Genomic DNA, 144,179 nt, shown 5'->3' with positions numbered 1-144,179 from the left:
CTCTTAGTAGGTGTCCCAACACTTGTCAGTGGTCTCAAATGGAAACCTTGGCAAAGGTTATGTAATCTGGCCCAGCATTTCTGGGGTCTCCTGTTACGGGTGCTGCTGACCTGGTGTTACATTGGAACATATGTGGAGTATTCCCTGCAGCCTTTCACACAAGACACGAGTGACTTCTGTTCCTGCTCTGAGTGCAGCCAAAGCAAACCAGGTGCAGCTGGGGCTCTGCAGTGGCAGAAAGCTCAGGAGCACCGTGACCACCATGACTTGGCTTCTCATTAGGCATTGGTTCAGATGGTGACAGGAGAGCTTTTCCATGTCACATCGATCTGCAAAAGACTTCTATTCCCTTGGACTCAGATCCTCAGAGAGCCAGAATCATGTGCCTAGTGGAGGGTTTTCTGGTCTGCCAAGCACTTCTGTTTGTGGCTGTTCAGGCCTCTGAGACAAAGGCAGACTCACTTTGGGAGTTTGCAAATTCAGAGACCCCTTTCTAAAATGCTTGTGAGGGTATTTTCTGCTGAGTGCTCTTTTGGGGTAAGCAGGGACAAGTCTGAGTCTAAGGGCCCTGCAGGAAAAATGCTCAGCTGCACTTCCACATGCAGAGGGCTTCTCCAGTGGTCGTAACCGTGACAGTATAGCACACAGTAAGCAAATAATCTTGGAAGCAAGACACATAATTTTGAGGTCTAAATCAAATTCAATCTAGAAGCCTATAAGCATCAACTGTCTAGATGACAGCATTACATAAAAGAAGCCTCAACATACAGTTTTAAGTATTTTGCAGTTCAGTAGCAACTGGAAACCTCAGTGGAGTCATGCTCCAGCATGCCAAGCACTATATTAATAAATGTCATGGGCTGGTCCTTACCCCAGAGAACCCAGTGTACATAGACAAGGCTTATTCTAAGAAGGAAGCAGAGATGCAGAGACAGATGACATGACTACCCCAAGGCCAAACAGTAGGTGGTTGGTGTGGCGGAGATTTCCCAGCACCACACTGCTTTCAGGCCTCAAAAGTCCTGGCTTTGTGCACCATCAATTGGCAGTGGTCAACCACAAAGCCCTGCTTAGAACCTAAAAGTCAAATTATTCTTTTGCCTCACATTCCAGTACCTTTTCGGAGAACAGAGGAGATTTTTATTTTTTTTTCTCATTGTCTTGATTTTTTGCATGGTTTTGGGTGTGGTGGGGTTTTTTGTTTGTTTGTTTTTGAGGGGGGTTTTTGTGTGGTTTTTGTTTGTTTGTTTGTTTTGGTTTTGGTTTTTTGGGTTTTTTTTTGCTAAGGAGGTTTCTGTAACTGCTTACAGAGACAAAAAAAAAAAAAAAAAAAAAAAGACAGGTATCTAGCTCTGTCCTCTTCACACTGTTGGGTGCACATCCTCCCTGTAGTGAAAATATAGGCATTCACCAAGAAGCAACATTTGTCTGTCCACTCCCAGAATGGGACACCAGGACCTCTGTCCTGTGTCTCAGTGCATAAATACACTCCAGGTTGGCTGTGTACCACTCACTGGGCAGAAGCACCTGGATTTTTTAACTTTATCATTAAGTGCATAAGACTTTTCAGAACAGAGCAGATATGAAGCAGACTTAAAGCCAGTCAAAAGAATTGCAAACAGCTCCATGCCCAGCTTCAAAAACCCGATGGAAAACACATGAACCAGGTAAAGGTGACTTGGAGACCACCAACCTTGTCCATCACAGTGGGTCCTGAGCTTTCTGCATGCTGGTAACATTGCACCAGCCACAGACAGAACAGGAGGCAGAATGAAGCAGGGAGCCTCCTCAAGAAATGCAGGAATGCAGCAGCATCCATCCTGCAATCATTTCAGCCCATCAAATCGTTTATCTTCTGGTAATTGATGTTTAAGGAAGACTGTTCTTGAAAAACAGCTGTGGTCCAGAGCCCTTTAAGTATTCTCAGTCTCTGGGCTCAGGGTCATGAGACAGTGTCTCACATTACACCAGGCTCACTGCCAGGGCATCAACAGGGAATGAGTTAAATGTAATTGTAAAGCACTGGCCCAGCTCTTTGTAGATTTCTATGGCTTATGCCAGGGCTTGGACAGCAAGAATCACCCCTCCATGTGCAACATAAAGTAGTGTTTTATAAGAGTATAAGGATACATATTAGTGCCACTCCACAGCTCAAACACACAAAAAATTATTGGCTTTTTTTGGACATAAATACTAACCCAGTTAGCACCTCAGTAGGTGCTAATGATACTCTTGGCTTTCTGGCCATGTTCTGGAATAAAAAGGAGTGTTATTAATTACCTGCAATCAATGTATTCATTACATTATGTGGCAACTGGATGATCCTGTTGTTCATTTTCAATTAAATAAAAGATGTGATTATTGCAGAATTTAGCAAGTAAAATGGGTTTCTTATGTACATTAAATGCTCTTCCAAGATTTCTCTGTTCTTGCAATGTCCATAAGGACACCAAACATGAGGAATTACTTACACAAGGATGTAGATGAAAGTCAGGTCTTTAACACTGTAGCTAACAGCCCACCACCTAAAATAACCCATGATCCTCATTAGACTGGACAGATTTATAGAGGTGAAGATGCCAAAGTAGCTTGTGGAGTACCTTGCTAATACCAGGCATGACACTGGAGAAATGCCTCACGTGTTGCCTGCTGCAGTGAGCAGAAACAGCAACATCTTTTGCAGGCTGAGGAATGATGGAGATCAATCAGAGGGTGACTTGAGTTGCCATGGTAACAACCTCAAAAGGGACAAAGGAATTAAAGTTAAATAAAAGTGGTGAAATTAATTTTTCCTCTTGTTAACTAGATGACTTGAACACAAAATTGCTGAATATGATTGCTACTAGATTAGGAGTGACAGTTCTTTAGTCTATTGGTCTAAATTCACTTCCAACACAGGCAGAAGCACTGAAAACAGTGCCAGTGGCAACTAAAGAGGGAAAAAAGAGCCCAAATAACTGCTGTATGAATATAGCTTCTATAATAAAGAAAGGTGTTACATATTTGTTACAGACATTTTGCAACAGAATGGAACATGATGTATAAAGCAACAGCTGTACTGAGTGCTGGACAGTTGTTGAGTAAAATTCGTATTGCCTTGACTCCTCACTGCCTTAAACAGGCACACTGACTGGGAGATGGGGACTGGGATCTCAGGTAGAACATTTCCTGGAAAAATTTGGGTTGCTCTACCCTGAATTTTTCACCCCATTCACCAGACAGCCCAGGCTCAAACACTGAGGAAAACCACTACTATCTTTTTAACCCCGAGTTTTGAATATTCCTGGTTCAAATCTGCTGTCTCAGCACAAGACTTCAAAGTGGAGGTCTGCCATCACAAAATAAACTCTAAGGTATCCTTGTGTGGGTAACCATTAGTCATTCCTGTTTACAGAAACAGGAATCAGTGCCTGAAATTGCTTGTTCAGGGCTAGAAGGTTGAGTTTTATCCTGTGCATTAATCATTACTTTATTAAAAGCAAAAGATCTAATGTGAGGGATAGAGTGCTTGCAAGATCTTTCTCCAGCTCCCTCAGGAGTATTGTGCTTCATTCCTGGTGGCTGGAGCAATGTCCTTGGGAAGATGTGCACTTTCAGATTCCTCAGGCAGAGGAGTCAGTCAAGCCCCAGGACTCCCACATCCCAGCCCCAGCCATCTACCTACTCATTACAGCCAGCAGCCATGTGCTGGGCTGTAATACCTGAGCCTAATCTTGCAAAGAACCTTTAGCTCCTCAAGCAAAGCAGCTCTTTGTGGATGTCAAAGCAGCAGCTCTTCCCGAAAGGTTAAACAGGGCCTTGACTCCTCCAATTACTTGGCTTGGAGACAATGAGCTTTCGCAGGCTAAGCAAAGCCCTGCATGTGAAAAGAGCTGAGCTGACATGTATTTAGTATGTTGCTGGCTTCTCGTCCCAAAGGCTTTGATCGATGTTCAGAGAGCAGGCAAAATGCACAGCCCATGCCCAGATGCCAGTGGCAGTTCTAACAAGTCACCCTGGCAAGAAAACCTCCTAAATGGATAGAAAATGGGAGGTCTGTGATGCAAATCATGAATGCCACACAAATGCTCTCATCTGCTGATCTAATGAACTCTGCTGATGGATCCTCAATGAGTTTTACTCTTTGGTTTTACACCACGGGAGTAACTTATTTGCTCCATTTTCAATGCCAAGACACTAAAGCTTAGAGAAACTTGGTGAAAGCCACAAGGAAGTTCTGCCATGCCAGACTTTCAGCTCCTATTCGTTGTTACCCTGTGTTTTTCTCTCTTGGTCTTAGTACTTCTTGGTGCAGGGACTCCTGTGAAGTTATTAGGAAATATGACTGGAGTCCACATTGCTCCAGTCCCAGCTGTCTAATCAAGTCCATCTCCTGTGTCCCTTGAGAGCACTGGAATGCACAGGGTGACCTTGGGTGTGCAGAAAACCCTAAGAGATGTCTCCCTGGGTATTGAATGGTCAGTCCTATTTCAGGTCATGCCTTTGTATTACAATGCCATCTTTAGGATTTAGAAAAACCGGGTGCAGACACTGGACACAGAGAAAGGTACAAAGGGGACAGTAATACTGGCAAATAAAATGGGTCCAGGCCCATTCTCTGATCCTGAGGACAATGACCTGCCAGAATTGATCTGTTCAGTTCAGTTCAGCTTTTTGCAGCACAGTGGCAACATCCAAACCACCTAGTGAGACTGAGTCCCAGCTAATTCCCAAGCTGTGGAATGAACATTGCCTGAAAGTCCAAGCTGACTTAGGTCCAAACCTATTTAGGTCCAAACTATCTAGGTCCAAACCATGCTAGGCATAGCAGCAGGACAATACACTCCACAGACACCCCACAAGCTGCAGCAGCAACCCTTCATCAGTGGAGGGGGTGTCTAGTCCACCTCTGAGTGCACACACAGGCTGAGAACAGGGTTGTCTCTGCCAGAAAAAGGCATTTTCATTGCCAGGGTGTCTCACAACAGCCTCCTCTAACTCACAGCAGCCACACCTGTGATCCCTCAGCAGAAGGAACTCTCTACACGAGGACTCCCCAGACTGCTATTCCTAAAGTCACACAGATTATAACATAGCAGTGCTGACTCCTCAAATCCTTGTGGCTGGAGATGATCAGAGGTTGTTTGTATGGTCTTGTCCAGCACCAGAGCTTTGGAAATGGTCAGCTGCAGAAAACCGACACTCACCTGCACCTTGAAGAGTCAGTGACACCTTCAAATGGTGTAGCTGACAGCAAAGGGGGTGTTTGCTTGTGCCCTCACTGCTGGGGCACTGATTTGTCTTTTCTGGTTACTGAAAAACACCGAGTCAATTTTTCTGTAAAAAGAACTGTTGCAGCAACAACCCAGGAAACAACAGTACAAGGAGAAAATAGAGGCAGGACAGATGTATCCAAAGGCTCAGAGCATCTTGGTAGAGATCAGGTTGAGAGCAGGTTAAGCTCCATTGTGGTGACAAATGGGATTGGATTGATATGAACATGAATAAATTGTATCAAACCTACTAGAAAGCTACTGAAGAGCAGTCTATTTCTATTTCATAGAGGCCTATGAATCCCATTCATAGCAAAATTAGCAACCCAGACAGTGAACTACCCATCCAGACCAGAAGCTATCTTTAAACACAGCAGGAGCTCTGTCTTCCCTTCAGACCATCCCAGATCTGGGGGTGAGCGTGAGGAGGCAAGAACAGGAAGTAAGGAAATGTACCGTGAAAAGTATAAGGCATGTTTAGTCTTGTGGACTGGCAGTGGAAAAGAGATCATGAAAGAGCATAACCAAAGTGCACTGACAAAAAGGAAACAGTTGACCTTGAGATAAATAGATTTAATGATGTTGCGAAAGTATCTGTAATTTATTGCGTCTTTCTGCTGCTTTATAGCATATGAACCAAGGTGAATAAGTTTTTTGTTCTGACTTCCTGTCTTTCTTAAAATCAATCATCCCTAGTTTTATTTAGCACAGTCTTAAATAAAAAGGACAAGATCTGAGATTTTACCAAATTCTTTCAAAGTGTCAAATAAGTAATTTACCCACTGATATGAACCACAACTGTTGTTCAAGTAATAATTGGTGGCACACTGTGCAAAGAAAGGCAGAAAAACATGTCTATTCTCAAATTTCTTCACCAGTGTAGTGGCATGCTTTGAAGACTGGTTTAAAAAATGACTTAAGCAAAACCATATTCAAACTGATTTCAACAACCCAATCAACTTGACATTATCAATAAGCTTTAAACTGTGGCAGTTAATCAGCACAAAACTGCTTGTGGAAGATGCTTCAGAACTCCTACAAAAACCATCCCTGGTTTATCAACAAACTTCTGACATATGCATGTAGAAGAGCCCTTGAAAACGTGGGTTTAAGCAAGCCAAAGCAGAACTATTAACAGCTAATATAGAGCCGCTCCCTAACTACCAACTGCAAAACCAGTTCCTTTTAGAAAGAGGAGGAGCATTTGCAGAAGAGACAGCCTCTCCCAGCTGGCCATCTCTCTCTGAGACTGTGTTGGCAAATTTGTCCCACTTGTGTTCCTCAAAGAGCGGCAGAGGCTGCTGCAGGTGGGCGGCCTAGCTGGGACATCAAAGTGCCTGCTGGAGCAGCTAAGGGGAGTAACCCATAAAGCTGGATGGAGCTGATGACTGGGCAGCCAAAGCACCCAAAAAGTCTCAGTCAAGATTCAGTGAAATATGCCCAGCACTTCATTAAATGGGCAGGCCAAGCCCAACTCCTCTAGTTAAAATGTTTGTATTTATGGAGCCTTCTTAGCTTATTTAATCAGTTCCAAGGAAGTTTCAGAAGAAACTCGAGTTTATAAGCTGATGGCTTACACTCTGCAGAACAGCTGTCTTGAAAAGACCACCAACAGCTTTGACTGGCTGAGAATATGGCCTTGTATAAGTCCAGTGCTGGTCCCAAGGATCCTGTGATGCCTCAGCCAAAGTAGTTTATGGACCTTCCCTTCTGGCTCTTTGTTCTGAGGTCCAGCCAGGTCTCTGCAGCAAAGCCTTTCCCACCCCAATTTGGTCAGCACTGTTTTACTGAATGGGACGGAGGTCCCTGCTTAAAAACACCTTCCACTGATTGAAAAACATGGATGAGCAAATCCCAATCAAAACCACTGACTGTGAAATTCCAATGTCATCTGAGGCTATCAGGTAATTCTCTGAGGTATTTTTCACCTTCTCTCCACATCCTCAGTGATGGAGCAAAGACAGTGGAGACAAACCAGCCAACTGGTCTCCAGGTTGATCGCTCAGCACTTCTGGACATCTGTTCCTGAGAGCAATCTGACCCTAAACAGGTGTTTTTAAACAGATTACCAAGTGCTGTGCCTGTCTGTCAGTGATGGCCATGGTGCAGGACTGTACTGTCACAGCAACCGTGTGCCCATAATGAGAAAGGACTTTTCTTCATGGGCAAATTTGCCTACACACAGATCACTGAAAGTTATACACAGCAGGGTAAAATCTCTCCTTGTTTTTAGGCTGAATACTTCAAAAATCACTCTAACTACAAAAAGCTGTAGTTTGTGCATCTGTAAGAGACACTTAAGAAAAATAAGAACCCACATTGAACTTGGAAGGCTTCTGCAACTGTGATACATTTTACCACCATCAAACAGGATCCCCAAGTGCCACAGCCTATCAGCTTCTCACATTTGTTAACTTTTTAAATTCTCACAAACATTTTCTTTACAATTAAGCCACAATACAAAACTTTTTACTTTGGAAACAGGGAATTGCTCCTATTCCTAAAATCAAACAAAATGAAGCAGATTTTAAGTGACTTTCAAAATCACACAGGAAAGTACAGGTAGAAGCTGTTCAGTCCTGCTAGTCCAGTGGTCTAACTGTAAGATCATCCTTCCTTCCAGACACTCTGCTATAAGGGGAAGCTGAGATAATGAAGAGGTTTCCAGTGCTGCTGTGTCCCACCATTGTCTGCTCTGCAGGGCAGGAAGCACCACTGTTATTCTGCACTGGGCAATGCCCATGCATCCATCTCTGCAGACAGAGATGAAAACACAGTGAAAACACAGCTAGCATCAGCACCCAGAGCCAAGGACACTGCTGATGAGATGCCACATTGAAAGGGATGCCCAGGATGTTTGTGATCAGCAGGGTTGTAGATCTCTGCACCTGGAACCCGTCCAATGCAGAGTTTATAGTCTTCAGCTGCCCACATCATGGCTTACTCCCATTCCAGGATTCCAGCTGCTCTGTAGTTAAGTATGGCAACGTTTTTGCTTGTATGAGGTAAAACAGAGACACAGAGAAATGTCCTTTGCAACACATCACATGAAAGGGCACTCTCTGCCTCCATTCCCACCTTCCCCAGTTGACTTAAATGGCATACATCCTACAGCAACTAAAAATACATGAATGTCCTATTTACTGTCATAGCCTCAGGAGGAGGAATGCTCTGGAGACTCCAGCATGAGAAGCAAAAACACTAAAAATTTCTGTGCCTGGATGTACATTGAGAGTATCTTTTTTCAGACCTTCACTGGGGTGCCAGAACTGCCCCAGCCTCCAGGACTGTCCCAGGTGGGCTTGTGGCCCTTGGCCCATTTGAGCTCACACAGGTAGAACTCTTGCTGCCTTCCAGCGGTGTCTGCATTTTTACAGCGTGCAAAACAAGCAGATCCCCATTGGAATGAAGAGGCCTTTCTGCCAAAAGGCTCAATCACAGGAGCAGGCTCATGGGCCTTGCGGGGGCCGATACGATGAGTAAGGACTAGTCCCATGAGTAAGACCCACGGGACTGGACGCAGCTTGTCATTCATTCTTCAAGTGTGTGCAGGCCTGCTAAAGCTGACCTATAAAAATTGGGAAAGAACGCAAACATTAATGGGTACACTGTCCTCTCTTCTAAGGCAAATCCTGGGATGCCTGAGGCACTCTTCATTCCCATCAAACTTCCTTGGTTTCTCCAGGGAGCCACAAGCTTGGGGTTTCTGGCCCTTGACTGAAATGAGAATATAATCTGACAATTTAGAAGAGCCCCACCAATTTCCCAAACACCAGTTGCTCTCCTTGCTTTACCTGGAGTCCCTCCAATGCAGTAGCCAGCATGCTAAAGGCCCTAACAAGTACTTAGAAACACTGTCCTTTAAAAAATGCATGCAAAACTGTTAACAGCAGCATGGTGTGAAGGGCCAGAGCAGGGGCTGCAGGCAGGCAACACCTCTGTTGGCTTTCCTCTGTTGGGATACTCCTCTCCATTTTTTGGAGTGAGAACTGACCTCTTGTCAGAGCACTTTGGATGAATCACTTTTCCTTTAGAATGTTTTTACTGATTCTACAGCAACTGAATAAACTCAGAGAAGGAGAGTTTGCTGGAGGCAGATGTGTAATTCACTTTCCCTGCTCTTTCAATAACTCATTCCCACAGGTACATTTACAGTAATATATGAGCATTTTGTGTGAGTAGAAATAGAACTTCTGCAGTGTCCGCAGCAACAAATGTAAATGAAAAACAAACAAAAGCATGTTGTAAATGCTGGTTGAGCAGGGAATGCCCTAAGATCAGAGCCACTGGAATTTCCCATGTGTTAAACCACAGTGAATTTGTGTTTGCATTATTCCTACATATATTTGATTGCTATTCTTAGATTCGTTATCACCAAATAGCATATGCATGCACTATTATCATCATACTACCAGCATATTATCAGCTCCTGGTTGTACCCACAATCATTTAATTTCCTGATCTCGCTGAAACACCTTCTGCTACATGGCTGACACAGAGCAAAACTGAAGAGGGGAAAGATCAGTGAGGACACTGACCTAGTAAAAAGTTTGCTGAAGCCAGTCTGTTTACGAGGGATTACTACAATGTGCTGATTAAAGAGATTATGATTATCTCATTCTAAGAGATTTATCTGCTGTGATTGTGTGTACATAAATGCTTCACTGCAAGCAGCTAGAGGAAAAGCTGTAGTCAGATAGTACCAGATCCCCAACCAAAGTACTTGGGATAAGTAATAGAAAATCTCTTAGGAAGCAAAGAATATCTAGCCAGATGCCACTGAATCTTGGCTGGGTAACGTTTCATCTGACAAAGCCAGTGCTCAATCTCCATCTGGCAAGAACTGGCAGAACTCCAGTGACTGGCTGAAGAGCTGGCCTATATTCAGCAGAAATCCCACCTTTCCCTTCTGCTTCCGAAATACACCAGGCAGAAAGTCAGGAAACCTAGCAAAGAGTCAGAAGTGAGCTAAAGGCTCGTGTGGGTCGAGGTGGACTGCCATAAATCAGCTCTCAGATTAGGCTTTGAGAAACCCTCTGGGGCTATAATGACACAAGATGCCACACACACAACACGGCTGTGGTAGGTCATAGCCAATCTATAATGTTACAGATGTGAAAAAGGGGGGAAATCCAGACCCACACCTTTTACAAAATTATTAGTGTATGTATTATTTAAGCTGAAAAAGTAAATAAAAATTGTTTGAAGATTAAAGGTCAAAAAGAGGTGATGTCAAACTCATGTCCAAGTAAAAATCTCAAGAGAATGATCTGCTCCATGGCTGACCCTGAAAGGGCAGAAAGGCCACCCCAAGTGATGTGGATGCAGGCAGCCAGGGCAGAGATTCTGGCAGTGGCTGGCTTGTTCCATGCTGCTCTGATGGAGCAGATGCAGCTCCATGACAGAAGTTCCTCCAGCAAATCTTTCCCTGTGAGCAGGATGCTTTCCCAGTTGATTGGTACTCTTGGAGTCGCTGGGGGATGGAACTGCTTAAATTGGGGTGTTGCAAAAACTTGGACTTCAGAGCAGACTCGTGACAGCCAGTTGTTTGTGATCATCTTTTCTGGCTTTGCTACATGGAAAAGGTCTCTTTTAACTCCAGGCTCTGGCAGAACAGCCCTAACAAATTTTACCACAGTGGTTTAAGACATCCCCTTTATCTTGTAGCACATCCAGACAGATGGGGCTCACAAGAGCACCCCGGCTACCCAGCCTATGCACAGGGGATTAGCCTGTCACACACAGGCACTGAGACCAGCTAAAGGCACCCACACTGCCACCATGTCACCTCATCCATTGCCTGACAGTCTGGGGGGGTGGCAATGGGGAGAATGATGCTGCAAAATGATTCAGCGACAAAAATCACCCTGGCCAAGCCAAGAGCTGCAGTGCACACTGCTTGCTGATGGCGGTATGGCAACATGGTACACAGTGCCTCCAGCTCTGGGAGGGTCACACTGGGGAGGGATTACCCACAACAGAAGTCACTGACAGCCCAAGAAGCAGCAGCCACATTCATTATGAAAGAGAAGCAGCCAGGCAGCCAGAGGAAATATCAGTGATCATCTTCAGTGAAGCATTCCAGTTCACACCTCAGGAGAAATGGAAAGATAGATCTTAGGTTTTCGCAGTTTCTAGACCTTGCTCCTATGCCTGTGTCTTTTGCCTTTAATGCCTCTCTTCCCTGGGAAGCCCCATCCAACTGCCCCAGGGACAAGCTCCTCTTAGGCTGTGAATCTTGCTGGCAAGAGTGGTGCTACTCCTGCCTTGATCTGAGCACTGGGACACAAGTCAGGTAAGGTGGTTTCACACTTAACCCTCTCATCATCACTGCTTTTCCTGTCTGCTTGTGCTAACTGGTGCCAAGTCTCAGGCCTTGATGACCTGCACCAGAGAGGGAATCAGTGCTCACCTTTCCCTCTCCAGACTCTTTCAACAGCCCCTACTTGGGACTTTTGGGTCCCCACAGCAGAGCTTCACAGTAAATCCAGCTTCTACCTCTTTCTATGCTTGCCCAAATCTGTTCTGCAGAAGACCAAACTGTGGCACTTTCTTTTCCTCCTACTTGCACTGGTATAGAATAAATCAACATCTGCTAGCAAGCTTTGTGATAAAGTGAGACCCTTGCAATAAGAGTTTCTATCACTGGATGCAGAATTTTATTAGAATGAGAAAAAACAAATTATTGACACTCTTCTGCTTCTCTCCATGCTTCTGCTGGGGACATAACCAAATTACTCCCATCTGCTACCCGGCTTCAAATTTAAAACCAGCAGAAATCCATAGATCCTTGCAACTATGATTAATTCTATCTGAGAAGGAAGAAAACCTCAGAATTCAATGAAGAAGTTGCCACATACAAAAGAGATGTTGCCAAATAGTGGCTTGCTTTTTATTTTATTAGAACTATAACACTGAAATTAGTTACTAATGTTTTGAGGTCTGCCTTTGATCTTTATAATATATGTGGTGAGAATTGGACAAATTGGTAATTGTCTCCAGCTGGAGACAAAGCAGTTGGAGGAGAAGCCATTTCAGGATCCTCTGTAGTTGCTTAAGTAAATCCTAGGATTAGGAACATGCAAATTTTACTGGGGGAGGGAAGAGAGAAGGGACTTGCAGCGCTGAACAGAAAAATGAACAAAAATTATTGTAGGTGGGCTAGGAACTGAAAATGCTTGATTGTAATTGATGTCAAGAAAATGGAAAATTCAGTTTTTCCCTGTTCTGTCTGCCGCGAAAGCCCAAGGCTGGTTCACAGGTGCAGCTGATAAACCTATCCGAAACTTTTGTAATAGCTTGGACAGAGAGAAAGAAGAGACATGACAGAGAATTGGTTTTGGAAGTCTCCTCTGCTGTATGTATGGGTACAAATGAGCAATGCTACACAATGGGATGTCTGAACCACAGGCTGTAGAACCCTTGTTTCTGTCTGCAATCCAAGCTGAAATTTTGTGTAAAGGACACTTGTCCTGCTTGCTGAGCAAGAGGAGCCCTATCCCCAGAATGTCCTGTTGCTCAGAGGGGAACACACGAAGGCTTCTCTAGTCAGTTTGTGCCAGAGATAACAGTTTTCTGGCCTGCTGTGAGTGGTGCCTGAATCCCTCAAGAGTCCTGCCTTAAAAATCTGGGGAATTCAGGTCGGAGTTTAAACACGTCAAAACCACACTTTTAAACAGAAAAAAAAAAAAATCACAAGTACTTTTGGAACAGCAGAGATTATGTCCTGTCAGACTCTACTTTCCAGCAGGATGACAGAAATACCACCTTCAAGACTACTAGCAGTAAGAGTGGCATTCTTCCAACCAGATTTCATTCCACATCCCTTATGGTCTAATTTTTTTGCTCTATGCCTGCATTTCATAGAATAGTTTGGGTTGGAAGGAACCTCTGGATCATCTAGTTCCAAGAGACACCTTCCGTCATACCAGGTTGTTTAAAGCCCCATCCATTTAATGAATGAAAAGTAACAAAAATAAACAAATGAAACATACTCTAATCACTTCAGATGTTATCAGCAACAGTTTGAAATAAGCTAGAAATATTTTCTTTTGTTGCACTGGTTTCAAAAGCATTAGGGAAAGATCGTGCATAGAAAAAGGAGAGGACTTGTAGAAGCAGAAGGTATTTGTGGACTGCAGGGAGCTGTTCTCAATTTTTATTTGTAGAACATACCTTAATGGAACTACACTGAAGTGGCTTTTACTTGTGGTTCACAGACTGGGTGTTACTTCTATGTGGTAGACACTATGAGGCTGACTTGGGTGGGAGCCATCAAACACTTCAGACTGCTCAGCCTCATAACAGGTGTGATATGGCCATGGAAAACATCTTCAGGTTTCTTCACAGTACCTAGTCAGAGCCTGGAAGCTGTTTTGCCTCTGAGGAGGGATTTCCAGGCTTGGGTGTTTGTGGTTAGATGCATCTCCAGTCTTTGAGACTTAAGGCCAATGACCACTATTGAAAGTCAGAGGTTCAGCAACTTTCCTGGCAACAGTACTTGTCTGTTAATAACAGAAGACCTCAGAATAAGACCCTGGGAGAAAAAAGAAAAAGCTTATCGTTCACATAAATCTTCAGGTATTTTTAAAGAGGACATGAGGGAATGTGCATTAATCTACTGTTTGCTTGTACCTTTCTTTGCATGATGTGATTTGCAAATGCTAGCTCTTGCTCTACTCTTTGAATTCCTTGTGAGCTCAATTCATCTCTGTAACTGCAAATATAAATTCTTGATTTTTTTTCTTTGTGTTTTCTTCCCAGCTCTTCAAGTCCCTTGCTGTCCATTTTCAGTGGTATCTACAAGGATTGGTATCACTGGGGCAAAGAGAGCAGGAAGGAGACTCAAGTCAGTGGTAACCTCCCCAATCCATTGTTCTTGAAGAATGTGCATTCTGAAATGCATAAGCATCAGCACCTGCACCCTGCATCTCACTACAGAGCCCTGTGGGTTGGCTTACAGTCCAAAACCACAACCTTACCAAAAGGAGAAACAAAGAGCAGAGATGAGGCTGGTATCCATCCTGTAAGCCTGTTCATGTTCTGCCCTTTTTCCCGTGGAAAGCTCATGGGCCAGATGTGTTGTGAAACTGCTCCTCAGATGTTTCATCTGGATCGTCACCACTTCTGCTGTGATGTTACAACAGCAGCTCATTCCTGCAGGCTCAGTGTTTGCAATTTGCTTCTCCCAGAGCTTGGAAGAACCTAATTTTGCCCCTTGCATTCTGCAGTGGGCAGGCTGCCAGTAACTCACCTGACTGACACTATGTTGGCTTCAGCACCCATAGACCCTGCTTCTAGCTCAGCCTGGCCTTGGACCCTCATCCCAGCGTGTCTGCACTGGTGCACTTCAGAGGTGTGACTGACTCTCCACCTCCACTGTGATTCCAGCAGAACTTCTGTTGCTGACTCTGTCCTGGTTTCAGCTTTTCTTGCCCTTTGGCACCCAGGACCCCTTTCTGCCATGTCCTGATGACAACCCAGAGGTGGGAAGTGGAGAGGTAGGCACTTTGATTGTTCCCATGAAATTGCAGGAAATGGGACAAAGTGACTTTTGGAAGACTCTGAGTGTAGCATTGCTTCTGGAGGAGGATAAGCTCTACCTACCCTGCATCAGTTAGGTGTTCAGCTAATCTGCTCCTAAGCTCCTGTGAGGGAAATCTCACAGCTTTTGGCCCCCTCACAGACAACTAGAGGTAGAACAAAGTTCCCTGCTCCATTGCAGGTAAGTAAGGAAAGGCATAAGGAACAGGTAAAGTACAGAGTGAGCTTCTCAACAAATCCTTCCAGCTTCAGGCGATCACTGAAGGTTTCTTGAGCTGGAATTGGCATCCAGGTTCTGAGGTACAGTAGAGCTCAGTAGATATCTCACCCCTTCTAGGACTAATACCTATGTTTGGTCTCCATAATAGCCTAAGGTAACTGGTCTCACAATGTACATGTTTATCATACATGCAACTCACCATGCTTGCCTTAAACCTGCTACCTGATAATTTTATTTGATAGTATGTAGATCTTACATCATGAAGAATATTTAGTAGTTTTACAAACTTCCTTTACAGACCACTCCAACTATTTTATAGGCTTCTATGATATGACTGCTCAGTTGTCTCTATTTCCAAGCTGAAGTGTTCCCCACTGTTTGATTTTTATTTGCAAGGAAACTCTTAATTTTCTCATAAAAAATGCTGTTTCTCTTCAGTGCATCAGAACTCAACATAACATCCACAGTATAGCTCTTGAGGCTTATGTCTAGGGCAGATACTAATTACTTTTTAAAATATTTCTCTCCTCTCATTTCCAATAACTTTATTGCTGAATGCTGAATCAATGGTTTCAGACAACTTTGTCCAAAATCTTTCCTGAATACCAGTAACGAGCTGAGAGCTCACTCTTGTGACCCTACAGGTGACTGGATTTTCCTGCTTCTCCCTGTTACTTTGCACAGCTGATGTGTCACTGCCATGTCACATCATGTCACACTTACAGCTGTCACTTTGTTTTCTTTTCAAGTTTACTGAATTGTCCTACAGTTCTGTGCAGCCTTTTTTATTTTTAATTTCCTGGGTGATGATTTATCTTTCTAAATCAGTTACAAACACATGGAAGTGCACAGGGTCTCTGGGAACACCCACACTCTTCCTCTCAGAGAAACTGCCTATTGTCTGCCCCCCTTTCTTTCTTGTGCATAACAATTTAGAAACCCACAGGAGAACCTCTCCTCTTACCCCCTGAGAACTGACAGAAACCAAGCGTATCTTCTAAGCAAAAGGCAACATATAATATTAAGAGCTGTTTAGAAAGCCAAGTACTTTGAATTGCTGGCATATTTACAGATATCCCAAACATGGGACACCTTCTGTACAAGGAGTTACTGAATAGGTCAGGACTTAGACTGGAAAAGAGACAACTGAAAAGGATCATGAAAGAAGTCTGCAAAATCAACAGGACTGTCACAAAGAGGATGAGAAGCAAACAGCTGCCTCACTGTTTCCTCAAAACCAACAGCTGGAATGGAGCTCAGGTAAGCCATGGAGCCAGGCACAGCATTAGCAGTAGGAAGTGTCACACCACGCAGTGGCAGTAGATGATGTGGAAGTAAGTATCTACAGGCTTCAAGGGGAAGCTGGAAGAGTATACAGAAACAATTTCCAGCTAAGGCTGTTCCCAAGCTAAATGGTGCTGGTAGCTTGTTGAGTAATAGGTAGAAGGTACTGCTGTAGGAACATGCCACATGTCTGAGTCAACATGGGCTACACCAAAACTATGCATTGCTCAAAGGAAAATCACATGAAAATAAAAACAACTCATCTGAGGTTGCAAATGTTCACAGCATTTTCTCCTCTTCCCAGGTGCTCTGTCATTTTGCAATCCCATTGCCCTCATCTAATCCTACAATCATGGAAGAAACCTACACAGTGACCTTCAGATGCTGAAGCTGTTCTCTGGGGGAAAATATAAAGCCTTCTACATATAAAGCCCAACTAAAAATGGCATTTAAGACCTAGCTTGTTCCTGACTGTGGCTCCAGTCATCTTTGTGAGCAGGATCCACAGAGTTTCAAAGGCACAAACCACAGAAAAATAGACTCTGCTGGTCCTCTTCAGACCAGCAGAGCTACCTCAGAAGTAAAATAGAAGAAAAAACCCCGGTGTATTGTTCTGATTATTTATAAATATTTTAAAGATTATTTTTATTCCTCACTAATTGTATCTTCCAGAGGAAATTATGTCTTTGGTTTAAATCATTAGCAACAGCAACTGGGGCAGGAATGTTCTGACAAATACAGTCTCTAATTACATCGCCAATTTAAGAGCAGGGAACTCCTTTTTTCCCTACCTTCTGTTTAAAGCAGAATTTATTTGCATTTTACCACCTCCCTGGTGGATGGTGCGCCATACTGTTAGGAAATCAAAGATGTAAAGAGTCTTGTCCATCAGAGCAGACCAAAATTTCAGCTTGTTCCCACAGCAGTTAAGACAGTGCTCCGAAAGAAACAGTCTATGGATTTGAAAACTTTCACTTTCTAGAATCATTGAATCATGGACAGTTTGGGTTGAAAGGGTCCTTTAAAGGTCACACAGTCCAACCACCTGTCACAAGCTCTGAACATCTTCAACTAGATCAGACTGTTCAGAGCCCCATCCAACCTGACCTGAATGATTCCAGAGATGGGGCATCCACCACCTCTCTGGGCAACCTGAGCCAGTGTTTTATCACACTCATTGTAAATAACTTCCTTATATATAATCTAAATCAGCCCTCTTTCTGTTTAAAATCATTACCCCTTGTCCTATTTCCACAGGCTCTGCTCAAATCTCAAATGTTTGTCCCCATCTTTCTACCTCTGTCCCACCTTGCTCTTCTGAGACATTGTCCTCGTCTCATCTCTTCTGATTTTGGGACCCACCACAGCACATACATTGGGAATGTGTGTGAAGTGATAGAACGGCAGAAATCGTACACAGCTTTCAGTGTGTTCCTTGCATCCTCATTCCACTTTGGGACATTATTTGGTCACCCCAGAATGACACACTCCTTCCCCTCAACAGCACCCAAACCAACAGGCAACCAGTAAGCCAGGCGGTGCTTTGTCATTGTCACAGTAAATATACAGCCAACATCATCTCAGCACAGGTAAAGCTCCTCCAGTGCCAGTGAGAGTGTCTTGCATCAAAGCAGCAGGGTCAACCCCATTGTTTTGGAAGCTGTGTAGATGGTAAAGACAAGACCTGCAGGTGGAACAAAAAGCCCAAAGACAATGAATTGAGAAATTATTCAGTAAGAGTTCAAAGCCTGCATGTGGGATGAAAGCTGGCTTATGCTTAATAATCCTAAGAAATGATTCAGTAATACTTCATCCTGTGCAATGGGTTCTCAGTAATGAATGCAAACAGCATCCATGAGAGCCAATAAAATTATGTACCAGTCATTCAGATTAGCTTTCTCTGCCTTTGGGTAGTTATGTATCCAAGTAAGAACTTTCAGTTATGAGAAAAGTCCTTCTCAATGATCACATGCTAGTTTAGTTCACCCAAGATACAGGTCTGTTTTGAGGGATTTGGAGCATGGCACCACAGCTTGCTCACATGTTACCACTGCTTCTCCAGCTAAAACACATGAGATCCCATTGACAGAATAGATTTTCCTCTTTGAATGCTTGAAATCCATATACAAAACAGAGTTCAAAGAAAACTGAATAGCTTTCAAATTTCTTTGCTTTGAGGTATTTATATAATCTGATTTAGAATCCGTCTGAAGTGCCCCAGAATAGTTACTGTCCCTTGTATATTTATGTCCTTCTGCCTTAGGGTTTAATACTCCTTTCTCTGAACCCAGTGGCCAACTTTACTTTTATAGACCCTTAATATTTATGGAAGAAAGTTAAATCTCCTATGTAAAGTTCTGATTCTATTGCTTTTCAGCTTGGTGGTGAGGAATATTGCCTAGGATCCCCTGGGAGCCTGTAGTACCTTGCTGAAATATTGAAGATATTTCTGGATACAACCAGCTTTAAAATGCATTGACATACAGAAGTCTTTCAAAAAAGAGCAGGAAGATTACTTAGAGAATGCATAGTAGAGGGAAGGCTGGAAGCATAGATGCTGCCAAAATCTTGGGACAGCCTTGTCCTGGGGATTTCTGAGCTGTGTTCAGAGATTCAAGCACACGTGAACTCTGACCAAACCTGCAGGCCAGTCCCAATTCTTGTCTTAGCCAAGCAGAAAATTTGACCTGTGGGAGTAACACAAGCTCATAAAGTAGAACTTTGTTTGCTGTACAAGCACCATACACAATAACGGCTCCTTAAGCCATTATTGCCTGTTTTGTATCTTGAAGTTATTTGTAGATGCCCTAAAATGCATTACCCAATACAGTGAGCTAGATGAAGTGATATATGAAGTAAGCCAGAAGTAGGGGTGCCCCAAATCCAGAAGCTCCAAGGCTTCCTGTGATTAAGAAATCATTTTCACTTAGCTCCTATTTGTTACTTGTCACCAAATTCCAACTACACTAGGGGAAAAAGGCATTGATAATAATTTTCATTCCTACTATTTCCACTTAGTGCAGAAATTGTTTTGCTGTTAAAACTTAACAGCTAAAGACAAACTGAAAAAATGAAGAGGTTGTCTATGAGTGGCTGGTTGACCCTGGCTGGACACCAGGTGCTCCAAAGCTCCTCTATCACTGCCCTCCTCAGCTGGACAGGGAGGAGAAAATATAACTAGAGGTGTCAAAAACATGCCTACATAGGAGAGAAGATTAAAAGGGTTCAGACAGCCCAGCACTTTACCCCTTGTGATTAGATAGTGCCCAAATATCTAAGCCTCAATAATTTCAAATGTTGCAGGGGAGGGGGGGCAGCAGAATCAGAAAAAAGTTTTGAAGTCTTTACATTATTATTTCTACCTGACCAGCTGTACCAGCCTTGCCATGCTGTCTGGAGGAATCCAGTTGTTAAAAGACCCTGAAGTGCAAGAAATCACACCAGATTAGGACAGAACAACACCTTATAAGGGAAAATGGTAATAAAATTAAACGCTTAAAGTTTTCACTGAAAACCCCAAATCAGAACAGATTAGTTTCAGCTCTTGACAATTTGACATTTACATTGATACGCTCTTTTTTTAATTGGAACATGTTTTGAGAGAAACATTTGGCCAAATCTCAAATGATTTTCCATTCCAGCTGCTTTACTGACTGCCTTACTAAACAGTGACTTTCTCCAAGTTATTTCTTTCTATGAGAAACTCCTTCAGTTTCATGGGAAGTGGCCTCTTTGAAGGAAAGAACTTTGATTCTCCAGATCTTCAGAGGCAAGGGAAAACAGTGTGTCATAACTGACACCAGAGGTCAATTATTTTCTGTGATAAAGAAGAAGCATGTAAACATTACTAAAGGCCAAGGCAGACATCCACTTTTGAGCATTACTTTCTAGAAATCATTTCAGTAGACATCATGTACACATCATTTAAAAGGCAAAAGAGATCCTCTGGAGGGAAGGAGCCACCTGCCTTGTTTGGTCATTTCATCCTGTAGCACCCTGAGGTGTTATCTCTACTTGACAGTAAATGCTCCTTGCTTTGGTCACATTACAAATCCAGCATAACCCAGCAGCCCTGTCCTCACATCTATCCCAAAAGCCATCATGGAAGCAAGCTTTTGATCCCACCAGTCTAGGGATGACAAGCATTTCTTGAATACCTGACACAGAATTGTGCCTCACCTTTGCTCTGGAGAAATTTCCATCTTCTTCCTGTTTTTAACTGGAACCTGTCACGGTTTGGGAGATGGAATTACAGGAATAAAGGATCATCACCTTTGCATTCTCCTGGAATAACTGCCCCTAAAGTTACCAATCATTCTAATGTCTTCCCTTAGTGCCTAAGTTGCATATGGGTGACACCAGTCCCCAACTACAGGCACATGTGAGATGTTACACAATGTTCTTGGTTGTGTCTGTACTTGTAAACTGAACAGCGTCAGGCCTCGTCCTAACAACTGGAGAATGATCATCTACACTCCTCTTCTTCTAGTGTTACTTGAATTGCAGCAATGCAGTTACCATGGCATTGTGCAAAAGTGATTTGTTGAAACCTGCCTAAAATATCTCGATAGAGGATATTTATTTGCTGTGGAGATCTGTTTAAAATATTGCCTCATTTTCAGTGCAACAGTGTCATAGTCCCATTGGGCAATCTACAATTTACATCTGGGAAAGGGGAAAAACAAAGTACCTATGATGAAATTTCCCTTTTGATTCAGTTTACAAGAATATCAACAGAACCCCAGCAGACAAGATAATTTTCACAACACTGTCACTTGCATAAGATGATTAAATCCTCACAGGTAGGCATGTGGTCTTTTATGACCCATGCTGTATGTACTCCACTTGTGGCATGTTATAAAGGTTAAAAAATGGAAGAAAATGAGTTTACAGAAGAAATGCTGATAAATGGAAATGACATAATATTCATGTTTGAAATCAGAAAATATATTATTCAGATGCTTTTGAATGCTAAATGTTTTGTGTAATTGTACATAATGTACAATTGTATATATGTATATAATGTATACAATATACATGTATATACAATGTATATGTATACAATGTACATTGCAATTATACTAATGCTGCAGGTAAAATTCTTTTAAAAAAATCTAAAACACACCAGTCCCAATCAAAACACCCAGACCTTAGTGAAGGAGAGTTAGCACAGCAGTACACATACACACAGAGCAGAAGTGGATTTTGGGGGGTTTAAAGCAACACTGCTGCCTATTGCCAGTAACATATATAAGAGTGTGCAGTAGCTCTCCGAATCCCCTCTGGTGCCACAGCTCTCTGTATCTCCAAGCTCACACAAATCCTTTCTGCTCAAGATGTACCCAAACACAGCCAGTCTACTATTACCATTTTAGTGCTCATTCTCAAATCTGCACTGTATCTGTACAAATTTGTACCAGAGATCCTGATATTAACAGAAAAAAGTGGAGTGTAGAGAGAGGCACTCCAGAAGAAAGAGTCAGATGTTCAAACGGGATAATAAGTAGGAGAGAGAGAGAAAGCAGCTTTGGCAGAAACTGCTGTAGGGAAGGGAAGGGTGGTTCCAGGAATTGGGAGTATAAATTCTGATTAGGGCTGGGCTGGTATTTCCCACTTCAACTGCCTAGTTTTCTTCTTAATGAGGAAATGGTATTTTTACTTTTGCCCCCACTCAATGAAGAATTAACTGGGAACAAGGACTTGCCTTCATAATTAAACTGACCCAAATCTCTATAGGTAAGCATTACCCCACTGAATGAGAGCATTTCAACTTGTACCTGATCTTACTGCAAAATTATTATCCTTCAACTCTAATTAAATATAGTTGTCAAAGGAAGTGCAGCAATCACTTCTTTTCAAAGATAAAAATTTCTCCTTTCTGAACACGCTCAAGGTGGATCTTTTCTTCTATGCTCCATAGTCTAAAATCGCTAAGCAAAGAACAGAAGATGGAGATCCTGAAAAACAGTCAGCAACAGGCAGACACATTTCTGAATTTACACTAATATGGATGGTTTGGTTGTTGAGGTTTTCATTCACTTGTTCAAAAACCTACTTGTTTTAGCTCTGCTGATACACGAATGCAGACCAGTCTGTACCAGGGGATACACACAAGTACTTTGTATGGAAATGCCACTTACAGGACAAACACAAAGTAACATGTCACTTTATCAATAGAAATTTGCAACTATACCCCATATGGGATCAAGGATCTGGGTCAAATTAAAAAACAAAGGAGAGCCACTAATTTGATCACAGGGTTGGAACATCTCTTATGAAGCGAGGCTGAGAACTGGGGCTATTGAGCCTGGAGACAGAAAGGTTAGGGTGATTTTAGATCAACTTGCTCTAGCTACAGGAGGCCTTCAAGAGAGCTGCGGAGGGACTTTGCACATGGGCATATACTGAGTGTAGAGACAGGACAAGGGAGAATGGCCTTAAACTGAAAGGGGGTGGCTTTAGGTTAGATATTAGGAAGAAATTCTTTACTGTGAGGGTGGTGAGGCACTGGCACAGGTTGCCCAGAGCATATGTGGACTCCCCATCCCTGGCAGTGCTCAGGGCCAGGCTGGATGGGGCTCTGAGCAACTTGGTTTAGTGGAAAGTGTCCCTGACCATGGCAGTGGGCTTGGAACGAGATCATCTTTAAGGTCCCTTCCACCCCAAATGAATCAATGATTCTATGACCTAGAGATCCTTTAAAATTCAGGAATTTCTTTTCTTCCAGTTACATAAACTATAAGTGGTGCTAAATCTTATTATTTCCTGCAGGTTTTACTATAAATTGTTCGTTTTGGTGACAGAACTATTTCATGTTCAACACAAAGAGCCAGTTGTTGAGTAAAATGGGCTTTGAAATACAGAGATAATGATCAAGACGTAAAATTTATTAATAGATTTATGTGCTTTCATTCAGTTTAAAATCCCCATACTTCTCAAGATCAGACAAAATATATTAGCTATGGACACATGCCAAAAGAAGTACTTAATCTTTAAGAAAGAGATAGAAAGATAAAACTAGTGAGTGATTCAGAGGAAGGATGAGACAAAGGGGAAAAATTACTACAGTCAATTAATGATACATGTTTCCTCCTTATGCCCTACAACATTCATAGAGTAAGCAGGCTGGAGAGGTCCTCTAAAGTTCATTAAACCATTCCTCTTCCTCAGGGAAGGTTCCACTACACTTGAAGGTACACAGACATCTATACCTGCAGATGTTTAATCCAACATCACAAGTCTTTTTGTGGACATTGCACAACCTCCCCAGGCAAGGAGCTGCACTGCTTCATGTATTCCTGCATCTGCAATATGGTCCTTTCTTCCTGGAATTAAATTATATTTCCCATTTTCAAACCTGGAAACATGAAGAATACAAATTTAAAAGGCTGCTGCAAAACAAGATGGAGTAATCTGAAAACTATTTCATTCTCTCTCACAACTCTCCCTGAAGCCTGACAATCTCAAAACCTGCTTTAAACTCCATACATAAACCCCACAAGTACAAAAATGTGCATATACATTTTACACACACTTGCTATGTATGCAGGGTAATATTTTAAAATCAAGTTTCTTTAGTTCAGATATTAAAAACAAGCAGTGTGAGGTACAGTACATTTTTTTCAGTTTTGTTCAAATTGGTAGATGCTCTTCATTTCAGACAATATACGAGCCACAGGAACACAGAATGATTCTTGGCTTGGTAAGAGAATTTTGGGAAGAACATTAGATAATTAGTTTTGATTCAATGTTTGTTGAATGAGTAATAGCCGAATTGATATAAATCATATTACCTGTGGAGTAAAAAAGTACTGAAGTACAGGTGAGACATCAGATGTAGGTCATTCCTTTATCTCACCAGCATTTCATTCACATTTAACCACTATCTGTACATTTATTTACAGTGAGTTTCTGATTCTCACCACTGAGTTCTCACACGTATGAAACAATCATACATGGTTTTCCATGAGGCTACAACATCTAATTACACTTTACCTTAAGAGTACCTTAAATGTCACAAAGGATCCCAGCAGCTGCTCATCTTCTAGGAAATGTAATTCTGGATAAAGACTGATCCCTACAGTACGGAAAATGAAGTAACTGTGGACTGAAAAACGTTAATGAAACCCAGGCTGACACTTAGAAAATGCCTTCTTTGGTTGCATGATGAAGTAAATTAATTTGCAATGATGTTGCATTAATGCACCTGCTTCTACTGAAACTTCCAATCTTCCCCAGAGAGCTGTTCAAGAACAACTTTAACAGGTAATCCGCTTAATCAATCTCAGCAATCTAAACATGTTTCATGCCAGGTGCCTTTGTGAACAGTGATGTGGATTGAGAACTGGCTGAATGGCAGATCCCGGGGGGTCATAAGCAGTGGCACAGGGTCTAGTCGGAGGCCTGTCACTAGTGGTGTCGCCCAAGGTTCAATATTGTTTAACTTATTAATGACTTGGATGAAGAGGCAGAAGCCTCCTTAGCAAGGTCCCTGATGACATAAAGCTGGGAGGAGCAGCCAATACCCCAGAGGGCTGTGCAGCCCTTCAGAAGAACCTCAGTGGGTTTGAGAGTGGGGCAGAGAGGCACAGTTTCAAATGTAACAAAGGCAAATGCAGGGCCCTGCACCTGGGCAGGAATAACCCTGGGTACCAGCACAGGCTGGGGCTGGCCTGCTGGGAAGCAGCTCTGTGGAGAAGGACCTGAGGGACAACAAGCTGTCCATGAGCTGGCAGTGCCCTTGAGGCCAAGAAGGCCAAAGGTGTCCTGGAGTGCATTAGGAAGAGCATTGCCAGCAGGTCAAAGGAGGTGTTTAAAGTGTGTCCCAACTTCCTTTCAGGTGAAATAAACAGCATGCTAAGGGCAGTTTACATGTGCCTTCCATCTGATAGTACAAAGCACACTCCTTTAATCGTATAGGCTTCAACCTAAATACATGATCAATACTATCACAATACTTACATTATGAATGTAAGTGCATGAAAAGCAAAACACTGACTTAAACCAGTCCATCAGAAGAATCTCAAAACACAAGAAATACACTCATTTTAAGCTGAAAGTTAATAATTTCAAACTCAGTGCATTACCACCCTGCAGATCAACCACATTTAGTTTTTTACTGCTCTTGACAGCCCACAAAATCATTGTAAAATACAGATGCCTTCAACCATAAATGCAGCTCTAGATCAATATAATGGGATTTAGACCCACCATGAGAAGGAGCAAACTCTGCCAAATTCCTGCTCTTAAAATGCCAGTTCTCTCCACTCAGTCCCCAACTCTCCCTGTATCAACCACGATAGAGGCCAGTTTCCACTGTTAACCTTTCCACATTCCTACAGCGCTGTGTATGATGTAAGCACACCTGAATTGCACACAGGTAGTTTCTAAGAGATAACATAATGCTCCAGGGGGAAGATGCAAAAATAAAAAGCAAGAGAAACTTAAGGACAATGCAGAAATTTGACAGCTAGAGGCAAAAAAATAGGTATTGAGAGACTCATCATTTAGTTGAATGCAAGGGCAGAGGTGATGACTACAATGTAAGTTTTTGAAGATGAAAATATCAGGTGAAAAGTGCCTTTTTAGACTAAAGGCAGCAACACAATTAAAAGCATGAATTAAAGCAGGTAAAATTAAGTCAGAGAGGAAAAAATTATCCATATGGCTAATTTTTCTACCATCTAACAACAAACAAAAAAAATATCAGGCTATGAGAAGCCAAGGCTTTTTACTGAAGTAATTGCAAATATTCTATAAATACCGTCCAAGAAACCTGACCAGATTAATACCTCTCTGGTTTATAAAACAAAATACTGAAGAACCTATGAGTCTCTTAAAAAGATTTACAGTTACAGGGAGATTCACTGATTTTAGCTGAACCAAAGTTCAGGTTCTTTTATCTAGCAAAAAGGTAATTTATAAAGGCTTTTAAAAAGCAATAAAAAGGTTCCTTTAGGATCAAAGGTAAAAACTAATTTATTTGCTAAATAATGACCTACTTAGGTTCAAGGGTTTTTTAAAGTTATTTAACTAAACTCTTTTTTTGAAGCATAGGAGACTACTGGCATGGTCTTAAAGTGCTTGTTATATGAAGATAAACCACTTGATCTATGTTGAAACACGGCTGGCTTTCCAAAACAGAAACATCAGGATCAGGTTTTGTACTTACAAATTCTAAGTTAATAGGACTACCCTTCTGAGCTTGCCCTTTGTACAGTGGTGTGGCAAGAGAGGTTTCCTTACAGAATGACTCAGAGGAACCCAAATCAGGCATTCTCAATTGTCCCAACAACCATTTGTACCATTTGCTACTAAAGGCAACCCAAGAATATAAAGCGAAAGTCAGTTTTTGAAAAATACAACTGTGTGTCATCCTTCAAGAATCAGAAAAATTTGTTGTGTCCTTGTAAAGATAAGCTTTTAGACAAAACAACTTACCTTTGATCTTTTATCTAAGCAGTCACAAAGATTTCAGAAACTGAAACTCACAGCTCTTAAGTTAAATAAGAGACAGGCAGCCTTGTTGTGTACTAAATTCTTATATAGAAAACATCCAGGGTTACACAATAACCAATTGCTGGTGATTTCTGAACAAATATAGTTCACAATGGACCATATTCATAGTGTCCTTTGGTCAGTACTTTAACTTTCATAAACTTTTCAATAATTAACACAAGGTTTAGGAGGTTCTGGTTTTGTGTTCACCAATGAATCAAAATACAAATCCATTGGTACTGTGTCCCAATTTGAAAAAGCCTCTTTTTCAAATGAAAATGAGGTAAAAGGTTTCTTAAAAAAAGCCCAACATAAATCAATGAAATAGTCGCCCTCTTCCACGTCTGCTCTTGAGATGACTGGCAGAGCGCCGGAGGGTTTTCCTCTCCTGACGATGTCGTTTCTCAGCTTCCTGCTGTTTCCTTTGCTGCTCTGACTGGAATATTAAAACAAAAATAGACTCAGGTTCCTGTAAACTTATACATCACCTCATTGTCCTAGTATCAAATATATCAAGTCAGAATTCCATTATGCAAATCTGGAAATGTTACTGTTAGTTGCCTCATGCTATCTTGTGTCAGATTGTAACTGTTAATTCTAGATATCCTTAGGCATTATCATTCCAAGCTTTTCAAAGCAAATGTTTAACATAAAGATATTAAAAAACCAGTGAATAATGTATTTCAGATAAAAAAACAATGCTTAACAATACACTCTATATGTTTAAATACACTTAAGAACGTCGATCCAAATTTGTGGTTACTTAGTATCTACTTTGGTCAACTAGTGTTTTCAAGTTTAATCACAGAATCACAAAATAGAATAAGCTGAGTTGGAAGGGACCCACAAGTATCACTGAATCCAAGCCCTGGCCCTACAGGAATCTCCCTGGCCAGAACCACACTACATGCCCAAGAGTATTGTCCAAATGCTTCTCGAAATCTGTCAGGCTTAATATTACACAATTTAATTTTAAAAAGACAGAACAATTAGTTAAATTTGCTGAAGCACACATGTTTCGTAAAACAAGTTCTTAGGAGTTCTTGAAAGTGTTCGATAGACTGTATGCAATTCTAGAAGGACTTTCTACATAAAAGTAATTCTAAATCTCTGCTCTTGTGGCACATGATCTATTAATGTTTCTTCCCTTAATCAAAAACATGCTGGAAGATATTTTGATGTACCATGTAGATGAAATGGTTCTTAGAGCCACAATCTATTATTTTCTTTGGAAGACTAAAGCTTGTCTTTAAACTGTGCATAAACTGTAACTAGCAGACTTGAACTAGCCAAGCTCAGGAAACTGTCCATGTCAAAAAGTACTCCAGCAATTTGAGCAATTTCAAGCAGCCCAGGATAACTGCACTGAGAGTGTGACAGAATTATCACTGTGGAAGCAGCTGCATCCCCACTGCACCTCATTCTGTAACCATTCACAAGCCGCATTCACATTAGTTCATCTCCCCCAGTCTTCTATTCACACACCACTTAAACTGAGCTAGAGGTTTGCTTGCATGGTCAGCATTTTGGCTAAGGTGAGATACAAACCAGTGTACCAAATATAGCAATCAGCCCATACTGGTATCAAGGCAGAAAAAGCTACTGGTTTTCAGACTTCGATGAAATTTATGAATTTCCATTTTCACTGCAAGTAGAGTAACAAGAAACCCATTATTTGAAAATACAGGTAGTTTCTCCCTGTCTCCAGACCTCTTCTGAAAGAGTCTTGATGAATCTTACTTAAGTTCATGTTGACAGCTACTCATAGTGTACTGAAACTGAATGACCTTGATCAGCATCAGAAATTTTAACGTTTGGGGTTTTTAAAGGTCTTCCATACTGCCCCAGCAGTATAAGTACTTTGGTATTTTAGAAATCACACTATTTTGTTAGATCTATTTGCTATTGAAATTGAAAAAGAAGCTGCCACACTGTAGGAACCATATTCCAATTCCCTGAAAACTAAACTGTGAAATATCAATGACAAATAGTTTCATCACTGGATGTGTCACTGGTAGCTGGGCATCAGGGGGCTGCCAACATAGCACACCTGCAGGAGCCAAGTTCAGCCTCAGTTCCACTGACTTAGGAGTTGAAGTGACACCAACCATACGGAAGGACAATTCTCTCCCCTACTAAATCTTTCCACCTACTCCTAAATACACCTGCCCTTGGAGGAAAGGGCATCACAAAGCAGAAGCTGACATTTCAAGTGACATTAAAATCCCTTTTATGTCTTATTAATTCTAAGTCTTCATCCTCTGAAAAGGAGTGCCAAGATTGCATAGCATGACTTCCTCCTAGCTCTCCCTGGCTCATTCCTTAGGACTTCAGAAGATATACACAAAGTCTGTTTATTTAAGAGAAGACTTGTTAAGTCTTACTTTGTTATTCTTTTGATAGGAGAAAATATCTTCACTGCAGATGCATTATTTTTCTTTAAATTAGATTTTTAAAAATCATTTTAATGCAGATGATGACTATGTACATATTTCAATAAAGCAATATCAGTAAAAAGTCAGGAAAAGAAAATTCATACATGTTAGAAGCACTATAATTGAAGAAAAACCTCAAAGCTGTATCTTATCTGATGGAATCAAGTAAATTTGGCATTCTGAACCACTGCTGTGTCTGTCTTCTTCCTGCAAGGTCTGTCTACTTTGCCCTCAAATCTCTATCAGTAAAAGGTGACAGTTCAGTGTGCACCACCAACTGCAAGAAACCTTGTGGCTTTGCAGTTTGTAAGTTAAAGCCACTGTAAAAATGACCTTCTTTGAAGCCCTGCAAAGCCCATTTAATGAGCTACAAGACACCAGCAGTTACAGTGTTGGCAAAATTGCTAGAAAGGTTACCCTACAAGGCCCTGCAGAGGAATTTGCAACTTATTCCACAGTCACCACATTTTAAATTCCAGCATTATAGGAACCAAAAACAGACGAAAAAGGACATCTGCAAACAGATAATAATCAGTAAACTAAGTAAGGTAGAAACAGTCAATAATTCTGGGGTTTTTTTTCCCTTCAGGCATATCCAACATGACAATTAAATAACTACTTAGCCATTTTTGCGCTAGCCATTTGACAGTGTTTTACCACTGAGAACAGTATTTGACCAGTGGTAAGGAGAAATGTGTTATAGCAAAGATGTTTACCTGAGGAAAACCAATTTTAACCAAAGTAAATTTTGTCAGGTCAAGTATCAATTCATATGGGTCTTCAGCTTTTAAACTGGATCCTCTCTTCAGCTCTTAAGCAATTTTCTAGTACAAAAATCCCTAAGTGTACTGCAGCAGTAGCAGATGCACAGAGACGTTTATTTAACTGTCCCCACACTATAAAGCAATGACCTGTATGCAATCTACAAAATTCTTTAGAATGAAAAATCAAAACCCTTGGGAAAGGTAAATAGGCAGCAGCCAACTACACACTCCATATGGAATTTGACAACCATATGGAGTAAAGGACCAGAGCTCATCCTGTGACCTGAGCTACGTAAGGTCAATAATAAAGGTGGTTTGGAGCTCTGCTTCCATCATGCTGAGACCTCTCAACATGTTGAACCAAGAGAAAGCCTAAATTGCAGCACCCTAAGTTGAATTTGGATCTGCAGACTGAGATCTGATCGGTGCTGGCACTGAAGTCAGGCAAGGCCACAAACTTCTGGTGGTACCTCTGCAAATAAACTTAAAAGATGCAAGCCATTATTTTCCACCAGAACATAAGATTTTATGAGTGTTGCCTGAGTTATACAGGATAAACACAGAGTACTACCGGAGGCTTTCATTTTCTTGGCAAGAACCTGAAGAGTTGGCAGCTTATAAAGAAATGAAGAGGGACATTTGCTTGACGGTTTTAAGTTCCTGTTCTTTCATGCAAAAATTTAAGTTACTTGTGCATTATCTTAAAAATTACATATATATATATATACACACACATATACATACACACACACACATATAGCTCACCTTCTTTAATTTGAATGTTGCCTGTTTGCTGCCTACTGTGGTATCAGACACATTGAGTGTGCCAAGTTTTTCTTCAAGCTTTAAACGATCTTCAAGAGTTTTCCTGCAGAGAAAAACTAACATTAGTCCCTATTTTTGCCATCTTTTTACTCATCTTTCAAATAAAAGTTGATAATGCAGTCAAAACTAATCTCAATTTCTCTGAAATCCTGAAATGTCATAACTAAAAAAATAAACATTCAGGAAACAGAAAGAAAGATAAATTCAAATCATTCCCTCCAGACACCGCTTTCAGTAGAAACACTTTTAAAAATTATGTAAAGTTCATGGTTTTTGCTGCTAAAAATTAACATGATTCTAGTTGAGAAAGAAACCACACCCTTCTATTGCTATCGTTTTCTCTGAAATATCACAAAAAGCTGGTGATATTAAACTGCCCAAATAAAAAAAGTAACGCTAGATATATTCAGTTTTCTTGAAATCTTATAATTTCTGAATTGGAAACACTTTTGTAGGAAAGAAGTAAGCTTGACTATACACCTGAATGAATTAATCCCCAAACTAATCACTTCACTACTTAATCCAAGCACAAATGCCTGTTTGGACACTGTGCCCACAACAGTCTAAGTAGTCTGCTGAATAAAAGAACAATATAAACAAGAGAATGTGATAAAAGACAGACCCTGGGCCCAGACAGGAGCTCCACAGAAGCCCATGCCTTCAAGCCCAGTTTTTCACTGAGTTTCTGTAAGCAAACTGGTGTAGAGCCTCTCCCTCAGGCACCAAACTCCAGCATTTCTGCGGACAAGGGGGTAGTGCTGTGGACAAAACTGACAATTTTCAGCTCTCCTCCACTGAAGGTAATGCCCTGCAAAAGCAAGCCACGTCGATGGGCCCCAGTGGCTCTAGGTTGCGAGCTGGTATTTAGTATCATGGTTGCCAACTTCAGTTAAGGTGGGCTGTAAACTAGAACAGCTGAGGAGTAGAAAAATGCCTTGTTCCCACACAGCCTCCAGCTCAGGGGGAAGCAGCCAGGCAGGGACAGTGCTGCCTTCAGCCAGCAGGTCCCTAAAGGCACCTGGGAGTCCTAACATGGCTCATCCTTCTCCTATAACGTAGGTCCTATCAGTTAATTAGCACCCTCTGAGAATATGACATGGCTTCTATGATCACACTCCCTGCATGTGCTTAGAAATTAGTTTCTGCAATTTGAGATTCTATTAGTGCCTCATTAGCTCTCTCTGAAGAGGACCAAGAGACCTTTTCTGTACAATTTTTAAAGCAGAAAATAAATCATCATAAAAATAGAGGTTATATATAAAAAAAGAGCAGCCATCAAAGTCAACGGCATTTACTGTGTATGAAGAACTCATGGCTGTGGCCTATGCATGAAGTCTCTGAAGTCCACTGAATTTTGGTTAATGAACCATTTTATGTAACAAAGACTTTTCAGATTAACAATGAAAAATTAGTGTCAAGAACTACTTTATTTCTCATGACTAGGTACTTTGTATTTTTTTCTGTAGTATATTTTTCATTGAGTACATGTAAAAACTTGTTCCATCTGTGTGAATCGGAAAGACAAGCTAAGCCTTAGAGCTAACTGTGGCAGAAGATCAGTCACCAACATTGTGGTGGGATTTCTACATTCAAGTGAAGCCCCATTTTCTCTCCTTTGAAAGTGAACTGGAGAAATATGGCTACTACCCAGCAATTATTTAGCATGACTGCCTAGACACTGCTTCAGTCAGGAGAAAAATTAAAATGAGTAGGTACTAGCAACATGCTGTGGGGTTGTAATCTTACTGAAAAAAAACATAGGTATGGCTCTATTTATCTGAAAATGTGCAGACCTCAAATGATAGTCAATTGTACATACTGATATACAAACAACAGCTGGGTTCTTTGTTTTGGTTGGGTTTTTTTACATCTTCCTGAACAAATTAATTCAAGGGATACATTCACAGCATTATGGGAAGCGAATTCCCTTGCCCTAATGTAAAAACCCAACAAAAAATTACCCATGCAATTTTTTTTCCCTCATTTTAAGAGGACAGTTTTTCAGGACACGTCCTGCTGTAAAACAGGAATATCTCTTTACCAATACTAAGGAATATCAACTATGCTTTTGTTGGCTTTCTTGGCCACCTCTGAAGACACATACATTAACTGTCATACTTTTTATAAAATATGACTACTATAGTTTTTGATTTTGACATGTTTTAACATCAGTAACATACTATTTAAAGGGACATCAAGTATATTAAAAAAACTCTTAGCACACAGATAAAAATCCTTTCCTTTTATGGTTTCCTTTCAAGTTACTAGGTAGGAAACTTATGTTGTAAGGAAAGAAAGCAAAGATTTGCAGCCTTGTTGTGCAAGTGCAGGAGTACAGAAGGGGAAAATTAAACATAGACAGATTTGAAACAAGGGGTTTTATAGAACCATGAGTAAATTTTGCAGCTTTCCTGGACAGAAAAATGTGTAGACTGTTGGTCTAGAAAGAAATTTATAGCACGCATCACTGCTTTAAAAGTTGGGCTTGGAGCCGTGCTGAGTCAGGAACATGTCAAAAGAAACACCCAGTTTTATATAAGTCATAAACTGTTTCCTCAGGTAGAACATTATATGATTAGAGAAAAAAAGAACATCTAGCCATTAAATGCATAGTGAAGGTATTAAGGTACTTAATTATATTGGTCACAGACCATCATCCTTTAACTTGGATATATCAAATCAAAGACAAACATGCCAGCCTCACCAGATTGTACATGCCACTACAGTCTTTCCAGTTTTCAGTATGCTACTTCAATTAATTTTATGCTGACTATTTATCACTGAATAAGGCCAGCACAAAACATATTTATTTTCTCCATAAAATTCTAATATGTAAAAATGCTTACTAACCAAACAAGTTAGCTCACAACACAGGCTAAATCATTATGACTATAAAATGGTAACAGATATGCATTATATGAAACAGATATCAGCTGTTGATTTTTAAATTTCTTCTAAGAATTTGTCGAACACCAAACTCCATACTGAGAACAATGCTTGGATGAACACAAAAGGGGGATCAGTGAGTATACAGTTAATTGTTTAGACAATGATAAAAAACCCCCATGTAAATCAATTCAATGACAGCAACTCAGAAAACAAAGGAAGTGATGCTACCACATTCATTTTTTGGGTCATCCTGGTCTGTACTCAAATTCCTCTTTTTTTTTTTTTTACATTTTACATTACAGCCTATCTGTGCATCTACCAGAGAGGATATCTATTAGCAGCAAATCTTAAGACATTCTCCTTTCTTTACAAGCAGTCTGTTAAAAGTCTTTTGATGGTTTATATCATCACAGATATTCCTTCCTCTACAGGACAGGTCTGTGCTATATGCTTTTGCTTTTCCTGGAATGAAGAAATTATTTTCCTTCCTTAAACCCAGATGAAATGTTTCTCTTCCTTACAACTATCTTGGTTTATTTATTTGAATTTCCACACCGTTTTTCCCATTTAAGCCTTCCATATTTTGAACAAAATGAAATCTTTATGCTTCAAATTGAGTGTCCTTGAGAATTTTCTTTAGAGCTCAGCAGCTGAATTTGTGGAAAAGAACAGTATATGAGTAGTCTGCAGCCATACAGCCTTTTAATGAAGTATTTCACTTGCACTGAGAATACAGTGCCATTTGACCAGTGTTTCAGGCTCCTTCCAAGTTACAGCTAATATGACTATAAACCTAATCACAATGTAAAAAATTATTTTTAAGCTATAATACTTTGTCAGAGTATCCAGAGTAGATTTTCTCCTGACAAAGAAGAAAAACTGACAAGATTGCTTCATCTTCGGGAACAAAGAAAAAAAGAAAAATAATCAGAAGAAAGTTAATGGAAACATCTAAGGAAATTAAAAGTTCAGAATAAGTGGGTATATTCAATAAAAAGAACAAAGAAAAATCCCTGTGTGAAATTACTTGCTGATAAAAAACAGCTAAGGAAAACAGGGCAAAATCAATTTTGCTGAACTGCTATAAATCCCTATTTATAAAAAAATCACTATTTCTACTTAAAAGAGGTCTTACAGGTACAACATGGAAATCATAGACCATCTGACTACCATAGGAACACTGTCTTGCTAATACTTAAAAATCCATTTTACATGATCATTCTAGTTAAAGGTTGAATTTTTATCAAGTGTTTCTTTATGTGTCTCCTAAAAATTCCCATCATAAAACAGCTAGATTGTAGAGTAGTCATTAGTGACATCAAGAAACAGCCCCACTGTATTATTCACTTTCTTTCCTTTGACTGTATAATTTCATTCTAAATAAAACCAAAATGTTTATTATGAGATCCATCTAGCCCAACAACCCATTTCCAACATCAGTCAAAACTCTGTTCTGCACCAGCTGTGCTGCAAGAACTTTGAAGCTACTGTCTTGAAAGGTTTAATGAGTGTCTGTGCTCCAAACAATAAAATTCTATTAAATCTCATCTTCTGAAGGGCTCAACTCACCTCTGAAAAAAACTAAATCAATGAAATTTGCAGCCACTGAGCACCTCAAAGCCAAGTCCTTTAATTAATGTGCTCTTTCTTTCTTTAGCTTGAAATGCTTATCCATGTACCCATTATTTCAGATGATCACCAATTTAAGGAAATGAAAGAACCAAACCAAACAAACTACACTTAACACCCTCCTAGCCTGGTATTTTGTATTGCAAAACGAAAAAGAGAAATTGTAAGTCCTGACATTATAAGGACAGTGTAGATTTTGAAAATTTCTAGATGCCATAAAAATACCCAAACAAAACAATTTTTCTTTCACCATGTTGACCCATCTTGATCCTACTCCCAAAACAGTGACTACTCATGTAGCATTCCAAACCCTTTTGGACAGTCAGATTAAAAACATCCAGTCTGTTAATCTCATACTGACACTGGTGGAGAAATATAACCAGTCTCACAAGACATCACTGTTACCTGTGAGAACAGCACTTCACTAACACTGAGTAATGGATCCCCCAGTCTGACTCAGGAGTATCTTACTAATTTCATTTGTGTTGTGTCTCTGTCCTACTTTAAATAGTGTATTTGTTTATCTATAAAACAAAGCATACAATGACTATGTCACCTTAAGTTATACCCTTGGATCACCAAATGTAGCTTTACTAGCAAGCGCTTCCAAGCCAACACACCGTGGGCCTCCACTGTAGGGAAATACTTGAGAATCATCCACCCCCACCTATTAAAATAGGAACATTAGTCTTACTTCATTAATTTTTGTTTTTTGGCAGAGTCTTTGAAGCTTCTGAATTCCTCTCCTTCTTTAATCTCAAAAAACTGAGGTTTTAGTAATGTTTGCTGATCCTCCTTGAGCCTTTCCTGCCGCTTTAGTTTTTCCTCTTGGCGTAAAAGCTTGCGCTGTTTCCTGACCTCTTCAACCCAGCCTTTTTCATCATCTGAACTCTCAGAACTTTCTGCATCACTTGCTTTTCCTTCTGGTTCTTCCTCCTCTTCCTGCAGACAAAAATAGTATAAAATAAGAAATCATCAACTAATTTTCTTTCCAAATCATTCCTGCAATTAGAGTACGTGACAGCTTTTACACAGATACAGCTGAAGAGAACTACAACTTTTGAACAAAAGCAGTAACAGCAAATAAGCTGAAAATATATTACGAAGTTGTTACCATCTACATATTTTATATTTTTCAAACCTGTATTTGTGCAAAAACAATATTACATCTAAAAACTAGATTAAAATTATAAATTACACTTAATTATTGTAGCTGATAAGACATTCTTGCATTGCCTCCATCTTTCTGGGGTGAAAAGTCTGAAAGCCTGAAATGGAGGAAAAGAAAACTCCATAGGCTTTCTTAATCTAAATGGAAAATATTTTACCTGTCCTTGTGCTTCCAGTTCTTCTAAGATCTTTAGCTTCCTCTTTCTTTTCTCACTTATTTTAGAAACAAGTGGGTTAAGTAGCCTAAATTCTTCACTCTGCTCATCCACCTGGAAATCTGGATTCTCAAACATGACCTTAAAACGATCATCTTTGAGAAGGCTGGGCAGATTCTGGAACAGAAGCAAAGCATGAGCAAGTTAGACAATTCTGAAACAGACATTAACAAAATACGTAACACTTTTTCTTAATTAAACAAAATTAATAACCAGCATATGAAATGCCAGTTGCTTTATCCTTCCAGGTCAAATAAAAATCAAGATTTATGCTTATTGTACTTTAACAAAGATTGTTTTAAGCTACCTGTAAGCAAGAGTTTTTTTAATACACAGTACAGACACTTTAAATACACAATTACTAATATTTTCAGATAAATGTTTCTCATACATTCAGCCAGCTAGTCTGGAGACATGTTGATATCTACTGACTAATCAGCAGTACCTGCAAGGCTAATATACTGCCTGATGGGGATGAGTCTACAACAAGTAAAACAAATTATAAGGGTACGTATCTTTATGTAATGCTGCTATTATTTTACTGTAAATAATTAAGAAGAAATGTTGTTATACATATTATAACACTTTTTCTTCACTACTTTCACACACAGAATGTAAAAGGCAGTTTAAATCACGTCAAAGTAAAATGAACTCAGTGTAAATTATGCTGCTGGTGAATTCAGAAGAGTTAAAGCTACTAATTCATCTTAGGAGAAGACCAGTTACTGTCATTTTAAAATCATTTCATACATAGCTTTTTAATAGAAAATGTTAATTTTTTAACATTGCTCAACTTATACCAGCATATTAATCCCACCACTGCACTAGGTTTTCATTGTTGTTGAAGAAAAGGAGGGTGGAACTAAAGATACAGAAAACGAGAATAAATTTGAAACACAAAATCAGTGCAAATGTGTAACTTTCAACCACAACAAAAAATTAAATCCCAAAGCCTGAAATCAATTGCTTGTCATAGGACTCTAATACTGTTTCAGAAAAATAATCTCTATGTACATTTTTATATACACTCTATTTAGTCTACTTAATAACACAATCTCTAGGTACTTCAAGACAAATCAGTCCCCATCTACTGAACTCTCATTTAAGTTTCACCACCACCTATCTTTTTAGTAGTTCATCCTTCCTCTAACCTCAACACATAAGATTTCATTATTTATCACATGCAGGCTAGTGTCTGCCTATCATGAATGCTATATTCCTGTAAGAATGAGGACCTATGAAGTGCTACCTATAAAAAGCCTCCCCTCCCACTAGATACTAAACATTTACCCATTTCTTCGATTAAAAACTTCTCATAGCAGAGTAATGGATTACTTTTAACATCCAGAAGAACTCATGTTGCATAAAAGTAAACCATTTTGGCTATTCTATAAAATATATTTAACTGTATACACAAAAAAGGCAACTGTATCTTAAATTTTATAGATAACATCTATCCTGTCATGGTCACCACCAAAATACCAGAAACATATGCAACAGCAGGTCTTGTTTGAACAGCTGTGGTATTGAGGCTGCATTAACCAGCTTTTGGAGTTCTGTGAACCCCATATTACCTTCACAGTGAGTATTTAATAATTTTTAGCATCAAGTTACTATATATATATTTTTTTTGGGCTGCAGCTACAGTCAAATACATCTTAAAGCCACCTACCAGAATAAGTTATTTATAAGAAACAGAACAAATGGTATTTTGAATCTCTTTGGCCAAACAGCAACAACAAAAAAAATTAATCCTGTAAGCATTGCTAGTTCTGTGCTCCCAGCTAGAGAATTCACCAAAACAAGAGCTCACCTTTTGTTTTCTTTTTTTACTAAACTGTTGCTCTTCTCCTTCTTCTTCAATCAGTTTGAGTGCAAGTTCTTTATTAACTTTTGGGAGTTTCTAAAAAGAGGAAAGCAATTAATAAATTAGCCTTTTACACATGCAACCTACATGCTTTACTTTCTTAAAACTGTTGCAGAAAAGCTCCTTGACTGGTTCCAAATATCTCTAGGTACTAGTAAAGCAACTGCCCTTAGAGAAGATTTAAGAACTTGTATATTATTTTTAACTTCTAATGCATCAGCTTTAGAACTTTAAAAGCAACTCTTTCTCCTTTTATGTTGAACGGATCCAATCTAGAAAGTTACTAGTTATAAAAACAATACAATTTTCATGTATCTCTTTCCAGAGTATCATGTTTCAATGGCTTAATTAATTTAATGACAGAAGTAGAAAATGCAAAGTTTTACCAGTGGATTATTTGCTCAAGTGGCAAATGAGATGAGACCTGCTCTTTTAGTTTGGTATCAGCCTTTCAAAATCCCACACATGGGAATTTTATGTTTCCATTCAAGAAGTTCTATAAATCACTTTGTGTGTGCAATAATAAACAGATTCAACTCCTAAGTCACTACATCTCTAAGATACACTTAGGAATATATTAGTCTTTATGAATAGCTTTCCCCAAAGTATACCATTTATTTCTAGGATTTACCTTCAATTGAACTCTCTGTGCACGAGTTTCTTCTATCTTCTGCCTTATTTTCTCTCTTCTATATTCTTCATAGGCAAAGGGGTTGGCCATCATTTTTGCCTTTGAACAAACAGGAGGAAGTAAAAAGAAAGTACCATTAATACAGGACACAGTCGTTATCTGGATGGAAAAAAACTCCAGCCAAAACAAAAAACCACAAAAAGATGAAGAAAACCCACAGCACGTATGTTTTATTGTTAAGAATAAAAATTTACAAGATTCAGCCGTAGTTACCTTATGATAAAGTCTTATGTCCATGAAGAAGCCATGCATATATGCTCTGAGCAATGATGATCCAATGAGATGAGCAAGGCCTAGGAAAAAAGTTCCAGAGAATTTCAAAGAACTTTCACATATAAAGAACTTCTATTCCAAAACAGCCACTTCACTTCCTTAAGACAAACAAACACTGCCAATGCAAAATATCAATCTAACAGTCACAATCATGACATCAAGACTAAGCAAAAGTGGGAATAAGAATTGTTTTGGCCAGCAAAAAATTCAAGCTTCTTCGGAGCAATCAGATCCACTTTTCTTGTCATAATACACGTTACTGAGCACTTTTTAAAAATTCCCACATGCACTATGCTCTACAGAACTTCACAAAGAATTCCAGAGGATGATTTTTGGGAAGTCCATAGGTGTTTGATAATCCCCTTTTTAGTGTGATAGATTTTTCAATTAAAGAGTTTTGCCCTGTGTCAAACCCAACACTCACAGTCAGAGGTAAATTAAGTAAACTGGAGCAAAACATTGCAATCAAACCATGTAATGGACAGAAAAAGGACTAACTGCCTCAGGACAAGGTTGCTTACCTTCTCTGCTATATAATTTTCAGTATTTCAGTTTCTTGAAACTATTAGCCCTAGAATGATTTGCATTTTCTGAAAATTACTACAGTCAAATAGGGTAGCCTTTGGCTGCAAGTTCCAAATTCTATTTCAGCACCTCAAAAATATTTTGACAACTAAACCAACTTTTCTTCCTATGCCTTCCATGTGGCATATGAAAGCACAACAGATTCCCAGATGTATTATACCAGCAAATATCAATCACCTTCTTGAGATAAAAATCTGAGAAACACAAGTGTCTTGTGTTATACTGGTTGGGAATCAAAGAACTTAGAGCCATCAGTCTGGAATATTAATAACCAAGAAAACAAGAGAAAACTTCTGTCAGTGAATTTCTAGTAGCCCTCACACATCACACTGAAATTACAAAAATCAGATGTGTAAATGTTCAAAAACTGAACAAAGTCAGCCAAAGAGTGTATACAACTGTTTTACCTAAATTTTCAAGGTCTTTTCTGGTAACAAATTTGTAATCATCATAAACAGTGCTTTCTGGATTCTCTTCCAGTTCTTCAGTCAAGTTGTCCAAGAAGGAACACCATTTTGGGGCAGGTCCTAAAACCTGTGGATATTATGGAAAGTTAGAACATTGCATTTTCTTACAGAAAGCCTACAGTTAGGTTCTTGGCTACTATGCTACAAACAAATTAATCCCACAGCACTTAGAGAACACAAACCTACTGCTTGCATTACCAACAAAGAGTACTATAGATTAGCTAAGTGTAATTTAAATCATTTGAGACCAGCCAGTCTAGAGGTTTCAAGTTTAACTGTTTCAAGTGGTCCCAGTCTGATTAATTTTTTAAAAGCTTACAGCCAAACATTATAGAAGAAATTACAAACTAATGGCACTAGATAGCAACTAATTTGTAAATTGCTGCTGGATCTTGAACTTGTTAGGTTCACTATGCAATCATGTTAAATCCTACTCTACCCTGTTTATCTTAATTATAACACCACAGATGTATTTAATGTATTTTATTCAGGGATAAACCCAGACTGTATGAACAGATAATAGGAAATATTAAGAATACTTGCATATTTCCATGATGAGGCAAAAGATTTGTTTGCACAGTATTAGGTAGCACTATCAATGTATTTTTCCATATAAGTTTCCCCCAATTCCCCGAGTTAAAAATCAGCTCCCTTTACTTTTCCCTCCTGCTGTTCTGATTGAGATTCTGTTCCATCTTGACTCATGCAGCCACACTCAGCTGTTCCAGTAGTCTTATTTTAGTAGGTGAGTTAGCTGCATGGAAAAATCTAACACTGCATTTCTCTCCCTAGTGTAAATCAGCTGACATTTTAGAATGTTAAGTGACCAGCTAAATCCCATAGTGGGACTTTTAATGAGGCTTCTGATTTGTTTCCTAAAAATTCATGTTAAAAACTCCAGTCAACCATAGGAATGCTCGTGATACAACAGCATTTTAAGATCCTATTCAATTAGGGAAACAACTATAAGTGATTTTATTTATTTAACATATACATAGTTTGTTTTAACTTGATTGCTGATTAACTGTATGAGATAATGCTGTTCATTTAAAAAGTGTGTTTCTTCTAATTCAAAAGTCTTATTTTGAAGACAACTATACTCAAAAAGCCCTGTAAAATTGTGCTCTAGACCATAACATTTTATCTAGCATATTCTTGCCTGTAACACTCTAGAAAATAATATTTTATTCTAGCCCACTACTGTCTCTCTGTATTAAATACGATTTATCTTCCTAAGATCTCAGCCCTAGCTGAAACCATGACATGCCAAATGAAAAGTGCACTTTTTTTACCATGCTGCATATTTCATTCCAATCACCAAGCACTTCCAAGGAAATACCCAAGATGTCACTAACAAGAAACATTTTACCTACTTAATTAACCAAAATCCCCATGTCTGCTCCAGGAATAAATGACATATATAACATTCAGACTGACCTCTCGCCAACATTCCAGAAGCTTTTGTCTCCATCTTGTCTCCATCCAGATGATTTTAATTTTTGTTTTATTTCCCCCCAACCCACTTATTTAAATAAGCTTTTATATTAAGCTTGTATATTAAAAAGCTTTTATATTAAAAAGAAAGCAGTCTAGATCTATTAAATGTCTTCATGCCACTTAAGAAGTCAGTTATCTGTGCCTCGTTACCAGACCATCAAAGCATGACAAGTGTGGAAGAACCTTAAGTTTACCTACAATTTTGTTTTAGATGAAGCAGTTTGTACTTCTTACTAAAAAACTCCCAAGCTGCTTACTAGCTAAACAAAACTTCTCTTGTAATAAAATTTAAGGACAACATTCTCTCCTATATGCAAAGCCTGATACTGAGAGTAAAACTTTTCATGGGGCATAATCTGTACCATGCAACACATGAAGCAAAAAACCTGATTATTCACAATCATCTGTGGAGTGAATTGGATGATCAGATCATAGAAAACAAAGTGGGGGAAATGAGATAATTAATGGAAAAAAGTGGTGACAGAATACCAGGAAAAAATAAAAAGTCCAACCATTATCAAAATTTCGCATGTTAACTGACAGAAAGGAAAACCCTACAGAGATGTCTGTGTATGTTTATTACCTTATTTCCCCTTCTCCCACCCTGCTGAAACCACTTGCCTACCTATTCTAGGACACCTTAGGAGCTCTGCCTTCATGCATTAAAATGAAACATTTTTTAAAGCTTGGGAAGAAAATTTCAATTCAAAAATAGAAAAGGAAACAATATCAGCCACAATGACAAGAACATAAATAAGAAAATTTTGTCCTTCTTTTGCAATAGTAATTCTTCACATAATTTAATTGCTACTGCATTTTTAATTGCAGAATTTAATGGTCCACTGTCAAACAACAGCTGTCCCATGATGATGCTAAAAGCACTCCAGAATGCCAGGCTACAGGGCTCCACCATTCCTGTGCCCAGATACAAAAGCAACAATTGACAGGGTTGGTCTGCACTGGGCCTCCAGGGACAAGGTGGGAGAAGTGAAACTGGTCTGTCTTCCCCAGTTCATGACTTTCCATACAGTGGCCACATTGCAACACAAGTGGGACCCCTTGGAGCTGCTGTCATCCAGCACTGGCACCACCTCAGCCTGGCCTGCAGTTCCTGTTAAAGCCACCAGAACAAAACAAAGCTATGGAGTTTGTGTAGGTCAAGTAATATACTTGCCAATTTGGAGTGAAAAGGTACAAATCTACCACACCTCACAGAGGAAAATGCACTGAAATTCACAGCACAAATAAGAAAATGTTATGAGGTAGGTAATTGCATGCAACTTAAGTGACAGATATAATTTTTACAATATTCATGATATATCAAATAGGTTTCTCTGCAAGTTTTAGAAAAGTTGCACTCAGCCAATGGGAAAATGATTATTAAATGAGTGCAGATCTATGTTTGGCTTTTATCCAAATACTTTTTAGCACAGGAAGACCAGATGTGAGCACCAACAGTGATCAAATTAATTTTTTTTTTCTGTTTTCATTATTATTCTGTTTTCTGTAGGATAACCACTTCTAGAGACAATTTCTGCCAAATGCTACTGAAAGTCAGTAAGATTGCTTTGAAAATGTTTTTGCCCATGAAGAGAGGAGCCTCACCCACCAGCAGAGCCCAGCTGGCAGCGAGTGAGGGGGTGCTCTGTGCTCTGCTCCCCTCCTAGCACCTTCCTCCTTCATTGGAAACAGCACCCAGGAGGTCACCAAAGCACAGCTGTCCCTCAGCGTCCCACCACCACACTGTGAGGCAGAGCGACAGACTGGTCACACCAGTGCCCTCCTCCCCATAGCAAAACTTACTACTACCATGGTAATGCACACACCTCACCACTGCCTTTCATCTTATTCCAACCCATAGGAAGTAAAAATGTGGACTTAATAATTATTAGTACTGTGCCACCTAATATCAATTTTTTCTTACACACATTAGAATATTTGTCTACTTTACACATAGAAAACACAAAATATGAGGAGTCGTCTAGCATGCAGACCAAACTGTCCTAGAAGAGAAAAATGTTCACAGAAAAGTATTCTTTAAACATTGTAAAAAAACTTCAAAAATCACAGTTCTTTGTATTCTATTGTACAAGATGTTTGACTTCATAATCTTGTGGCACCACAAATCTTACATGGTACAGAATGTTCTTCTGGCCATGCCTAATTCCTGAGCACTTCTGTAGAAATATCATCCTGTCATTGGTCTGTAATTCTCAGAAATTTAATGAACCCTAGAACAGCATAGGTATTATGCCCAGCCCACAACACATGTTCCTTATCTTCATTTGAAACACCAGACAGCACTTGTACACTTTTAAACACCACTCAACAGTTTGACAGCCAGCTCTGTAAAGCTCTTAGAGCCACAAAAACCTGCCCTAATTCTAACTAGTATTAAACATGTTCAACTACTTAAAAGAAGTCCAGGATACGTAGAAGTTTCCATAGTCAGGTATCAAGAGATTTAAATTAAACTACTATGAATGCACATCCAGACAAGTTTTGTTAAGTATCTGTTTGAAGGTTTCTGAGACCAATTCTACAGGAGTGACTGAACAGTTGCTCTTTTCTTCTCAGGGAGCAAAAACAGGTTCCAATCTGGTTTTCTGGATGTTAAACAGTAAGTTCCTGGAAGATTTCAAACAAGGCAGTGATAAACTCTTCAGCAATAAACAAGATGCCAAATATAGTAAGATTCAACCCTCCCAATCTTCACTGGTTTATTTTAGCAATCTGAAATACGCAAAATGCTCACAGACAGCATTTATCGGATTTGAAAATTACTCAGTAGAATTTGGAAAGTTTAGACTGTCCAAATTTTCTCTGGAAGACTAACTTAATGTATGTAGACAGCATTTAACCACACAGTTCGAGAGGCTTTGGAAAGCAGAGGCATTATTTGCTGTGGCTGTATGAGATTCAGACAAATTTCAGTTTCACAAAAATGAACTCTCTAAGGCTGTATCATGCCACACCATAGTGACAGAGTTAGTAACAAAAAAGCATGAAAACACATCCTATCACTGTTCTTTTGTATTTTAGAAGTAAAACCTTCTATCAAAAATCTACGTGTTGTGGTACCTTCTACACATTTTGACTAAGACCATTACTAAATAGCAAAAATGTACTAACTAAATAATTCACTGCCATATTATTTGAATAATGGTGATTACAACAAAAATAGCACATATTTAAGGTCTTCAATTTCTAGGTAGCGATTTCTAGAATTCAGATTTCTAGGTACAGTGTATTGTGAAAAATTATTAATGAGTTGGTGGAGACATTTTGAACAAGTCCAGTACATGTGAATGCAAACTGGAGCAAGGACTGTGAAAAGCAGCAAGGAGTATTTCTGAAACAGTAATGCTTGCAAAAGAATAAATACATCACAGAGACACTATAAGCTAGAGCTGAGTTAAGCATCAGAGGAGTGTGACTCTTAACAGCTTTTTAATGGCAATAATGGGGAACAACAAACAACAAATTTCAGATGAAGTCTGAAATATTCAAGAAAAACATTATATAATCTGAGTGCTTGTGATAAGATGGGACTTCACAATCCAAGGTAACTCATCCATTCCTCCATTCTCAATTAAAAACAAAACCAAAAAATAAAATTTAAAGCACTTCAACAAGGAAAGATTATTTTCTAGACTATCATTTCTTGAAACTAAATAAATTCTATAGATCCAACTCAAAGACTTCACATACATATTTACCTATAGGACAAAAAAGAATTCTTTGGAGAAAACAAATAGTAACAATAAAATCTTAATTTTGTTTGTTTGTTAATGAAATGGCACAATATAAAGCATTTAAAACCTTTAATAGGATATAATTGCTGGAGAAAGCAAATGCACATCTATGCATGCATATTCTCAGTTTCAGTCACACCATTTAACAGGAGAAAGATTACAGAAGGTCTAATGAGGGAGGTAAAAAAAAATTGTGATCCCCAGGGTGTGAGCAGTGATAGAAATGTGCAATTGCATTTTAAACATAATTAGCTCCCTAATTGCATAGCCAAGTTTAATTAATGCAATTACATGAAATATTAATTACTATTCATTTTAAGAATATTGTGTTTAATGTTTTGTTCTCTAATTTTAAGAATTAGGAAGATCTCAATATATAGTAACTTTGAAAAGTTTCCATCTAGATGCATTGAGAAGACAAGAGAAGAAAGAACACTTTGTTGCACCTTGTTAACAGTTAACATAAAATCAATTGCAACTGGTAACTCAAAAACACAGATGGATCTTTTCTAGCTTGTAGATGAGAAAAGCTGCAGCTCTCTGTTCTTGTTACTATGCTTTTGGCCTTCAACCACAGCCAGCCCAAGAGATCAGCTCGTGTTAGGAAGGAGCATTGGGATCACATTATCTTGTTATGTTTCTGTCTACATTTCCATACACAGCAATTCCCATAGCAACCAATGTGCTCCAAACAATATGTAATTTTGAATTCTCCATTCTTTTGTAATCTTCATTCTTCCTATGAATGCTCTACAATCAACTCCAATTATGCGCTGTTAATCTCATAATTCTATTTAATGGACTGAAGAAAATTCTTTGATTCTCTAAATTAAATTGGTTTGGGGAATAAACTCCAAACAAATTTCCCATATATTCTTCATAATTTCATGTTTTCCTTCACCCTGCATCATATGGTGTAAAGTTGGTGCTTTTAAAGACATCAAGTAGCTCAGTGGAGTACAGACCAAGAGAGACTAAATAGCACACTCTCCCCTTTTGGCATACTACTGACAACAGCACTGCAGCTGGTTTTAAGCCCACACATTCATAAATTTCACTGAACTATACAATGAATTGGCTCTTTCTCTCATCCTAACTCCAGCACATCCAGACATTTTTGGCACATTCATTAATCAGTGAGGTTGAATACCTTTCACTATGCTATGGAAGCTGCCAAATCAACTATTTGGAGGTTTTACTCCTTAGAGAGCACGTTAAAGGAAACATTACTTTTAAGACCTTCCCAGTGTTAAACAAGAACTCCTGCAGGAACTTGCATGCATCTTCTAGGAATGAGATACTAAATCTTTCCACCCAGGTAGTTATCAGATAGTAAGTACTTCTTTTTCTAATTCTAAGCAGTTTGGTTTTATAGTGGTGGTTTGGATTTTTTTTTGTAGTTGTTTTTTTTTTTTTTAAATCTCATACTCTCTGGTCTGATAAGTACTACAGTCAGTTAACCAGTCACAGGTCTGCTCTCACTACAAATGCTCCTTCTATCTTTTGAAGGAGACGATGGTCCAGTTGCTCATAATGTTGGGAAAAAAAACACCCTCAAGCAACAAAGTTACTCCTTAAAACTGTAAATAAGGTTACCAGAATAGCTCTTTTCCTCACAAGACAGAACTAAAAAGGGACACATCTTAAGTCACCTGTGACTTACCAGCCATGGCATGAAGAGTAGAGTCTGATGCCTCCACCAATGTCCCTATCATGTTCTGACATACATAAAACAAGCATTTCATCAGTATTGCTATAGATCTGTTATTTATCAGACTCCCTACAGGTTTTAAATATTGAGATAATGTGAAGTCAGAAAGATACACTGAAACTTCAAGCACAAGAAGACACTACTTTCACACAAAGTCAACTAATCAAATGAAGGTCAAAAGGTATGGGGAGAGTGGCTTCTCAAAGCATCTGTTACAACCATGACCTGCTTCAAGCACCTGCCCAAAAACACCAGTTGGAAATAATTCAAGAGTTACCAAAAGTCTGTCCTTATTCTACACAGCAGGTTCTATGGCATATCAGCTGAAAAAGAGAGGCAATTATGAAAATTGCCTTAATACTGTGCAGTAAGTTCAGTTGGGACTCTCTTCACTGGTTTTATTTACCTATGGACATGTGTGGTTGTCTTTCTTTATCCATGAAAAAAAAAAGTGCAGATGAGGTATGATCAGCTGATCTAAAGCCTTGCTGACAATAAGTCAGGAACCACGTTTTACTCTGGCCATCCACACCTTCCATTCCTTACCACATTTCACTAAGTGCTCTTACCAATTCCTTTGCATAGGTTCTGGTACTCATCAGAACCTTCATGAAGTCAATTATCTCCGTCACAACAATACCACCTTCATGGTTTACACAGTCTAACAAAAACCTCCATCCCATCATGACACATTAAAAAGAATAAATTCCTTGCAAAGTTCTTCCCTTGCCTTTACAATTGGGACTACAGTAGAGGCAAGGAAATGGTAAGTGGGAAACTTCATAATGTCTTGGCCTTCCTTTTAAACAAGGAAAGAACTTCTACACAGCTTCCAACTGTTCTAGTATGTTCAGAAATCCGTTCCTCAAAACATAATGGCACATACGCCATTCTTCTTACCATACAAAGGGCACAGGCCATCAACAGACAAAACTTCCACTACTAACACAGATGAGAGTAACACATGCATTGGTTTTACTAAGTATGCAACAGCCCCTGATGGCAATCTAAATTAACAAGTAAGAACCACCAAAAATAGAAATGCCAAGTCCCAACATGTCCCCTTATCAATTTCTCTTGATGGGACAGGAAAATTCCTCAACTGTCTCACTGTGTAGGATCTTGCCTCTTGTGCTTTTAAGTGGCTGGGAACAGAGTTCTTACAGTACACACCAGATGCCAAGAAATGTTACAGCATAAATATCTTTACAATCACTAAAACAACACATACTGGAGGATCATCTGTATTTTAGGGAAATTTGAGGAATGCTACAGATATAAAAGGGAATGGCAAATCCAGCTCTTTGTCTACCTTACATGACTGACAAAATACCAAAAATCTAGGAATGTGTGAGTTTCTAATAACTCCCCACCATTGCAGCTTAATTACTTTTTGCAAAACTGGGAGGAAGACTTCTGAGTTTATGCAAGTACTGCCAGACAAGACAAAGGGAAGGAAAAGCAACTACCTGTTGGGAATATGCAGCTCCTCCAGATAATGAAGATAAGTTCAGCATAAACCAACTTCACTGAAGAGCATAATGCTAAAGAAATTTTGCATAATTCAGGAAATAATTTTAAATGGAAAGCAACTTTCAAATAAATACTTGAAAGCTTTCACATACATGACAGTTTTATTTACTTCTAAGATCTTCTCTGACAAAAATCTTAGATCTTTGTAAATTTCACTATTTCTGCATAAAATAGTCATAACTCACAAGAAATTTCAATTCTGAGTGCAACACAGAAGATGACAATACAGTTACCCTGTACTTTTCAAATGTAATGAAACTGAGTTGAAATTATTACATGGAGAAAATTCTCACATGCTTTGTCTTTTCTGATTCAAAAGCTAAAACACTCTAGTTCTTATTACATGCTGATAGACATGTAGGACATGTACAAGTACAAAACTTCCATTCAGCAATTACACATATTCATAATCTGTGACTGCCTCCCTCTTCACTGACTGAAGGTAGGCAACTGCATCTCTGGATTTTCAGAAATCAAGTGAAGAATAGACGGTCCAAAGAAAAGAACAAGTGCAAGATAATAAATATCTTTCAGATACTCAAGGTTTAAAACAAGGGGAGCACGTTCCCCCCTTAAAACATGTTTCTTAAAATAAGAACTCAAGAACAGAATTGTTTGAGAAACAGTCACAACACTAAAAAGCACATGATTCTTTTCTCAGTGGTAAGAGCAATCACCTGGTATAATTCCATACAACTTCTGCTTTTAAGAGTTTTCTCCTGTGCTCTATGAAGGGTTTGACATAAACTATACATATGACTTTACAGTCAGTGTGCTGCTGTCTGGTCAAAAAATACTGAAGTGCTGTCTAGTACACTAACAGCCACAACAGCACTAAGCAGGGTTCATACACATTTATAATCTAACTAGTACATCATCAGCACCAAAAACATCTAAAACAAGTCTTACAGGAAGATCAGAAATTGTTTCCTGATCATCACACATTGATGTTTTCCTTCTATATATATGTGATAAGTGGTACTGTGTCTCTCAGCCAGCACATGGGAAATGGAGGATATCCTTTGCTGGGAATAAGCCCAGTGTGTTATTTTTCCGTTTGAAAGCGTTTAGGTTAAAAGTAGGAAGCTCACATTTCTGCTTGTGAAGATAAACAACTTTTTTCCTATGCTTGTAAATACTGTGAGATAGATAATGTATCATTTACCAGACTTTTTTTTTTTGTGTAAAGGATTAGACTGTTCTGGATGGAAAACACAATTTTGCAAGATTGATATATCAAAACTCAAAATTAGTTTAAAGGCCAAAGATGCACTCAAGTATCTTTTCATTAATGGAAACTTTCTTCTTTTGACACTTGGCAGCCCTAAAGCTCAACCTAATACACTACCTCATAACAACCCTTCTTTCCAGTCATTTCACAGATTTCAAAATGAACAGACTAAGATTAAGACCAACATTTTCCATTTTACGTCATTACTACCATTTTATTTTACTATACTTTTTTCCAGACTATGAAATGCTTTTCTACATTACCTATTGTTTCAGGATAGAAAAAATCTCTTAGCACAAGCCAGTTTCACAGTTGCTTTCTACTTTACCAAAAACATGTTAGGGAAGGGTTGTATTGAACAGGATGAACTGTCTTCTAGTCTTCTAGAAAAGACAGCCTCATCATATGATCTTCAAGACAACACTTGAGGCAGCACCTATACAGAATGACCTAATACTGCCAATCAGAAGACATGAAAACATTCTAAAAGAAATCAAAATCTTGCACTCTACTGGAAATATGTTCTATTAGTGTCAAAATGCCAAACACAAATATAATAAGAATTGCATCATTTTATTCATAGCTTTTACCACACTAGCCAAAAATCTGTACAGAAGGTCTTACTGTCACTCTAACAGCATCCACAAACTATTTGAATGACAGCTGACTATACAGAACACTGGCCCTAAAGGTATGAAATATAAGATGTGGACAGGTAGGTTTGTATTCCTACCATATAAAGACCCAGAAGAGAAAAAAAGACAATCAGCAGATCCCAAATGGATAAAATGTAAGTCTCAGATTAATAAAATTGTTCTGAAAGTCTGTGATCATAGAGCTAAGTGTGGAGAGTATACCACAGGGGAAACCTCCCACACTTTTAAAGTGAAAAATGACAGACTGTAAAGACAGGTATCTGATGGTCATAACATCTTGTACAGAACCAGTGAGAGCACCCTGTCAGAGACTGGCAGAAAATACCTACCTATTTCAGATAAATGCTTTTCCTGTCTGTGAGTGAACTGAACACAACTTTGACCAATTCAGCCATTTAGAAGCAGCTCATCTGGGCACCTATGATCAAAGCATGTTCATCCCTAATTCACATTCTAGAACTATTCCAAACAAATATCCAGAAAGAAATAAAGAGGATGAACCAAGGTATTAAAAAACTGCTTTGACTTGTATTTCCTTCAGTACAAGCTCCCTCTACAGATTTGTTTCACCAAATAACCAGAGCATTAAATGAAAACATGTAAACGAATTGGATTTGTTGCCTTAATCAGTGATTATGTTGTTTCAGGGTTAACCACTCAGGAAAAACTAGTTTTTCTCAGGTCTTGTAAAACTATTTTTTTTCTAAATCCAAGAAGAAAAAATTTTAAGAATAAGCATTTTTGATGCATATTCAAAACAAAAAGATGCCAATAAACAGTAATTAAACTAGACTAGTGTCCAAAAAAAAGGGAAAACAAAATCAATTAAAGAAATTAAAGAATGTATGAAAGGCAAGCAATGACTGGTTTAGCTGAAAAGCCACATGATTTTAAGACGATGAAATTCATATTTCTAACAATAGGGACAGCCATATGTCCAAAGTAGGTATTGTATGAGAAACCAGAACCCTTATACTATTGGAGAAACTGAATCATTGAGTAGGCAAGAAATACTTGCTCTTGAAGCATTTCCAGTTTATAACTCCAACAGCCCTGAACTAGGGGAGTGCTAGGATATCAAATTATTTTCCAAAACCACCTGAAAAGAAGCCAGAGACGCTCCAGGATTTATTTTTCCTTTAAGAGCTTAATATCTTCACTACACCAAAAGTACATTGCTTCTAGCCTCAACAGGGAGTGTTCTGCCAAGACTGCAGGAAAGTAAAAAAAATCCAGAACACAGAATATTACACTCAATTAATTACATGCTTAATTGCTCTCTTCTTTTAACAGCCTAATGAATAGAGCAAGTTTCAGTTTCAGTATGTTCATGTAGCCCAAAGTTTCAAGTCCAATAAATGAGACAGGACTGATTTGCAACATCTGTGCTAAGATCAGACAAGATTGTGTAACCAGAAGTAAACACTCAGAGTAAAACCTATGGCCCTTGCTCTCCACCCAGAGCACCTTCTGTACAACCTGCAAACAGAGCCTTGTATGTTATGGAACATGACAGCCTCAATTAAGCTTAGAGAGAATCTGACTCATCTTAGACCCCCGGTCAGGGGACCACCATGTGTCAATGGAACTTCTGCTCTCTTCACTTCTTTGGCCAGGACCTGCTTGCACTATTGAATCAACTTATGTTTCTGAGTCAGTAGTCTAAAAACTATCCCAAGGCACACACAACTTTCATTTCAACCTTCTCGAGGCACACATCAAAGTGATGAACCAGGAAGCCAGCTGGCAAGAAGCAGGTTCCAAATGTTTGCATAAACTGCAAGTTAGCTATTAAACTAATGGCAAACAGCCCAATTCCAGTCAGGAATTCAGAGGCACTTGCCCTCATTAAATCCCAGCAAAATAAAACAAACACAAAGTCTCTAAGCTAAGCCACTAATGTTACCTATGTAACACAAACATTTCATTTCAAGGGTTAGATTAATTTGCTTTTTGGTCACTCTGTACCTATATGAGGTATCTTGCCATTGAAAATCAAACCTGCCTGTCCTTTCTAGAAAATAAAAAAAATCACCTTGTACTTCCTCTACTTACAGCTTTGCACACAAAAGAAAAAACTGCAGTGATTGTTTTACTTCTTTATAAGAAATGCAATGTTCTCAGACACTCCTCGTCTCAACTGTCACATTCCTAGTCTCAACTGTCATACCCACCCTGACGAAACTTCTGCAGGAAAAGCTGATGTGCGCCATTTCTTTTACAAGCAATATTATGATACTCACTGTCAAAACACTTATAATCCTGAAGTTCAAGAGCAATTTTTTGGGTTTGAAATGGAAATTTAGCTTTGGCATTAACAATGGAGAGAATGGGCACATGTACATAGATAATTCAGTCAGACATGAGCTCAGCCAGAGCACATTCCAAGCTGGCCGGACATGAGCCAGCTCCAGTTCACCAGTCATGAGCTGGGTTAGCACAGCACTGTGCCCACACCAATAAAACCTGCTGAGAGGCTGGGCATGCTGGGCTGGGCACAGTCCTGCACTGTCTGGCCAACTCCAATCATGGACAGTGCATGCTGGGTCTGTTTGCACCCTTGTATGCACATACTGCTCTGCATGTCCCACTGCTGTGAATTCTTTTCTCCTTACATAGAACACAACACCGTACATTTGGGATTTGAAGTATCCTTCTTGATCACAGCCATGGCAATTCCTTATAGCTGTTCCAATGAGCATTTTAAACAAGACAATAATTATTAGAACTATAGGCCAATGACAGGCACGGGCAATTGAATGGATTTTATTTACATAAGTGTCCTTTGCACTTAGTAGCATTTTCCCCAGGCATCTATTCTGTTGCAGAATTCAACAAGACTTGTAACTCAGTTCCTGTCAACATCTCAAAAGACACATTTTTAGTACTATTCAAGTCTACCTTAAAGAAACAAAGAGAAAATTAAGTTACTCATTAAAAATTGTGAATCCTAATTCTTAGGAAAAGATAGGAAAATGACACCATGAAAAGAGATCAAGTAATACAGTTCTTTAAAGTTTTGCTCCAAAGACCCACGTAACTAAACTTAACTTTGTCTGTGCAAAGAAATTAGTAAGTCTTCCAAGGATGGAAAAAACACATGTATTAATCATCTACTGACAGAGAAACCAAAGGACAGGTGTGCTACTCTGAGCTCAAATAACTAGTCTGGAAGATCAAGGAATAAAACTGTAACATGAATGTGCTAATAACATTAAGTTTTCCTTAATAAAAAAAGCCCTGGAGCAGTTGAAGGCTGACACAAGTCCTCCATTTCATATTTTCATCATTTAAAAGGTAGATTAAAAAATAAACAAAACAGCCAACAAAAACGGATTTAGTGAGGTACATACTTGATTTTTAGGAAATGTAGTAAAACACCCTTCAATTATGCAACACTGGCTGCGCCAGCCCCTTCTGTCTTGCTTGTAAAAAGGCACAGGGTAAAAAAATCAGACCAGAGTGTGAGATTTCTGTCTCTATTTCAAAGTAACTTCTTCTCACTGCTATTTAACTTTTCTATTGTCTGAAGTAAGTATTACATGTTTTGGAATGAACTACAGATTGTCAACTGAAAAAAGTAACAATAGTATTTCAGGTATGTTCAACAACCTTCAAACTCAAAGCCACTGACACAAACTGGAGAAGTTTAGCTTATTTGAAAAGCCAATTTAAGCTGGGCAGTAGCCTTTAAAATAAATTTTAAATCTTCATGTATACAACAATATTTTAAATATAGAAGTCATATTTGCATTTATGCTTTTTATTCATCATTTGGGTCCGTCCGTATACTTATGTCACTGTGAGTGTAAAATCCATAAAAAGGGACTATCCAAACAAGTTTGGGCAGACTCAGGTAACAAAAATAAGGGGATGGTCACACAGGAAGATGGTTTAGGGAAAGATTTATGTTAATCTTCACTGGAATAGCCTACACGTTGCAAAAATACTAGATAGTATTAGTCAGTATTTAAGTTTGCAATATTGTCTCTAGGTATGATCTAAGATCTAATACGGAGTGCTTATAATTCTTAACTAAAAATTACTTGTCTGACTTCAGAAACACGAACTCAGTACTCACACAGGATTCTATGAGAGATTTTTGAGAGAGCAAAAAGTATTTTTCATTTTGATTTAAAATCTGTGCAAGAATACTTAAAATAATGCTAGCTTGAACAAGTTCTAACAAACATTCATCACTGGTGACAATCAAGACAATGAAATAACTTTTTGGCTAAGTTGGATGTGAACTGTTCACGTGCTATAGCTGTCAGGTTCATGTAATATGCACACCTGCATAAAACATAATCTCAGTGCACAATTTTCAGAGAGAAGCTGAACCTTACCTTTGGTGACAGATGGAATGCTTTCTGAATCTGGATTATTTAAATTGACTCATCAGATTTCAAAAATATGTGAGTTTGTGTTCCCTAATCCATTAATTAAAAGAGACGATAGAGGAAAAAAATGCTTGGGGAGCTACTCTCTCAACTTTACAAAGCACAAGGTAAATGGAAAGAAAGTGTTCATCTTCTAAATACAGCTAATATTTTGTCATCGATAAAAAATATTTGTTGTCTCCCTTTGTCACTCAAAGCATGGAACAGTGCAGTTAACAAAATGTGAGTTGGGTAGAGCTGAATTACAGAAACAGGCAATTCACATCCAAAGAACAACCTGACATAACTCATGTATAAAATGCCACATCTCTTTAAATGCAAAAACCTAATAATGTAAGTAAATGTATCAGACTACAGAATTGTTTAGAGGGATATACTATTGTGTTTAGACACAAAAATACAACATGTATATATATTCTATTCCACAAAGAGAAATGCAAACTCATGAATCTCTATCCTGAACATAATCAAGATCATACACAGTAGATATGGCAGTGGGGGATGACCAGAAATGAACTGAAAAAGATTAAATTTAAATTAATTTAAAATCTATTAACTAAATGAAGACTTTCTGGCTCACTTAAAAAATAGTAAAATATATATTTCAATATTAATAAATTTTATAGTTTGTCCAAAATGTGAAAAAAGAAGTTATGTATTTTTAGAATTTGGTCAGCTATTCTGCATGTGAAATTTACATAGGTATCCTACTATTTATCTTCTATCAGAACAAGAAAACCTCTAGAGAACACACTGTAGAAGCTAAACCAAGAGTGAAATTCAGGTGTAATTTTCTGTACGATTCCCTGACACCAGAAGGCTTGCTGCTAAGTCTCCCTAAAACCAATCTGCAGAGATAAAACATGCAGTTAAACCTACAGTTAAGCCTTTCAAGTGGAAAGCTTATCCTGTGAAAAGCTGCATTTGAAGGGCATTGAGCAGAAGCTACAGTCAAGAGCTGTACCTGAAGTCACACAGTATCACTTTGTCAGAACAAAGAATATTTACTGCTATGACTATGTCACTGTACACCACATATTAAAGACGCTAATAAAATATTTCACAACAAAGCAAAATTATTATCTTGAAAAACTTAGCTCCTATTTTTCATCAGCTATCAAAAAAAGCTCCACCTGAATTTTCTGCAGCCACTAACCAGTTTTGAAACTGGTAGCAAAAAGCAAATTACAGGCTGTTTTTTAAGCAATTCAACGTGTTACATTAATAAATTATGGTTATAACCTAAATTTACTTTATTGTGACAACTCAGACAATGTAGATATGAATTTCAACTGAAATACCTGAATGGCACCAAACAATTATGTCTTTAGGAGCAATATCAGCAACAACTTGTATTACTTACTGGTATATAATAGATATTCATTTTAGGGGCTTCATTGGCAGTCATTAGCATTCCTAAAAAGAGATTTCCACATTTAAAAATATTGATCAGAAGAGGATAATACTATTTTTAAAAAAAAGCTCATAAAGTACATATTCTTGGCTTGCAATGGACATTAATCAAGATCTGTAATAAACTGTTGCATCAAATACCACAGAAAGAAAGGTGTAGTATCAGCCTAATTAACAAAGCTTAATTTTCTATATATTCATTCCCTTTTGTCTTCTATCTTAATTGTTCAGCACCACTTTAAGCAACACTAAGCCCTGACAAGTGCAGGCTGCCAACTTTCGTAACAAATGTGAACAGTTCATGCCTTAATACTGTTTAGAACAAGTCCAGTTAGAATTGCAGTTAAAAACTACATTGGACATAAAATTGCATTATTAATACATTGGTATTAGTACATGTGGTTATTTGTTTGGTTTTTTTTCACACACACCTCAAAAGAGCCATAAATCATAACATGGTTTACACCTTCATTCATATTTCATCTGGGGAAATAAATACAACAGCAGCTTCGCAACCCAAAACGAGATATAGGATACTGTGGCTTCAAAAGGAGTAATACTAGTCCTATAACTAAGCAGGGCAAATGTAGAATTTGAAGTATCTATGAATATACCCAAGAAACACCACAAATAAGGGGTTTACACACTCTCAATGTAAAAAAAAATACTGTAGGAATACTAAAATCTGTGGAAAATCTCCTACTGCCACCAGAATTCTTGTAAATTCAAAATGAAGAACACTCTCAATCTCCTTCTACATAAAAGAGTAATAAGAACATTTGCCATATATTTTTATGTTTATCTCAATTCAGTCTTTCCAAAATAGCCGATCAACAGGTAATACAAAAGATTGATTATGAAGAAGAAAAGTGCCATCAAATTAGATAAAATTCTGATCTGAAAGAATTGTAACATATGCCACTGAGACTATGAATAATTGGGTCAATTACTACACACCCAGAGGGCAGAAATTTAATTTACACCCAAGTAGAGGAATGCAATTACCATGGGTGGAGTAATCCTTCCTACCTAATCCTTTTATTATAAATACACAATGCAGCTGGACTTATAATGTCAGAAAAAAGGGGGCTTGCTTTCCCAGCAAAGCAAGATATTTGTGAAAGCTTAGTCAGCAAACAGACTAAAAAACTATGCCTGGAAAGGTTTGCAGGCAATTTAAGGAAAAAGCAAGAATTTACAGCATATGCTTGAATAATACACAGAGTACTCCAGTATAGTGTACAAGATACATGCTCCCCTAACAGCACACTCACTACTATTTTATAAGACAAAGCATCTTTCCATTGACTGAATAGGAATTGTTAGGAATAAAGACAGAAATTAATTCTGCAGATGCTTCAAAGACGACAGTGAAGTAAAACCTCCTCTTTGAGAGTCTTCCACCAATAATTAAAGGAGGACAAAACCAGACTTCTGAACAGTATATGAGTGCATACTACAAGGGAAATAGAAGAATGAAGGTGAACAACTCTTAAAAGAGAAGTCTATTCCATGCTTTTTTATTGCTTTAGCTTGTTAGTTTTAATCATTTTTTATGGGAAGAGAAACCACACCCTAACAAACTACATAACAGCCTAGATTGATTACTGTAGAAAGGAAATAAAGGAGAGGCTGTTTTCAGAAGTTTTACTAAGACCGTCTCTGGAAAATGGTCTGCAATACAGTATCATGAATGTAAAAGAATAAAAATGGGAGTATGAAGTGAGAGTATGTAGGAGCAGCAGTTTTAGAAAATGCAGATTTTTATCTTTTAATTTTTCTTACGCTAATTGGACACAGATTTCTATCACTGGAGATACTGTCAAGTTTCATTTATACTCTACAACTTAAATTGACTAAAGGCTAAAAGGACTCAGTAAGTAAATCTTTTTCCCCTTGCCCCATTCTGTTCATTTGTGGCCAGAGGAAGATACTCAACTATTAAGAGATCCACTGAAATTTGTCATCATGTAGTTTGGTCAAAGATATACAAGGGTTTGCTTCCCAGGAAAGGTACTAATAGTGAAGCTGGTTGGTAAAATAGTTTAAGTAAAAATGCTTAGCTATGACAAAATACCACAAAGAAACCCCAGTTCACAGTATACTGATATTGAGTTTACAGTAACTGATAGAATTATAGAACCATAGAACAGTTTGGTTTGGATGAGATTCCCATGGGCTCAATTCTCAAGCTTGTCCAAGTATGCCTGGACGGCATCACATCCTTCAGCCTGGTGTCATCTGCCATTTGCTGAGACAGCTCAATCCCACTGTCTGTGTCACTGATGAAGATACTAAATAAAGCTTGTCCCAATACAGAGCCCTAAGGGAAACCACCTGTCACTGATTTCCACTTGGACATTGAACTGTTGACCACTACACCTTCTGGATGAGACTATCCAACCAATTCCTCATCCCCTGAATAGTCCATCCATCAAATCCTTATCTCTCCAATAAGAGTGAAAATGGAGTTTTTGCCTTTCTGAGCAGCAGTGACACATGAAGTGTTAAAACACAAGCTAGGCAAAGATCTCCTGGCTTTCCTGCGCCATGCCTCTAGAGGGGCTATGACAATGCTGGGGCACCAGTAAGAGCACTGGGCCAAACCATACTGATACTGAAATCATGTTATATTTCCACCTTTCCACAACTGCAAACCCATTTTACTGAAAGCATTTCCTTATTTTCAGATCTTCAGTCATGATTATTTCTTAAACTCTGAACAAACATGAGGTGGTTCTAAGGCATCTCAAATGAATTTTATGTATTTATGATGACTATGTGATGCACCACCTCTTACCCTCATTCTCTCAGTTTCAACAGCAACATGCTCTACTTTTTACCCACTGTCTCCATGTAAAAAATACAACCCAGTTTTCTTCCCACAACAAGTTCTTACCAAAACCATCCACCTGTCCCCCACAGACAAGAGCAAAAGTAGCACTAAAATAAGCAGATGTGGGACATACAACTGGACTGCACAATCTAGATCTCAGTCACAGACTCGTGAAAAGCAATGTCCAATAGCAACATCAGGGAGATGTGCACATTCAATTCTTTGTGCTACAAGATTTGTCTTGCAGAGTCTCATGAAAATCATTTCTGCAAAAGCACACAAGTCATGTTCACATACCACAAAGGCTGCAGAGCATCCACAGCTGAGTAATGCCCATCCTTGACATATTCAAACTCAACTTGACCTGAGCAATCTGATCAGACTTCAAAGCTGGATCTAACTTCAAGCAGGCCCTGTTTTGAGTAGGAAATATACAACTCCCAGGGGTACCTACCAACCTAAATTACACTATGATTCTACATTGACAAATAATTTTCTTCTGTTCCACTCCCTGTGGTGAGCTCTTTATTGATGCTGTGAGGATGTTAATTTGCTGCTGAGCTCTCTTTTAGATGCAACCAATAAGCTCACAGGTGAAACCTTGGTGAAAGGCTGAAAATCAGCCACTCCAACAATCTCTCTCTGCAGCCACCATGGATGAGGGTTTATCCATCTCCAGGGTGCACAGTCCACCCCGTCACCATGCAGTAATTCTCAAATACACCCACATGAACTCCTACATTCAACCAGGGCACATGGCATGTATTCTGCTCATAAGGTCAAAAATGCCCACCATCTTATCAAGGAAGTGTATTTAAGTGCTCATCTTATCCCAAAAAGAAAAAAAAAAAAAAAAAAAAAAGGAAAAGAAAAACCTTCAACCCATTCTTAACTGAAGTTGGCAGAAACGACAGATAAGTTTTAACTTGCCAGAAATCTCACACTCACTTATCTACAATCTTAAATTTGAGCTGCTAGTATGAATCAAAGTCCAAGTTGCTTTGTCTTTACTGCTACCTCTCTCTAAGAGAATAGCAGCTTGCAACTCAGGCATTGTCTGTTTCCAGACTTTTGCTCTGTGCCATCCTAGCGGCCCTAACTTATTTCATCCTTTTTAGTACTGCTTTCTAAAAAGGAAGTAGGTATCACACCATACTAAAAGCAACTCATATTATGCAAGAAAATTAAGTCCAGTTGCAATCTGAAGTACAACCAAAGCATATATGCACATACAACCATCACTTTATAAAATATTTTACTCATAAATTAAGTTCTGGAAATCTTGGCTAAAAGCGATCCTCAGTTTTGATCTCTGAACATAACAGTATGAGATTCAACAAATCTGAAAAAAATCACAAAAACCATGCAAATTTATGCACTTAGGAATCTACACTTAAAACCAAAGTAACAAACCTAAGGGATGGCACAATTTAAGCACTGTATTTAAATCAAGGAAAGATCAAATTCTTGAAACACTTGACAAAAAAGTGTAAATTTGCTGTAAAGAGGTTTTTCCTACCTCTAGGAAGCAAGCTCTAACTCATCTGGGATTTAGTCAAGACAATAGGCCAAAACGTCTATTCTTATAAAATGAGTCACTTCAGATATTTGAAGGAGTAAAAGAGGCCAATCAGTCAATTGACAGCACAGCAGCTTCTAACTGCAAAGAGGCTCCTATATGATACAGATGCAGAGGAAACAAGGACACTAACTGACAAATAACCCTTATTCTAAGTTCTCCCATAAGGAGGAAAGTAGACCTAAATTGTATCACCTAAACAAAGACCACACCTTGGGTTAACAAGCTTTTCCTTTTGAATTTAGCAAGACATTAATATATTTAACATACCTGAATTTGGATAAAGGCAGACATCATTTATATCATGTTCTGGCTCCATTGAAGTAAATATCTTTCCCTGAAATTGTAGGAAGAAAATAAATCATAAAGAATTCCAAACAATATAATTAAATTCAGTAAATCTAAACATTAATAATAGCTACTAGAGAAGCTAAGAAACATGATGGAATAAAGATGGAACAGATTTTGTAGAACAATAAGATGTTATTAATATCTGAACATAACACAAGGAAGACAGTATTGTCTTTTATCCCTGATTCAATCTCTTACAAGGAAGGGCAGCCTACTGGTAATTGAAGACACAGCAATGTACAGTGGCACCTCTAATTTCTCAGCTTACACTTCTGTATTGAAAATATATGTCAGATTTACTTTATTTTATGCAAAAGTTCTGGGCACACTGTCAGTGTAACCCTCACTTTATTTAATTATGAATGTAGCAGTTTTAAGTAACTTTACTTTGCTAAGTATGATTAGCTGAGAAAATGGATTAGGAGTAGAATTTGAATCTGGAGCTTGGTTCTTCCACTTGTACTAATGTCTACATGAAATGAAATATAGCTCAGCACTTTATTTAGAAACTCAGTATTAAAGAGGTCTTGATATAAAATAAAAGCATTAAGAGCATAGAGTGGTATCTAGCTTAGAGCAGAATTGAAGTTATAAAGGTTACTTAAGAAAGAGGTAAAAGCAGGAAACAATGTTCTCAAAATAATAATTGGAACACAGTCTGAAAAACCCAGACAAAATACAGGTGCTCTTATAAGCCAACACACAAAACAGCCAGTAAAGGAAGAGTCTCTAACAACTGGACCACATAATCTGAAGCATGAGACTACATGCCTACACAATTCTAAATGAGGGACAGGAACAAGGTAAATTTTGATCCTGTTCGTCTTTTTTTTTTTTTCCTTCCCTGCAGCAATCCCACCTACCTTTCTGGGCCCTTCCTTTCCCTCCCAGTTACATGCTGTTACCCCACCCACCTCTGGTCTCTCCCTGATGATTAAGAGGAGTCCTCCTCCACCCTGGCCTCAGCAGACAAAAGCCTGGTGCTCCCCACCCCAAGGCACGTCTCAGCATGGGGCTATTCTGGTATCAAAGCCATATGCTCTCCACCCACAGTCTGCCTCTGCACTTGGTTCCGGGCCAGAGGTAGTCAGGAACCAGCATCGGGGACAGATGGAGCCAGCTGGAACATACTCTAGGAAAGAGTCCAAAGCTATCTTTGCCCTCCAGCGGTGAGAAGCCCTCCCTTTTCCCACCAGAGGCCACCTGACAAACCTTACAGAGCTTCATTCTCAAAGAGGGAAATATACGTACCTAGAGAGGCCACTGCAGATGTTTTAAATAATAACCAATAATTTATTTGTTCTTTCAAACAGTAACAATTAACTGCAGAGGAGCTTACAAAAAACTACTTGTGATCACAGAAAAAATAAAAGAGGCTGTTGAAAGTTCATGAGGCAGCACAACAATACTGAAGTGACTGCCTGATATAATTAGGGAAAAAAGCCTCTACTACAACTCTCTTTATGTTTCACTATAAAGTTAGAAAAGCATAGATGGAGCATGTTTTTTAGAAGGAACACAATGACTACAGACATCCCCTCAAACCAAAACAAGTTACAATAGTGTTACTATGAATCTCTGGGGTAACAAAATATGCTGCCCCATAGAGCCATAGTAAGGTTCATTGACAGAAAGATAAGAAAGAGGACAGGATGATATAATGAAAAGAGTGAAAGAGAGTGAAAGAGTGAAAATTAGAGATTACAATTTCACTTAGAGGTGCAAAGGGCAAGGATAAAGACATTGCTCATTGCAACATAATCCCCTAATACAGGGTTATTAAAACACACTGTTATTTGGCTCCCTGCATAGTATCTGCTTCAGTATCCAAATAGGATCCTGTGAAAATAAGCAGTACCTGATTTTAGTAGGTCTTTAATTAACTGATCTACCTTTGAAATTAACCCTACTTTGAGCAGGGAATTAGAATGAACATGTTTTCTCTGGTGAAAAAACCTAACTGGATGTATTCAAGAACATAGTGAGAAATATACAAACCAAGGCAATGGCTATGATAGTACTTTTTATGTTTAAATCCTTCTCCTGAAAGAAGCCTCTTGGCCAGACATGTACAAACACCTAAAAACCCCCCGAGACTACATCTTTATACCTGACAGGCTATTGAATAACTTCCCAGATGCTGATTTACTCAGACAGGACAAAATGCTATGTAAATTAAGAGACATTAAAACCTCAACTTCTTACACTGAATTTCAGCTTAATTAATTAAGCTGCACAAAAAACACTCAAAAACAACAAGCCAAAATAAAATCCCCCAAAACTCCCAACCCAAGTAAAGTAAAAATTTAAAAATCTGAATGCAGTAACATAAAACTACTTACTGTATATTTGTTCCACATTTTTATGATTCGAGAATCCTCAGAGATAATTAAATCCAACTGATGCTGAAACTGAATGGATTTAATAGGCAGGCCATAGTGGTGATCTTTGACTATTAATGGATTACTAGACCGAAGATCATATAATAGGACCTTGAAGAATAAGAAATGAATTAAATTTATAATATTGTAAGACCATGAGGAAGTCATGCCCATCAGATCTTCACTAAACTTTAGCTAAACTTGAAATTTTACTTACATAAGCAGGATTTACATAAAATAAATAATTTTGAATTCTGAAAACAACTTATGAAGTGAGCCCAGTTTATTCTAACCTGGTATTTTAACATCAGCATGCTTCCATCTAGAAAAATTAATGAATTTAAGACCTAATCATCTTTCTAAATACTTTTTAATTTCTATTGGAAAAAAAAACCAAAACTTTTTTTGTTTTCAATACTCTTAGTGTTTCATAATTAATAATATTTCACTTTCAGATTCTTGTGTGGTTGTTACATGATTTAAATTTTGAGACTCCCTTCCAGATTCAGTGAATATAACTTTCCCTCCGTGAAACACCACAGAATGTAATTTTTTATGTCATGGAAAGTAGAGTACAGACCCTGTCTTCCAGAAACTTGTATTTTATCTCCAAAATTTCCTATGGAACTTGAGAAAGTTAAATCTTTCATATGTAAAGTGTGAATAACAATAATCTTTGGGAAAAATAATATTATCAGTTTATTTAATCAGAAACACCATCTGCAATAAAATTTGTCTGACTTGTACACTAACATAGCAAATACAATTCTCACACACATATCTGTTCTTGAAGAAGCTACAGTTTTCTAAACGCATGAAAATACTGATGATGGCAGGAAACAATCCCCACACTTCCCTTTACAAATATGATGGCAACAACAAATGAATTTAAATTAGTCTTCATATCAAGATAAGACAGTAAAAATAACAGTTGAAAGACAGCAATTTCTGGTTTTCTAGACTTTAAGACGAAGGAGATCACATATGTTGCATTGAGATGGTACTCATAGCCCCAAAAAGCAGCAACTTCCCCACACACCTGGCTCAAGTCATAAGTCAACTGCAAATTTGCAGTTGTAGAGTATGTAGGTTATGATGATTTAAAGTGGTACCTACAAAATTCTGAAGAGTACAAGCATTTGATAAAATTACATTGCAGTTTGACTATTACTACTCTATACCTGTAATTTATGGCCTACTAAATACTTGCAGTAATAGATATATACTGCACTCAATGTATTGATAGACATGGATTGGGAATTTCAAGAGCAGGATCTCCTAAGAACTGTGGTACATGAAGTCAAATCTACCTGCCCAGTAGATGTTCCAACAGCCATATTCAAAGCCCCATCAAATTTCAGTGCTGAAATGGATGGCAAACCTTCTATCCTGCAAAGCACAATGCTTACAGTTAGGCATACTTTCAATAAAGCCTGTAAATAATTTTTTTAATGTTAAAAAATAGCTAAGCTAATTCTTAGCTAAGTAAAATAATTCACAGGTATCACTCAGAAATACTACTTCAAAAAGCTGCACTGTTTACATTCACAATGTGTATTTGTATACAAAAATAGCCACTACTACTTAGATCAGTGTCTAAGAGAACTGCTTTGTGACTAAGAAAATCCTTTATTCACACTAGCAATGACAAGAGAATAGGCAGGTCATTTTAAAGCAAAGCGGGATTTATTTCTAAAACAACCAAAACTTCAGAAAAATCCAGTGAAAAGGTAGCCTTTACTCACTCTGTGTCTGCTGTCACACTGCTTAATGCACAGTCCAACAGCCCAACTCGATTTCTAGTTCTAGGATCCCAGCATTCCACTTTTCCCTAAACAGTTTAGAAAATATGGTTCAAGCTTATGCAGCAGATACTGGTAGTCTGAAAACATTTAAATAAAATTATGAATTATCTAATCTAAGGAATAATTAACAAAATTTCCTAGGCTGACATGAGTTGTTCTAATAATGACATACAGGGTGCACACATTTCATTTGTAGTTTTTTTCAATGCAATCTAAATGAAAATCACTAACACTAATTTTCTTAAGATTAATAGGGTACACATGCCAGCTAGTTTCTACAGATGGCTACACTGCAAAATGAGAGAACATTATTTTTGCTCCCGTCTGCAAAATCTCAAGTGCTCAGCAACCAAGTAACTCCAATATTTTATCTGCACTGTGCTCTGAAAAGTCATCTTTAACATTATCTATATCTACCATAGCAAATGAGACCAATTAAATTAATTAGGTTCACGATTTCTTCTTTTCCTCCTGCAAATTAATATCAAAATGAAACAAACACTACTGCCCTTTTCATAAAAGGAATGCAAACATTTACCTCAGCCGTCCCCATAGCAAACAAGAAGTGGACAGGATTTATGTCACAGGCATTACTCTCTCTACAACAGAAAAAGGAGCAAGTTTAATGACCTCTGAACAATTTAACACATTAACAACTAATAAGATTTCTGCAATCATGTACACTATTGTTCAGCCTGGAAAAGCAAAAATTGGACGGAGGGAGGGACAAATGGCAACGGCTTCCCATACTTAAGGGGAACTTACTAAAAATTTGGAGGCAGAGACAGTGCTGATTACTTCAAACAGGTAAGGTTCCAACTGGATGTAAGGATAATATTTTTATGCTGTAAGGACAATTAAGCACGGGAATGTGTTAATCATAGAGGCTGAGAAATTTCCATCTTTGGAATTTCCAAGACTCCCCTGAGAAAATTCACCTGAATTCATGAGACTGTGCCCTGAACAGGAGCCTGGGCTCTGAGTCTCTCTGCGTTCCTCTGCCTATATCCACCACCTACCACCAAGCCCTGCCACACCACTCTGCTCCACTATATTCTTAAACAACTCATCAGGACTCGAAGAAATCGCCTCAAGGTGCGCCAGGCTCAGATTGGATACCAGGAAAAATTTCTTCCCTGAAAGGGGCTGCCAAGCACTGGAACAGGCTGCCCAGGGTAAGTGGTTCAATCACCATCCCTGGAGATAATGAAAAGACATGCAGATGAGGCATTTGGGGATATAGTCTAGTGGTGGACTTGGCAGTGTTGAGTTAATGGTTGGGCTTGATGATCTTAGAGGTCTTTTCCAACCTAAATGAATCTCTGATTCTAATTATGTCAAAAGATCCTTATGAATACTTATGTTCTACAGCTTACATCTCCAACATGTTCTGTCTGACCAATGGTCTCCTTTCTCTCACCCAAGTATTCTGTTTCTCAGCAGGGCACCCAAGAGCCCTGTATTGCGACAACAATTCTTCCAAAGTACAAATATTTCGTTCTTTCTACACTACTTATCCCAGCACTTTTCAACTTCTTCCATTCAAAGCTCTCTATCTCTGATTCTGTAACTCATCCAATTCCCTCACCTCAAAATCTTCCCACAACTCAAGTCTCATCTCTCTAATCCAGATTTTACTTTACACCCTTACCTCTCCCATTCCAGGATTTCCCCTTTTTTTCCCTCCTGTTGCTCAGTTTTTTATTGTGCCTTCCCAAATACTTCTTCATCCATTAAGCTATTCTGCCCACCAGCTGTTGCCCACCAACAAGCCACTCTATCTAGTAAAGTCTGTTCTTCTCATCTGCCTCTCCCCACATGAAAAAAGCTCAGTTCCTACTCTGGTAGGGTTTTCAAAAGAATCAGACACATGCTGGAGATATAAAAATTCTCTTTGGGCTACTTCAAGAGCAGAAGGACAAAGACATGTCTGGGAAAGTACATACCCTGTGGGTAGATCTCTATATGATGGCTAAATTGAGTAATAATGGCAAAGTTTCAATGAAATGTTCTCAAGATCAAGTTATATAATACCTATTTAGTCCATATTAAGCAATTTTAAAACATCCACAAAAGAAAATTCAATTAAACATAAAAACTAGAACAAAAAAATTAGAGAACATAAAATGAAATGAGACTCAAACTCAGCATATATTCATTTTCAACTGTGCAAAGCATTTGGGCAGCTTTCAGTACTGGTGGTGAGCATGCTAGAAGTCTGCTTCCACCTGGTGGAAAGAAGAAAGAGGTCATGCATTACACAGAACTTACGAAGCTTCGGTTTGCAGGGAGTTGAGAAATCTTCCTTGTTCCAGATTTAGCCTGTACACTTCAGAACTACAAAAGAAAAACCCAAAATTACTCTTGTGTCTAACAAATACTGAAAAACATGGCTGTAAATTTAGAGGCATTGTAAAGATTTTTATTCACAGTCTAATTTTGCCAAATATACAATTTTCAGAATTCACAATTTGCAACAACACAAATATATACTTCAGTGTTCAAAATACAGAGAAAAATGTGCATGTTCACCATTTATTTATTATACTTCAATATCCTACCAATTACTATTTTTCCAGGCAAAAGATACATTAACTCATTTCTCAGGACCTTTTAATTTCCTGTGATTTAAGCTACATCTTGAATTTCTACTTACTTTGTTTGAAACCCTAAGGATCTAATTTTATTTTTACCGTGTCTTTTCAGAAACCCAATTATGTGATTTAACTCAAACTTCGCAGCAATAAAAGACCAACCGGGATAGGAAAAGTTATTTAATTTTCCTTACTTAAATGCTAAACACTTTTTAAAACAATACACTGACCTGCAGGTTTTAATACAAATTTGCAAATACATGATATACATGATTTAAGAATAAAAAAAAAAAAAGCTTAAAAATAGCATGGGAAACTGAATTAATTTTAATCTTCCCACATTTTCTACCCCTCACCATTTCCCTTATTAATTTGGAAGGAATTGCCACTTTTTCCGCTTTTTAGCTTCTCTAATATTTTAATGTTCATTTTATTACTGGAAAACACTGCTAACAAAACTGAAACAAAATATTCCACTTAATACCTTGCTCCTACTAAATACAGGTCACATGATGGGTAGTGGTAAGAGAAATCTCTACCAAATTTTGGTATTCTTGTCTTGTAGTAATGGCCATGTTGTGAATGAAACTCCACAAATCTGCCACACTGCAAGAAGACAATCTGAAAATAAAACAGAAAGCACTGAAATATACAGAAACAGACAAGTATCTCCCCAACTTGTCTTTCAGCACAAAATTCAGTGATTTTTTTTCAAACTCATGAAAGCTTATCACAACTTATTCAAACAATTTCCACTAAAATGATAGAATCAACTAGCGCTTCATCATTCTCACTAGCCACAGCAGGGTTTTGTTAATAAACATTATATGAATATTCACAAGAGTAAATGAGACACCCTGAAAGTGACTCTGCAGTCAGAAGCAGCACAGTTATCTCACACTCTGCTGCACCAAAATTAATGTTTCTACTTCCTTCAAGACATTGCAGTTAGTGATTTCTTCCAGGTACAAAGCTGTGCAGACACCAGTACATTCACATGGACTAGGCACATGAGCTACACATCCTGATGCACAGCAGCATTCCAGTAAATGACACCAGTGATCCTTCTACATTTTTGTTCTTTGCCAACTGAATAAGAACATTGTTTCTTTCTGAAACTTAGACAAACATCTCTGTCCCGGAGAAACCTACAGGGAGGCATAACTAGAGAGCTCAATCTACCCCAGTAAATAAAAGAGGCCAGGTCCTGCTGTTACGCTCCTTATGGCAGGTTAACATGGCACATACCCACAGGAAGGGATTCTTCCCCCCCCAGAGACAGGATCACCCCCATCACCTGCTGCACTCATGCTGCACCTCAAACTATGGCACCGAGCAATGGAGGAACAGCTGGCCTGGCCCAAACTCATGCCATGCATGATAATCACAGTCAAACCTTTGGTCTCTGAGCCTCATGCCTATTTAGCTTGGATTAGAGAAGGGATACTTTAGTTTAGCCTGTGTAGTACATGCATCTTCTAAAAACAGTACATAGCAAATATCTAAAATTTTCTACTGCTGTATTACATTGTTGCAATGCAAATAAGGATGAGAAACTCAGGGAAGTGAGGTTAACTTAAACATTAAACTTAACTTTAAAGTAAGTTTTATTTAAAGTTACTTTAAATCTGTCGTCTTTATAAATCTGTATAATTGTCTTACCGCTAATAATTTTCTATTTAAACACAAATTTCTACAATATTGGACTTGAATATATTCACGTTCTCTTTCATTAGTAGTGGATAGAGGCCACTGTAAATCATGTTTGTCTTTCTTCTTACTAAATTAATTGTGGTCACCACCAGAAAACTACAACCTAAAGCACTGACACTGATGTGTGTCAAAAATATTATGCGGAAATACAGGTCTCCTGGCAGGAGGCTGTGGGAAAAAATATACTACACTCTCTCCCAAGTCTAAAACTTATTCCAAGTCTAAGACTTTTAAGCCTAAAACTCAGAAAGGCACAGAAATGTAACTGGCCTTATGGGTACTAATCTGTATGAAAGAAAAAAGGTGTTCTCACTGTGAAAATGCAAATAAGCCTCAAAGGTTTTTCTCTCCAACAGCCTTACAGGGATGGCAGGAACAGATTTGGAGAGACACTATTTTTCCTGGCTATGAAAGGATGCTGAGAGCACCAAGAGGGCTACCAAGACTGACAAGGGACAGAATCCAGGACAAAAAAATATCCCTCTTTCCAATAGCAACAGTAAAAACTCAAGATTTTCCTGGGCAGGAACTAAAAATTCTTTACGACAATGTAGAGCAGAATTGCAACAATTTATTCAATAAATCTTTGGAACCACCATGCCTGTAGATTTTGACAGAACTGTTCAAGCATTAAAATGATATTTTAAAGACCCATTCCAATTGATACTTCTATGATTCTAAAAATTTCACGTGTAATTTCTCGAATATCGTTCCCTCTTTCTAACATGTCCACAACACTACGACAGCCACTTGAAGTTTATTTTTCTTTCTGATGATTTCTTAAGTTTTAGTAAAATAAAATTGAAAACATAAAGATTTCATGAAGCGGAAAAAGTAGGGCTTTAGCCTGAAATATAGCACCCATTTCGGCTGAAAACACACACACCTTTCAGTTCATAACCAGTCAGAAACATTTGGGAAGACAGCATGTTCCTCAGTCTCCCAAATGACTATTTGGTATGTAGAGCCAGAAACATTTCCCACCAGACAGACAAGTGGGAAGCTACTGTGAAGTATCAGCCATTACCTTCTGCTACTTGAATTCATGCACTTCCTTGGAAATCTCACAGGAAAAATGCAAAAAAGCTACAAGGCTAGATGATCATGTCTCTGATCAAAGAGCAGTATTTATTAAAACAAACCTATACCTGAAATGGTTAGGTCTTTTCACAGAAAAAAAGCGTTAAATAAACACTTGGGTGATTCCTTCAGGTACAGCACTTCATTTAAAAATAAAACTAAAGAAAAAAGATATTACTTCTCTCCACAATTTTTGCTTCATATGCTCATCGTCATGTCTATAACAACACTGACAAATCAGGTGGTTAACTTACTCATAGCTACCTCACTTTTCAAAAACATTGTATGTGTGCATCACTTGGCACAAGGGATTGTGACTAAGTGTTAGCTCAGAAAGAATAGTTAATTACATTTTTCACATTATTTTCCTTGTAGGATAGATCACTATTTGAGGTTTTTCTCTTCAACAGACAAAAGACTTTAAAAGTTGTAAAGTATAGCACAAAGACACAAAGAAAACAAACAAAATTTTAAGGGCGCAAAAATGTTTACCCTGCTTGCTGTTTTTAAAAAAAACATTTTTCTTCCAAAAGCTGTGTTGATTGACTGCCTTTACTATATATGAAAACGCATTTTAATATACATACTAAACAATTTTTTTATTTATACACTGAAAACTATGAAACATACCTTTGAGTAATCATCTGATAAAATCTCAAACGTAACCACTAGAGGAGAGAGCAAGAGAATTTTGAGTCAACTAAGCAAGCAAAGTTATTTGCAAACATTGGCATAATCCTGAAAACATTTAAACTCATTCTAATCTTTAGTCATGTAAGTACTCCCCACAGGTGTCACTGCATAATGCAGGCATTAATCTTTAGCAAGATCTCTAATTATGTAACTTGATTTGCAAAACAATAAGTAGTTTTCTAAAACTTTAGAAACACATGAAGCATCCTGTAATCTTTTTATTGCTCTTGTATACTTAACATGTTCCTCAACACAATGCTCAACCATGTAGTTTATCGGTGTGGGACATGTCTAATCAAATGGTTTTCAGTAAATATGTGGTCCATGGAGCTTTGGTAATCCATCAAAGATGATAAAAAATTACGAGTTTGGACATATATGCATAAACTTGCACACGCAGTCCTTCCAAGGGGTAAGCACTTTCACAAAAGAAGGCTCAAAAAAAAATCACTAGTGTGAAAGCTACTACACACATTGAACACTACCATATTGAACTTTGCCTAGTTTTAATTGAGCTGAGTTGGGAACATTAGGGAGTAGCTGCTTCAGCTAAATTAGTTCTATTTAAATGAGATAACTCATTTAAAGTTACCTGAAGTGACTCTATGCTAGACTTCAAATTAAACATACTTCTGCAGTCTACCAAGAAGCCAGTTCAAAAAAATTTACTTTAATTAGCAGCAAGCATTTATAATTACAGTGACTTCTACTCTTTTAAAGAGGGTTTCACTCTTGCCATACCTTCCTCTCCCCAGCCTCTCTGAAACCCTGCCTAACAGTGTACCTTCACCCTACATGACTTCTTGTAGTCCTGAGGCAGAGAGCACAAAAACACCCCCGTGCTCTTATTACAATTTTTATTTCTCGCATCACTTTCACACACATCAAAGTTTGACCAGTTCAATTCTTCTGTAATGAATGTGCTCATGTTCTCATTGTTTTGGTCACCCCTATATCCCAGCTTTCAGTCATCAGTCTTCAAACAGAAAAACCTGAAATAACAACCCTCCCACCGCCCCCCCCCCCGGCAAAAAACCCCCAAAAAACAAAAAACCAAAAACCAACTAAACAAACAAAATAACCTTCTAATTCCTGAAATTTAAGCACCCTAAAAGCTCAGAGCTGTAGCAGCTCCTGCCCTGCTGTAACTGCCAGCTGATTGTCCCTTTCCCATTGTCTAGATGGCTCCTTATTTTCCTCACCACAGTTGTTCTCCCACCAAATTAGTAGCAAATAAGGTGCAATTAGGGCCTTGGCCATGCTACCATCTACCCTAAGTATTTGTTTCCAGAAAACATACAGAAAACCAAACCAGCAAACAAACAAACCAACACTCCCCTCCCCCCGGAAATTCTCTTTACTGTGTAACTCACCTACTGAGCTGGGCTCCAGAGAGAATACAGAGCAACCCACAGTGCATTCTCCTACCTTACTGCTTCACAGAACAGGTAAGAAGGGAGATCTTGCCACCACCCAGCCATTGAACCTTTGTCACACTCACCAAACAGAACACAGACTTCAGCCACATTCACCCTCTGAGCCCCAGACTTTCTGGCTCAAGGTAAATTTTACATCCCTGACACCTTCTTTTCCAGGCAAGGAAAGAACTTTGAAATCAGAATAAAGGGGAAAATTCAGGGATGAAGAGTAGATGGTTTTACTCTAGATTCCTGTGTTCCCCTGAAGTTCATTCTGTCTCCTCAGCACAGGGAGCAGAATTTCTGCTGGAGTCCAACCTGAATTATGTATGACAGACATGTACTAACATGCACTATTATGTACTAACAGCCATGGCTTATACTAACCTTCAGAATCTAAACATCTTTCAAATTTCTGGGATAACTGATAGGTATCAAAACAGCGGACCCTGGGCTTGTAGGTGCCTGAAAGAGTAATTAGATGTTTGAGTAAATAAAAAGTTAAACAAAAAGATAACACAAAAGCATTTTTTTCAAGTATAATGTCTTAGATATATAGGCTTTACTGTGTTTCTACTATAAGTCTTCTGACCTTCCCAAAGCCTCTGTGACTGGAAGAACATACCTCTTAGTAACACAACCTTACAGCCTGGTTTCTGTAAGCACCCTACTAGTATGCAGGTTCTTCAAGCTACCAGATACATGGTACAGAATCTAGTAAAACCTTCCAGTAAATCTAAAAGAGCAAGGCTCTTTATGTTATTAACATCTACTAAAGTATTCATGTTTGCATCCCATTTTGACAGTCACAAAATGCAGATTATCCTCCTCCTATAAAACAATACTCAAACAATGATGTTCAGGAGTTATTTAACATACATACACTAAAAGTAATTCAGAACTTAGCATGTAACTGCATTATAGACGGATTTGTTTTATTAATTTTTTATTTGTATTATAAACTCTGGCAGCAGGGGAGTTGGATTAGATGATCTTCGTAAGTGCCTTCCAACCCAAACCATTCTATGATTCTAAGAATGTATGTATTCTAAAGAGAAGTGTTCCACAGCACCACTCTCAAGACAGCTGTTCTATCACATGTTAAGAGTATGCTTCCAGCAGAATGTTCAGTTCCACACTTTGAAATGAACTCTTTAACAATACTATCTGAAACACCCAGTCACTCTGCACCCAAGATTACCTAGGACTTTAGGCCTCTGTTAGAGAGACTGCTTGTTAACTCACCAACTGCCATAATATACTGTCCATCTCTTGATACCTTAATCTTTGTGCTAATAGTGGGCATTTCAAAGTCTTGAATAAGTTCAATTCTTCTACGGATATCTGTAAAGAAAAAAATTGTAGAATCAGCACAGTTTTTTTACAGTCTAAAAAACTGTAAGAGTTTCCTAAAGAAGCATGTTGAGTCAATTGAATATAGAAAATATTCTTTACAGATATTATAACTACCACATGATAAGCAGTTTAACACAGTCTGCTAACCCTGAGAAGCAGACTACCCCTGTGAAAAATAAATTAGTACTCCAAGGTAACTGCGTTACAAATCATTATACAACACAGTAGCAAATACTCATTGCACTCTTTCACAATTAAGGCCTTGTACATAAGGTATTCCATACCCCATTACCTCTATGCATTTTTTTCTTGGTTAAGTTTCTTGTATAACACTCCCTGTGAATCCAAATAGCCTTTTTTATTTTGTGTAAGAAGCTTAGGCTAAAATGATACAGTCCTGCTCTCTAAGATTAGCATAGCATCACAAAGAAGTTTATGGTCTGATTTTAATGTAAGGGACAGCATGGAATTCATCCATCATGTTTCTGTTACAATCCACAACCCAAATATTTAATGTCTAGAATTTAAAACACCACTGGTTATACAGTGTTCACGTGAAGCTATACCAGAAGTCAAAATAACTATCTGTAGTTTAATTCTGTAGTTTTTATATTATGACTTAGGGATAACTTCTGCATATCAGTCAGTGAGGAGTCTCCTCTGGGCCTGCATGTTATGTATGTGGAGTAGCCGAGTGCGAGGGGAAAACTCACCCACATCTTTCTTCTGTAAAGCTCTTTTCTTCCTGTCAGAGAGCCACTGCAAGCAAAGGTATACATCAGTCTTGAGCTCATTATTCATACAGGAACCCGAGAATCAAAGTTTACCCAACCATTTGAAACATAAGACATTTAGGCCGCTAATTCTTTTATTTTCTTGATTATCTTCCAATTTCCCTTCCACTGATAAGTTTAACCATTCCACACCAAGAAAACGTACAAGGTCGTGCTGCTTACGGGTTTGTGGACCAGCACCGCTATAGCCAGAGGTTCACTCATTTAAACTGCATATCTACACTCATTTAAACTGCTTATCTAATATAAGAAACACTCAAAGCTGTTTCCCGGTAACGATCCCAACACAAGAGCACATGGACCGGGGCAGGTCAGCCAGGCCGGGCCGGGGCTCGGCCCCCGCGCCGGCACCGCGCGGGTCCGGCTCCCGCCGCAGGACCCGGGCCGGGCCGAGCTCGTTCCCTCCGCCACCCTCACCTCCGGGAGGCTCCTGCCGGCGCTCAGGCTGTAGATCTTCACCTCGTTGAGGCTGGAGACCTGCATGGCCGCAGCCGCGCCCGCCTCTTCCCGGGCAGAGAGGAAGCGGAAGGCGAGGCGCTTCCGCCGGCGCGGCCTCGCCCGGCGGCGTGCGGGGCCCGGCGGGGAGGACGGCCCGCCACTGCGGCTGTGCCCCTGCCTCACAGCGGGGAGAAGGGGGGAAGCAGAGCAAACCTGCGGGACAGCGAGGTCCGCTGGCTCCGCAGCTCACAGCGACGCAGCTCTGCTGCCGCCTCGTCCCTGGGCGCTGCCCACGGTCCCGGCGCTGCCGGGAGTTGGGATGGGGGGAGAAGGCCGGAGCCGGGGCGGCCGTGAGCCCTCTCCGCAGGGCCCGGCCTGTGTCCGGGCACAGAGAGCCTGTCTGTCCGACAGGAGTGTCCATCAGGCAGGCTGTGGCGTCATTCTCCACGGTCTTCATGTGAACTCAGGAAGGCAGTTGTTCCTGCAGCCTTGATGGACGAGGTTAATTTTCTCACCCTGTGGCAGACCGTGTCCCTTAGCCGTGGAAAACACTGAGTCCAGGATTTGCTGATCAGAACCTTGCCAGCAACCGTAGAAAGACACATTATTACTGCTTTGTAGCATCGCTGTTGAAAAAAAAAGAAAACCAGTATCCAGAATTCCAACCATTCTTGTTCCAATTTACAGGATCAAAAACAAGGACTGAAATAGTGTATATACAGTCCACATGCATGTTGAAGAAACAATGAAAATCGCAACTAAATTTTTAACAATGCATAACTGTGGCACTGAAGCAGCTTCAAATAAGTCTATGCATGGTGTTCCCTGAATAGTGTGTCACAACAATGATGATACCAATATCATGACTAAAAAGAGCTCTCTTCGGAGTTGTATTAAAGGGTGTTAGAGCTGAGATTCCTGGGAGATGAGCACACCTAAATACAGGTACCTGTAAGTTTAAGCTAGGTGTTTAAGCTCCCATTTCAGAAAGCTAAGGCTGTACTTGCTTATATGTAGGTTGTCTAGTGACATCTGAGATGCCATATGGTATCCAGGGCACCTGGACAGGGCTGACACAAGACCTATGGAAAATCCAAACCCTTCTGTAGTGTAATCTGCAGGCAGGATGTGCAGGGACATCTCTGGTGGCACTAGAAGCTCACGCAGCTGAATCTCATCCCTGGTAAATGCAGTTAATTAAGCGTGAGGAGTGTGGTGCAGCAGCCACTGGGGTGGGGTGAGTTTGGTCAGGTTCCACAGTCTGATTAGAGCACCAGGAGCTGTTAATAGACATTTAAAGCTGAATTGCTGAATTCACTTGTCCGCAGTTCTGGGTATTGTAAGGAATCCCAGATATCTGTGGGGGGTTGGTTAATGTGACTTGGAATGTGCAGAAGACCTGTGTTATCTTAGAACAGCAGCTTGAAGGCCCAAGAGGGTATTCCAGGGCACCTCAAAAGGCATTCAGCAGTCTGATGTCTGAACCTACAAAGAATTCCTAGAGGTGTAGAATGCTGAAGAGAGCAGCTTTCCTTCTAGTGTCAGTGTCATAATTGCCTAGGTAATTAATTCTGGTTATCTGTTGGAGAAAGTTGTCTTGGGATATACTTCAAGTAGGGTATTTCAATACCCTTAATGATTGTCTGGAGGCAGAGTTTTGCTCTCTCAGTGTGGCACCTGAAGAAGTACTCACAAATACTGAGAGAGGCAAAGTCACAGAAAAGTTCACTGCTTTGGTGGATCAAAGGGAGGAGAAAGACACGTGAGGATCATGAGGGAATTAGACAGCTCTGAGATCACATGGCACCACATGCGGGGCCAGCCAGGGAAATGAGCTGGCAGAGCTGTGTTACCACCAGACTGCAGCACAATCCTTGTCTCACAGCATGTCTGCCTGCTCGTGCCCCTCCACCTTCACTGCTGCCTAATCCAGTCTAAAAATATGTAATGGGGTAAAAAGAAAAAAGTTTGAAAAGTCACAGTAAACCAAGAAAATATGATAATGGAAAACATTCAACAGGACATTGCTTAGACATTAACATCATCCTTGCTTCTTTTCTTGTTAGTTTTCTTTTAAAACAATAAATAAGTAGCATAAAAGATTTCACTTTAATAATAGTAAAAAAAGCTATATGAAGTGGGAAAAAATGGCATTCCTGCTATAAAAATGTTAAGGAATTAAGTAATGTATATTGTAGAATCCAGAAATCCAACAACCCTACAGCTTGGATTTTACCTTATTTGTTATAACAAGCATGTGTACAGAAAAACATTCCTAAAATCTAGCACTGCTGCAGCAAGAAACTTTTTTCATCTGTTAGCACTAGTTTCAACTTACATGATTCTAAATTTAAGGAGATTATGAGAATGTAACATTTCTAAAATTAATTATGCAAAGCATTTCCACAGTTTGAGACTGCGACAAGGATCCAGTTAAAACTGTTCTTGGTTTGTGATGGGAAAAAACTGCCTTATCTAGGTGATAACGTCTACTGTACCTTTCAGACCTGTAAGCTGTGGGTAAAGATATGTATGATGTAGATACTTAAACATCAGTTAAGTATGTTTTCATTATTAAAATGTATAGTCTAAAGAAACAAACAAAAAAGAAGGATTAGACAATAATTACTTCTGTGAATGCCATCTCAGAGATGAGTATGTTCATTTTTCCCATAACTACTAGAAAACCCTTTGTCATGCCCTAGGAGACACTATGATTGAAAAGAATTAGAATTATAGCAATTATGAGAACTAAATATTTAATTAGCCTAGAAAGGAAAAAAAACCAAACAAGCAAACAAAAAAATCCCTACAAAATGGTTATTTCAGCTACAGATCTTCTCAGTGTCTTTTTCTGGAGTGCTTTCAGTAGAGACTCGCCTCCTCCACACGTATTGCTTTTTTATATATCACTAAAAATGTTAAAGAGAAGTAAAGGAAGATGAATCTTTGGCTAACCTAAAGAATCTATACATTTAGGGTCTAAGACCTTGACCTACACATTAGCTACCTAAAGCATTGTTTACATGGTATCATTCAGGATGCCTTGCATCAGCTGCTTCTTCCTAGTCCTGAAGACACTTAAATATGTCAGGGGTCTTCATTTAAGGTTCTTGGAAGTGTCAAGAGCTTTGGTTCTGTGCATAACCAGACCTGCCTCCCCCAGCATCTCAAACCCTCTCAGTTTATGACAGGTCATGTGGAAAACCAAGAGCATCCTTCTGTTTAATTTCTTGTAGGGCTTTCATTTACCTTTGTTACAGAGAAACATGAGTTAAAATTACACCATTTCTGGATGAAAATAAGCCCCCAATAGTAGCAGAGTTTGCCTAAGTATGACAAGTATTCCTAAGTATTAGACAACTCAGCTGGAAGATGGGAACTGGATAACCCCAGTGAGGGGGCTTGACTCCCTCTTGCAGAGGTGCCTCTCAGACACAGGTACCGAGTGTTTGGGCACTTATTACCTTCAGAGCATGCCTGGATTAGAAATGCCTGGAAAACATCATTCCACACAAACTGTGAAATACTCCCAATGTCTTAACCAAACTTAAGGCAATGTAAGATAAGCTCAAGTGTTGCTAAGGACTAAAAGCCACAGCTACACATGAAAGTAGAAGCATCACCAGGAATGTAATCATCGCTATTTTGCAGAGTCCTGCACCACATATTTGTTAAATTAAGCAGTTAGGGAAGTCCCGGAAACAAGAGTTTCCTAGAAGTCTTTAATTATTCCAAAAGCTTCAGACTTGCTGAAGGTAGTCAGTGTTTAATAGCAATAAATGGCTTCTGCATTATTTGCGCCAGCAAGGAGATGCAAAGCTGCCCCAGTCGGAGCTGTGACAGAGCTTTTAGGGCACCAGGCGCGCCAGCCCCCTGTGCTCCGGGAGGCAGCCCCGGCCCCCTTGCACCCACCCGTGGATGCGGCGGCCGCCTTGCTGCGCTCCGCCCCGACCCTGCCCGGCCGCCGCTCCGGGCACGGCCGCGCCGGGAGCGGCACGGGGAGCGGCAGAGGCAGGAGCGGCAGGAGCGGCAGGGGCAGGTAAAGCAGCGGGCAGGAGAGGCGGCGGGCAGGTAAAGCAGCGGGCAGGAGAGGCGGTGGGCATGTAAAGCAGCGGCCAGGTAAAGCAGAGGGCAGGAGAGGCGGCGGGCAGGTAAAGCAGCGGGCAGTGTCCCGAGGAGCCCCGGCACCCCTCACAGCCGGGCTGGCAGCGCTCGGGCACGGCCCGGCCCGGCGCGGGTGCCGAGGGGCCAGTGCCGCACCCGCCCTGTCCCGCACACCTGAGAGCAGGACGTGTGGCGGGGATGCTCCGCGGGAGCTCGAGAAGGAACGGAGGATTGCGGTGTGGTGCCGGCTGCTCGCTCTCCTGCCCTCATCTCTTTGCTTCGTCCCACAGTAGTTGTCCCTCTGTTCTCGCTACTGTTCCATCTCTGGAACAGTGTGGCTCTGCCGATACCGTCCCTGTACGCCAGGGCTTGCCTTCCTCCAGCTCCTTACTATCGAGCCTGGGAAGAAAAAACACAGAGGAGAATATTCTGTCCTGCCAGTGGCATCTTTTGCAGCCTCTATGTTTAGCAGAGGTCTTGCTTTCATTTTTCTTGTGAATGTCCAACAATTTGAGAGAGAATATTTATCAAACAGAAATTCTTTATTACTTTTGGGTGGTTTGGTGAAACCCCCAAGCTCCCCAACAGGCACTGAACTTAAAGCGCAAGGCAAATGGAACAGGCTGGGCGGGAAAAGGGGAGGAGGAAGCTTCATTTCTTCATGCAGAAACTGGATGGAACAATCCTGAGAAGGAAGGAACAGCCACACTCTTTCCGTGACATTCTGGAGAAGGTCATGTTCCATTTCAGCCTGAGACGCATAACTGACTCATTCTCCTGGTGTTTCTGAACAAAAGAGATCAGTGATCTGTTCTAATTCTTTCTGTTCTTAGGGAAGGACATATTTTGTGTGGTGCTCTTTTAGCCACTTACCTGCTTTGAGTTTCTACAGTGACCAGCAGTGAAGGGAAAATATTAGATCATGTCAGAGTTCTGGCTAATTTCTGCCCCAGGAGACAAAACAAATCTGCAGGCATGGGAGAGAATGAACACTGTGACATCTAAATCCAACCTGTCCAGCAACAGTAAATTCCATATTCCAGACTTAAAGGTAAGTGAGGAAGGGGTTTGTGCATGGGCAAAACAGCAGCATTAGCAAGGGCTAAAGACTTTTGGGATAAATATGGGATTTATCATTTGGGATAATATGCAGAGCATAGAAGGAGCCTGTGGTTGGGGGATGAGTTGTGTTCAGTCAACTGAAAATTGATGAGAAATAAGTCATTGTTCTTGAAGCTGCTCTTCACATTGGAAGGGTAGATGTATAAGGAGTAAACATGAGTGAGATGTTAAATAGCTGATCTATTGCATTCCATGTACAATGTGCTCCTAGTCATCAAAGTTATACAGCATAGTCCATCTTGGATTGCTAATGCAAAGGGAGCAGCTGACTATCCACAGCCATGGCAGCAAGACTACTGACAGAGAAAAGAGTGTTGCTTTTTTGTGTGCACAAAAAAAGAGATTGATAAGATTTTTATCATCCATGGACTTTATCATCTGTGGACCTTACCCCACTGGTGGTGGTGAGAATCTGCTTATGTTGAAGGAAGTAAAGCATTTGGAGTATCTGAAGATGCCCATTTGCATTCTATTTTTTCTACATAAAATTTATTTCTTCTCCCTTAGATTGACCCTACATAATGTTGAGCTGGCAACATTACAAGAAAAGGTTTGGCAATATGCTGCAATACCATAAATATGGGGTTATGACTGACAGTGATTCAAAAAGCAGATGTTGGTCAGAAATGGCTTTGTGAGAGACTTGCTTTGGCAATAACGGAGAACACAGACAGACATCCCCTTTTGAATAAGTGCTGCTTCCCTTTGGTCTCTTAGTACATCTGACTTGTTTGTATGTGTGCATTATTTGTGTGCATTTCCAGTCACTATTTTGTCTGGTTAAAGACTATTCTGTGGAGCTTGATGATAGAGGACAAAGTGAAAACAGGAAGAAAGACACTTACATGTAATCTTGAGATTACACATACTTTTTTCCTTTATTGGAAAAGGCTTTTTATGCCCTAGTTCTTGGGTAAAGGAATTGCTACTATTTTCCACCAAGTAAATAAGGTTCTGCCAAACTGTTAAATTCATGTGTACTAGGACAAGTCAGTCCCCTCAAGGCTCTGCCAACAAAAGCCTTAGACAAAGTTGTGCATCTTTCACCTAATTCTCATCTTTTGCACAGGTGGGGACACTGGATGCTCTTGTTGGTCTGTCAGATGAGTTGGGAAAACTTGATACCTTTGCTGAAAGGTAAAATAGATCTTATTTACCACCTACAAATGAGAAACAGACATTGTTTTTATGGGATGGTATGTCCTTGTGTTCACCTTGGTCTGACGCAGTTCAGCCTGGACTACAACTGGACTAAAGTGGATAGGCTTTGTTTAACCCTTGTGTTGATTGTCATGGAGTTATCACAAAGAAAGACTCATTCCTTAAAATTCAGATGAATTATATCCATGGTTGCTTTGTCAGCACAGCAATCCATTTGAGTGGCAGTGCTAGGGAAGCTGTTTCTCATAAGGAAACTGCTTTAAATGGTGGGTTGTGGGGTTATTTTGTTTTGTGCTTTTGTTTTTATTTTAAAGAACATCCTCCCACCTCATCCAGAAACTTGATAAAACAACATTTAGAGAATGTGAAGCCCTCCCTGATCTTGTTTTGACAGAATATTTCTATTGAACCTTCTATCCCTTTTCAACCAGATAGAGGACCTCTAATGATTATATTCATTTGAATGAAGTCCAGACTGCTCCCTCTCAGGCTTTTAAACTCCTTAAAAACCAGAATATTGACTCATATTGCATCAAACCTACTTAAGCAAAGACTCACATGACCTCCTTGCTAACAATTGCCAAGTTTGCCTTTTGGGACAAACTGACCTGGGCATGCAAAAGAATAATGTAGTACAGACAAGCTAAGAAAATGATGGGTTTTAAGATACTTCATGGCTCAAGGTAGACTTTGAGGCAGTGAAGGTATAAGCTGCTGGGTTTTTCTGCTTTGTTCTACTTTTTGCTTTGGGAGCTTACCTAGTTTTGGTCACAGACACATGCGTTAGCTCTGGGTCTTTTTGCCTTTTTTCTCCCAGTCCAGACTGATAAGCATTTTCTTGTCTAAATATGCTCAATCCTTTCATAGATCTTTGTGTGGCAGTTGCAAAGATCTACAGAAACCCTGATATAAACTGCATCTATGCTAGGCAGTTTAGGTGAATGTTGTTCTGCTAGAATACTTTTCTCCATAGCATTTTTTTTCTAATTTTCCTAGTGCTACACAAGGGTTGTATTAGAATGATTGCATATGATAATTCTGGGTTGCACACAAGATTGATCTTTTAGAATCATAGATATGATTCATATCTCAAGTTGAAACAGACCCATCACCATCATTGAGTCCAACACACTGCTCCTCACAGAACTACCTAAAACTAAACCATACTGATTCTTCAAGACTTTAAGCAAGACAAAGCAACTTAATTTATCAACAAAACCATTTCCATTGTGACCCTGCCAAAGATACTGCCCCATATTCTTTGTAACATGTTCCAGCTTCTTCTTCAATTGTAGAGATTCTTGAGGAAGTGGAAAGGGGGCAAATTTGGGGAGAGACAGTGCCCATACCTGCTATCTGTTCTAATGGAAAGTGTTGGATGATCCTTGTGGATCTCTTCAAACTCAGAATATTCTGAGATTCTGTGTCTTTAGTCAGGGTAGCAGATAGGAAGCAGCTGTGTGTTCAGGGTTTGAGGGCTGCCAGAAATTATTTGAACTGATTTTTCAGAAAGGCATAACTAATTCCCAGCTTTGTGAAGCATTAGGAGTTCTGAAAAGCTGAGTTCAGAATCCATGTAAGATCATGGAGGGCAGTTAGAAGTGAAATGTCAGTAGGAGCTCCTTAGGCTGCTGTTATCTTTGTCTTTACTTGTCAGCACAATACAGCTGCTTGTTCAAGCTGAACACCACTTTACTCCACTAATTGTCCCTTTAATGCCAGTAATGACTCTTACCCTCTGATGGGCTGTAGGGACATGGAGCAAAGGGGACAGTGAGGCACATCCACTGTAATCTGCTGAGGCAAGGACTCTTCCTGTTTGTCTCATTTGCCTGTCAAGATAGGTAACCAGGAAAGATCAACAAGATTTAAAAATAAGAAATACATTTTGAAAAATAAGAAAAATGCATTAGAGTAGTAACATTAGAGTAGTAGCAGAGAATAACAGAATAATCAGAGGTATTAGCAGACTGAGTCCCACAAGGATATACAAAAGCATTTTGCATTAAATAAATGCTTCAGGTTTTATGTCTAAATTGTGATTCAAGGGTTAAAATGCCAGGCACTTGCACTTGGTTGAAGTAAATGGCATCCAGAGGGTTACAAGCCTGTTCAGATGACCTGAGCATTTATGTTCCTGGTTCTGTGAAAGAGCTGCCTGCTGAACTGTTGCTGGATAAACACAGCTGCAGTAAAGCCAGGCAGTGCAAACCTGTCAGCACTGCCTCCTGCCAGGACAGCAGAGAAGCGGCAAGAGTTTGCAGGAGCTATTGTTTCCACATACTTTTATTATTTATTTACACAGGGAGGAGGAGTGTTTTTCCATGTCATCCTGTGGTAGCATGGAGCTCTCTCAAAAGCTGACAGCTTCCTGGGTCACTCTTACCCAGGGGTTCTCTCTGGTCCTAGGTCAGTGGCATACCTGGGAGTGGCCTCAGATTACAGGACTTCTGCTCCCTGCAGTGTTTTGGTGGCCTGGTGGATGGCACCCTTTCTTTCTCAGTATCATTTAAAGAGTGTTACACTTTTTTTTTTGGAAGCTAAAGACATTGCAGCAGCAAAACATCAGAGTCTCAAGACATAATAGTAGGTTAAATGGAGTTACTCCCTTTACAGATGTTTATTCCTACTTCTTGAAGCCATTTTGCTGAAATTCTCTTTTAATAATGAATCATTTGATCATGATATTTCTCAAGATGGGATTCATCTTATCTAAAGGCAGAGATCTGATACTTGGCTGTGAAAACTGTCCAATGTTGGATGTCAGTGTAGTCAGTGGGGCTCCTCCAGGGGTCTGATTCCTGTCATTTGCTCCAGACATCAGTGGTGTGGAGGGGATAGAGGTTTTGTCTTTGCATGGGAAGTATACTGGGTGAGTGAATACCACTTGCTTTCACAGGATGCAATGCAAGGCACAGAGGCTAAGGCAGAACTGGAGAACATTCCTCTGGCACAGTGTATTCCACACAGTGTGGCTGTATCCTGCTGCAGGGACCATGGGATATGTGGGTGGGAAGGGAGCCAAGCCTTGCCTGGGCAGGTAGGACTGTCAGGTGCATGAGAACACACACCTGTCCCCCACTCTGCATCCATGGAGAGAGGCCAGAGCTGTTTCCCACCTGTCAGTCAGCCACCAGATGCACTCAAGAGTCATGAAAGCAGCTCAGGCCCTTTGGAGAAGCTCCTGGTTTATACATGTCCCTGTGAACTGCTTTCTCCATAATGCCTTTAACCTCTGCTATGCTCATTTTACCAACTGCTGTCTTGTTACATGTTCTTTGGGCTCTTTAAGCATTGTGAAGGAGACAAAACCTGGCTCTATGTACAAGCTGAAATTTGCAGAAGTGCTTGGTAAGGTTGCAATTGTCAGGGAAGCTTTGCCTGGATCCCTCAACCCCCCCACAGCCTGAGTGTGGGCAACATGTGCTGTACCCTAACAACCCTCAGCCAGGTCCCTATAGGGCTGCAGTCAGGTGGTGAAACACTGCAGCAGCTCTGAGAAAGGGAGGTGAACTGGAGCATAGTGGTAGATTCCTCCTACAGGCACTCTGAACTGCATCTGTCCAGGGTCATGTAAAGAATGATTTGAGTTGAAAGACTACTTTAAAGATCCTCTGGTTCCAACTCCCTGCCATAGGCAGGAAAACCTTTCATTAAACTAGGTTGCTCAAACCCCTATCCAACCTGGCATTGAATGCTTCCAGGGGCCGGGCATCCATAACTTCCTGGGCAACCTGTGCCAGTGCCTCATCACCCTCATAGTAAAGAATTTCTTTATGTCCAGTCTAAATCTTCTCTTAGTTTAAAACTGTTGCCTCTTGTCCTGTCACTATAGGCACTGGTAAAAAGCCTCTGTCCAACTTTCTTACAGGAGCCCTTTATATATTGAAGCCACAAGATCTTCTCTTCTTCAGAATGAATTGACCCCAAACAGCACAAATTTTGAGCACCACATTCTTGGCAGCATCAGCAATCTCAGACTCTTCCTAGCTATCATAGGACTGCAAAACCTTTCCCAAAACTCTAAGTTTCTTCACAGTAACAAAGATAAATGCAACTGCTTTGCAGCACATGAAAGAAAAATCCTCTTTTCTGACACTTTCCTGGTATGTATACCTGGCCCAAAGTCCCTTTTCTGCTCTTGAAAACCATAGGATTGGTCACACCACCACATCGTCCAACCACATAACACAATGTCCAAACATTGTAGATGCCTTTTCAGTCTCCAGCTCATCTGCAGCTGTAGTAGTCTCCTCTTAGTAAGGAAAGAAAGAGAAAGGAAGCAGAAATGAAGCCTGCTGTTACACTCCCTGTCACAAGGCCAAGGGTTATGTCCGCTTTGTGTCTCTGCCAATTTAATGGTCAGGCAGTAACCATGTAGCTTCTGGGTTCTATACAAAGTGTAGTCAACCTAGGACAGTTAGGGAACTGCAGGCCAAATTCTGTGAATATTTTTGAATGCAGAAGGATACTTACACAACCAGAAAGTCTTGCATCCTGTATGAGACAGGTACTTTGACTAGAGACAGGGGGACTACTGCTAGAGGGACTTGATTAATCCATTTCTTAAATTGAGCAAAGAATAAGTGGCACTGTTGTCATTATATTGCAAGAGTTCTATTGTCATTACCTTGCAAGAGTTCCATATTACTAGAGCTTCATACCTCCTTGATGCTTCTTGTAGGCAGCTCCTCTAGGCACTGACTCTTCCTTGTCCCCACAACAGCCAACTGACTCCAGTTCCCCTCAACCAACCAATCCACTCTTCTATAACACTCTTCTTATTAGCTACAGGCATGGCCTGTTAACATCAGGCCTGCTCCTAATCCTTAATAATTGGCTCAGCTGCAACTCTTTAGGGGGTAAGATTACTTTCTATACTACCTTTATTTACTTATATTCTATCCCCCTACAATTCCCCCTTTTTCTTTTAATTACAGAGTTGCAGCATTTCTAGAAAGACATACTCAAATAAATTAACATTATGACACATTCATATATTTCATTTAGAACTAAGAGTTATACAAATGTTCAGACAACATAGTACAAATATATATATTTCTGAATGTTGGTTCAGTTTTGCAGCTTTTCCTAGTTTACAAAGTACTTATCTTCAAAATCTTTTACACTCATATTTAACAAACACTAATAGCTGCAATTGATATATTTTACCAATAGTTTAGTATTCAAGTCCTTTTCTCCAAATCCACAGTGTTATATAGTCGAATCCTGTTTCCCTGAACCCACAGGATTATATAGTCAAATCCTGTTTCCCTGAATCCACAGGGTCATCCCAAATCCACAGGGTCATATAATTCAGTATTTGAGTCCTTTTTCTCAAATCACGTCAGGGTCACCATTATTGTCATTACAGTGCAAGAGTTCTATTTATCATTACATTGCAAGGGTTCCATATTGCCAGAGTTTTGTACCTCCTTGATGTTTCTTGTAGGCAGCTCCTCCAGGCACTGACTCTTCCTCATCCTCATAGCAGCCAACTGACTCCAGGTCCCCTCAACCAACCAATCCACTCTTTTATAACACGCTTCTGATTGGCTACAGCTGTGGCCTGTTAACATCAGGCCTGCTTCTAATCCTTAGTAATTGGCTCAGCTGCAACTCTTTAGGGGGTAAGATTACTTTCTATACTACCTTTATTTACTTATGTTCTATGCCCCTACATGGTACAGTGGAGACTGTGTTCTCTAGGAGGGTCTCTGTATAAATCACTACTCTGGACTGGGCAGAAGGATTTGAATCTAGCTCGCCTACACCTTAAAGGAGTGTCTTGTCCACCATGCTGAAAGAGAAGAGCGAAGGAGTCCTGCAAAGAAAAGGAATAAGAAAGAAATTCCCCATCAAGCAAGATAACACTGCTATTTTCCCCTGAGTATTTTCTGAGAACCTTTTCTCAGCGAGCCCTAAGGATTTCTTTAGCATGCTATAGAACAGATCTTTAGTCAGTGTCTATATGTAGCCTCCTTTGCCTTGGGGGTTTTAAACATGAGTTTCTTGGTTTCTTGTCTTTTGGTTTCTGCTATGCATAAAATGAGTGTACAGAAGACTGAATCTTGATATTCTGTAAGTCCAGAACACAGGCAAAATGATATTACCGATGTTTTTGCAGAGATCAGTGTATTTAGAGGTAATTCTACCCAAACATTTAGTTCTGCATTGTGTCCTAGATTTTTTATTATCATTTGAATTGCAAATTAACCTGCCTTGCTTCAGAAATGTTTTGTTTGGGCATTTCTGTGTTTATTAGATCACTGTGAAACTGTTTTTTAATAGTTTTGTTTCTTCATTAACAAAGTTTCTTTTGTTACACTTCAGTGTAATAAAGAAAATAGCCCAGTACATAGGAGAAGTTATGGAGGACTCAAAAGACAAAGTCCAGGAAAATCTTCTGGCCAATGGAGGTAGGTGCTGGGAATGTGGGGGTTTAAATGCATTGATGCTGCTTTTGCTTGCTTCAGAATATGAATATGTGGAATTGAAACCCTCACACTTCAGAAAGGACAACCATCAGCAACATTTTATAAGAACGTGTCTAGCCTGCTCCCATTTTTCTCAGCAGAAGCTAACTTTGGAGTGAAGATGAAAGTAAGAGACATCCTTGCTCACTCCTAACATGACTTAGCACACTCCTGTGCCCTGCCTGGGCTTGATTTCTTAAGGGCACCTGAATCACATTCTGTATGGTTGTGTGACAACTGTCAGTGATCTGTCAGTAATTCGCATTTCCCAGCTATTCTGGAAAAATACAACAAAATTGGATGTGGTATGCATGCTGATTACAGACTTACAGCATGATGCTTTTGGATAAACTAAGAGCATACACTCCATCTCCCTTTGTCTGCAATGTTGTACTTCAGACCTGTATTAATAAAGGATGGGGAGGAAGATCTTTTAGAAATGTCCTTGAATTATATAAAACTGATGCTTGATGGGCGCAACTGTTCGAGAAATGCAATAATCCCATTTACTGTGTTTCAGGGCTAAAGGATAAAATGAAATGTCTCCAAAGTATGTTGAGGACTGATGGTTGTGGTGTTGTTACATGCATGCATTTGTGTATATTAGTGCTAGACACAAGTCTTGGTCTGGTTGTAGAGGTACAGTGATCAGGTTACGATGGATTTCTCAAGTAACAACCTCGTAGCTTGATCACGATATCCCTATGACTTGAGAAACAACAGGTTTCGTTAATTTCCTTTGTTTCCCCTTTTTACACCATTTTTTTCCCTATCAGCTCTGCATGTGTTCTATTAGAAGGATAGGGAAATTACTTGCATGTCTTACTGATTTCCTCTGTCTGGGTTTGGTCATCCAAACAAATCATATTGAACTAGGGCATTAGCCTTTTTAAGATTATTGACTGCATCTTAAAAAATGAAGTCAGCTTTAGTATATGAGGACTCCCCTAATATATTCCAGTGTCAGTCTTCATAAGCATCAGCAACTTTCCTGGACCAATTCTTCCTCCTTCCCTTTCTGATTAGTAAAAGAACTATAAAGTTGAAGACTTTCTTGAGGCTGTGAAATCAGAAACAAAATTATAAGACATGATTTCTTGTTGCACAGTCCTGTTTCATACTATTTGACCATCCCAAGATGGTTTTAAGTAACACTGGCTTTAGCTCGCTTGTGTATAACCCCAATAGCAGTTTGGTAGTGGCTATGTGTCTAAAAAGTTTTTTTTGCTAGATTTTTAGGAACAAAAATGCAAAATAGTAAAAAATACAGCACTTTTAGTTACATGAACTTGCGCACACACACACACACACACACACACACACACACACCTCAACTTTCCAGTGGGTAACAGTTGAAAGCAGCCACATGCAAATTTTCCTCTTATAGAGGGAAAAGTGTACTTGTGTAATATAGAAACTTCTAATATATCATAACAGCATAAACAACCTTTCTAGAAAAGTAAGTAAAGCTGTCCTTCAAAGATTCGTACCAAATTCTCTTCCATTTATGGAAATGTTAAACCTAAATGAATTATAAAAATTGGTAAGTGGTGGAGCCATTCCTTATAGTGAGCCCAAAACAAAGCAAAATGGGAAGCATAACAATTTTGAAGAATTGAGTGTTTTAGAGAGGAAGTATTTAACATTGTGTTTTAGAGCTGGTATGTAAGTTAGATTACGAGGCACGCAGGCTGTGGATTCCCTGGGCAGCTGTGAGCTGGTAGGAATCATCTCTCCTGGTTGGGCAGCTGTGTGAAGCCTTTTAGAAGCGACTCAACAGGTTCCATAAATGAGGGATGCCATTCCAGGAGCATCAGGATGCTGGGGCTGCTTGGCATTTTAAACACAGCTGTGCTAGTGTGTTCACAGTAGTTTGTTCCATCCCCAGGATCAGGCTGCTTAACTCACCTACACCAGTGCCAGCTAGCATTGGCAAGCTCACTCAGGAGTGAGCTTGAAAAACTGGGCTGAGAACTCATGCAGTGCTCAACTGCCCAACATTTGGATGCTGCTGAGATTTAAGGAATGTGAGGATAGAAAGGACATGTGAGGTTCTTCGGGGAACTTTTATATCTCATCAGCTATAAATCGGTCAGTGTCTGTTTTTAAAGAGCCTGTGTCTGCAAAGCCTAAGCACATGAGCTTAGAAGAGAGACAGCAGGGTGAAATCCTTGTGTTGTGTACCCCCTGCTGAAAATGCTGTGTGAACTTTGTTGCTGAAGTATTTTTGACGTGTCTGCCTTCCCCACAGAGATCATGAGCAAGCATCAACAGAGAACTGTGCATGCAGCAGCTGTGTCATAGCTCTCCCAGTCTTCTGCAGTTTTGCCCCTTTTCTACACCCTCCCTGTGCAGGAAAATTTGCTCATTCCTGATGGGATATTAGCAGGAAGGGTTAGATATTTGCCCTATGACTCTTGACCATTGAATGTGGGGGACATGGACACATTGTGGTTTTGCAAGAGGGGGAGAACACTGCCATGGCAAGTGCTCTCTGCCTTCCAGGCAGTTAGTTTATCTCTTGCTAAGAAGCCTATTTCTCCTAACATAAGATTTTCCATGCTTTGGAAATCTAATAGGGTAAGCTGACTCTGTTGTGGGGTGAGAGAAGCCTATGGAAAGGATAGTGCTCTCCTGCCAAGGGTATTCAGTATCACATAAGACTGCAGAGTACCCTCAGCCTGGTAGTATGGCAATTACACAGTTTTTCACATTCCTTCTCATGCATCTTGGTTCAAAACAGTTTTCCCCTAAACCTCAAAGTCCAGCCCATAAGAAATTGTGCTCAGACCTTTCTGTGGGACTGAATTCACTCTCTGAACAAGGCAGCAAAGAACACTGAAGTGCCCCAGCATGCATGTTCTTTTACTTGGCACCTTGAGCTTGTTTTGCTCCCTATCACCTTAGAGCAACTTCCCAGACATTCTCCATATCTACCCTCCTGGTCTGGAAGGAAGCCCACCCTTTAGGTGACATGCTTCTGGCCTCCTTGTCTAGACCTTGAGACCCTGCCTGCTGCTTTCCTCTTGTCTCCCTAACTTTCTGGGGGGGCAGTCCCAGCCCTTCTTGTTGTGGCAGGATGCATGACTTTGCCCCATCCTAGAAAGGTCTGCAAAACACTCTAGTGGTGAGTTCAGCATCCAAAGGCTCTCAGGACTCAGACAAAGAGCTGTTTGATTTCATGAGCTGCTGGAGGAGAATTCTTTATCTGGTCCATAATGTAAGCCTTAATGTTTTCTAACATTAAGAGCCCTTGATCTTCAAACAGTGAAACAGGAAAACCTTGTTCTAGGAGCTGGGTGTTGTATGTGTTCATTTCCCTTTCATTCTGCAAAGATGCTGTGGGTCCCTGTGGTTCGAGGGTGCTTTGTTTTGGGGGTTGCATGCACAGGTCCTTGCTGTGAATTTCTTTTCTTGGATGCTGTGACTGGATTTATCTATTCTATAAATAGCCTCTAGCTTTGTGTGAAATGGGGACCTCTGTGTGCAAAGTCAATGAGGAATTCCTCATGGCACCTGCACTTGTTTGATTTCTAGTGAGTACTTGACTGAATCACAGAGAAGTGACATCTGCTATGGTCTTAGTACCTTTGATCAGGCTCTCAGCAACCCTGAATATTACTGCTGATCCTGGGCACAAAGTATTTTTCTGATAGCTGTTGCTGGGATTAAATTCAGGCATACTGCAGAAATCTAGATTGAGATTACACAAAACTGTTTTTACTGTGAAGAAGAGTACCTGTACACTGCTGTGTCCCACTGATACAGATAATTTTACACTTTCTCTGTACTGTTAGGTGTAATGCAAAAAAGATTTTTAGTTTAACTTTTGGGGATGTTTAGGAAGTTGATTTGATTGGGCATAGGATCTGTGCATATTTGATCTAGATCAAATCTCTGTAAGAATTGAGAAGTGGGCTTCTGGTTAATACTCTAAAGTTAATCAGAGCTATGCCTAAGCTATAGCTGGGGACTACTCCCCAAAGCTTGCCCTGCCATCTGGTACACTATCTGCTTTCATGCATCTCTTTGTATTTTCAGTTGACCTCATTAGCTACCTGACACGGTTTGAGTGGGACATGGCCAAATACCCCATAAAGCAGCCGCTGAAGAATATATCAGAAGCATTAGCAAAGGTAAATTGTACTCCAGATTTTAAGATGTCAGCATGGGGAAGCATGTCTTTTGACTGGTTGTGATCCCTCCCCTCATGGTGGGAGAGGAGCCTTTGCCTTTGGTTTGGGCAGGAACAAGCTCAGAAGCACACACTTTGTGCTGAAGCAGTTGATATTATTTCAATTTCTACTGCAATAGTAATGACACATATATTGAAATCTATCCAGTCTGTAAGTATATGGTCCTTTATCAGATTCACTAGAGTACATTGATATGTTTTCTGCACTTTAATCCCCTCCATTGTAATTTTCTTTTTTTTTTTATATACTGCCATATTATTCTCCGCTTCAGAGGTGTTTTTCATGAAATTGTTAGTCGGACATTAAATCAAAAGCCTTCAGGCTGAATGAATTATTTGCACTGTCAGTTCATTCAGAAAGGCATGATGTGTTGTTGTTCAATGTAGGTAACAAATAAAACCATTAACTTGCCCCTTAGGTACAGCTCTAGCACACCAACAGCAACAGCTGACTGAACCCTACTTCCTGCAGAGGCCTTTGCCCCAGGGGAGCTCTGACCCTGGCTCTCTCTTGGCCACAGGCGGGTGGTTTTAGGGGAGCTGGCAGCTGTGTCTCTGTGTTAAGGTGGTAGTTGTGAGACAGAGGTGACAACAAGGCCTCAAGCACTGCATTGATTCCCTTTTTTCACTTTGTTTTAGCAAGTGACTCAAATAGAAGCAGACCTGAAGACCCGATCAGCTGCGTACAACAACATCAAAGGAAATTTGCAAAGCCTGGAGAAGAAAACGATGTATGTATTTTGCACTGGGAATGCTGTTGCTGGCTGAAATGTGAGCAGTGTGTGCTCACACCCATTGCTGTGTTCTGGTGGGAACAACTTTTCCAGATTTAGAACATGCTGAGCATTTAGAGACCCAGTGAGAACAGGTGGTAGCTGGTGTGGTCAGCATATCTCAAAATCAGCTCAGGGAGACTGAAGTTCCTAACAGGATTTTATTGACAGTGTGAGCAGGCAGTCTTGGAAAAAGTCAACTGTTTTGCTCTGATGGGACTTCAGGGACTCAGAAATAAGATGAGCTGTGCCAACTGGTGGATTCCTTTGCCACATGGAGCTGTGCCCTATGTTCTGAACAGAATTTGCAAAGCTCCCAAAGGAAACAGCTCTGTCTTGCTTGATACTGCACCTTACCAGCATCCCACTTATATTTTTGTTTTCTTTTTTTCCTTCTGTTGGTTCAGGTAACGCACTGTTCAGGCTTCCCAAATGTTCTCTCTTCTGTCTTCATCTAATTATGGTCTTTGCCTATGTCAGTGCTGATACCTGGGTTTTTTTCTAGGATATCACTGGGGAGAATGGTAAAATCCAGTAAGTAGTAAATTTAAAACAACTTAGATGATGCTGTGGAAGCCCTCACCCAACACATGCTCGTATGTGCCACTGTTCCTACTCAGGATTGGGCACAGGTGGCAGCCTGACACCGCAGGCAGCCAGGCTGGCGGCCTGCTGGCCAGGGCTCCAGCAATGTGAGGAGGGAGAAGAATGGAGACCTCATGGCCAGGGACAATCTTCCTTGTCATCATTCCATCCATCTTTAAATGCTGTCAACTCTGGTGTCCGCCAGTGCCAGATAGCTTGGGTTGAACAAACATCAAATAAATTACCAGCCAGTTAGTTAATATTTAGACGGGCCCAGTGAACCTCAAACCCAAAACTAGTTTAGGTCCTTCTTCACTCCTGCCCAGTGACAGGGAGGGCAGCTCCTCTTCACACCTAGTGCTTTCCAGCCACATACAGCCAGCCCTGGCTATCTACATGTCCTAGGAATTAATGTGATCAGGTGGGCTTAGTGTGTGGAGACCTCTTGGAGACCTTCTGCAGGTCCCACCTGTGCATGAGACTGCTGCTCTTTGCTGCTGTTCAGCAGGAGTGTCAGTGTGTGGATCCACGGCAGTCCAGGAATGCCAGGTTGCTGTGATGGCTTAGGTCTGTACATTCATGGCTCGCTCTGCCTGCAGCACCATCACAAGCAGCTCAACAGGCTTCCTGAGGGAGCAGGTGCTCCCACAAGATGCTGTGATGACTGGGATCAGATGTGCACTTCCCAAGTATTTACACCCTTACTGTAAAAACAATAGCAGCAGAATGGTGTTATTTTACATAAAGGGCATAAACTGGACTCTTGCTAGACACCAATATTGTGTTCTTTAGTATTAGTTACTTTTTGATTTTTTTAGTTGCAGTAAAAATAACGAAACAGCCATTTAAGAAGTGTAGCTGTATCCTTTAGCCACCTCCTTCTGGGCCTTCTTCTCCCCCAGTATAGATTAACATCTCCACCCAGAGCACAATGCCTCCAATGTTCCACTGCTGAGTTCCTGCTACTGTTATTTTTACTTTGTCTTCTTCACCGTAGGGGAAATCTGCTGACCCGGACCCTGGCAGACATTGTGCACAAAGAAGACTTTGTTCTCAATTCCGAGTATCTTATCACGCTGCTCGTCGTGGTGCCAAAGTAAGGCAGCAGTGGGTGGCACTGAGTCCCAGGCCTAAGCACCACAACCAGGTAACACCTGGTCAGGTTGGGGCAGCTCATGAGTGCCCTGCTGGGACACAGGTGGAGCCTTTAGCAAAGAAGAAAGAACAATTTCTGCCAAGAGTGGTGCTAGCACAAAAGAGGGAGATAAAGACTGTGCCAAAGCTGGAGCAGGACAATTGGCCTGAGAGTTCTTCATGGTTACGAGTGGGTTCTCAGTCTCCTGATAGGAATAGTATGAGCTAAAAGAAAACCAGATTTTGACTGCAGCATAGCCAGTCTCTAAAAGGAATTAGACCTGTTCAACTCACAATCTCTCTCTGCTGGCCATGCCTTTGTAAGTGGCCATACATAGGATGACTGCTAACAATGGGGAAGTTGCACCATGTTCTCAGAGCCCTACACAAAACTTTTCCTCTCCGTATAGCCCTGTCCCAACACATACAGCACCATCACTCTTCTGTCTCTGAGAAACAGGTTGCAAAAAGCTATCTAAGTTTGTTGACTTCATTATGTGAGTTTATTCACACTAAAAAGAGACTTCTCTCTTTGCAAACTCCTACCATACCCTTGTTCCCTTTCTCACAGGGCTGGCATTCACCATGAGTGCAGTCTAGCACCAGATCAGCTCTGGGATTGCACATAGATGTAGCACACCTACCCATGGACCAGAGCAGCTTGTGCAGGGGTCCTGGAGCATGGGACACTGTGTGGCAGCCTGGAAGTATTTGCCACGTTCTTTCCACCATCAGTTTCCTGATACTGACCCTTCCTCAAGCCAAGATGCAAAGTGAAGACTGAGGCCGTAGCATTGAGGGAAGCATCTCCTCAGCTGGTGACTAGGAGAGGAAAGGATAGGAGAGGCTTAATGTATTTTAATGACATAAGCAAGCACAAAGAGTTCAACCCTTCTACCCTAAGTTATTAGCATAGTTAACTACATATATCAACATTTGCTTTCCAGTATATAGTATTTATTTACTGTGCTTTATTTTATGTTGCTCAAAGGTCAAGCTATGTACAGTGGCAGAAGACCTATGAATCACTCTCAGATATGGTAGTACCTCGCTCCACCAAGTAAGTGAAATTCCAAATTAAGCTCTGTGTTTGTTTCAGAGATCCCTGTCTTGTTTCAGCCCCTCAAACTGGTGGATCCTAGAGGAAATCACTAGTCTAAATGCATAGGCTCCACATTAATGTATTTGCAATTCAAATAGAAATTAGTTTGTTGAAGGAAAGTACAGATGAAAGAAAAAAAGGTCAGTTTTTTTTACAATTAGCTTCTCTTTTCCAGTAATCTATTTCTTTTTACTTTCAACCAGACCGTTGCTTGTTTTTGTGTAAAACAGGCAATTTATTACATTAACTGAGGTATAGTTCAGACATATGCAATCATATAGAGCTTTATGGAAAGTACTTTATAAAAAGATAAAACACTAAATCTGCATTTTTAATTGCTTCCTGTTGTAGCATAGAATAATTCAGCATACTGTCATTTGAACTAGCAAAAGCCATATGAACTCATCCTTTCACCTCGGGTAAAAAAATCTTTCCTAGGACTTAAATATTCCATTGCTCAGCTCATGCAGACTATGAGATCCAGTCCAGGGCACAAGAGCTGACCATGGTATTACCTGAAATGCAGGAGGTGGAAAGCATAGAGAAAGAAGCAAGCTGTCTTGTCTACTGCCTGTCACAAAAACACAAGTGCATGTAAAGGTGGGGGAATGTTACCAGGAAACACAGAAAAATCAGGCAGGCAGAATGTGTGTGTATTCAGTGGGCTCAGGAACTAAACCAATTGAGTTTTACACTGAGATAGAGTAGCCAGTGCAAGTCGTTGTTCCCTATTTCTGTCACAGTGGTTTTGAAAAAGCAGGGTGTTGTTCAGTATCATAAATGAAAATAGAAAGAATTTAAAAAGGGGAAGATGAGGTAGGTAAAAAAGGCATGAGGGATTTGCCATGTCAAATCACAGCAGTGGATTTCCCTTCCACAGAATGATTGCTGAGGATGCAGAGGGAGGACTCTTCACTGTGACCCTGTTTAGAAAAGTGATGGAAGACTTTAAGGCTAAAGCCAGGGAGAACAGGTAAGAAGCCCTGACTGCTGGGCAGGGCAGGCTAGCAAGAGATGAGGATCAGGTGAGGCTTGTTGTGTGTGCAGCATGCTGAATCCATCACTGGTTTTAGGACTTCTTGACTGCTTATGTTTCTGTTGGTCCTAAAGCCATTGAGAAGGCAGGGTGGGAAGGAGCTGTGGTAGCAGAATGAGTGATCCTGTTCTTTAAGCTCCAAGTTACAGATCCTGGAATTGCCCTTTCTGCTCTCATTCTGCTGGCTTTCTGGGGGTGATTTCAACTCCTACCCTCCCCATATTTTAACTTGTTAAATGGCTTAAGTGGCTAGCAACTTCCCATACTTGCTTCTCCTCGGAAAAAAGAAATGAGTTTCATATTGCCTGGACTAAGGCTTGTGAGAGCAAATGTCATTCAATTGTAGGTTCATGGTTCGAGAATTTTATTATGATGAGAAGGAACTGAAATGTGAAAAGGAAGAGCTGATGAAATTAGCTTCTGACAAGAAACAACAATACGTAAGTAGCACCTTGTGAGTTGGTGGCCCACATAGTGGCAGCCTTCGCTACCAGGATGCCTAAACACCTTTCTCAGAAATGGCTTTATGGTTCCCACTGTCTCTGGTGAGCTCCATTTAGCCCATAAAACTGAGGCATGGGAAGAATAATAATGATTTGGCCAAGGTCACTTGAATTTCTGACAGACTGGGAGCCACTGTCAGGCTGCCTGGGAAGCATCCCAGCAGCCCATGATGGCCTCAGCGGCAGTGCTGGCTATGGAGCTGCTTCACTCAGCGAGGGGATCACAGCACTGTTCTGGTCTCACAGGGCCCCTTACTGCGCTGGCTGAAGGTGAACTTCAGTGAAGCATTTGTGGCTTGGATTCATGTGAAAGCCTTGAGAGTTTTTGTTGAATCTGTCCTGAGGTGAGTACACACAGAGTGCAGGCAGAGATTCCTGGGGGAAGTCAAAATGTACAGCTCTCTTCCTGGTGCAGTTCCTTTGTGGAAGGAACCCTTACACACCTTGTTTTGTCTTGCTCGAGGTGTGTGCCTTAAACACTCCATTCCAGAAGCTCACAGCAGACAATATAGGTGTCCACAAAAAAAAGTGACATATGAATCTGTCGACAAACAATTTTTTGGGGGTGATTACAGCAAATGGGAAAACAGAAAGACACTGTTTAGTTGACTTTTGGCTTCAAAAAGAAAATGCTTTCCAATAAGGAGGCAGCATTGTTTCTGCAACACACCACCAGTGGGCATGCCTGGAGGCTGAGGAGGGAGAAGGGCACGAGCAGACAGCTGTGGCCCTTCCCAGCAGATGATCGGGTATCTTGTGTTCCAAGGTATGGCCTCCCTGTGAATTTCCAAGCGATGCTGCTGCAGCCAAACAGGAAGTCTGTCAAGCGCCTGAGAGACGTCCTGAACCTAGTCTTCAAACACCTGGATGAAGTTGCAGCAGCAAGTATAATGGACGTATGTATTTGGACTGCAATGCACATGCTGTAGCTTCTCTCAGCTTAGCTGAATGAACACTTCCACTGTCCTGGGGTTAGAGCATGCATCTGCTCACATCCTGCAATGATAGGAGTCCTGGATGCAGCTCTAATACCAGCTGGTTACAGACTGGATTAGGGTAGGCTCAGATTATGATGCAGATGCAGAGAGATTGCTTATATTTTCTGTTGAAGCATCTGATGTTTACAGCTACCAGATCAAAATAGGTTTGCTCAATTATGGCTGTTCCTCTACATAGGAAGCTTAAAATCTACCATAAACATTCAGATCAACACAAGCAAGAAAAATTCATTAGAACTAAAACCTAGGACTCTCACACGTCTGTCCCCTGTAAAAGGCTGTCATTTATAAATAACTAGGCCTTCAACAAGCAGCAGTACTTGCTTTCTCCTTCTCCATATCCTGAATTACAATTCAAAACAATTTAGGCTAAAGCAATAAATGATCTAGGAGGCCTTCAAAACAGTCTAAAATCAGCAAGCACGGGTCCCACTGCAAGAAGGGAGGACAGAGATGAGTTGCTGTAGAGCTGAAGCACACAAAAATGCTATAAGTTCATAACAGCACAGGCATGAATTCTCAATGCTAATTACATTAGACAACCTGAAACAAGAAGCTGAGCAGATTCTCAGTGGTGAATTCCCCACCTTAAGCATGGCACATACAAAGCTCCATTGCACCTGTGGGAAAGGATCACAAAAGCAATCCCCTGGAGCTTGGAACTGTGCAGGTGTACTGGTACTAAAGCCATTACTTCCTTTTGCAGCCTGGCATGGACATCCCTGGGTTACAACTGAGCAATCAAGAATACTATCCTTATGTCTATTTCAAGATTGACCTCAGTCTTCTTGACTGCAGTTAAAGAAGAATTGCTCAAGCTTCATCTATTAATTTTCAAGACTGTTATGTTACTGTAAGACAATCTTTAGCTGCTGAAAGTCAAAATGCAAATACTGTAGCAGGATGATCTTCCTAGACTTCTAGTAATTTTTACAGAGACTACAGTAAAAGTTATCTCTTATTCATAGTTTTACAAAAACATATTTCAGAGGCAGAGGTACTATGATAGTATTTATTTTTTTGGTAAATTACAAAGATGGAATATCTACTGGACTTGAAATAAAACAATTTAAAAAATATGGTGGCTAATAGATCTACTAGGTGTTTACAGTCCTCTTTTTCTAACAAAGCAAACTTAAAAAAATCCAAACAGAAAAAGTTGAAAGCATCAGAGCAAAGCCCAAAGTTCCTTTAATTTAACCAAAAAACCCAAAAGCCTAAGAGAAAAGATCCTCAGAAGTGCTGTGGAACTTATCATAATATGACTTACAGTCCCAAGTACTCATGAGTTTAGTTTTTGCAAAGATATTTCAGTTAGAACAGTTCCATTACAGCTCATCTGCTGGGATGATTTAAGAGTTGGAGCACATCTCCTGCATGGAATCAGCAGTTACTGCTGGCTGCCCATGGTTCTGACACTGCCTTTCACGGGGATGAGCTACGGGCAATCTCTTACAGACACCAGATGACAAATATCCACATTATGTTATTTCCTTGAAAGAAGGGGAATCTTTCAGCTCTTTCATTCCTTATTTATAAACAAGCTGATCACATCAGGGTCACTTCACTAGACACTAATATACAAGACATGGAGAGCAATAAAATAATAGTTTTTTTATTAAAAAAAGCAGCAGTAAATATCCCTATTCACAGTCCTGATTCCCCTTCCAAAGGAAATAGCAATTTCAGATCAAAACAATGCCAGATGGGAAGCGAAGAAATATTACTTTATTTGCTGGAGACAGCACCAGGGTGGTTTTCTGTTAGCACCTGGAAATCCTTACGCCCTAAAACACAGATTAGCTTCATCACTAATCCAGGGGAAAGACTGACAGCTCCCAGCATCTCTCATTGCAGCAGCAATCCCACTTCCATTGTTTTAATGATCTTATGAAGCCTGGCACAAAGAAAGAGAAAGCCCCTGAGAAGGAATAGGAAAAGGAAGACTGAAGAGCATTTAAACTAAGATTGTCCATCTTATCAAGCTTTAGGCCAAACTGTCAAGATCTCACAGCAAGGAGATGGTTTAGGACTCTCCTATGCACAAGCCTCTCTATTCTAAAGTTCACTTTAAAGAGTCATCCAAAATGGGACTGCTTGTACTACGTGCACCTTTCTTACTCTATACAAGACTAACACTGTGTGTCAAAAAATATTTTATTCTTTAATTGAAACAGAAGCCAAGCAGGTTCCACCTCCATGAAAAAAATTACAGTTAAAATTGGTTACACTAACAGCCTCCAGTAACACTCAAACAGCACATTATCAACAAAATAAAACCCAAGATGTTCCAAAGAAATATCCATGTTGTCCTCAAAATATTTGTTACACAGAATACAATCAAGTTTACTGGTTATGACAATTCATAGAATTTCTGCAATGTTTTCTTGAGATGCGTACAGTCCACTGCTGCAGTGCATCCAATAGCACAGTGTGTCATGTGCTACTTCTCCAGAAAAAGGCCACTGAAATATCTGTCTGATTGTGATCCAGGCTGCAAACTGCTGCACAGGCTCTCCCAAGAAAAGAAGTTTCCTGAAGATCTCACAGCTCATCTTTACCCAAGTCATCCAGATCCACATCACTGAGATCAATGTCATCTTCAACTGGAAGCTGTTAAAAAGGGAAGGTTTTGAGTACAAGTTTAGAAGTGCTTAATGCCAGGAGATCCCTGAGATGGAAAGATCCTTACTTCATCCTGAGAGTAAAGCTCTCTCCTGTCATCTCTTTCATTCACAAAACTCCAAGTGCACTAAGCACAGGACAAGCGATCAGAGTTTAGACTAGGAGGTTGTTTTTTCACTAATCAAAATACTCCTGATGAAGGCTATACAAATAAACTATGTAACAAAACCACTACCCTATTCTGTGTTTTTATCTATCTGAAGTAGATCAAAGGACTGCAGTAACTTTGGTTTTTACAGCAATGTTGAACCTTAAGAAGGCAGACTTGGTCACCATGTTATTTATTACACAGGCTTTACCTAACAAGCTTTCTGGCATTAAAACCTTGATGGCAAGGTCAGCATATTCAGAACTCCACAACACTGGGGGTCTTGAATGCATGCACTACCATCTCCCTTAGTCAGCAGTGGTAATACATTTCTGCCTTAAGTGATCCAGCTTTCAGATCACATCCTAACAGTAGGAGGAACATCTGGTCTGCAATGTCAGATGATCAATATACCATTTGCTCTGCTGGCAAGATTAAGATAAGAGGAAACCATCAACACAAGTTGCCACAATCTTGTTAGAACAGGAACTTTCACACTGACAGGTGTTAGTTACTCTATCCTGTCACTTCTGAACACCATTGCTGAGCACTTTCAGAAATGGAGTATCTCTTACCTCACCATCTTTGCCATCCCAAGGTTCAACTGAATGAATTTTGGGGAAAGCTCCACCACCCACTGGTGCTGTAGAACCACGACCAACGGAGAGTTCCCTGACAAAAAACAAGTAGAAGTTAAATTAAAGAAATTCCTCCAACTTCCATCCCCCTGGAACAGAGCCTGCTTCAGATAAGAGGAATACGAGTTCAAGATTTCATCTCTTTAAGTAGATCTAAACTGTATGGATGCAAAAACTTCAAGAAGCAGAAAATGACAAAGCCCTTAAAGCAGCATTGAAAATTTACAACTGGATTCAAAGACATCTGTGAGATACACTATTTCATATTTCAGCAGTGTAAAAATCAGATCAATGCAGCCTCTTTAACAGTTTATCACTTAAAGTAACTCCAAGGGGAGCCTGTAATTCTAGTTCTGGAAGTCACCTGCAAGTATTAGTGGAAATCATCAGTGATTTTCTTTACTGGAGACAGCCTCCATGGGTTCCAAAGGGTTTCAGGTAACCAGCTTTGTTTGAGACACTCCATCCTGAGCTTGCTAGTTAGGCTTGCTCAAAGAGCCCAGCATTAAAATCCTGAGGAGCTAATTCCTTTGATCTTTCAGATGCAAGTAAGACTGAATTAGCATTCCTCCCCAAATGGAATTCATAATTTTTCTGCTCTTCACAGTGTCAATTTCCTTACTTGTAGTCAACATTGCTGAGACTGCTTATTAGATTGCAGAAGCTGCCTACAGGAGCTGAATGAATGGCCAGCCACACCAGCTATGATTATACAGCTTTCTCTAGGCAGCATAGCTGAGCTGAAGTGGCAGGAAGAGACTATTCTAGCAAGCAGTGCTGCATGACAAGACAATACCAAATCAATTACCTAATGCAATATAAGCTGTTAAATTGGCTGTTGTGTCCTTGAAGCACCATCCAGCCTCACCCAGGAGAGGCCTCACTAAGATGGACTTTATAGACTAAGAAAATTTGCTATGTTTCACAAAGGCAGACACTTTCATGTACATTAGTACAAACCATCTGGTATTTCTCTTCTTGCATCTGTATCCTAACTTGATGCCCTAAGAATGTTCCTTTTTTTTGGCATTAAGAAGAAAGTCTGATCACTTTCACAGGTAAGAATGTAGCACTGATTCCATTAATCCAGTAGGAACTGCATTCAATTAATGTGCTTCTTACGGAAGGTGGGGAGAGGCTGTTGCATTTGCTTTTGCAATTCTTGCTGTTTCTGCCATTCTTCAAGGACAAACATGGAAACAACACTTCTAATGTAAGGTCTCAGAGGCTCTTGCGTAATTTACGGCAGCTGGTCCTTTATGTGTGTCCTGAGGTGACTTCATAATGCTTCTATCCCCATTTGTCTGTTTAGGCCAGAAATAAGTTTTGCACCTTTAAAAGTGGTTCCAAGAGCAAATGAGAGAGAGAAGAAGCGCACAGTTTTTTATCAGACACTGCACTTAGTCCCCCACATCCTTCTCCTGAACAGTGTTGTCTGCAGCACAGACAGACGGCGGGAGAGCGCGTTCCTTTGCTTTTAGTTTTTAGCTAGCTAAGGCAGAAAAGTTCCCTGGACTGTGGTTTTTCTTTTTTTTTGGAACTGTTTAAACCTGCTCTGGACTGAAAGCCCAGAAGAGCACTGGCAGCTCACATCTGTGGCCCACCAGGCTGGGCCTGGGCCGTGGCATTTCTAGCGCTGGAGGGACTGATAAGAGACTGAGTGAGCAGAACTGCAAGCTACAAAGGGGACTTTGAGTTAGTCATCTCTTCAGAGCAGCAAGAGGTTTTATTGTTAAATACGGTTCATTTGGTTTTTTTGTGCTGGTAAACGCTTTGCCTGTTAAATAAAAGAGTTTTTTTCCAAGGAAATCTTCTCCCAAACCAGTTGGGGGAGAGGCTGCTTAAATTTACTTTCTAAAAGAACCCCTTTAGGATTCTTCTCCCAAATCTGCCATAAACCAGGACAATGTGGAAGCAGAGTTCCCACTTCACTTTGACCACACTAAAGTAACACTTTAAGTTTAGCTGCTCTGTTTCAGTGCTGCTGCCACCTTCTGTCATCCTCTTTACTTCCTTTCCCTATTCCACTCTTCTCAGCACTGGCTCCTGTCCAGCTACACAAGAGGCAGTACAACAGGACTTGTGCTAAGCAGTGAGTTATTGACTTTTTGGATGGAGTTGAAACAACTCTCCCAATCAATTTATCAAGTGCCAGGAGAATGGAAAGTTGGGAGGGGGAAGACAGGACCAAACCGAATCAGAAAGATGAACAGCAACATATACAACCTCAAGAACTTCAACAGCACCCACTGTGATTCCCAAACTGGGGACTTTCCAATTACTAATGACTAACCAGAATGCACCATCGGAATTAAATGGAATTCATTAGTAAGTTATTTCTTAAGAGAAACAGAATTTTTCAACATCAAAGTCTACTTCTGTTTTCAAATATTGTACTAAAACTACCTATTTAAGTCTAAATGGCCAACTTAATTCTGCGCACCACAAAAAGGTAATGACTGCTTTATTGCAATTGCCATTGAAACCATTCCCTGACTCCACAGAATTTTCATCTTAATTCTCTTAACCATGCAAGTCTTGTGTGATGGAGGAGAGTCTGCTTGTAGTCTAAAGAATCATAGCCCTAGGTACAGAAAGATTTAAGTCACTTAAAGATTTCATACCTGAGAAACTCATTAATCCCTTGCTCACTGAATGATCCTTTCAGAAGGGCAAATTTCATCTTCCGAGCATTAACAGCTGCCATTGCTGGATACCCAAAGCCTCCAATCCCCAGAGAGCTCTCAAGATCTGATTGAGCACCAGCTTCTGTCCACAGCCACCTTGAGGAAAAGATGAAATAGAAAATTAATAATGAGGATAGGCACCACAATAATTTTCAAATCACGTATCCTGCAACCCTGTAGAGTTCAAGCAGGGGTCTGTATTGCCCTTGACACTTTCAAAGTCAGCAGAGAAAAGGAAAGTCCTGATCCTGAACCTTGCAACAGAAGAAAGCCCCCTCTCAGCAGCACCTCTAGGCCCACCCACACAGCCACCAACAGCTGGGTAAGAACAGCCACTAAACAGTGGGCTGGGGAAAAACTATGTTAGCAATGTGGACACACACCTACACTTTAGCTAGTATTAAGGGGAAGGTTTAAAAGTACTTAAGTTACAGATCTAAAGATTACAAGGTCCTGCCCAAATATCACTATGGAGGATTTCTAGCTAAGGATGCTCAGTCTCCGTTCCTCTCATCTTAGCAAGACCCCTGAGGAACCTCTGGAATGAGCCAATCTCAGCATTTTCCCCCAGGCTTTCATGCCATTTTGCTCCTCTTCACAGCAGTCAGTGTGACAAACAGCTCTCATTTCCTGAGAAGTCCCAGAGATTCTAAACTGCACCTAAGAGAAGGAGGAGTAAAGGCACAGCCTGCTGGCCTGTTTCTTTGAGAGCATGAAACATGTTAATAACCTGCAATTTACTTGGCTCTTTGAGAATTCAACAGTCACACTGGCACACTGACCAACCAGCAAAAGACGGTAAAAGAAACCTCCCTAAAATACATGAGTATTCAGGACAAGAGTAAAAGATGCTTAATTTCATTAATGCTTAGATATCACTTGTAAATGCAGAATTTGAGAGGTGAATGAAATTTTAAAAAAGGGCTATTTTAAAGTCACAGCATTCCCTTCTCCAGTAATTTGTGAAATACCAAGATATGCTACCCTGAACAAGGAACAACCCTTTCTGTAGCCTGAACAAGTATCATACAAATTTTATCCCATTTACCCCCAGAAATGATCACATCTTTTCCAAGATGACAGTGGACAATAACACTTACCCCCACATTTTCTTTTTGTATTTTTCAGCCATTTTTAACATGACATCCAGGTAAGAATTTCTTCCTGAAGCTCCTGTTTGTTAAACAGAATTGGACAAGTTAAAATACTTGTCCAATACATGCTATAAGTGACAAATTCATACAGAAGTCTGCTTGCTTGTATGTGTACCTGTGTCAAGAATATGAGGCAAGACAGAAATGATGCAGAGCTGATGAGCATCACAGGTACTCTTCAGAACATCCTCACTAATTATCTAGAAGAAAGGAGCACAAAGTCAGCACACAAAGTCAATGACAGTAAGATCTGGTTCTTCAGTTGCGACTGTACTTCCCTCCAACAGCCTAATAACTCCATCCTGCAGAGCAGTAAGCATTGAAACAACTTGACACAAAAGCTTACAAGTCTCTTCTACTTCACTGGTCCCCCAGCACAAGAGTAATTTACAAAGAGTTCACAAAGTCTTCTGTTGAGACTTGCAGGAACAAGAAACTGCAGTACCATAAAGGCTTACAGAAGGCACAGTCAGATGTAACTTCTTGCTCAAAATCACTGTTCTTGCCCAAGGCTGGAAAGAGCACCCCCAGGACCATGTAAATGCCTGTGAGCACAAGGAGAGCCAGCAGAGGCAGCTTTTGCTGTGGATGAGGATTTTCAAGCAACAGTAACAGCAACACTGTTTTTGTGGGATCTATCTCAAAAAGGAATTGATCCAGTGACCTACAACAGTGGTCTCCAACCTTTGTGCATCCTACCAGTAAATAAATTTCTAAGCATGCAGCCTCTGATATATATAAATCAATTGTATGCATATACACATACATCAACATGTATTGATGTATTAATATTAGAATGCATACAAAATAAAAAATTAAGAAGGGTAAGAAAGATTAAATAAGCACCATATAAAAATATCTTTACTAATAGTACAGATATTTCTTTTTTTCCTTCCTGCATCCCAATGGACTGTCTTGTGTGCACCTCACTTTGGAGACAAGTGATCACCATTTCAAACCTACCAACAGCAAGCTGAAAAAAGAAGTCACCTGACAGAGGGTGGAGTTTTTTGGACAACAAGCAAAACTACTCATCATGCATCTCCTAATGGACAGCTTGCAAATGGCAAGGCCCTGCCCTTTTATTTTAAGAAAAGAGATGGGGAACAGAACTCAACTTTTTCACTCATTCCTCAAGAGCAGATTCAGACACCCTGGCACCATCCTGTCAATGCCTTCGCTGTATGAATTCTGACCATCTTCCAGACTGCATGGCAGAAATGAGCATTCAGCTTTTTGTTACTCAAAGCTTGTCATCCTTTACTTTCTGGGGCAAAACAGTGCAGAAGCACCACACTTAGGCAGTTTTATTTAGAGTTCATATAGACCAGTAAAAACTGCTGCCAAGAGTATGATGGAAAAGAAATTTGAGAAAATGATGTATAGGTACCTCCAGGAGCTCAGGTGGTGGTGCATTATCAGAAAACAGATCCAGAGCACGAGCAATAATGTCAGATCTAGTTCTCCCACCATCATAATCAACAGGGTCTTCTCCTTTCTGGAAGATTTTAATGGTGGGAAATCCACGAATCTGCAAGACAAGTTTAAACCATCAGCTCAAATAAACCTTAATATTTATGGTAGAAGTTATCTGCTTGTCTGATGTCCTCTAGACTAAGAGCAAGGGAGGAGATTCAACATCTTTGTGTATCGAGTCTCACATGTTCTGACTCAACTTGAATTTTGTAGCTTCCTACCTTTGCAACAATTCAAAACAAGGTGAATGTACAATAATGTTTGGGGTTTTGGCCTGATGAACCAGCACTGCAGGTTTAAGCACCATGAGGACTATCTTTATGTTGGTATTTATTAAACATTAATTTCCTGATTTGTCTGGGGGTGGACAACACTGGGCCTCATGGCAGTAAGTGGACCTTAAGCTCCTTTGGCTACACTTCCAGTAAATCTTGCTCAGCGCTCCCTCTACGTTGTCAGCCATGTACACTTAGAGGGAAACTATGCAGCACACTGTAAGCTCCACAGACTGTACTAAAAATTCAAGAGTATCCACTCTCTTTTGGTGAGCAACACACCTGATCTGGGCAGCTGATGCTGTCAGAGTGATCCCTGATAAAAGGCTCCAAGGGTTCCAGAGATGCCCAACCAGCCTACAGTCTCAAGAAAGAGACCTCTCACTCCAGATGATAAAGGTATACAAGATGTTATGGAAATAAATAGCCTTTCTCCTCAGCAACATCCAGAATAATTCTTTTCCTCTTTCTCCATTTATTTATGTTGCTACTCACATTCATCAATTATTTGTGGGAAACAAACTGAATGTGTCACTTATTTTTGGCACAAAACATTTAAGCAGTACCAGACTAAGGAACGGTTCAGTAAGGATTGAAGAGAAATCTGATTTGGTAGAGATGGAAAGGAAATTGTAACCACTGCAGAGCACACTCACCCCATATCGGCCTGCCAGCATCTGATTGACTGTTGCATCTACCGCAGCCAGCTTTACTTTTCCTTTTGTTTGTTCCTTCACCTCAGTGGCAGCAGCTGCCCATTCTGGCTCCAGGCTGAAAAACAGAGAGTACAAGTGTCCTAAGGTCTCTCAGAGCTAGCAAAAGCATACCACACTTCAACATTATGTAGAATGTTTTAGTGAAGAAAAAAAGTCTCTTGCTGAGAATGACACCTAAGAGGGTTATCCAAACAAGACTGATGTCCTTCATTGGAAGGAATTAAAAGTTTAATATAACTTCCAGATCTTATTTCTACTGATAACTGGGAATTTTACTGCTAAGGAGGAGTGCAGCCAGAGCAGCACGAAGGGGCCCTAATCAGAAGCCCACAAATTTTTGTTAGATCACCTTACAAAAAAAGCTCACTTCTGGTATACCAGAGATGCAAGGTCTCTTTTAGGGGATTAAGGGTGTTACACAAAACAGGCACTAACAGGAACTGAACTGTTAAAATAAAACCTCATTTACTTTTTGCAGTGCCCACACCATGGGGCATAAAACTCCACCATCCATACATCATCGCTATTTATGACATTCTTATCAAAGCTGTCATCAGTCAACTCAATGACATCCTTCTTATCTCCACCTCCGCTCTCCCGGCTCTGTAAGAAACAAACAGACCCTCACATAAGAAGTAACCAAAACTGGTCTCCCACACAGGCCAACTCCTGTGTGTGTCACATTGAACCAAATGATCTTTGTTTGAGCAAGATACAAAACAGGCAGTGTAAGGTCATACAACTTTCCTTTTTTAGAACTGACAGTACACACAGCCTACTCCCCACAGCATTTTCAAGACACAGCAAATGAATCTTCTCTTGAAAAAAGAGAAATCAGGTCAAGCAGACTACCAAGAAGATGGAGGAACACTTTTTCAGTTCTTCATGCACTGATCTGTCCATGAATAAAGTGCTCTCCAACGCCCAACTCCATCTGGAACCAAGTGCTGGTTTGCAAGCAAAACAAACAAGTGGGAGTGTGATACACACTACAGGGCACAGTCCACCCAGATCTTCTATGTGGCCCGCCCCGAGGATGTCAGAATGTATTTGCACCACAACTCAGAAATAGCACTAGGAGCAGGAAGCTTTTCAATTTACCTTCAGGAAGAAATCCCGCAAACCAACTTCAGAAAAACACTACCAAGTTAAAAAAACTTAATCTGCCTAATTTAGATTAGGATTAGGCAAATGGTACCTGAACCACCTGGAGAATGGGGCTAACAGGAACCCCAAAGTTCAAAGGGAGATGCACCCAGAGAGTAACAGCCCCCTATATGAGTACACACTGGAAACTGACTAGCTGGAAAGTAACTTTTCAAAGAGGAACCCGAGTGTCCTGGTGGGCAAGCTGAACATGAGCCAGCACTGCCATCCTGTGGCAAAGGTGGTCAACAGCCTCCTGAGCTGCACTGGGCAGAGAGTTGCCAGAAGGTCTGAGGAGGCAATGTTCTGCTCAGCACAACGTGAAACACCTGGAGTGCTGTGTCTAGTTCTAGGCTCCCTCACAGAACAGGCATGCACACACTGGAGCAAGTCCAGCCAATGGTCAGAGCTGATTAAGGGCTTTGAGCATCTGACATGTGATGAGAGGGTGCAGGACAGTAAAGAAGACAAAGGCAGGCTCTTTGCTGCAACAGGAGACAAAAGTGACAAAGTTGAAATATAAGAAATATCATTCTATGATTCTGTAACCTAAAACATAAGAGGAAAGATTTCTACTGTGAACAGTCAAATACTGGAAGAGGTAGCCCAGAGAACGCAGTCCATTTAGAGTCTCAGTTCTTGGAGACACAACTTTAGGAGACAGAGACTGAGCAATCTGCTCCAGCTAGCCCTGCACTGGGCTGGGCACCTGGACTGGAATAAACTCCAGACATCTCCCAATTCTGTGACTGAGTTAGGAGCTTTGATGTCCTGTACAAGACAGCTCTCCAGCTGAAAAACAAACACACATTCCCTCAAATACCTGTCTTCCAGAACTGTATCCTCCACTTCTGCCACTAAGACGTTCTTTCACCAGGGACCGAAGAGCACTTAGAGCAGCATCAACGATAGCGTGCTCGCTCGTCCTGCCACCTGCAGTGCAGCAAAATAAATGATCAAACCATCAAAAGGCCAGTTTAAGGTATGCTCCTAACTTAATTACAAACTTAATCCTCTGTCACCCTAATGATCTTTCAGGAAAAGCAGGACTAGGCTATGAGTGATACAGTACTAGTGGTGGGACATCTGACTTAAACACAAGCAGCAAGACAGACTTCACCTTTTCATTACTTGGCTTTTCTTATGAGGAGTGACTCTATGGCAAGCTCCAAATAAACAGGAAGAAAGGAATAATTCCTTGAAACTCCCTATCAAGCTTCAACAACTATGAACTGCAGGTGGGACTGTTTTTTTAATCAATTCTAAGACATACAGAGTTTGGTCAAACCACTTCCACATCTGTCTCTCCATTACTACAAGCACTAGACAGGAGGGAAAAACCACTCAACACAGCATTAACAGCTACCATGATTACTGCATTTAGGGAAGGTTTTAGGCATGCAATATCTAAAAATTCATCACATTTACCCTGATAATCCTCTGCTTTGTTTTTGTTGGCTCCAAATATCTTGATAGTTGGAAACCCTCTGACTCCATACTGTCCACCCAAGGACTGATGCTTATCTGCATCTACTGCACCCACTTTCACTACACCCTGCAGAAAAAAAACCAAAAAATGACACCCAAGACCTCTACAGCAATTTAACACCTTTTTCCTGCTGGGGGAACAAGGGAAGGCGGGAAGAGGGAGGGGCAGGTACTAGGACTGCAACAGAAGAGAGGTATTTTACCCCACAAGCATTAAACTACAGAACACTATAAATGTCCACTTCTTTCTTCAGCATGACAAAATAAATTTTAAATTGTTTGGGCTATTATTTAGTTGGGTTTTTTTGTTTGGTTTTCTAACAAGGAGAATATATATATTTAACATAGGCAAGAGTTCAGCTAATCACAACATGACTAATTTTTCTGTAATTAAAAAAACAGTCAACACCAATGGCTTATAAAACTGTTTTCAGTCCTCAAGAATAGTAATGAGAATTCACAGGGACAGAACTGACTTTCTTCCTCAACAATTTAATGGCTTCTTTTAAAAAGGATACAACAAACCAAACCAAACAAAAATTCCGAGTTTTCAGGTGCCCGAATAACACTTTTCTGGCTAGACAAGTATGATTAAAGTGATAATAGTTGTAAGGACGAAACCCCTCCATATTCCCAATCCAGATGTCAAACAGCCAAACTCTCTTCAATACACTTCCACAAGCACATCCAAAAGGCTAAACTTACTTTCAAAGCTGTTGCTGCTTTCTTCCACTCAGGAGTTAGCCTTTGACAGTGACCACACCTTTTAGAAAAAACAAACAAAAAATGGTGAATGTAATTCAGATCTGACAACTATTTCACAGTCACAGCAAACTGTAGGAGATTGAGGATTTACTCATGAAGAGGAAAAGAGCCTGGGCCACAAGATCAAATTATCACTCAGGCTTCTGAAGAAAAACCTCCACATAGACTGCAGCAACACTACAAGAGGCACAGCAAGGCTTCCCCTAAACCTCTTGGTCCAGGGTCAAGCTGTCACAACAAAAGGCCATTTTCTCCAGGATGTGGAGCTTAGGATGGCAATATCACATTGCATTTGTACAAAAATGCAATATATGTATCACCAGAATTAAAATGGAATAGGGACTCCATACTCTGGACCTGAGCAGAAAGAAGACGAAGAGGGATGCTAAATTGAGATGCATAAAGCCAGTATTTTTAAATGGAAATTGGAAATTTGAAGCGTGAATTCAGATCTGTGCTTTCACACCAGAATTAGGCTCAGAAACACAGAAGTGAGGGACTTTCTCACTTACCTACTGCACTTTAATCAGTCATTTTTAATACTAATTTAACCAGAATAAATCAAGCAGAAAAATGGCATAAGTTTTGCTACCAGGCTCTATTTGCAAACTTGAAATGCCAATTCCTGCCTTTTTCCCCCATGAATATAATTTAAAGCAGGAATCCCAAGTACAGCTATTTTGCTAGTCATGAGGCCATCAAACTGACAACTGCGATGCCAACAATTGAATGAAACCTTGAGCTATCAGCAGCAGATTCCTGTGCTGCTTCTCTGTCATACGAGCAAGCAAGTACACAGCTGCAGTTCTTACCATGGGGCATAGAACTCCACGAGCCACAGGCTCTCGCTCTGAATGACCTCCTTGTTGAAGTTAGCTGGTGTGAGCTCTATCACATCATCACTGGCCGAATATAAACTGTTAACTGCCAGGAACAAAGTGCAGCTCACTGTGCCTACAACGAAAAGCAAAGACATCAGCAGTCCTGTTGAACGTTTACGACTCCCCTGTTGCCATGGCTAAATCATCTCCCCATTCTTTGCAACTCAGCAGTGGTGGGAAGGGATTCCAGTTAGACCAGATGAAAAAAGGAAGTTAAGGCAAGATAGATGCTCTCCCTCCTTGCTTAAAACATGATTCCACAGGATCATGTAAAAGAAGGTCTGTCCCTAAAGCTAGCTGGAGTTACACCACTCCTGCTGTGGCTCTCCAGAGAAATTTGTGTCAAAGCTCCTACCCTAACTCCTGCTAGCACCAGACCACCAGAACTTCTGCAGGGATCCCCACCATCAGCTAAGTTTTCTTTCAGTTCTTATACAGACTCCTAAGCCAATTGTTCAAACCTCTTGCACAGCAGGCATTCAAACACATCTTTTGTAGGATCACATCATGCAGGTCTGTCCCAATTAGGCTTGGCACAGTTACAGTGATTTTAGGACCAGCACTTGATGCACTGGTAGTGCATCATTCTTGCTCATGAGGATCTTAGTCTACCATTGATTTATGTCTTTAGGAACAGACTGGAGAACAACAGCTAAATCTCTCTGGTTAACAACTCAAGCACCCTGAGAATGCTAAAAAACCCAAAACATTAAAAGACAGAAGGAAATTGCTTTCTCTTATGGCTTCGCACTTCTCATAATTTCTGGAACTTACTATTGCTTGAGACTTTGTACATAAAACTTCATAATCCTTCCTTCTACCTAGTCAGGGAGACTAAGAGATGACAAGCGTTTCTGTAACAAAATCCACCCAGCAAAAAACTTTTCTTAATCCACAAAAGACTGGAGAGAGTAAGAGCTCAGACACCCAAGTCAGAACCAGACATAAAAAAGCTTTGCTGCAAGTGGTTAACAACTTGAATGGGAAGCTGCAGATTCTGTCTCAAGGCTCAACATGAGAGAAAAACAGGTCAATGATGCAGAAACTCTCCAGCACATGGTATACAGACTGCACAGCATCACCTACACTTTATCAGTCCCACTCAACAACAGCCAGTGTCATTACCCCTATTCTGCAGGAGAGTGAAGCTGGCAGAAGTAACATCTTCCAGGTTAGTCAAGCAGAGATCAGGATGAATTGCCACTATAAACTAGTCCCCTCTCCACTGCACCACTACCCCATCCTAATGGTTTCTTCTAGCACAAGGACCCAACCCTTTTCTTTGAGGGTGATCAAAATCGGTTTCCACCACCAGATATATGTGTTCGATTGGCTCTGTCTCTTCAGTATACCCATATATAAGCAGCACTTCAACAGCATTGAAAAGCTGACTTCCAAGGCAATCTGTAGCTGTCACAGCATGTTACAATGACCTACAGCAGCAGCTGCTGCTGGGGTAGAGTAAGAAAAAAAGGATGGAAAAAGCTTCTTGAATGTTACAGTCATTCTCAAGAGAAAAAACCTCCTCTAGAAGAATGATACCATTAAATTGAAATCAGCATATTCTTGCTTCACCTTTTGGGTGATCTCTGGCAGAATACATTCAGAAGACAGAATTCACTCAGTGACTTCTGTCCCTTGAAAGACAGAAGTTCTAGCTTATGTAAATACACCTGCTAAAGAGAACTCACAAAAGAAAGGATATTGTGGAATTCACCTAGTCCCCTGTCATTGCATCATTTTTTAAACTATGAGTCATGAACTGATGGCATAACTTTCCTTTCTATAGTGAAATATTCAAGGTTTAATTCAACTTCAGCAAAGAAAAAGATCATTTTCCTACAAGCATCAAGCCAGATAAATGCAAATATGTCCTAGTTATTAAGGAAAAAATAAATAGATAATCTGACTTCAAAAGTTGTTTTCTAATGTAAGCAAATAACACAGACAAAAGCATCAATAAACCAGCTAAGGCAGCTCCATGCTGGTATTACTAGTCCTAACTGAACAGAAAAGTTGCAAGTCAGGAGATCTATTATAAAAAAAAGCTTCTGTCACGGGATGATGATGAAGACTCTGCGAAGTTCCTCCTACAATTACCCCCTCCTGCAGCAGTGCTCGGTGTGCCGGGCCCCACATCCCCGCACACGTGCGCTCGGCGAGCAGAGCTCGCGGCACATTCGGCGTTTCCTTGGAAGGGCCCGATTTGGAATCGTTTACCGATTCCTCCGGCACACAAGAGACGGCAGCAGGGGCAGGGGATGGGGAACACCAGCCCCCCTCGGACTCCTCCGTTTGACCTCGGTCACTGCTCTCTTGTTGCCCTCAAAGCACCAGATCGCAAGGCGGGGCAGCCAGGCACGCACAACACCGCCGCTTACTCAAATCAAAGTCTTTGATTAGGGTGAGAAATAACCATAGTTTTGTTTTCTTTTCTGGTTGTTTTTTTTTTTTTTTCTGCTGATATCTTTGGGCTCTCTCTACATGTGCTTCTCTAACGCACCGAGCAATCTCCCGCCCCCGCGGCACAGACCGGCCACAGCCGGACCGGATTGCGAGCGCTGCCCCCACAGAATCAGTGGGGCTGAGAAAGCACTCTGAGATCAGATCCAGCCCATGACCGATCATCCCCATGCCAAACAGACCAGGGCACTGAGTGTCGCGTCCAGTCTTTCCTTAAACACGGGGACGGTGACTCCACCACCGCCCCGGGCAGCCCGTTCTAACAGCTAATCACCCTACGGGTGAGGAAATTCGTAATTCGTCCTAATGTCCAATCTAAACCTTCCCTGGCGCACCTTAAGACTATATCCTCTAGTCCTACTGCAAGCTGCCTGGGAGAAGAGGCCGATCCCCACCTGGCTTACAACCTCCTTTCAGGAGGCTCCCCGCTCCGCCCGCCGCCCCGCGGAGCGGCCGCACCGCCTCGGGCTCCGCTCCCTCCCGCCGCGACGGGGCCCACGAAGCCGGGGAAAGGGAAGCCGCGTCCCGCCGCCCCCTCAGACAGCCCTCCGGGCCCTCATGGCTCCTACCCCACCACAGCCGGCCCGCTCCGCGCATCCCCATGGCTGCCCCGCTCCCTCAGCCGCCGCCGCCGCCGCCACGGCCTGCGTGCCCCGCCCCGCCCGCGCCACGCGCCCCGCCGTGGCCGCCGCGCATTGGCCGCGCCGGCGCCCGGGGAGCGCCGCAGCCAATGGGGAACGGCCGCGCCAGCTGCTGCGGCGCGCGGGGGCTGGGGCGGCGCTGAGGGGCGGAGGGGGAGGAGAAGGAGGAGGGTGGCGGCGGCAGCTAGGCCGGAGTCGGAATCTCAGCGCTGCTGGGGGCATGGCCGTCGTCAGCTCTGGTGCTCTGAGATGAGCTCCCTCAATGTGCTTCCAGCAGTTTCCGAGGGTCTTGCACTGTTCAGAGCACCCCCAGCCTCTCCCACCTCAGCGCTGGCGGCTGCCCGGGCCTGGGCCAGAACCCGCGCAGGCCTTCAGGGAGAAGGAAGGCAGGCCAGGGATTTGTCCTGTTAGGTGGCCGAGCTGCTTTGCTATAGCCTCTGTGAAAACCAAGGCAGCGATCTAGATCTGAAAAAAAAAATATTTTTTTTAGTCGCAAGCTCGGCTGCAGGAATTAGCCCGGCTGAGTCTGCTGCAGTCTGGGGAAATACAAGCAGGGGGAGGGGACTGGTGCGTGCTGATAAAGGGCTGTTAAAGCCCGGGTAACCTGCCTGCATCCGGCAGACGCTGGGAGAGTTTGAGTCCAGCAGCGCAGCATGTAGGTGGCTCTTCAGTATGAAATATCAGCATCCCAGTTCAAAAACACTGGAAACAACTGACTGGAGAAGCTGCCATTCTGCCCCCCTCCTCCCCCAAAGACTGCGCATTGCAGGTGGACCCTAGGGTTTGGGGCTTTATATTGGGTACAGGTCCAAAGACTTTTGCAGAGCTAGGATTACACGATTAAGTGAGCTGTGAAATTTGTAGTATAGTAATAGAATTTAACATACCATTGAAATAGATTTTTTCAGCAGCTGGATCTGAAGTTGTCTGCATTTTATCCCCATCCACACCTCCACAACTTCATGCTCACAAATAGCACTTTTCAGTAGGGTTCAGTCCTATTTTTTGAGAGAATGAAACTGTTAACATGGTAAGAACAGACAGCCGTTTTCACCCTCAAGTTTTTCCAGAAATGAGGACACAGAAATGCGTGGAATAAATGTTTTAATCGGAATGGCTACAAAGTACTGATGTCTTGGCATTTCCATCCGTCAAAGGGGCAGGCTGCTGAGCAGGCAGGTTCAGGTTTGTGGCACTTTATAGATCTTAAAACAAAACATTTCTGTTATTTTACTGATTCCTAAAGCAAATAGGAGCTGCTTTGCAGACCATCAATGAGTATTTTTTGAAAGTGTCTCGTATGTTCCACTGGTATGGTGAAAAAGCTAAACATGAGATTTTACGGCGCCATTAAGCAATTAGCATGACGTTTGCTCCAGGTAAAATTCTCAAACCCAGAAATCATAAAAGAATAGTTTCACGGCATGTAAATCAACAGAGAAAATTGAGAATTGGGGGCGAGGGAAGAGAATGGCTAATAGAAGGATCTGCAGAAGGACAAGAGTGATTTATTTTCCACGGGGTCTGTTACAGTAAGTTGAATGGTTGTATTTAACATTTCTATAGCACCTAGAAGCACGTTTTAAAGTACTTATTGCCGAATAAGAACCCTTAAGACAGATTTTTACTGCCTGGTCAAATTCCTGGCGAGTTTCTGCAGGAAATGGTTCTACAGGAAGAGTTTGACTTTTTTTATGCGTGTTCTGGAAATACATGTAAAATAGTGCAGATAAAACCTGCACCAGGACAAATATTAGTCGAGTGATAAATAACGATGGAAACAGGGAAACGATAGAGGCTATGTGATAAATGAGTTGCCTTCAGACAGAAAGCATTAAGGGCGGTAATGAGCTCGCGTGGGACTTTACTGTCTCAGTGAGGACAGTGCTTGAATGGAGCCTCAGCAGAGATTTGGATGCTGTTTCTCCATTGCAACATGAACTTTGACGTATTAGTGCCCAAAAGTCTCATGTGACTCATGGTGCATACAAAGGGGAATAGAGGAAAGATACTTTGTCTGCATAAGTTAATGAGACAAGTTATTGAGTCTACATTTAAAGATCCCTAGATATTTGCAGGGACAGGATTAGAAGGGACTTGGCAGATTTTCCAGGCTGACGAGGATACATCGTTCCATGTATGAGCCTGGGACACCTCATGGAGGTGTGCAGGGGAACCAGCTGATACCAAACCTGAAATTGGTTACCAGACAAAGGAAATGCTGTGTTTGAAGAACATAGGACACCGAGATAATCAATGTTATAAATGTAAGAAATAATCTTGTGTTCCAGGGGTCTTGCCTGGTTCCTGCCTTGGCAGATGAGTTTAAAGAGTATAACCAAAGGCATTCTGAGTTTACAAGTTCTGGTTGCTTTCTGACTTCCAAATTGAGATGGGGCTGAGTAGTTCTGTAGTGCAGTTCACAGTAAAACATGCTTTGCCTGAAGGAACAGGCAAGTTCACACAATTTTCTTTTGTGTTATTAACATATGTTTAATTTTAGTCACTTGGAGTTAGCAAAGGGCTAGAATCAGCCATCTGTCCTCTTCTGTTGCTTAAATGGAGCATTCACCTATTCAAATCCAGGCCTTTCTCTCCCAATTCTTTACTATCGTGGTCATTCAGGTTCCCAGGGCGACCTGTCATTCCACTTCTTTGTATCACAATTTATCTGGGATTAGCCTCTTTCACAGCCATTCTGTCATCACTTCTGGACTCTCAAAATGGCATTGAAAGCCCAGTAGTTTTAGAGGCAGCCAGTCTGACCTGATCATGCAGCCACAGCTCAGAGTGCTGCAGTAAGAGGTTTATTCTTTATGCCTGACAACAGAAGGTACCACGTTTCCCAGGTGCCTCTCTCTTAGGTTATATCCTGATAGCAAGTGAGATGGGAACAGTAACACACCCTGACATGGAAAGTCGCCTGTTATTTGTCTGGGCCACATGGGACAGTGAGATTGGAAGATGCATCAGAAGGATTTCTAGTGGCATTTTCTAGAATATTGTTTGATGCAGGATACCTGTCAGAGGTCCCTTCCTTCAGCTGTGAAGCCTCTGTTCTCCTGGGATCTGATGCACCCACTCCTTCAAAATAGCTGCAAATAATATTTTTTTAGTACTTTTAACATTAATAGCTGCCAGGCCAATTTTTACTGTTGCCCATGAAGAAGTTTGGAAGGACTGGCCATTCTTGATGCAGGCGTTACTAGTGTGACACCCTTTCATTCTGGTGCTGCTGGAAGCAGTGACAGTAAGAATGTGGGGAGACCCAGCTGACAGCTCGTGGCTTTGTATTCGGCAGTTAAATTTAATCTATCAAAATTTCCTGAAACATCTGCACAAGGGAAGGGGCAGGTTCAGAAGCAAGAGTCTGGCAGGACCCTGATAGTTCTGACTTCTAGTAGCTTAAATTAGTATAGACTAAACCCTCAGATTTCAGTGGCAAAAGGAAAATAGTCAATAAGGATTTGGTTTATTGAGGATGCCTCTGTGCTGAGGATGCTGCTGAACTTGTGAGAAGCAAGAGAATAATGCATAATGTAAGAGGAGATGTCTCAGATACCAGAATATCAGAGAGGATGCAAGCATGAGCATCCAGTTTACAAGCATGAAAAGCTTTCAAATTCAGTTAGTTATGAGAGAGGACTTCCCAAAATTTGTCCCAAAGAGTAAATAGTAACAATTCTTCCCGTGCCTACATTTTCAAAGTGGGAATAGGAACAGAATGGAAAAATAAATTCTTGTTTTGCTGAAAAATGGAAGGAGTTGCTTCTAGGTCCATTTCCCTGTTTTCTTCAGCTTGATCAAGCAACTTGCAAGCACAGCAAGTCTCAAACCTTCTAGCTTGAAGTATCTAACAAGGCTTGACAGCTCAGAAACAGCGTTTTCAGCAGCTAAATAAAATCCTTTGCCTCTTCGGGCAGATCTACCAGAATATTCTGTATTAAAAGAAAAAATTACACAAAACCATTTCAACTAAACCAATAAGATTTTCAGGAAGTAACACGATGCTTGGTGCAGGGACTGCGTTGCAGTTCAGAAGATCCTTTAAGAGCATCTCCAGTTGAGCCTCACTTCTGTGCTAAACATAGAATTACAGTCTCTTCATGAATCTCAGGGCTGACTAGGTCATGTGGGTTACATGGCAGACCACACTGTCTGTCGCTTTGGAAGTCACCCTGGGATTGTCAAGAAAAGACAAGTATAGTGGATAATTAATGTTACGGAAGTCCAGTAAGTGTCTTGACATTTTTCAGAGTAATGACTGCCTTGTTTTATTTGACCGTTTGTGCCAAGGAGAAAAATCTATTGTAATAAAGTAAGAATAGCTGTCTTTCATTAAGAAAAATGACCTGAATGTATGACATATAGGCTGACCTGTTGTATAGAAAAGCCTTGGAAGTCACTCTGAATGCCCATGAGCACAGATTGTTCTCCTTGGCGAGGAGAGCCTCCTCAGAGCTGCCTCAGCCTGAGTTCCCACTATGTCTTGAGAAAGGACCAGGAAAAATGTTTCAACCAAGGAAAATTCCAACAAAGGAAATGGTTATGTGATGGGAAAAGGTTTTACTTTGAGAGTGACTGAGCATTGGCACACAAAGATTTTGCAACCTTCATCCCTAGAGATATTGAAACCCTGAGCACCCAGACTTAATTGTGGCTCTGAGGATCTCCTCCAGTGTTCTTGACTCCATGAAGGCCCATCTCTGCCACCTACCTGTGCAGTGAACATAGCATAGCTAGCATAGTTAATGCTTTATTTTGCATGACAAACTATTTCTGTGCAAGGCTGTCTGCTGAGGTAAGCTTTTGCCACACAAGCTTAATAGCTCTGTGTAGTTCTACACATCGAATCACTGTAACTGTGCTAGACAAACCCTGCATGTGCTTGCAGCATCTGTTTGGCCACTTAACATCTCTGCCCAAGAAAGTCAAAGCATCAGCCCATTGAAAATCTAAGAGCCAGCACCACAGACCTTCCTGTCAGTTTCTGTTAGAGGGACTGTAAATAAGTTTAAAACCAGTCAAATGTTTTCTAATTCTTCCTGAAAGGCTGAAGCTGTATGATCTTGTTACAAATGCGTGTTTCAGCAGAAGTCAATTTTCAGACATCTCAGGTATAGCTTGTGAGTCCACCTCAGCTTCCCTTCCTGGTGTCTTGCTTTACTCAGTCATTGAATATAGAAACCTTCCTCATTTAGCTGCTTTGGGCTGTACTGGTTCCCTTCTATCCCTGAACAGGAGAGTTTGCCTTAAGCTCCAATAAACACAGGCCAGCCTGGCTTTGCCAGGCTTTAGTGAAGCTTTCAGAAGCATTGCTTTTAAAAGATATTTGAGAAGTGATGGAACAAGAATAAGAGCAGATATTGAGGGAGTTGAAAAGTACAGCAGTGTATGTACACCAAGGGAAACTGTTAAAAGAGGGGGGAAATACCATGAGTGGTGGTGAAGGGGTATTTTATTAGGTGTTATTGATGTAGATCTCTACTAGTTTGTTTGTTTCAAGTTGGTGGAAGCAAGTCTGACTAGAAGGAGGACCCTCCACATCCAGGCAGCTCTAGTGGTACCTGCATCCCTGGGGATACTGGCTGATGGGACAGGGTTCTGCAGCCCTGTCCTGCTCCTCTCCTTTCAGCTTGGTCAGTCTGGGATGGCAGTGCAATGCACCAGAGTATTTGTACACAATGGCAGGCAGTATTTTTCTTCCAACGTCCAGTCTGGTTTACTCTTTGGCCTGATTTCATATTGCTGTTTGTTTTTTTTTTTCAAATGTTTATCTAGCTTTCATTACGGAATTGATTATTTTGGGGATGGGGTTTGAAAAAAGCTCGTGTAGGGCAGTTACCACCAACCTTGTTTGATTTTCTGGAGTTTCTTAGCCTGAGTTGCTAATGGACAACATAAATTCCCTCAGCTGAATAATATATAAGCTTGCCTTTATTGGCACTGTGACAAAAAAATGAAACTGCTTTGCTAAACAAAATCCCAACAATAAATTGAAATTATTTTAGAGAAGGGCATCAAGGTGACAGAGGTTTAGAAAGAACTGTACTGACCTGTTTCCTAGTAATTAATAAACAATGAAAATAGATGACATATACTTGTATAGTACAAATATCCTTATGATCAAGAAGTTTTGTTGTGGAATATGTGGAAGCATATGAAGGACAGTTGAGAAGTCACAAAAAATGACTGTGCTAGCGTCCCACACAGTGTCTGCAGTACTAAGGGTAGATGAGTTCATGAAAGCTGTTTGTTGGAAGAACTATTGAGAATGACTGAGCCTGGGGGGTTGGCCTCTCATGCCCAGGGTTTTTTCTGCAGGGGAGAGGGAGGCAGAAAGACAGACCTCCAGATTTCCCCTGGCCTTTAGCTTTTGTATTTTATCGTTGAGCTTTTATAGCCCTATAGTTCACTGTCTGAGCACTGGCGCAGGGCACGGCCCTAATGAATCAAGGATTATTGCTTGGTATCAGCTAAGGCAGTGATAACCACTAGGTGCCACTGTGCCATTTCTCTGTGTAAGACTACGTGCCCTTTGCAGACCCGAGCACAGTATGTTCCTTTCAGTGGCAGCTCTGATGCCTTCAGCTCATGGGGATCTCGGCAGAACACTTGGAGATGTGTGTGAGTGGCTTTGTGTGCATATTATCCAACAGAGATTTATGACAGCGCTGAAAGAGAAGACAGCAGGGAAGGTTATTTGTCACTGAGGTTATGCTACCAGGTCTAATTCTTATACAACAGAAAGCAGCAGTGGCCATTACTCTGTAAGAAGTTTGCAATATTTTTCTATAAGCTCCTCTTGGTCAGTACTGAGCTTGAGTTGCCACTTGCCTGTGACTGTGAACATGGGGACAGTCAGTAAAACCTGCATTCAGGGCCACTGAATAGGGACACAAACACATATAGCTTTGTAATGCAACTAAACATTATTAAAACAAAAACCCTATAGATGACGCCCTCTACTGTGTTGTAACCTAATCAACAGTGCTTCATGTTGCTTCCTTTGTGATATCTCCTAGTGATGTTACCAGTGCTGTTGTATGCAACCTCTTTAGTCACTATTAAATCAAAAAGTGTTAGCGAGGTTTAGAAAATTCTGGCAAGAATAAACCACACTACGGCTAAGCTAAGAGCTTCCTCTGGGCTGAATATTCCTTAGAGAAGATTTAGGGCATTAGCCCTTAGTTTGTTTTGGAATATAGTTTCCTGGGTCCCTACAGCTGTAGTTTTGTGCTGGCTTTTTCTCTTAACCTGACCCCAAACCTAATCCTAGAATGTCCCTTGGACAGGGTTGCCCAAACTTTCTCCCAGTTACACCACGTCCAAAGAAGATACTTTTTGCAGTCCTTTCTGTCATCTTCCAGCTCTGCCCCTACTGTTGTCTGTGGCTCTCAGATCTAGTCCTGTCCCAAGCAATAAGCTAAGCCATAGGCCAGCAATCTTTCCCAGTAAGAATTCTTTGGATATGAGCTCTGGTAATACCACTGCTTTACTTCAGTGTTGGGTTGAGAGAAAACCCAGAGCTCCAGGAACAGGGCTGATGGCACTCTTCCAAAGTGGCTTCTGGCATCAGTCTTTAGTTTACTTGGAAAGACACCTTTGAGCCTTTTACAGGTGTAGCTTTGAGATTATCTTTTGTCTCTGTACTGAACTGCAATCGTTGACTGGACCTTAGACAAAGTGACAATAGTTATCTTTTAATTGCAAGAGCCAGTAATTTAATTATCCATCTATAACAGTGGTCTATGGCTAGTGGCTCAGCCTAGTATTGGGTGCTGAGATATCAAGACATCCCAGAGATGCAGCTGGGGTGGAGTTGGAAAGGGGCTGCCAAAGAAAGCCTGGAGCTGCAGGAAGATTTATCCCGTGGGGACTGTGTAACTGGAGGAAAGGCTCAGGCACTTTGTCTAAGGTCCAACCAAGGGCTGCAGTTTACCATTCTGTAACAACCTTTGCTGCTGTTGCCATTTTAAAGCCAGTTGTGAGTCACAGGGACTCCGCACTGTAGGCATTACCAAAAAAAAAAAAAAATCTTTTTTCCCCAGAGCTCTTTTGCTTGCAAATTTTCCTTTCCCTTTTCCTAGCTCATTCTTGCACATCCTCTGAGATGAGGGAAAAAGCTCTGCAGAAAACATGCCATCCTTTTGGCATAGCATAGATTTTTGTGAGATGACTTGCTCTGTTCTAATTGTGTGGTGAAGAAGGCTTGGGAGTGTGATTCTGCATGACAGCCCTGTGTACTGTAGTTAGATTTGTATCAGTGAGATACGACAGGTCTGCCCTTGAGATTCTGCAGTGGCACAGTGCTAGCTGTTCTCACACCACTTAGGTATGGGGATCAAATTAGCTTCTCTAATTCACTTCAGTTGGTGGATCTCTGACAAGAAGAATTTGTAACAGACTTGTGTGAGTGTGCACATGTGCGTTGAGTTCCAGAGAATTTGCAAAACTTGGTGAACTTGCAAAATGAATAAAACAACCCCAGAACCAAATACTGTGGGTTACTTATTATGAAGCTAATGAGTATCAAGAAGTTGAGAATATGTCCATGTTTTAAATTGGAAAACAGAAAAAACCTTGCTTTTCTCATGTGAAGACTCTTGTGACTTTCTCCTATGCACATTCCATTTGCATTTAGCCTGATTTGCTACATGCTCATCTTTGTAAGTGTAGGGATAGTGAGGATTACAGTGCAGGCAAATGTCTACATGGCAGCCCTGTGCATGTGACAAAGATGTGGAATACACATCTTTGTATATACATAAACAAAAACATGTAAATATAGTAAATTGTGTGTTAGTAACATTGCAATTTGTAGACTTCCCATAGAAAGAGAGGTTCAGCATGAGCAAGGTTGCAAAGGAACATGGGACCACAATTGAAAGCCACAGGGAGTCCCTTTTGTCTTGCCACTGGCCAGCCTGGCTAGGCAGGTGGTGTGATGAGCCAGAAGCTGGTCATCCCAGATGCATATTTTATGCTACTCCATTTTATTTAGTATTTCACAAGCTTGATTTATACTATATGAGTAGAACCAGCTACCAACTCAGTGCTGATCCTTTGCCTACACTTGTTGGTTTAGCATGTGGAATACTGTTTTTGGAGTGATGCCCTTTATTTTTCAAATATTGTCTTAGTCATCTTGTGGGTTCTGCAGTTTTTCTTTTGACTGACAAATGAGTGACAAGCTAGAAGTCAAAACACCTTATCTCCAGACACCAGCTGGTACTCTGTCTGGACTCAACTGATGGCTTTTAGAAGTATGTGAAGTCTGTATTAAGCATCTGAAAAGGCATGTGTTTGCCTTGTGTTAGTATTTGGATCATTTTGGATTTTAGATCTTGCTGTGCTTCATGTTTTCTGTGCCAGAACTTGCAAATCTACAGACTAACTTATCTTCCTTTCCCTTACTCAGTCTGCTATTGTCACTAATTAAAACATGTAACCCATCAGAAAGCTAATTCCCACTACTGTACAGAAGAGCAGTCTGAGGAAAGGGTATTTCTAGGAGATCAGAGCTGTGGCATGTGTTTATTTTTGGAAGCTAGAGGTCTGGAGAACTATCTTGTTTTTACTTTTTAAATCTTTTTTTATCTTTTATCAGGGAGAATGTCTTGCATCAACTCCTCCTCAGAGGAGGAGGTTATTCTCGTAACTAACCTGCTTGTATGCTACCAGAAAAAGCATTGTTTCCCAAAAGTTTCTTTAAAAAGAATATTTGGAAAGTCTCTAGCCAATTGTCCCTGTGCAGGGAGACATATTCATTCAGATACTCACACATCTGGAAAGGGGATGGAGAGCAAATGGAGTGAAAGAATATAAATAAGTGGACTAGAGACAGCCCCTACACTCTATTTTAGAGATTCTCAGGGGGAAAAATTTAAAAGGGTCGTCTGAGACAAGAGAATATTGGTTATATGTGAATGCCTGTGGTCAGGTCTCTTTTGCCAGATATCCATCTTGGACCTTAGGAAACTTTTTTCCCCAAAGCCTTTAACTTAAAGTAGCATATTACTTTGAATGCTTTTTTATTGCAACAAGTCAAAATGTTCAGAAAAATATGCTGTAGTTTGGTGTATTTCAAAAAACTAATCTTCCAAAAATTAGTTTGAGTCGTGAACTGATTCAATGGCACGTAACAGTTATCTTTACTTTAGAATTTTAGAGAATTGGGGAATGTGTGAGAGATATCATCTTTCCTTTTCTCACCCACTTCTACTGCAGGATTGCCCAAGTTTGATGCAAGCCTGCTGCTCCTTGCAGTGCTCTGAAAGAGCTGGCAGATGGTGCTGCTTGCCTTTGACATGCAGCATATCTCATCATTGTACTGTGGGTACTGTCAAAACAGTCTGCTCATAAAAGTGTTGTGTGCTTGAGATTGGAGATCAAGGAAGGAGAAGAGTAAAAAGAGTTGAACAGGAGTGAGTCTTACAGTCTTTAAGATTTTGATGGAAGCTAACAAATAAGATTAGTTTGAGCTACTGCATTGACATGACAATTTGCACAGTTTGCTAGTATTAAAATGGAAAATTATATGTGCAAAATTAGACATAATGTGTTGTATTTTTAAACAAAGTACTCATAAGTTAATGTAGCTGTCAACTCTAGGGCAAGAAGGGTTAGTTCTGATAGTGTGGACTGACCTGGGTTGAAACAAAGGTCCTCGGGCTTCTCCTAGCTAAACTAGCCCATATCTTTTAGACAAGCAGACAACTGCAGTTTAAAAATGAACAAAGGTCAGGAGTTGGGTCAGTATTAATTTATCCCATATGAAGAAATTAAATTACATTTAATTTACATTAAATTTTGTGCACTGAATTTTATAGTGCTTCTGTGGAAGAAAAAGCCCACTCACACTGCCACATATTGTATCACATCACTGTAGGAAATAATGCTGCACCATTGTAGAAACAATATTATAAAGCTCAGAGGCAGATGTTATATGGAAGGAAAGGGTTATCTCATTTTGTCCCACCCTCATACCTGAGTGATCTCAAGCACTAAGACATGTGTCTCCAAGTCACATATCCACCATTCAGGCATCTGAGATGATCCAGTTGATCAGGTAGGCAAGGTAGTCTGATCCATATGCATTGTGGAGGAAAAATGTACAAAAGGACTCTGATTACTGAGTACTCATCAAATTTCCTGGGTTCTCCAAAGTTTGATGACCAGTTGATAATTTTGGATAAGCATTTTTGCACCCACAGAAGCTGATGACGACCTTGATCTTGTCTCACTATCCCATTGCATCTCATTCAGAGAATTTGCTCATGATTATTTGTCTCCTTAAGAAGAGGTTTTAAGGATCCAGCCCTGTTGGAATCACAGAATGGTGGAGGTCGGAAGGGATCTCTGAAGATTATCTACTCTAATATGCCTGCTCAAAGCAGGGTTAACCAAAGCAGTTTACTTTAGACCATGCCAGGTGTGGTTTTGAATATTTCCAAGAGTGAAGACTCCACAGCTAGCATTTTTAAACACCCCTTCAGGTAAAAAGGTTTTTTTATGTTTAGATGGAATTTCCTGATCCTCATCTTCTTACCATCATCTTGTAATGTCTTGAATCTTTGTTTTAGTCTTGATGTAGGATGTTTTTTATTTTAGGCTCTCCTTTTTTAACCTAGCCTGGGTGTGAGACATGCAGAAACTGTTGGTAGGTATGCTATGAACTTGATGATGAGCTAATCTAGGTGCCAACACATGCCATTCTTACACCCTGCTTCTTCCATGCATTATGGTGCATCTGCATCCAGACATTTATCTTCTTTCTCTACTGGGATGGATCCTAAAGTTTCTGTTCCAAATCTTAACATCATCAGTGTCATATAGGGACATTCAATTTAATGAGGCAAATGCTAGTGAAGAATCACCAAGTATAACAGAAATGGATGTAGCAGAGTAAGACATTTTTCTTCTCATCCAACTTAGAGAAATAAACTTAATTGCAAGGGAACAGGGCAATATTTCAATTAAACCCTATAAATTCTCCTGTCACCTTTGTCTGTGACATAGAAATAGGATCTTGAGTGTTAATTTGGGAGGCTGACAATATGGCAATGAAGGGAAATGCAAGAACATGTCCTTGCTACATTGCTAAAATTAGAACATGCAGCTTCTTAAATGTTGAAGGACGTTTGTTTAATGAGCAGGGTCCTGAATGGATGCTAAGAGGTTCAGGAGACTCAACACTGAGTAGTTGAAAGTTCATGTACATGAAACAATCAAAATTGGTCTGTATTCCTATTGTGAAATGTGAAATTTTAGGACCACAACATTCTTTGCTGCTTACGAGAGTTGCTTGGATGAGATGTTGTAAGAGTGTTCACAGAGGTCTTAGGATGAGGGAAGAGATGAGGATCTGACTCCATGTTTCAGAAGGCTTGATTTATTATTTTATGATATATATTATATTAAAACTATACTAAAAGAATAGAAGAAAGGATTTCATCAGAAGGCTAGCTAAGAGTAGAAAAGGAATGGAATGATAATAAAAGCTTGTGTCTCAGACAGAGAGTCTGAGCCAGCTGACTGTTATCGGCCATTAATTAGAAACAACCACATGAGACCAATTAAAGATCCACCTGTTGCATTCCATAGCAGCAGATAATCATTGTTTACATTTTGTTCCTGAGGCCTCTCAGCCTCTCAGGAGAAAAAATCCTAAGGAAACGATTTTTCAGCAAATCACATGGCTACAAGATGTAAGCACTTTGCTGACTTTTTCTGATACTGATGTAAGCATGGTCTTGAAGGAAACTTACAGAACATTTCACTACTTGAGACCTGTGTGCCACAGTTGCTCACAAATGCTGATTTTGTGTTTATTGGCACATATTTACCTTTGGACTTCATAGAACTTTGCAGTTATTATGTTGGGCCTTCAGGTGAGCAGCCACCTGAGAGCCTTTCCACAGGGCAGAGGAGAAAAGGCTGACTCTGATTTTAGGTGTCACAAAATCTACTGTGCTTCGATTGGGGTGGTTCAGATGTCAAGGCTCCAGTACACTGAGCAAAAGCCTGTTTTTCACAGCTCTTGCATTGGTAAAGCTTCTGAAATCACACGGAGAGGGCAGCAATACAGTAGACAGAGTGGATGGATTTAAAGGCCTGTCTTATAACATCTACATTTCAAATATATGTCTTTAGTGTCTGGAGGTGCCACATGAGAAGTAAACAGTTTTATCAAAACAGCTAGCCACACATGGCAGTGTGATTTGTGAAAGGTCAGTGTGCAAATATGCATTATCAGGAAGCAAGATACAATTTGGACAAGTATTACTATTGTTAGAACCTGTGATTGAACCTCTGAGCCTGTGCAGCTCTGGTGGTACACCCCAACTCTTTGATATCACAGTAACCTGCCCAGATTATTTCAGTTAAACCCCTCAAAACCCCCAAGGACTTTCCTTACACTGCTGCATGTGAAAACAGTGACACCAACAGTGAGCACAAAATCCAGAGTCTAGATTTCACCAAGGAGATTAAATTATGGCTAGTTTTATGTTATATTTTTAGCCTTAAACATATAATGTCAGTTTTTCTCCTTTTACCAACAAATGTTTTAAGTTCATTGCAATTTCAGAAGAATGGTTAAGGGGACAATATGGATCTTTTGGTTTCATTGCTTTGGGTTATTGATATACTGCAGTTATACTGCCGGTGGTAAACTCAGCAAAACCTGGAGCCCTTTTTGACCTTGAAGCCAGCTGGCCTTATCTGGCCATTACCACACTATGGAGCTCTTTAGCTTCTGAAAAATGTTGTGTGTTTATTGATTGGTCCCAGTCTTGTATTAACTCCAAAAATCCCTGGCTTACATTAATTCCAAAACTGTACCTGAGGCGCGTGTAGGAAAGTGCTGGTTGACCTGAGACAAAATTATGCCATGGATTATTCTAATGATGTAGCCACTCTAGAAAATCCAGTGGTCAGGCCTATGCCTCTAGCTTAATTAATACAGAGTCCTATATGTTCAAGCATAGTTGTTTTTTGCAGGGGGTATAGTTCATCCATGACTTCTAGAGCCAGGAGACAAGATGAAAAGCTAAATTTCCATGTGACTCTTTTCCTTCCACAAAACCCAATAACTTCTTCGTAAGAACACTTAATCTGTATTTTTAAAGCCATTTGTCAGAGTGATTAGAAAAGCCCAGGGGACAAATGTGCAAAAGGACATGTCTAGAATGGGAGCTGTCTGCTTGACTTCTATGTCAAACAGTTATCTAAACCATGACGATCTTAGGCTGCCTTTGTAATTAAAAGAGATAACTGCTAATCTCACTTATGTTTTTTCTATCAGAAACTGTATGAAGAACCTGGTTGAATGCCATATTGAGCCTTCAGGCAGATGAGGCCAGGTTGGATGGAGCTTTGAGCAACCTGGTCTAGTGAAAGGTTCCCTGCCCATGGTAGGGGCATTGAAACTAGATGATCTTTAAGATCCCTTCCAACTCATATGATTCCATGATTTTGGTGGCTGTGAAATATACTTGTGGAAATATCTACCCCTACTTACTTCCTCAAGGGTTTTACAGGCATCACCAGAGCTTTGTGTGGCTGTCGCTTTTCCCTTTGTTTTACATAAGCCATGCAAAGAGACATCTCAAAGTTGCTTTAGTAATCAGTGATTCATCTCCCCTAATTTGTGACAGAAAATAATTAACTTTGGTTTGCTAATCTGCATATCTCATTAAAGCAGACTCTGAAGACAAGGAAATAAAGAGATGTCATTCAAAACCTCTTCTTCCTGTTCATGCTGTGAGGAACCAAGGAAGAGCTCTCCAGCTGGGTCGGGTGGGCAAAGGCAACTTGTCATGGCCTCAGCTCCATGACGCTGGGACCATGTCAGTTGGGACTAAGGTGGTGATAAATAAAGGGATGGATGCAATGGAATTGTCCAAAAAATAAAAGGGTTTAATGACGAAAACAACAAACAGGAGAAGCCCAGCAATGGTATAGGACTAATTCCAAAGACCCAGAATAGGATAGGCACGATACATATATAGGGTCATTTGAGGGGTGGATCTGAGGGTAAGGGTTCAATCTGAAACAATGATTAGGAATATGGAAAACTCTACACCAAATGACAACCAATCAGGGGGAAAAACTGGGGAACCTTCTAGAACCACAAGCTTATATGAACAGAGCTACATAAGAGCCAGGAGTGAAAGCTGCTTGAATCATGTTCACCCTATGGTTGTGGGAGTCTGCATGGCAGCCTGGCTGCAATCACTGTTTATATCCCCATGCCCCTGTTTTACTTTCTATTCCTCCTAGGACAATTCAGTGCGAGTCTTGTGAGCTGCTATAGGCTGAGGCTGCACCTGAAATAAGCCACAAAGATGGGAGAATGAGTAGTTTCTAGTGGGGCAGAGGCTAAATCCTGACTCATCACTGCTAAATTCCCTGAGGCCAAGCAGGAGGGCAGCATAAGAGAACTTCTTGTGGATAGAGAGGTCTCAAAATAACAAAGGCTATGAACTTGGTGCTCTGTTCTGTCAGAAAGGGAATGATTTCCCAATCTGAGCTTTTCCCAACAGGGAAATTTTTTTTCTAGAGTTTGTGCCAAGTAAACATACAGAGGTCACAATCTTGTGGATGAATTTTAAGATTATTTATATTTGAAGAAGTGGTATAAAAGTGCATGCAGCTTGTGCTGCAGATGATGATAAGAAATCCTTAAAGTTGAGACTAAAATCCAGGATAGAGAAATTTAAATTGTTCCCTAGCAATAGCTGGGGGAATATTTTTCTAAAAATATGATACAGATGATATTACAGTCCCCTGAAGAATTACTGCAGGGGTTATGGAGAGAACATTTAATCTTAAAGTATGAACTAAAGGTGTTTTAGCTCTGCATTAATTACAAATTACAGTGAAACACCTGCTATGATGTTGCTACCAGGTTGCATCAAGATATTCAGCATGTTCAAATTGCCTTTCTTGAAAACATCAGATTATACAAATTGAAAAATCATTATAAAGACTGTTTTAGGGATTCTGTAATGGATTCCAGTGGCCCAAGATCATCTCCACCTCAAAACATAGCCAAGTAACTTGCTGGGAGACAGAGAACCCACAGTTATGACTATATCATCAAGATTCAGGGTGTCCCTGTCAGCCTTTTATACCACCATGAGGAAATGACATTTTCTCTATTGGGCAAATGACTGAGACCTTTTAGCATAAACCCAACTTAATCTGTATCTTCAAGAATTAAACTTCAAAACTCCCATGGGGTTGTTGCCAGAGATGCTTGAGCTTCACAGGCAGCTCAGTGTTCTGTAACAGCTCCAGTAAGAGCTGGGACTCCTTCTGTGCATGCCAGAATAACCTTGTTTTCTACAGGGTCTTGCAGAGTTATTTATCTCATACCACATCCTGACAAGACCCAGTAATTCTGCAGATTTCATAGATGTCCAATAGAGCTCAGTCTAACCAAAGCAATAAAACAGGATATGGGAGCTTATTTGTTCTGTTATCTTCTTTGACTGAGCAGCTTCAGACCTATGTTGCATGTATGGAAACTAAGCACTGAGCTACACTGTTCTGGGATGAAAAAGAGGGGGTGCTGAACCCCTCCTGTTGGAGCTGCTCCTCCTTGTACAAGGGGCTGGAAGGTTCATGCATAGGTGGGCAGGATAAGTAGACAGCAGGTTAGTGTGGGCAGGGAAGCTCTAGTTCCCATCCTGTAGAACAGGTCATAGAACTGCTGTGGATGGGGGCTCAGTAAATTTTTTGATGGCAACAGCATCACAAAGTAATGCTTTTTGCCACTGTGTGTCTGTGTCTTTGGGCACCTCATTCCCTCCGGGCTTCAGTAAACATTTAATAACAGATGGAGATGAGTGCAGTTGTTGAAGTTACCGGGTGATGGCATGTGATACTAAACTGTGATTTGTGTAACAGTAAAGCAGTTCAACAAAGCAATACTGTCTGTGAGAAGGTGTTGATCCTGAAAATTCCTAGGTGTCCTGAGAAAAGAGAGAAATAATACAGCTACCAAATTTCCTGGTCCCAAGTCAGTTTTAGCACTTAAAGCTGAGAGAGAAACTTACAAGGATTCAGGATTCTGTATCTGGTATCAGGATTCTGTTAAAAAGTAGCAATGACACTCTGGGAACATACATTAAATCAAGAGTGCCAAGCCAAGGACCAAGGACTGTGAACTTGATTGTCCATGCTGTAAACTTGCTAGAAAAGTCATTGACATAGTTTTGGTCTCATTCAACTAGCATTGCCCCAAAGAGCTCATGAGAAGAACTGAGGAGGGATCCAAGGTTGGGGCTTTTTCCCATGGGGAGGTCACACATCACCATTGTTTCTTGGAGGTGGAGTGTTTGTCTAGGCTGCTCCTGCCACCTGGCCCTGATACTGTTTACAACATTAGTGTGGATGTTACTTCTAGGTGTTTGTCTCTATATGCATTTAAATCACTGCCACTCAGCTCTGTGGTGAGAGACAGGCAATTTTAAGATGTGATTCATGTCACCTTAAAGCAGATATCTAAATAAATCAGATGAATCACAGCCTAAAATTTCTACATGCCATTAATGATGGCAGCACAGCTGACTGATTCAGATGAAGGACCACCTGCATAAGTCCAGACAAATTCCTCCCTGTGTGTGCACATACCCAATGGCCATAGTGTTCAACTGCAAGCAGAGCCTCTGAGGCCAAGGAGAGAGACAGGATCATGGTGTGCGTGGAGCTGGAATCTTGTCCCTACTGCAGAGAGGCACTGAGAGTCATGAAGACATTCCTGCTCACTTCAAAAGGTAAATGTCCTATGATTCAATACCTAGGTTTGCTTGTATAATCCTGTAGGTACAGTTTGTGGTAATTGGGAATAGGCTGTGGCCGATCCTCATCCCTGATGGGCTACAGCTGTGAAAAGCAGGTGAACAGCATTGACAGCAATGAGCCATGGAGTGCCCAGGTGCACTGACCAACCACCAAAGGGAACAGAGGGCACACAGGTGCAATGAATGAACATGAGGGGTATTAAAGGTTGGGCTAAAGAACAAGAAGGACAGATACTTACAGCCTTCTGAAGTTACGAGGTGTTACTCTGAATGGGCAGACACCTGAAGTCTTCTGATGTGGTTTGGTGTTTGTCTGTATGGGTTGAAGCTTTCTGAAATTATATATTGATGCTCTGTGTATCATGGCTGTCTGTACTATGGCATAATCCTACTATTCAATTTTCTTATCATTGGCATCTTTTATTAATGCTTTTTTTCCAGACCTAATACATGAACACTGCTACTCACAGATGTGGTCAGACTGGAACTGAACAGTGTTATTCCAAAGTAGGTATAGCTGAGAAACTGATAGTCATTTGTGAAAAACACAATCAAATATCCCACTTTGGAGACAATAAGTTGCTTTCCAAGGCATTGGGTGGCATGGTAAAGTCAATGGCCAAGTAACATTATCAATCTGTGGTGAGATCAGCAGTGATGAGAGTGGTTACAGGTTAAACCATGCCAGATGAAGGCAGCAGGCAACAAGGGGTACAAATTTGAGTGCTTGGCAGAGGGAGATGGGGGACAAAAGCTGCAGGGAAGATTCTGGTGGGCACTGGGTTGTATTGTTTTGCAATGTGTTGTAGGAAAATATTAAAATATTGAAACAGACTGGGAGACTATGACAGCCTTTCTTGTTAGAGGAAAGGAGTAGGAATACCTTAATTTAGGAATGCAGCATTCACAGCAAATCTTTATGTAATATGTAATTGAAGACAAATTCTTTCATTTTTAGTCCTTTAACTGTCCTGACAAGATGAATGTTACCTTTTGGACAAGCTTGTACTAAATTGCTAATGCTGATTAGACAGTCACAAAATCTAACAGAAATTAAGGTGTTGCAATGGTAATAAATTTTGAAATTTTCTGATAATAAAGGAGAGGAGCAATAACCAGGGAAAATGCTGACTGTTCAGAGAAGTTTTCAAAGCCTTCCTTGTAGCGAAATCTATGAGAGTGATAGAAAGCACTAAAGAACCAGCCCCTTGACCTATTTGCAAGATCAAGAAAGAGGAAGGTTTGGTTCTGAAGGCAAAGGGCACAAACTTAAATGGCGGGTTAAGAGATGAGGAATTAGCAAAAAGAGCAATGCAGATTTTAGCAAACGTGGAAAATCAGAAAGTAAATTAATAATCTCTTTCAGAAAAGACCATCTTCAAGTGTTCTTTTAGCCATTTTGGTATGTCTTAAGATGAACTTCTGGTGCAAAGAAAAATGATAACCCTTAGCTGTAGGGAATTGCTGTGTGCTCACAACTGCAAAACAAAGCAATGCAGGATAGGGCTTTTTAAAAGCTACCTGGTAAACCCTCCAAATATTGTGAAACCCATATTCAAATATTCATTGCATTTCAGTGGAGCTGAAAAGTAAAGGAAAATCAAGGGGCATTTGTTCCTGTCAAGGGGCAGAAATACTGGAGGCAGCCTAGAAAATAGTGTGCAGCTTGGAAACCCAGAATTCTAACATATTTAAAACTATCAATATGTAATATCTTTATTTCATGAATGGTAGATGTAAGGTGGCACATAAGGTGACCTACATCTCTACTTAACTATCTGTCTAAAAGGTGGCTAAGTCAAGGATAATTAGCAGAGACACTCTTGTAGTCACTGGATAAAACCAGGCTTTTTCAGAAGGCAATTTCTCTCAGGCTGAGATTGGTCAAATGAATTGCTCTTTGAAGTTGCCTTTTGATTGTGGATTGACCATGGCAGTTGACACCTAGGCAACTAACTTTCCAACATCTATAATTACATCATTTAAATCCTACTGCTTTTACTTTCAAATGGTTTGTCACAGTTAGGCTCATCTGTAGTTCATTTCCTAAATGGTAGGAGATGAGAATGGATTTGAGAGGAAGGCAGTTGCCATTTGTGTATTTTTAGAAGCAAGCTCAAATTTGAATGTGCTTTCCTAGGAATTCTTTGAGTTAGGCCAAGGCAGCAGCAGAATCTCACACAGATCACAAAGTTTCTCTTTTCCCCAGTACCCACTTCAGATTTGCAAAGCTAAATGGAAAAAACTGAGAAAGCCACAGAAAAGATCTTATCCATTGGATTCAGTTGATTCAAGCCTCACAGAAAAAAAATAATAGGCCATTATAATCTGCATTTTCTTGGGAAGAATGACAACTGCAAATATTGCTGTGAGCTATTACTCTGAGTTCCACACAGGCAGCATTTACCTTAGCAATTTCATCATTTGCAGTGAGAAACGCTGGCCTCAACACAAGCATGAATAGGTGGTTTCTAAATGACTAACTTGCTACCAGGACAGAGCAATGGGATATTGATCTGCCTTTCAGAGTTGATGAGTATGGCAGCTAAGAGTTGCACAGTTTTGCTTTGGAACCCAGCAAAGACAGCAGTAAATTGTGTAATGTCTACACAAAGCAACTCCTTTGACCACAAGAAGAGTCAAACCTGAGTCACGTGGAGAGATTTTTGTAAAGATAATTGTCCTGTAAAGATAATTGTCCCTTATCAAATAAAGCAGTACAAAGATAGCAATTGAAGCTATGTCCTGTGGCAGTGCTTCTTGTTCAGGTGTGAAGTACACTTCTGTCCTTATTTGTGACAGTAATTAATGTGATATGGAAATAATGCACACTATTTCCAGACAATGAGGCCCCAGTTAATTAACAATAGCAAGAGAAAGCCACTGGTTGATCTTCTGAGAAAATGACCTCATGCTTGTTCAATTGGATATCATTAGGTTCCAATTTAATTATAGATTATATTTTATCCTCTTTTGTTCATACTGTATATTAGAATGATAGGCAAGTGCTTAATAAGAGACTGTGGTTAATAATTAGCAGTAGCATCTCTGCTAAATTTAACGTTTCATTTCTACTTCCTACTGGTTAATGAATTAGGCAATGAGTGATTTTTAAAACTGGAACAAGCTTGACGTATATATGCAAGTTTCCTTTCTGCAGGTCCTTTGATAGTACTTGCTTTGATTAGCAAAGTAATAACAGGCCCTGCTGTGTGGAGGGGATTGTAATTTGTTGTGGGGTTCTTTTTCAAGAGACTGAGCAAGTGTGCCCTCAGCTTAGGTTTGAATGTCTGCAGAAATTTGTGTGAAACCAGGAAAGCATGGTTACAGCAAACACCAGAGACAGTTCCCAAACCATGACAGAATGGATTTTGGAGCTGCAAAACTCCTGTGAACTAGTGCCCACTGAGGAATATCAGTAGAGGATTTTGTGAGAACTCTTCCTTCTAGTAGATAAAAAAATGCTATGGCACAGATACAAGCACTCTAGCCCAGTTATCTGTTCAGTTAAATTGTTAACAAGTCTCCTCATCCACTTTGACACTGGGGACATTGCAGTGCCATTCCAGTTGTTTAAGTTTTCCAGGGATTGGTCTCCAGCATTATTTAATTTATTAATGCAGCCAAAAGTCCCTCATCCTCAGTTTAGGTTGCAGAGGACAGCTGTTCCTTACCAGCTCTTCATTTCAGGGGATGGCAGGAGAAAGAACTTGTCCATCTCTCTTTTAAGACTCATTCCCATTCTGGGCATTTTGCTTGTTTAAATGCTGCTTTACAAAACCTCTTAGCCATATCTCTGAAGTCTGGTCACTTTTGCATCCCTGCCTGCGTGTGCTCCTGCTGCATTTGCTGCCTGTGTTCACAGGCAGAGCTGTGGGTGTAGCTGCAGCCATTCCCACTGTTTGCACCACTCCTCTTGCAGTGCCTGGTGGTCCCTGGAGAAGGAGAAGCTGAACAGGATGCTCATCCCCCTCCAAAGGGCAGGAGTCACAGCCTGATGTACCAGTGCCAGCTGTGTGCACTTCATGCCATGCTGATACACAGGGTGATGCTCTGTGCTGCTCTGCATGAGGGGGAACACAAGTGCTACCTTGCTGCTCTGCCCTGTGGCAGCAGCCCCTGGGAGCAGCAGGTCAGGGGCTCTTTCAGCCATCCTGGCTAAATCCACCTGCAAATACGAGTCAGTCTCAAGTTTTGCTCAGGCCTTACTGCTCAGAGAGCTGTCAGCGCTCTCACTGGGGAAAAACTCCTATGCAGCGGAAGAAAACCCAAAACATCCTCATTAAATATCTCCTAGTGTCTTTTAGAGGAGAAGAGTCTGTTTTATCAGTAGTTAGAAAGTCTAGGGTCAATCTAACACCAGTGGGCTTGGGCTATTTCTGCCTGGTATTTGAAGTTATGTTAATGCTTCACTATCACTTTCAGTGTTCAGGCTGGAAGCTCATCACAGGAAGGAGTTTTCACCTCTAGCAGTACTTTGGAAGGTGGGTTAGCTACAGTACTGGTACAATAATTACCTTCAACTGAATGGCTGAAAAATCAAGTCTGGGCCATGGTTTTCCTTAGCAAGGGGCAAGACTTTAACAAGCATTTCAGTGCTTAACAAAGCAGATGGGTGCTGTGCAGGTTGTGTAGGTGGGCTGAGGTCCTGACAATTTCATATGCTTAGATGATTTTGGAAGTCCCAATGGACATCTGAATGCCTTCACATTTACAAAATCCACACTCTTAAAAGCATTAAAACTAACTTTCATATTGCAGGATAATTAAATCATGTCCTGGGTTTACAGTCCATAGTCTAAGGTATGGCTGAAACCCATTTAATCAGAGACTGCAGTGATCGTCTGTTACAGTAACATGGAGGAGACATAGGTAATAAGCATTGGGTTATTGTGGTTGAGCTGATGCAAAAAGCTGTGGGTTCAAATAAGAGGAAATATTTCTACATGTTACTTATCTGAATTTCTTTTATATCTTGTTCTTTTTTATTTGTATTTCTATGCAAGCGTCTGGAACAACAATTGCCCAATTACTTTCCCCCATTTAGACTGTGACTCTATTATTATGTGACTTGAATATCCTGTAAAATCTGGCCATTTAAAACATAGAAGTGGAGTGAAGTCACTCCAGAAAGTACTTTGTGGAGAGGAGGATGTCCAGAGGAAGCCTGTATGTCTAATTAAATTCAGGGAAATAATTCCCTTACGTATCTGGTCTTTTTGTGAGTTCAGCAATTTATTTAGATCTAGTCAAATGAGATGTACATTAAAAGATTCAATGAAATTAGCTAAAATATTCTGAAACTGAAGTTCTTTGATTAAAAAGGCTGAAATGAGTAATAGCTAAAAAAAGGGAAAATTTAATGAAAACTGAAAATTTTCAATTTGTTTGCTGGAAAGGAGCCAAATTGAATGCTGAACAAAAGCAGCCATTTTGCTTTTCCATATAAATATTAGTATAATGTTATTTGGAATTACAGTTATATAATTAAAAATGAGATAAAAATTGTAGAGTGCTCAAGTTCAGAGGACTCAAGTAGTATTGTGGAAAAGGAGAAAGATGTATATTACAGCTCTTCGCCTCTGAACAAAATGTAACCTGCTTCTTTGTTGTCAACCTCAGAAAATAAAACACAAACTCATATAGTTCAGCTGAACACTTCTACAAATGGAATCCTGTATATTAAGCAAATCCTAGTTTTAGTCTCTTTATATTTGTGTGCACAAAATTGCCTTCCAAAGCTGTAACAAATCAATTAACAAACATCATTCTGTGACCTTTATTAATATTCCTAATACTTTTGCATACGAGATAGAAAAAAGAAATTACCTGTGATCGTCAAGATACAAATGTAGTTAAATGTAAATTCCTGTGGGTCAAAGTTAAGTACATTTTTCTGTAAGAAACACACATGAAAAGTATAAAGTTTATTTACATGCCGGGTATGAGCTACGACCTGTTGACTATTAATTTCCTTGCCCAGAAGTACCCAAGCACTGAACACTAATGGCAAGAAAGTCCATTGCCAGCACAAGCTGGAAAATTAAATGCTTTTTTTAATAGGCTGAGAAGGTGCACTCTTACGGGCTTGCTACAGCATGTGAGCATACTTATAAAGTGTGCACATGCATACAGAGGGTTAAATATATTTTATTGAATATGTTTTTTGTCCAGTGTCTGTGTATTGTTAAATATCTGGTTGATCAATCTGTTTTCTTATTATTCCACAGAGGCTTTAATAATTAAATAGAACCTGACTTCTACATGTAGAGCCTCTACTTTCTAAAGCCATCTTAAAAATTTAGTGCCATTACAGCTGCTAGAGCTTGTAGTTCCTGGGATTTATTGTTGCTCACAGAAACATTTTCTGTTTTTCCTTTCTGCTTCTGCTATGTATAGCATTATATTTTCCAGTGTCAATTTTAAAAATAATTGACTAACACACAAACCAAGATTTCTCTGGCTGTTTTTCTTCCTAGGGTCGCTCAAAAATGCAACATTTTTTGTAGTTCTTTCACTTCTTTGAAAGCAAATGGTTTTGGTCAGCTCCTAGGGTGCCTGCAGTCTACCCTTGGCAGGTTGTCCCTCCATGAGCCATTTCCAGGTTGTGGGTATGAGAGTCACAGCAACCACAAACAACTGTTTGTGGTATCAGCCAGAGCCTCTGTGGAGCTGGTGCCCTCTGCCTTGGATATAGAAGTTTCCTTCAGAAGTCTCTAGCTTCTTGAGCAAATATGAACTTATTGAATGCTCTCTGTCTTGAGATTACTATAAAATTTAATCACTACTTAAGTCCTTCTTAAGGTCACTGTTAAGAACCTGGGAAGTATTTGAACACAACCTTTGCAGGGTTGGAAATTTAATCTCTGGTAAGATAAAGGAATTTATAAATTGTGCTACCAAGCAGACAGCTGAACAGCAGCTCCTTTAGGGATGAGGTACTGTAAAACAGTGCTTTTGTCCTACTATTTTCTCTCATTTTCACCCTTCAGCAGACCAAGTTGGTTTGTTTTCCATTCAATTTTTTGTATTGGTGTCTAGAGTTCATCTTGCTCTGGAATTTCATGAGTTTCATGATGCTGGCTGACCTGGTAAGAAAATGACAGGTGAAATTCTGTCAGTGACTGCAAGTAGTGCACAAGACAGGGAATGGCCCTAGATAAATGCAAACATGACTTAGCTACCAGCACTCTGGGAAGAGCTGATATTCAAATTCAAAGGGAAAGAGAACATTAGGAATTACTAAGAGGAAAAAAAAACAACAGAGAACAAAATACTTTGTCATTTAGGTGCTGTAGGAATCAGTTCCCACAACTTCAGTACTAACTGTATCCATGTTACCCAGTGGAATCAAATATTCCCTTAACCTCAGGAGGGAGAACAGAGAGCTGTGAGGGAAGGCAGGTGAGAGGTATGCTGCAAAGCATTGCAAGTTGCTCCTGTGACATTGTCAGATGCATTGCACAGAGATGTCTTCCTAAACAGTCAGAGTTGTGGAACTCATTGCTGCAGGACATCATGGTCCCAGCAGGTGAAAATGGGTTCAGAAAGGCATTGTACCTATTAGGAGGGGCCAGGTCCATCAGAAACTATTAAATGTAGTTGTCTGGATGTAGCCTCTGGCTCAGGAAGTCAATAAACACCTGCCTGACAGATTCTGTGAGAATAGCAAATGTATACGCACCTAAGTCTTGTCCACCCTCTCCTTTCTTGAGACATGTTCCTGGATGACATTTAACCCAGGCAGTTCTCTCATTTTTGAGTATTTAAATGTGATTAGCTTTCCTTCTTTGTAAATAAGCTTTAGGTCAGGGAATTCCACTTAATTCCCTAGCTTTATACAGTTTGTGGGCACAGAGCAATGCTTTGCAAGCTTTGCACAAGCTTTCTGTATCTGGAGGCAAATGGCTACTTAAATGGGTTTAGCTGTGACTGAGTCATGTCTTTTTTCAGATACACAATAAGAACATATATTTAAAAATCTGTGGGGCAGAAAACAGACTTCAGAAATGGAGCATTAAAATTCAGGTGGTGACTGAATGCACTTTATATGATGATTTTGTTGGGTGTTTTATTTAGAAAGTATTAGAAATACAAAACTTCAAAGGAATGCACAGACTACACAGGGGTTACTAAATAAAGCAAGCTGTCCCACTTCCCAGTAGAGTGCCAAGGAGGAGACAGTTGAGTGTAAAACATTTATAGGAAAATAAATGCCTTTTCTTTGTTCAGTAGTTTTAATGTTGCTGCCATAGAAAGAAACCTTTATTTATGGGGATAAGATATAAATCAAGACAAATGGAGAGATACAAGTGTTTTCTCTCAAATTTCAGCTTCCTAATTAAAAAAAAAAAAGAAGAACAAAAAAGAAAAAACACACAAAGCCTCATAATTATATCTTACCTGCAAAGTTCAAGTTTTGAATTTTCTCAGTCACAAGGCTCCCCTGGGCAGAGCTAGTGGATGCATCAGGGTTACTAAAGTAAGGAAAGTAAGGAGAATGCAGAAAGCCCTTCTTTTCCCTTACGACTTTTAGAGTTTGTTGGATGCATTTACTGCTGTCACCACTTTTGGCAGCCTTAGTTGCCATTGCTATTGGGGGTATAGCAGCTCTGCAAGGGTGGGGACTGGAAGGGACATGGGAGAAGTTAGGAAGAAAAATGGATATCAAGTGAAGCAGATGGCCTAACTGAATTGTCAGTAAAGGGTAAATATTGATTTGGGTGTTGGAAAGAAGCATGTATTTAATGAAATAATGTTTTCTTAGAAAAATAAAGGGTTTCTTGAAAACAATAAGGTGAGGCATTTATGCCCCTACTGGAACCGCAGTATATTGTCTGTTCTTAGGGAAAAAAAAAAATTAGTAAATACAGACAGAAATGTCACAGTTTCATTTAATTCTCCATACCATGTGCAAACCTAGTCTCTAGGTAGGTAAGCTTCTCCTCTCTGACCCTCGCCAAGTACAGCCTACACAACCTAAAGCAGGCTTCTAATCTTCCCTCAGACCTCCATGCCATGCATGAGGGTTTTGAGCAGCATTTCGGGGTGATCCCAGCTGCCCCCTTGACCAGAGCAGTGCTGAGTTGCATTTCAGTATGTTGGTCTCATAGAAATGCTGCCTTTCTCATAGGAGTGCTCAAGGAAACAGAACCCTGGCATTTCTCAAATGTCAAGTAAGTTAAGTTGTTATCTGGCACATAATTACATACATTAAGGATTACTGGAAAAGGAATAATTGTTGGGGCATAAGAGAGCCCATCTTTTTAAAGTTCTGCTCAAGGCAGCAATACTATGCCATGTAACATATCTTTGTTTAGCTCACTGACTCTCAGACAAATGCTTTAGAAAATAGTGCAATTCAAGATCCGAACAATAAAATCAGAGTTAACAATGAAGGGTAGGACTGGGAAGAGAGGGGGGAAAATAACATGATATCACCAGACACCCATGACACTGGGTTTGTGCAGTGGTGTTTGTCTCCATCTCTACCTTTGTTCTCCCTGCAACATTGTGGGATATGACCATTCTTTATGTTATAGTTTGTCCAGTGTTGTCCATGGGCTCCCAGGGTTGTCCATGGGCTCCCAGTCCCTGGAGAGGGGAGGTGGCAAGGACATGCAAAGTGGCTGCCCTGGCTGGTAGCAGATGTTAGAGAGGAGAGCTGGTCACAGCAGGACGGTGGTGTGGAGAGCCCTTCCCATGGATGGGCCTCCACTCTTGCTCCTCCCTGACTGCAATCCCCTCTCTCTTTCCTCCCAGACCCCTCTGGCCACCCTGGGATCCTGCCTCTTGCCTGCAGTCCTGGTTTGCTCCTCACTGTTGGGAAAATGTCCTCTGAGAGAGAGTGACTCACAGTAGACCATGATAATTCCAAGCATTTTTACTCAAATAGCTCCTACTTATTTGTCCAAAGATACAAAGCAGGAAAAGAGGTTAAATGCCTAAAAGGCTGCTCATTTAATTCTTCATTAAAGTATGTAGTTTATCTCATGAAATGTGGACATATCTGACAGCCTCAGACCGACCCCACAATCTCAAGATCTCACAGGCTTGGCTGTGAGAGCAGCTCTTTGGCAACTTAATTAAAAACTGAAACCTTTTTCTGTGGAGGAAGCTTGTGATCTTCTTCTGCCTTAGGAAAATGAGCTGTTTAATTATAGCTGGCAGCTGAAAATAGTGTCTTTCTAACCAATGGTTAGAAAGGGTTGCTGTTCCCTGCCTCAGAAAG

At 40.3% G+C, this 144,179-nt stretch overlaps 3 protein-coding genes across 4 annotated transcripts; 1 reads left to right on the top strand and 2 right to left on the bottom strand.

The window, feature by feature from the left end:
• Positions 1 to 22,887: 22,887 nt before the first annotated feature.
• Positions 22,888 to 75,910, bottom strand: NOL10 (nucleolar protein 10). Of its 2 annotated transcripts, XR_004060578.1 has the most exons (22): positions 75,820 to 75,910; positions 75,322 to 75,367; positions 74,498 to 74,596; positions 73,640 to 73,717; positions 71,772 to 71,809; positions 68,833 to 68,969; positions 68,026 to 68,091; positions 66,293 to 66,353; positions 65,695 to 65,780; positions 65,260 to 65,338; positions 63,911 to 64,060; positions 61,488 to 61,554; positions 56,753 to 56,805; positions 40,547 to 40,673; positions 39,495 to 39,574; positions 39,222 to 39,320; positions 38,537 to 38,626; positions 36,667 to 36,840; positions 36,033 to 36,280; positions 30,761 to 30,863; positions 26,740 to 27,232; positions 22,888 to 23,656 (listed from the first exon to the last, which is right to left on the bottom strand). XR_004060578.1 is itself a non-coding variant. In XM_030944629.1 (21 exons), exons 1-21 carry the CDS (start codon positions 75,883 to 75,885, stop codon positions 27,113 to 27,115), a joined length of 2,067 nt encoding a protein of 688 aa, XP_030800489.1. In that variant the 5' UTR covers positions 75,886 to 75,910; the 3' UTR covers positions 23,166 to 27,112. The 2 variants fall into 2 exon arrangements, 1 of the variants encoding a protein (XP_030800489.1); XM_030944629.1 differs by having other exon boundaries at positions 23,166 to 27,232.
• A 4,959-nt stretch (positions 75,911 to 80,869) lies between these two features.
• Positions 80,870 to 99,975, top strand: ATP6V1C2 (ATPase H+ transporting V1 subunit C2). Its single transcript, XM_030944875.1, has 12 exons — positions 80,870 to 80,998; positions 82,139 to 82,206; positions 88,564 to 88,649; positions 92,748 to 92,842; positions 93,541 to 93,632; positions 95,257 to 95,355; positions 96,385 to 96,453; positions 97,376 to 97,468; positions 97,878 to 97,971; positions 98,281 to 98,378; positions 98,801 to 98,930; positions 99,739 to 99,975. The coding sequence occupies exons 1-12, from the start codon at positions 80,870 to 80,872 to the stop codon at positions 99,832 to 99,834; spliced, it is 1,149 nt and encodes a 382-aa protein (XP_030800735.1). The 3' UTR covers positions 99,835 to 99,975.
• Positions 99,976 to 100,024: 49 nt separating this feature from the next.
• PDIA6 (protein disulfide isomerase family A member 6) lies at positions 100,025 to 116,152 on the bottom strand. Its single transcript, XM_030944874.1, has 13 exons — positions 116,064 to 116,152; positions 112,963 to 113,104; positions 112,091 to 112,148; positions 111,326 to 111,452; positions 110,721 to 110,830; positions 109,221 to 109,354; positions 108,692 to 108,806; positions 107,675 to 107,815; positions 106,400 to 106,484; positions 106,231 to 106,303; positions 105,068 to 105,226; positions 102,381 to 102,477; positions 100,025 to 101,645 (listed from the first exon to the last, which is right to left on the bottom strand). Exons 1-13 carry the CDS (start codon positions 116,095 to 116,097, stop codon positions 101,577 to 101,579), a joined length of 1,344 nt encoding a protein of 447 aa, XP_030800734.1. The 5' UTR covers positions 116,098 to 116,152; the 3' UTR covers positions 100,025 to 101,576.
• Positions 116,153 to 144,179: the final 28,027 nt, after the last annotated feature.

This window comes from Camarhynchus parvulus, chromosome 3, assembly GCF_901933205.1.
Source record: "Camarhynchus parvulus chromosome 3, STF_HiC, whole genome shotgun sequence".
Lineage (NCBI taxonomy): Eukaryota > Metazoa > Chordata > Aves > Passeriformes > Thraupidae > Camarhynchus > Camarhynchus parvulus.
Note: the sequence above shows the minus strand (reverse complement) of the source record. Positions and strands in the feature narration are given on the sequence as shown.

What these genes read in the sequence shown, in the direction of transcription:
- NOL10 (XM_030944629.1), bottom strand. Translation starts at nt 75,885, where the DNA reads ATGCAGGTCTCCAGCCTCAACGAGGTGAAGATCTACAGCCTGAGCGCC. An exon ending in CCGGCAGGAGCCTCCCGGAG is followed by an intron (nt 75,368 to 75,819) that starts GTGAGGGTGGCG and finishes CTTTGCTTGCAG; the next exon opens with TGGCTCTCTGACAGGAAGAA. An exon ending in AAATGTGGAACAAATATACA is followed by an intron (nt 61,555 to 63,910) that starts GTAAGTAGTTTT and finishes CTACAATTTCAG; the next exon opens with GGAAAGATATTTACTTCAAT.
- ATP6V1C2 (XM_030944875.1), top strand. Translation starts at nt 80,870, where the DNA reads ATGTCAGAGTTCTGGCTAATTTCTGCCCCAGGAGACAAAACAAATCTG. An exon ending in CTGCTCGTCGTGGTGCCAAA is followed by an intron (nt 95,356 to 96,384) that starts GTAAGGCAGCAG and finishes TGTTGCTCAAAG; the next exon opens with GTCAAGCTATGTACAGTGGC. An exon ending in CAGCAGCAAGTATAATGGAC is followed by an intron (nt 98,931 to 99,738) that starts GTATGTATTTGG and finishes TTCCTTTTGCAG; the next exon opens with CCTGGCATGGACATCCCTGG.
- PDIA6 (XM_030944874.1), bottom strand. Translation starts at nt 116,097, where the DNA reads ATGGGGATGCGCGGAGCGGGCCGGCTGTGGTGGG. An exon ending in AAGCAGCAACAGCTTTGAAA is followed by an intron (nt 111,453 to 112,090) that starts GTAAGTTTAGCC and finishes TTTTTTCTGCAG; the next exon opens with GGTGTAGTGAAAGTGGGTGC. An exon ending in CACCACCTGAGCTCCTGGAG is followed by an intron (nt 106,485 to 107,674) that starts GTACCTATACAT and finishes CCTTTCTTCTAG; the next exon opens with ATAATTAGTGAGGATGTTCT.